Source organism: Sitophilus oryzae, unplaced genomic scaffold (genome assembly GCF_002938485.1).
Source record: "Sitophilus oryzae breed Bouriz unplaced genomic scaffold, Soryzae_2.0 scaffold_496_pilon_pilon, whole genome shotgun sequence".
Taxonomy (NCBI): domain Eukaryota; kingdom Metazoa; phylum Arthropoda; class Insecta; order Coleoptera; family Curculionidae; genus Sitophilus; species Sitophilus oryzae.
In genome coordinates, this window is record NW_022147080.1 from 2324933 (window position 1) to 2469111 (window position 144179).

Consider the following 144179-nt stretch of genomic DNA (forward strand, 5'->3'; position numbering starts at 1 on the left):
ACATGTGGAAGAAACTCAATCATATTCAAATCTAAAATGCAACATTATCTAACAAGAAAACATTGGATCAATGTGTACTAGTAGTCATGACCTGTCCATGCCAAACCAGGACACTTAAAGGTTGATTCTCACTATACCTTCCATTTACATTCCATATCCGTTTCGTATTTTTTATCGTATTGACGCTTGCATTCCGTTCCCTATCAGTTCCATACTTTTTATTGTACAATTTATATCATTACGAAAGTTTTATTTTAAAAAATTTGTATCTTTTGAAAAAGGTATAATAGATTTAATTAAGGGGTGAAAGAATAAATAAATATAACCAAAATTTTAATAGAGCTGGTACAAATGTAAGAACTTGACAACGTTGTTGTCAAGTTAGTTACGCTTCAGTCCGTCCGGCAAAAAAATGTATGGAAGGAAAGTATATGGAAAGGAGGGGAAATGGAACGGATAGTGTACATTGTCCTATTCATTTACATGATATAATATTTTATGTAAACGGAAGGGAAACGGAAGGGAGCTGATATGGAAGGTATAGTGCGAATCAACCTTAAAACTGACATAAGGAAACTGCAGGTCACACAAAGCTAAATGCAACGAAATATGCTGACAATAAGACCGTAAAAAGTAGGGTAGATACGACAAAAGACCTAGATAATAGATGTAATTTAGAGAATCAAATCGCTCAAGTGGAAATGGACAGGACCTGGCAAGAAGGAAGGACAACAGATGGACCATAAAAATTACTGGATGGTACCTAATAGAAATGAAGAGACCCAGAAGAAGACCAAACCTAAGATAGGATCATGATATTCGAAAATTAGCAGCGATAACTTGCGCCCGCATAGCTAATAATAGGCCCAATTACAGGGATATTATCTAAAAATGTACGGGAGGCTTCACCATAATAATTGGGAATGGTTGAATAAGCTGGAATTGATGATGCTGATGATTATTATGGCAAAAATTCAACATCAACGTCCTAAATATTCAAAATTATTAAAAAAAACGTTACATATCGTCATCCTTTTTTTCTGTAAAATATCTAAGCAAGTAATCGCGTCAACTGTGCCTGTATGTGCATTAAAATTATTTTGTCTCAAAGTTTCAAGGTTGGTTTCTATTCGCTTGATTTTCATGGTAATCGAGATATTTTCTTTTTCCGCTGTTAGTTTAAATACATATGTATATAGACACGCTTATTACATAACGACAGTACCAGATACCATTCCACAACATACAGATTGTGCAATGCAAAGCTAAAAATATTTGGTTCAATAACATGATATTTGTACTAAATTTTAACATTTGAGCTTGTTCCATGTTGTATATATAGATTTTACTTAATTTAGATATTATACTTCAGGTAGAAATCTACGATATCGAAAGATGCGTACAATTTATTTTAGATAGGAACTATCGAAAACAAGAAATAACCATCTTATCCGATAATCAAGCAGCCTTAGCCAAGCAGAGAGATCAACTCAGTAACCATTAATTCGAAGTTGGTTAAAGAATGCCTAGAGAAGCTGGACAAAGTAGACAAAGAAAATAAAGTCTTCTTACTCTGGGTGCTAGCCTACCAAGGGATAGAAGGCAATGAAAAAGCAAACGATCTAGCTAGAAAAGGAGCGAACACTCCACTAAATGGACCAGAACCGTTCTGCTTCCCAAGTGGTAACCAACTTAAAGCAGGATTCAAGAACCTAGAAGACTCTATCCATAACCTGGGATGGGAATCCTTCAACGGCCAGTAATTTATAACTCGGTAATATTACGGTAACATTGGTAATTTATTAAAAGCAGTTTTTTAAATATTATTTTTTTACAGTTCAAAACTTAAACCATAACAGAAAAATGAAAAGAACGTTTTTTAAACTAGTCAGTGTCAGAGTAGCCTATATTAAGCCGGTCCCACACGATCGATGTAGCAAACGCCTTCCAATGTTGAACATATGAACATTTGCCACATCGTGTTGGAGACACACTTGTCAGTTGCAATACTGTTGGAACCAACGTTGGACGCATTGTCTAGGACCGGCTTTCTAGTATGTAATAGATTGGATAATTGTAAATCATCCTCGATCTCGTCATCTGGTTCTTGTTTCTCTTTCGTTAATTAAGTCAAGAATCTTGAAACGGTCTAAGACACTCGAAGAAGTTTCTGAGGGCTTACGACCGAGAAAAATCAAAGATCTTCCTGTATTTAAGTAAGAACAGTCTTCGGATTGTCACGGGATTTTTAACAGGACACTGTCTCCTCAGTGAACACTCCAGTAGATTGAAACTAAGAACAAACGGCGAATGCAGATTCTGTGGGGGAAATGGGGAAACTCCAGAACACCTCATCACTGAGTGCGCCGAGACGATAACCATTCGTGCCATGAACTTTTGTACGACTGATATTGGAGATGGAGAACTACCCTCTGTAAAACCGTCCCAGATACTGGCTTTTATCAAAGCCCTGGGACTGTATGATGAGTTATAACTCAAGAAAGGGGACACAATAGATCTGTAAGGTCGTAGTGATTAAGCCTCCTACTCAGTCTAATTCTAATTCTATTCTCTAGTCTATTAGGTTGTTATCTCGGATCACAGTAAAAAACTGATCTATAACGCGATTCTGAAAAGCGTAATGTTATATGGCTCTGAGGTATGGCAGTTAAGCGAAGAACATAAAAAGAAGTTCTTGTCGACCGAAATGGACTTCTGGCGAAGATCAGCCCGAATCTCCCGTTTAGACAGAATTAGGAACGAGAGAATACGTGAAAAAATGAAGGTGGAGGGTAACATGTACAAGATATACAAGAAAAACAGCTGCAGTAGTACGGCCATGTACAACGAATCGCTGACGATAGAATACCAAAGCAAGTGTTGCAGTGGACCCCTACAGACAGACGTAAACGAGGCCGACCTAAACTCTCCTGGAATCAAGGAATCGACAGAGCCATGTCGGAAAGGAAACTACTACCAGGAGATTGGGACAATAGACGGAGGTGGCGCATGGAGACCGGAGGGCGACGAAGGACGCTGTAAAACCGGACATACATAGTCTATTAGGTACTTCGAAATCGATATCCTCTTCTTCTTCTTCCATTTCTTTCTCAGCAGCTTCTACCATTCTTGGATGTTCTCCATTTAGTAAATTATAATTATGGGCAATATAAGTAAGTGCGGCCCTTTTCACGATAAGTCTTTTTCTTCTTAATTTGGTTATTTTTCATAAGCGTAATTTTTCCCCACCTCTGGAGGTATTTAAACAAATGGACATACAGGATCAATTATAGGTATATCCAGTGATAACTGATAACACATGCAATGTGGTTTTCAATAAAATATTGGTGTTTCTGAATAAGTAGAATATATTTTACGTATATACAGGGTGAATCTTAAATAAGTGCAAATATTGGTTAGTCACGTGATTAAGTTTGATCGGCACAGCGCTGCCCACTTTTATATATTTTCTTTTATTGTTAAGTTTATTACACCTATTAAGTTTATATAAACATAATATCGTCGGCTTTATGACGAAAAGGCGTAACTCGATTTTTGGCGATTTTGAGATATCAACGTCATGACATGCCCAATGGGTTATTTTTTAACATAGCAAATTTGCGCATTTCAATATATACCTTTTTCATTTTATATTCATTGTTACGTATGTTGAGATAAAGTTACGTATGTTGAGATAAACTTTGTTATATCAATTGTTATACTAATTTTTATACTACAAGAAATAGGCATATTCTGCGTATTATTTTCTGTGGTTGCTTGGAACAAAATAAAAGTAAGCTAGCAGCTCTTTTTTACAGTGTGGCTAATTCAACAAACTTGAAAGAAATAAGTCTTTGATTTTTTGCCACAAACTATGGTTAAAATGAGTTAGACTTTGCACATAGCTGTATTCAGTGGCGTGTCGTATAGGGGGCCAGGGGGGGCGAATGCCCCCTCCGCCCCTAGGCGCTTAGCTCTGGCGCTCTTTCAAAAAAAAAATAGAAAAACTAAATTTAACGCAAAAACAAACGGTGCCCTACCGTACCTACCCTTAGCTCTTCAAGATAAAATATTACGTATATATTTCTGACATTTTATTTTTGTTTTTTAATGTTTACTTATATTTAATAATTTAAATCTCTAATGAAGTAGGCGTATACGTAGATACGAAACGCCGGCGCCAAAAAAGAAGACCAAAGCAGTCGCGAAGGAAATAAATTCGGGGAATCACCGACCGAAATATAATCGATTATAATGAAGTGCTGAATAAAATTAATATATTGTCCAATCACTTGCAAAAGGTTAATATCAACTTATGTACAGCTGCCCATATGATTACTGCGGTAACTAAAGATCTCAAATCATTAAGAAGTGAAAAATATTTTGAAATTTTAAAAAAAACAAGCTACTATTTTGGCAAATAAATGCAATACGTCGACATCATTTTCCACAAAAAGAAAATAAAGAATAAAAAAAATCACGATAAAATCCAGAATAATTACTTACATCAAAATTCTGAAGATAATTTCAAGATATCAGTGTTTTATGGTACTTTAGACATTTTAACTGGTACTCTAGAGCTACTCGGTTTGAAGACTTCCTTAATATATGCCAAAAATTTAATTGTTTATTGGATATGAACGTCAATGATGACAATTTAAAATGTCTTCTTCTAAATTGGATCTACAGATATTGTACCAAGCGGATGTTAAACCTTCTTTAATTGAGGAATATAAACATTTTTGCAGTTTATTAGAAGCAATTAATGCTGATGATAACAAACTTGCACCTGACGAATATTTATCATTTCCATTGACCATAGTCTTCATATCCATCTTTATGTGCATTACTGATGATTTTTACACTATAGCCACCAACAGTGCTGGTGCAGAACGATCTTTCAGTAGATTAGGAAGAATTAATAATTACCAGAAGTGCACCAGCACACAAGATAGAACCAATTATTTATCACTTCTCAGTATTGAAGCAGATACAGCCCAGGATATAAATATAGACGAAATAATTGATTCTTTTAAATCGGTTAAAACAAGACGCTTGCATCTTTGAAATAACTGTTTTGTATACTAACTTTTTTAATAAACAAATTTATAATTAAAAAAAATAAAAATTTTCATGTAGTCTTATTATTTAAAAAAAGTTTGTAATCTATTTGATCCTTTATTGATCATTGCGCCCCTTAAGGTCTTCGCCCCCTCCGCCCTTTTATCCACGACACGCTACTGAGCTGTATTGTGTATTCAGAAAATTGTCTTCTTGGTCGATGTTCAAATCCATAAGTACTAAAGGTTCTTTCAGGTTTTTTTTAAAGGTAAATTAAATATATCGACAGCTAATAAAATTATTTTAGACGCTGGGCACATGAAAAGGGGTAGAGCGGAAAATAGCAATATTTCCAATACGTAATATTACAGATTGTGTGGGGAAAATGGGGAAACATCAGAACACCTCATCACTGAGTGCGCCGAGACGACAATCATGCGTGTCATAAACTTTGGCAAGGCTGATATCGGAGATGGAGAACTAACCTCTGTATAATACTGGCTTTTATCAAAGCCTTGAGACTCTATGATGATCTTCCATAACAATCTAATCAATCTGAATAAAACTGAGAAGTACAGCAGACCGTTTTGTTGACAGTTTAAGCATGGCTTATTATGTTTTTTTATCACTCCAAGCAAGCAATCGTCCAAGACAAACAAAATTATTATTCCGCATTGAGTTGTCAACGCACTCGCCTCTTTTTCACGAACACCTTTATAACTGTTTTTAACATATTATGCGAAATATTCTCCCAGCCCACTTGGTTCGAAATTATTTCAAACCCGACGTATAGTAGTCTGGTGACCATAACTAGTTTTTCTATTGTACCGTTTTGTTTCTGTATTTATTATTATGACCAATTATTGAAAATGAACGGGCAAAGATACAACGGTTTTGCGTTCTTGCGCGCGTGTCGTGTCTCTGTACGCTGATAATTATTCTCAGTTTCGATTTTAGTCCTTTTATCGGTACGTACATGTCGCTTCGGAGAAAATTGGTAGTGAATAAAAGTAAATAAGTTTTCGGTTGTTGGAAAAAGTGGGTCAATTATATACAGAAATATTGTCTTTATATGATGAGTAGCGCTTTTTTGGTAAGTTCGATTTAAAAAATACAGCTACACTCTCTTAAAACAATAATTGTTTAATAAGGTATTGTGTTTATACGTGTCATTAAAATTATTTGTTTATACATAAATAATTTTAATAATAAATTTTCCTATATATAAAAGTGGTTTTTTACAATTTTTAATTTGGTTATTTTTCATAAGCGCCCAACCTCTGGAGGTATTTAAACCAATGGGCATACAGAATCAATTATAGGCATATTCACTGATAACTGATCACATAATATGCAATGGAGTTCTCAATAAAATATTGGTGTTTCTGAACAGTGGCGCATCTAGAGATTGAGTCTGGGAGGGTTAGTGTGAATATTCAAAAAAGTACTAAATTTGAATTAAATTTTTGCTGGAAGGTATTGTAACTGTGGAAAAAAATCTACTTGGATTGGTTTGGATATTCTGTTTTAATTTGTATTATTAACTTTTTTGTAACAATTTTATTTTATACCAAATTTTATCTTATTAATTCATTTCTTTTTTCTTAGGGTTCATAGTTTTATAGTTGTGGATTTTCGAAAGAAATCAGTACATATATATTATTTCGTATATTTTTTATTTTATTGATTTTATGGAAAGCACTGTTCATTAAAATGTTGTATCCTATGTTATAGGGTTTGTTTCTCTCTACAATTTCCTGCTTCACAATGTACCGTTTGTGTCCGGGAAGGGATCATAGTTTCATAGTTGTCTATTTTCGAAAGAAATCAGTACATGTATATTATTTCGTATATTTTTCATTTCATTGATTTTATGGAAAGAACTGTTCATTGAAATGTTGCATTCTATGTTATAGGGTTTGTTTCTCTCTACAATTTCCTGTTTCACAATGTACCGTTTGTGTCGGGGAAGGGATAATAGTTTCATAGTTGTCTATTTTCGAAAGAAATCAGTACATGTATATTATTTCGTATATTTTTCATTTTATTGATTTTATGGATTAAAATGTTGTATTCTATGTTATAGGGCTTGTTTCTCTCTACAATTTCCTGTTTCACAATGTACCGTTTGTGTCGGGGAAGGGATCATAGTTTCATAATGGTCTATTTTCGAAAGAAATCAGTACATGTATATTATTTCGTATATTTTTCATTTCATTGATTTTATGGAAAGAACTGTTCATTAAAATGTTGTATTCTATGTTATAGGGCTTGTTTCTCTCTACAATTTTCTGTCTCACAATATACCGTTTGTGTCGGGGAAGGGATCATAGTTTCATAGTTGTCTATTTTCGAAAGAAATCAGTACATGTATATTATTTCGTATATTTTTCATTTTATTGATTTTATGGAAAGCACTGTTCATTAAAATGTTGTATCCTATATTATAGGGCTTGTTTCTCTCTACAATTTCCTGTCTCACAAGTTTATGAGATATTTAAAGATATTTTAAATATGCATGCTACAAAAATTGATTATTAACACCCTGTACATTACTTTTCAAATTAATTCTAGTGCTGAGTTTAAAGGTAAAGAAATAAACTTTACAGAAAAATGTTATGCTTCGATTTATTTAAAAAAATACAGGGTGTTACATTTGAAATAACAAAGTTTTTATGTAAAATAAATCCTTAAAATAGATCACCAATTTTTGGTACCCCTGTATAAATTTAAGAAAGCAATACCATTTTTCAGTAAAGTTTATTTCTTTACCATTAACCAGAACAAGAATTAATTCTAAAAAGTAATGTACAGGGTGTTAATAATCAATTCTTTTGTAGCATGCATATTTAAATATCTTTAAATATCTCAAAAACCAAAGATTTAAAACATGTTTAACCCTTATAATAAATGCCTTTTTTTGGGCCCAAGGATCCAAAAATGAAATAAAATACCGGGTGTTCCATAAAAAAAATATAACTTTGGTATAGATCTTAGTTCTGAGACACCCTGTATATTTGAAAATAATTTTCAATTGTGCACATTGCCTCCCCACATATACCCATAAAATATTTTGTTTCTACATCTTTCCGTTTTCGTATAATCAACCGAGGCGATTGAGGTGCGCCACCCTGTATTTGTTACTAAATAGTGTATCCTTTTCTCTGGAAGCTTAACGAAACAAGATAGTAATGAAATAAGACCTTTCCGGGCATTACCTGCTCTAGTCTTCGAGTTGAGCTTATTTAAAAATAGAGAACGGCCGAAGTAAATGAAACGAATCAGCAAAATTTCCTGCGATTCCCGTTTTCCGGCGCTTCCCGTCAATTAAGATTTAATTCCCAGATTTCGGAATGTTATATTAGGAAGCGAAGAGTGTCGTTCGTCGAGAGGCATCAGAGAGAATCGCGTCAAATTGTTTCGTTTAAATAGTTTAAGGAGTTACGTCCGGTCGTCCGTCGTGAAAAGCTAACGATTTTCCTTGACATCGGTGTGATTTTCTAGCAGATGCGACGACTTATTTTACAACAAATTTTTAGACAATATAAGGAGTTTCTTGCTAAATATAGAGCTCTTTAATGTTTATTTAGGGTTTCCTACTTAAAACTATACATTTCATTAGACAACTAATAGCCTAAGAGCTGACGACATATTTAGAGAACATATTTTGGGCAAGCTAGAATAACTAAAAATGTATAGTTTATTAACTGGTGAACCCAGAATCCTAAGTCTGGCTGGGGGTTGGGGTATTTCGCTACTGCAGCAAACCATAACATTTGCAAAAAAATAAATCCAAAAACATTTTTAGGCAACTTGAAAATTTGTTTATTCTTAAATTTTAGCACCTATTTAACCTAGAAATAAGTATGCCAGACTTTTTTTGGGTTTAAAAGTGTAACCCGATCATTCCAAATATGTTTAACTATTACACCTGGAAAACATACTTTAGGCATTCTAAAATTTTTACAGCGTGTTTATTAGATGATATTAAAAAATATGTGTTAATTTCGAGACGAATTCAATGGGATTTAATACTTGCCAGACGCAAATGAAGATTTTAAATGAGCGCGATAAGAAAGTCTTATGAGTATCTATAAGCGCGAGAAAGATCGTCGTCAGCCCCAAAAACCCGTCGGCAGCCGATGCGGCTGACGTAACCGCATTTTGGAGTCGTAAAAACTTAAAAAAAACTAACTAATATTGAATAAATAAAAAGAAACATTTTTTAATAAAAATGTATGATTAAAATCCTTTCAATAAGAAGACTTTTTAATTTAAGTATTTGGTATAAATAAATAAAAACGGTATCTGAAAGAATAAAAAAAGACGAATAATTATTTAAAAATTCGCATAATATAAAATATATTTTTTTTCAAACGTCACAAAAGTATGATTATTATTATACTTTTTGTGACATAATATTATAATTTTTGCGACCTGATTAACAAAATAAAAAGTCATTTAACGCCTAAGCATAAAAGTAAAGCCCTTTTACTTACTTTTGAATCTATTTAGAGAAAGATTAACAATGGTGCTTTAATAAAATTCCAGAATACTTATTATTTTAGCACTGTACATGGTACCCTTTGTCGGGACTACGTTTTCTGGTAAAACCACTTCTTTAAATTTTAAACCATGTTGTTGGCGCACTTTTAAAAATTCTTTGCATATTTGTAGTCTGCCTTCATCAAAAACAATAACTTTGTCACTAGTAACTTTTTACAAACTACACAACTTAAATATTTTTTATCCATTGTGATTTAGTAGTTAGTAGCAGAAATTAGTAGTTACTAAAATATTTATTTGCAGTAATTATTCTAAACTATTTACACTATGCACGTCAATATTTAATTTATAAATACATATTTGTACATTGTAACTTAATTCCAACAAAATAATCTCTGAATTAAAAGCCTGCAAATAATTGAAATGAAACCGAAAAAAAAAATTGTTTTATGAAAATTTGAAGTACTCAAAATACTGTTACGTCCTGCCGCATCGGCTACCGACGGGTCTCGATAAACTATCTTTCTCGCGCTTATAGATACTCATAAGACTTTTTGTCGCGCTCATTTAAAATCTTTATTCGCGTCTGGCAAGTACTAAATCCCATTAAATCGTCTGGCAATTAACACATATTTTTAATATCATCTAATAAACACGCTGTAAATATTTTAGAATGCCTAAAGTATGTTTCAGGTACAATAATTAAACATATTTGGAATGATCGGGTTACACTAAACCCGAAAAAAAAGTCTAGCATACTTATTTCTAGGTAGATGCTAAAATTTAAGAATAAACAAATTTCAAGTTGCCTAAAGAATGTTTTTTTGGATTTATTTTTTCCAAATGTGATGGGTTGCGCAGTAGCCAACCCCAACCAGACTAAGGATTCTGGGTTCTAAGTTATTAAACTTTTTTTGTTATTCTAACTTGCCTAAAATATGTTCTCTAAATATGTCGCCAGCTCTCCGGCTATAACTCACTGACTGAAACCAGTCATTTACTGAAACGGATTTACAAACGCTTAGTAAAAAGTTACCCATTACTATAAATAGGTACTCTAAAATTAATTTCATAAACCATTTATATTTCCAGAATATATTTAATTTAAAATAGAATTCAATGAACAACAGAGTAAACAAATTTAATTAAAGTTAAAGTTCAATTAGCATATAAAATTAGGGTCATTTTGTATTGACATTATTGAAACATGCGGTATTCATTCTCTATTACAATATTTTTGGGTTGCTTTATTAGCAGAAACAAGAGAATATAATTCCGAAGCGGAATAATTGTTTAATTAATTTAGTTTAATGATAAAAAGATTTTCTTTCTATAAATGAATGAATTGATATGAAATATTATATATTTTGCCTGTATGGTATTAATTATTAAATGGTCAAATATGCAAATCTTATTTTTTAAATTTTTTTAAAATAGTTTTTAAAATATATTAATTGGTGACGTATTTAACTATAACTAATATATTTATTAAAATTTAATCATAATTAATTATTGTCAAGAGAGTTTAAGTTTTTCAGGAAACATTAAAATTTTCTCTGGCTAATTTTCTATTAATATCGATTTTGTGCTTTGCTGCTTTAGAGATTAAAACTTTAAAACTTAAAGAAATTGGAGTGAAAATATGCTTCTTAAGCTTAATCAGAAAACTTTTCCTTTACGTAGTAGAATAATAAATACAGTTTTAGAAGAAAACTATTATTTAATGTAAACAACTTTCTTTATACCGCTAATTAGTAATTTAAACTGCCTGTTTTTTTTAATAAGATATCATAAAAATTTTGTATAAAAATTAATTGTCCTGAGTATTGGCATTTCCTCTTGAACCACCCTGTATAAACTTACGTCTCGAATAACTTAACTTCGTCTGGAATAGACGAGGTTGCCAAACTAACCGACCTCGTTAGACCGCCTTGGGTAGGCGTCGAAATCAGATTCTTTTCCGATAACTTCACAAAAGAAACGACATGACGCCTCTTCTCGTATTTTATCTTTTATCGCGTACAACATCCAGGTGAAAAAATGACCCATTCGGGTTTTCTATCGCATCGTTTTTTCACTGGCATTAAATAAAGTACCAATATCTGGGAAAACAATTTTTTATCATGAAGAACTCGTTAGAAAAATGTAGTTACAAAGAGATATTATTTAGCACGTATATATTTGTATTCAACTTTCACTACTAACTTGAAAGTACAATTTTTAATGTCAGATAGTTAAATATGTCGATAATAAACAAATCTGCCAATAAAAAACACATGATGCCGGCCTTTATTTTGACACTAAGTTGTTTAAAGTTAATTTCAGAGATTTTCTTTTTTATACAACAACCAGAAAAAATCCCCAATTTACAGCGGCTCTATATTTAGCAACAAACTCCTTATATTGTCTAAAATTTGCCCAAGTAAAATAACTCGTTGCATCTGCTAGAAAATCACACCGATGTTGAAGGAAATTGTTAGCTTTCACGACGGACGACCGGACGTAACTCCTTAAACTATTTAAACGAAACAATTTGACGCGATTCTCTCTGAGGCCCTCGACGAACGACACTCTTCGCTTCCTAATGTAACTTTCCGAAATCTGGGAATTAAATCTTAATTGACGGGAAGCGCCGGAAAACGGGAATCGCAGGAAATTTTGCTGATTCGTTTCATTTACTTCGGCCGTTCTCTATTTTTTAAACAAGCTCAACCCGAAGACTAGAGCAGGTAATGCTCGAAAAGGTCTTATTTCATTACTATCTTGTTTGTTAAGCTTCCGGAGTAAAATATACGCTGTTTTGTAATAAATATTTATTACGATTTTGATAATTTAGTTATTTAGTAGCGTAACTTAGATATTATGTTTAAATATTTTTATTTAGGAGTTATTACAGTTTAAAATCATTTATAATAATGTGCAACTTTTTCCTCGGTGTTTGTATATCCTTTTCAGTAAATGACTGGCTTTAGTCATTTAGTAAAAATAGCCATTCAGTGAAACAACTTGTTAGAAGAAAAGTAGTTATACTATATTTGCCTAAATTAATGTGTAATTTGGATTCTTTTAAAAACCTAAATAATCAAAGTGATTATATTGCATGTTTTGTATATTAAGTGTATTTTTAAGATATTTGCATAGGTATTATAAACAATAGTGTGTTTTGCATAAAATCGATGAAAATAATATAAATCTTAAGAATTAAGACAAATATTCGAGTCATTTATACATATGAAATAAAGATCGCTGTCATTTTATATGTAAAATTATATGGGGAATGTCATTGATGGTCATTTCTAAGCCAACTGGACGCCATTTTTTTTCGATCATACGGAAGAATTGTGTAATTTTTTTTCTAAGCGTTTGTATATCAGTTTCAGTAAATGACTGGTTTCAGTCCTTTAGTGAAAACAATCATTCAGTGAAACAACTCGTTAGAAAATGCAGTTATAAAGCATAGTTGTCTAAAGTAATGAGTAACTTGGATACTTACTATTATACTAAGTAATAATATTTTTTGTATATTTGGATTTTCGTACTTATATATTTCTAATATTATACAAATAATAAAAAAGGTTTTTTACTACCTGAAATGTGTCTTCGTTAATTTGCAACTCTATTCCTGAACTGGTTATGTATAATTTCCTTTGACTGACAGTTTTGTGAGCCTCTAATGGGGTCGACTTCGTATATGATTCGGAAATCTGGAACAGAAATCAATATGTTAGTCAAAGCGTAAAGTAAAATAATATAATGGATGTCTCGTAAGTGTCAATTTAGGCATTCGCCAAGTAGATAGGCCATTGACAATGATATGGCCGAGAACCGCGGTTTGGATTCCGCGTAAACCAATTTCTCCAGAACAGCATTAGCAGCAAGAAGGAGAAGGTAACATAAAATACTTTACTTTTTAATCCAAGATAATAGCAGAATCAAAGCTCTGTGTTTAGAAAATTAAATTTAGAGTCCAATGACATTAATTCAGCAAATAATGATAAAAACAAATTGCGGGATATAAAGAAAAATGAGTGGAATGTTTAGTATATGAATTACCATTAAATCCGTCGATTCGTTTTACGATGTCGAATAACGAAATTCATATTTTTCCACAAAACAATATTTTTCCCCTTTTCTGGCGTTTCCCCACCAAAGAATCGAACGCACTGATCGAGTTCCACTTTAGAAATATTTGGGAAATTGCGTGAGCAAACATTTTATTAGAAACCAGAAAAGCCATCAGATAAATATCGGAAAATGAAGAAAAAGACGGAACGAAAAAAGGGACGGGACGAAGAAAAAAGGGAATAATTTTGTCGTTATGCTCGATAAAACGTGTGCAAATCGCTTTCGATTTATTAAAGTGAAAAAAAAAAGTATGATGAATAAATATTATAATTCAGTAAACATGAAAATTCTGACGAAATTGAAAAAAAATGATGGAAAATAAGAAAAGTAAAGGTTGAGTTTAACACATTGACTAAAAAATACAAGGACATGTAACGCCCATATACAGGCTGCAGCAGAATTTGTGATGTTAGACTCCATTTTTTTGGCTGTAACGAATGAGTCATCAGCTGGTAATCAGCGACAATTTTAGCGATTTTTAATAGTTTGTGTTTAGTGAATTTTGTATAAACTTTATTTCAATAGTGATTAGTTGTTCAGCTTTCAACTGTAAAGCTGTAGCGATAAGAAAGAGCCAGGAGTTACGTTTCGTAGGTAAATAAACAGTCCACTCCACCTTTTTAGCGTTTTTTTATTGAATTGGATAATTATTTTTCGGATATTATATGTAGTTGATATAGTTTGTACCTTTTGTTAACATTTTAATATGTTTTTCGTAATTAATTAGTATGATACCACCGCATACAAAACAGGCGTAGTCAAAACATTTATCAAAATATAATTATCTCTTCAAGCGGATTCTATGTTGAAAAATATATGCCACGGCACTGTTTGGTGGTATGGTAACAATTTGGTTGCAGGTGTTATTCGTCCTTGTATTCTTTAGTCATTGGTGTGACGTCTCCCTTTGTCATACCATTGTCAATGGCCTACCGATTTGGCGAGTGTTTTTCAACTCTTACTCATGAGATATCCGATTTCACAGGGCCAATAAATTATCATATATATAAAAATAAATAAAAATCTCAATAGAATAATTTTGTGCTTTAGAACTATCTAATATTAATAATATAATTTGTAATAAAAAACACTACATATCCATAAAATCAATGGAATCCAATGGAGCGGAAATTGATAAGAAACGAAAATTACGTATATTCAGCTGTTGTCCTTAATGTTAACCTATTGTAAAAATGTGTTCGCTGATATTTTACAGGGAGACACTGGCATAGACCCACACCTTTAAGAAAAACTTAAAAAAAAGGCTCTTAGATTCGAGGCAACGCGCGACAGGGCAAGCTGTTCGACATATGGCGCAAATTTCATCCCTTCTCCTTATAATCTCGGAGTCTTGTTGCTCCCTCTCTTTCCGGGAAGCGATAATGAAGTCACGTAGGAGCCGCTTCTCCTTCTGGTAGCGGCGTCTCCAGCCAAAAATAAAATTAAAGCCGAGATTCGGAACATGCAGGCGCGTCATTTCGCAAAATGAAAGATATTTGCATGTTTTATAAAGAACGAATACAGGTTTTCTTCTTTTTTCGTTCTTTTTTAAGGTTTTCTGGTATTTTCTTTATTGATTCTGTTTTTTTTTTCAGTTCGATTGCTAATGCTTATAGATGGTACTTTGAAATTTTAATAAAATTTCATTTAATTGAATTCGGATATTGTAAAATGGAAATTTGTGAGGTTGAATATCTGTAATTTTTCTTACTTACACTTACCTTAACACACCAAGAATGAATTCATTCTAGAACTGTCAATCCTACTTAAAACCACCTTTTAACAATCAGAAAATTATTTTTTTACTATTACATTTGTGTTTCTTCGAATTTTTGACTTAAAATCTGAAGAATAATTTTGTGTTTTAGCCTAATATAAATAAATAATATAATTTAAAATAACATCTATAAAACCAATAGAATTTAGTAGAATGGAAACTGGTAATTGAAATAAGCTGAGCAGAAAAAAAAACAATTTGGCAAAAGAAATAGAGTGGAAGACACCAAGATCACGTAGTATATCCAGCTATCATTCTTAATCTTAACTTATTGTAAAAACGTGTTCCCGTATTGTAAAAAAACCCGCACAGTCCCACGCACTTAAGAAAAAAAATGAGAAAAACTAAAAAAAAGGTTCAATAAGCCATTAGGTTAGAGGCAACGCGCGACAGGGCAAGCTGTTCGACATATGGCGCAAATTTCTTCCCTTTCTTGTTCCTTCCCCTTATAATCTCGGAGTCTTATGGCTCCCTCTCTTTCCGGGAGGCGATAATGAAGTCACGTAGGAGCCGCTTCTCCTTCTGGTAGCGGCAGCTCCAGCCAAAAGTGAAATTAAAGCCGAGATTTCGGAACATGCAGGCGCGCCATTTCGCAAATTGAAAGATATTTGCATGTTTTATCAAGAAAGAGTACGAGGAATATCTTCCTTATTTTTTCTTTTTTCGTTCTTTTTTAAAGTTTTCTGGTATTTTCTTTATCGATTCTAGTTTTTTTAGTTCGATTGCCAATGCTTATCGATGGTACTTTGAGATTTTAATATAATTTCATTTAATTGAATTCTAAAAAGCTGGAAAGTATCCAGCTATCGTTCTTAATGTTAACCTATTGTAAAAACGTGTTTGCCAATATTTTACAGACACCCGCAAAGCCCCACAGCTTTAAGAAAAAAAAATGAGAAAAAGTTGCTCAATAATCGTTTAGATTTGAGACAATGCGCGACGGGGCAAGCTGTTCAACATATGGCGCAAACTTCTTCCCTTTCTCGCTCCTTCCCCTTATAATCTCGGAGTTTTGTGGCTCCTTCTCTTTCCGGGAGGCGATAATGAAGTCACGTAGGAGCCGCTTCTCCTTCTGGTAGCGGCAGCTCCAGCCAAAAATGAAATTAAAGCCGAGATTTCGGAACATGCAGACGCGCCATTGCGCAAATTGAAAGATATTTGCATGTTTTATCAAGAACGAATACGGGGAATTTCGTCTATAGTTTTTTTCCTTCTTTTTTAAGGTTTTCTGGTATTTTCATTATTTATTCTCGTTTTCTTCAGTTCGATTACCAATGCTTATCGATGGTACTTTGAGATTTTAATATAATTTCATTTAATTGAATTCGGATATTGTAAAATGGAAATTTGTGAACTTGAGTATTTGTAATTTTCCTTATACACCAACACACAAACAATGAATGTCATTCTAGAACTGTCAATCTTACTTAAAACCCCCCTTTTAATATTAAGAGAAGTGTTTTAGCCTAATATAAATGTTTTGACCTAATATAAATAATATAATTTATAATAAAGAAAACAAATATATCTATAAAACCAATGGAATTCAGTAGAATGGAAATTGGCAATTGAAATAAGCTGAACAGAAAAAAAAAACAAATTGGCCAAAGAAATACAATGGAAGACACGAAAATCACGTGTATTCAGCTATCGTTCTTGATATTAACCTATTGTAAAAACGTGTTCGCTAATATTTTACAGAGGGACACCCGCAAAGCCCCACAGATTCAAGAAAAAAAATGAGAAAAACTTGCTCTATAATCGTTTAGATTTGAGACAATGCGCGACGGGGCAAGCTGTTCGACATATGGCGCAAATTCCTTCCCTTTCTCATTTCTTCCCCTTATAATCTCGGAGTCTTGTGGCTCCCTCTCTTTCAAGGAGGCGATAATGAAGTCACGTAGGAGCCGCTTCTCCTTCTGGTAGGCCAAAAATGAAATTAAAGTCGAGATTTCGGAACATGCAGACGCGCCATTTCGTAAATTGAAAGATATTTGCATGTTTTATCAAGAACGAATACGGGTTTTCTTCTTTATTTCTTCTTTTTTCGTTTTTCTTTTTTAGGTTTTCTGGTATTTCCTTTATTGATTCTTGTTTTTTTCAGTTCGATTGCTAATACTTATCGATGGTTAGGTTTCAGATTCTAATAAAATTTCATTTTAAAGCCTTTTAATATTCAGAAATTCAATTCCTTTACCATTATATTTGGGTTTCTTCGAATTTTTTACTTAAAATCTGAAGAATAATTTTTGTGTTTTAGACTAATATAATATATACCTAATATAAATAATATAATTTACAATAAAGAAACAAATATACCTAAAAAATCAGTGGAATTCAGTAGAATGGAAATTGGCAATTGAAATAAGCTGAATAGAAGAAAAAAAACAATTTGGACAAAGAAATAGAATGGAAGACACGAAAATCACGTGTATCCTGCTATCGTTCTTAATGTTAACCTATTGTAAAAAATGTGTTCGCCAATATTTTACAGAGAGACACCCGCAAAGCCCCACAGCTTTAAGAAAAAAATGAGAAAAAGTTGCTCAATAATCGTTTAGATTTGAGACAATGCGCGACAGGGCAAGCTGTTGGACATATGGCGCAAATTTCAACCCTTTCTCATTCCCTTTCTTATATTCCCGGAGTCTCGTGGTTCCCTCTCTTTTCGGGAGGCGATAATGAAATCACGTAGGAGCCGCTTCTCCTTCTAGTAGCGGCAGCTCCAGCCAAAAATGAAGTTAAAGCCGAGATTTCGGAAGATGCAGGTTTTATTTCGCAAATTGAAAGTTATTTGCATGTATTATCACCGACGAATACTTTCGGCTTTCTTTTTTCCTCTTTCGTCGTTTTTGGAGGTCTTTTTTGTCATTTCCTTTATTGATTCTTCTTTTTCCATTTCGATTGCTATTGCTGACCGAATGTACTTTCATATTACAATTAAAATGGATTTGGCTATATCTAAATATTGAAATTTGGAAGAGCAACAAACTTTTTTTGACTATTTTGTAGGATATAGTAGGTGAGTTCAACATCGACATAGCTGTTTGGCTGTCAGTGATTATTGTAGTTTTCCACCAGGAAGGTGTCTTCTTGATAATTTTTTTTGATTTTAATAAAATATGCATTTGTAATTTCACAGTCAACTGAAAAATTAATTAATTTCTAGCGAAACTAGAGAATAATAAACATCTTTCTCGTAATAATGGTAATTATATTTATCAACTGTAATGATTAACAAAAACAAAATGTGTCTCTGATACAGACGAGTTATGTAATTCCGTACTATTATAGATATAACAATGAAACTTGGTTTAGAGTTAGGTGAGGTAAAATTTTTGTCTACCACATTTATAAGATTTAGTAGTTTTGGATTCATTGTTACACTGTTATTTAATTTCGAATCTATTAGAGAATTTATTTTATTTTTTCAATTTCTTATATCCATTTTACAATATCAATAACGGTACACAAGGAACAAATATTTTTACAGCTTTCGCATAAAGGTTACGTTTACAACACTATTTCCAAAAATTACACCGCTCGTTACTAAGAACGCTGGGCGATTTCGGTTCTAAATTGCACACACACAGCCGTTGTAAATTCTCTCTCCACCTTTGCCATTTTGCAGGCGAGGAAATCACGTGAAACCGTTTCATTTAAACCGTTTAGGATTTTTCCGGGCTGTAAAGGAAAATTTGCGATTTTCTTCGACGGCGCTGGGCGTTTTAAAAAAAAGCGCTGCGTCGCAGTAGTGTGGGAAAGTGGGAAAATCGCAGTTTTCAGGAGGGTTAATGAAGTCCTCTCTCTTTTAAGCACACGTCCTGTGTGTAAACTGTTGTTTTCTTAAATGACAATTATATTTTCTTGGAGCTTGAACGGGGTAATTTTTCTGCCTCGTGGTTACCTGTTATGAGCTGAGATTATTTTTAACATAATTACGTAAAGGTTTCTAAAACCAATGTATTTAGATTTTCTTGACTTTTTATTATATAGGTTATCTTCTTCTTTTCTTCTTACAGTGCCATAATCTGTAGAAAACGCCTTATTTTTGTTTAAGAAATTCTTTAAAAATAAACTACTAAACAATAAACAATTTACTCATCTTACTCGTAAATTTATTAATTTTAATGATTTACAAAGAAATGTGTATCAGATACCCAAAAGTTATGAAACTACGTATTATTTTTGATATAAGAATGGACATTTTTCTAAAGTCATTACAATAATATTATCACATTTATAAGATTGAGTAGTTCTTGTCTAGTGATCTAGAGTCTGCGATATCCACATGTCTTGTTATCCAATTCAGAGTCATTTTATTTTATTTACCACATTTATTTTTCTGTTTTATGATTTTCCATAAAGCTGTAGTTTTCTATAACATATTTCGCGTTCTACAATATCAATAATGGTACACAAGGAATAAATATTTTTACAGCTATCGCATAAAGGTTACGTTTACAACACTATTTTCAAAAATGACACCGCTTGTTACTAAGAACTGGACGATTTCGGTTCTAAATTGCAACAAACATAGCCGCTGTAAATTCTCCCTCCACCTTTGCCATTTTGCTGGCGAGGAAATCACGTGAAACCATTTCATTTAAACCGTTTAGGGAATTTTCCGGGCTGTAAAGGAAAATTTGCGATTTTCCTCGACGGCGTTGGGCGTTTTAAGAAAGGCGCTGCGCCGCAGTAGTGTGGAAAAGTGGGAAAATTCCAGTTTTCAGGAGGGTTAATAGAGTCCTCTCTTCGTTAAGCACACGTCCTGTGTGTAAACTGTTGTTTTCTTAAATGACAATTATATTTTCTTGGAGCTTGAATGAGATAATTTTCTGCCTCATGGTTACCTGTTATGAGCTGAGATTATTTTTGAAGTAATTATGCAAAGGTGTTTAAAACAATGTTATTTAAATTTTCTTCAGTTATGTAATATACCTCCTTCTTCTTTTGTATCCTGCATACGTGACCAACCCATCTTAACCGGGATTTAGTAATCATAACTTCAGGGCCTTCGTAGCTAACTTTTTCAATGACTGATGCATTTGAGACATGGTGGTACCATTTAATTTTTAACAGTTGTCTAAGATGTCTCCGTTGCAACTTGTTTATTGCGTTTGTATGCCGGAGCGTCGGTACGGCACAGGTCTCGCTTCCAGATAACATGGTGGGAACTATTATTGCTCGGTACACTGCAAGTTTCGTTTTTGTAGTCAAGTCATGATTGTAGAAAACCCTGTTTTTTAATTTCCAGAATGCTCTTCCTGCTGCGCTGCTAATCCTGTACTGAATTTCGGAGTCGTTATTGGCCTTTTTTGAAATCACACTGTCGGTAATTGAATTCCGCTACATATTCCAGTAGTTCTTCTCCAATTCTTATAGCATTGTTGTGATCTTCCGGGGGAGTGCATTTCTAATTCTACTTGCAAGATTTGACCCACAAGCACGACAAGTCAAATAAAAGTTTGTAAAAAACAACATTCTTCAGAAAAAGAAAAAAAATTAGAACATTTAATTTATTTTTATTGTGTATTTCGTGTCTTAACTTTGAAAAAAAGTATTATAAAGCAATCAAGAAAACCCCTACCCACGATATATAAATAAATATATACGCGTTGAAATTGTTTTTTATTTCGAACTTCTTTCTCAATTCTAAATATACGTACAAAAGAAACATCTCGTCAATAAGAAAGCAAGAGCGAAACAATATCAAGAAAATTAAAAGGCAATTTGGGTTTACTGTTCGACATTATGAAATTTTCTTTGTTTTGATTTTCTTATACCTATATTTATATATTCGTATTTGAATAAAATAAAACATTTTTTTTTGAGGGATAAGGTCTGGTGAACTTTTTATTTATCTTCCTTTTCTGGATATTTTCCATTCTCCTCTTTATATCCTGGAAATGTGTATATATTTTTTCTGGGTCGAGAAATTAGACGGTCGGCGTCAAGAGAAAAATTAGAAAACGAATTTTCGACTGACTTAATTTGATCACTTTGCCCTTTTCAAATAAAATTTTATCATCCCTTATTTGAGTTTATTGAAATTGGTGGGTAATTTACATCTGTTTATACGAGCACTGGCAAATATATTTTGAGATAGAATAAAAGATCTACAGGGTGGTTCAAACTGAAAAACAAAAATTTCGACTTTGTAGTTTTTCTAAACCCCTAGATATAGTTGAGTTTATATTAAAATATGTTCTTTTGTTTCTGTCGCAGTTATTTTTTATTTGCTTCGTATTGTTCGATTTTATTTAATTGCTAATTCATGTATTCGGCTCCGAGGCAATTAATATATTGATTTTCTTCATCTTCTTTCTGATAATTTTTCGGACGCGGTTTTTGAAAAGATAAAATTGATTAAACTATCTTCTAACCTTTTAAAAATGGCTGGGTTTGGTTGCTCGCGCTCTGGATACCGCTCAAAATATAAATCAGCTGCCATTTGCTTATGTTTGTTAGACTTAATATCATTCTAACATATTATATTTCTCAAAATTTTCAAATTTACTCATTTTTTTATTATTTAAAATACACACACTTCAATCTGTTGAAATGAAATGTGCCGCATCCATCAAAGATATGTTCCGATCACCATGACAACCGTTTACTTTGTTACTCGGCGCGGCCTACTGTCTACTAACTGGATATTTTAAGAAAAATTTGAAATGTTGAGGTTAATAGTGAAAATAAATATAGGGTGTTATATATTTTCGAGAAGCCCATGCCAAGCTGAATAAGAAAATTTAAAAATATACAGGGGGCTCTATTTAAAAAACATAAGTATAGTTAATATCTCAAAAAATATTTTTTTCGAAAAAAATCTGACTACGCTACTGCATTCTACGCAGAAAAGTGCCTTTAGAATGTATAATTCATTTTTCCGTGGTTGCTGAAATAAACAAACTATCGAACATCTTCAAAAAGTACAAAATTTGAGAATTCCCCTGTAGCTTCGAAACCGATCAAGGTAGCCACGATCCGTTTGCGCCATTGTAATTTTTTCAAAAAAAGAACCCGAGACTGCAGTATCAAAATTTGAATATTTCTCACGGTTTCCTAGATACGCTATAGAAACAACCAAAATGGTCCACCTGTACATAAATTGAAGAATTGAAATGTTAAACGAAAAATCTTGATATAATCTCATTTTATACATCTATAAATGAAAACTAATGTCAAATATTAGTATCACAGTTTCCGCAGAATGGCATCGTTAAATGAAATCAATTTATCCAAAAATTAAAACTTTAATTCCAATCATTTGTTGATTCTCGAGCGATAAGCAAAACGTGCGTCTAGAGTTTCAAAGTAAAGTGTTTTAGTGTATTCTGGTAAATCAGTTTTATTTTGCAGTTTATGATTGTAATAAAATTATAACTTTCACTTACTTTTCTGCCATTTAGAAACCACGTAATGTTTGTACCAGGATATGCTGGAGGAGCGGTACAATTGGCCTTGATCGTCTCTCCCTTATCCGAAGATTCTCTTTCCACCTGCAATCTAGGGTCATCTGTGGGAGCATCTAGAAACAAAAGGTAAATATAGTTAGAAATTGTATTTAATTATATTTTTTTTTATCACTTTAACCTCAAAGTGCATCTTTTTTTGATATCTTTTTTTTTGATTTTTCTCAATAGATTTTTTTGTTGAAGCTTTTTTTTGTCTTGAAGAGGATAGTAACAATTAAAAGTAATTTTAGCATTAAAAGCACGCTTTCGCTTTTGGTCTTATTTAACTTTATTCGCCTTTTATTTTGGTTTTATATTGGTGTTTTTTTTGCTAATGTCACTGCCATTGAAAAGTCATATAATTAATGTTTTGTTGGCAGTTACTCTAGTACAGAAGCTGATCTCTCTATGTTCAATTAAATCAATAATAGCCAATACCTGTATATTGGAGTTAAAACTGGACTTATAACCACCTCTGTTAGAGCAACTACCAACAAATAATAATAATATGATTTTTCAATGGCAGCGACATTACAAAAACAAAAATAGTACATTGTCTTATTACATGATACAAAGAAAACAAGGTATGATATTGCGCAGGTTGGTAGTCGAGGGAGATGGCCGATTCTGCGCCTGGAGGAGCGAGGAGCAGGCGCACTAAAGCTTCATTCAGTACCTCGCAATTAGTAGAATAAATTAGTGGTTTTAATTAGCATAGACGTTTGTTCCTTTAATTTCAATGTAAACATTCAGAACGTCTAAATTAGTGGTAGTCATTTTCAATTAGTAGAAAAAGTTAACAAACTTTTGACTTTTCCACTAATTATACTTCAAAATTTGCGAGAAATGTCATTTTGACCTTTGATTATTATCCGTCAAGAGAAATTGTGGTTAGAAATCAAAAGTTTATTGTTTCAACAGCTATATATTTGGGTTTCTCTGTGGATACAACTGACCACCGCAAGCTATTGCTAGGATATTCTATTAATTTTAATTATGTTTTTAGACATTGTGAATAGTATATGGTGTTTATACAGGGTTGTTCACCACATACGACACGGAGTATTGTAGCTAAACTATGATATTTTTACAAATTTAAGTTTGGGGTTCGTTGAAGGACTATTAGAGCTACAATTTAAAAATATTTTTACAAGATACAGAGTCATTTTTTAAATGGAACACCCTGTATATTATTACATTTTTAATTTCTAAGATTAAAATAAAGGTAAATTTGATTAAGGTTTATTATACCTGAGGAATAACCTTACCGTTTTTGAAATATTTTCAATTTTGTGAAATTGCAGTAAAAATTTTAAAGCTTTATTTCTCCAAGGGTATCAATGTTTTTAATACTAAATATTTAATGAAGTTTATTTATTGATCAGTTATTGTGTTGGAATAATAAAAATAATACTACCTTATACAGAGTGTATAAAAATTTATTTTAAATAATTATTAGCTTCAAACGACAATAACTTCTTTAATTTAAATGGAATGCCCTGTATATTTTAGGAGAATCAGATGCACAATTAAATTGTCTATCAAATTGTATTATACCATTTTTTACCTCTCACTTCAAGTTTTCGTAGAAAATGCATTTTCTTATAATTTAGACCTCATTTATCAATATATCCATGGAATATTGACATTTTAAATAAATGTGGATTTGAGTCAGAAATCAATATAATAATAAGTTATCAAATTAAAGTCTCTGTTGTTATAAATAAGCATTTATTAAAAAATGAAATATCATTTTTAAGGTGTTACTTTTTATCACACTGTCTAATGCCCATACAAAATTCAGTTTTTTAGTATTTGGAGCAATTATTATTAATCAACGCAAACAGTCAGTTAATGTAGTTTGAATACTGGAGTCATATTAATTGATCCTCTTTAACAAATATTTAAACAGTTTTTTTAATTTTTTAATGAAATAAACGAATTATATCGACAATATTAGTATCTGTACTCTTTAAAAATTTGGTACATAATGAGATAGGTAAAAAATGGTATAATATAATTTGATAGACAATTAAATTGTGCATCTGATTCTCGTAAAATATACAGGGTGTTCCATTTAAATTAAACAAGTTATTGCCGTTTGAAGCTAATAATTATTTAAAATAAATTTTTAGACACTCTGTATAAGGTAGTATTATTTTTATTATTGCAACACAATAACTGATCAGTAAATAAACTTCAGCAAATATTTAGTATTAAAAACTTTGATACCCTTGGAGAAATGAAGCCTTAAAATTTTTACTGCAATTTTACAAAATTGAAAATATTTCAAAAACGGTAAGGTTTAAGTATAATAAACCTTAATCAAATTTACCTTTATTTTAATCGCAGAAACTAAAAATGTAATAATATACAGGGTGTTCCATTTAAAAAAATACAACTTTGATATTTTTTACTTATTTGGGACACTCTGTATCTTGTAAAATTATTTTTAAATTGTACCTCTAATAGTCCTTCATCGAACCCAAAACTTACAATATGTAAAAATCTCATCGTTTAGCTACAATACTCCGTGTCGTATGTGGTGAACAACCCTGTATTATTTTTTGTTTAAACAAATAAAATAAATTATACAAAGCGCTTTCCTTTCTTTCCCACATGAAATATAAAACAAAAATGCATTTTCCAAGGCAACTTAAGCAATACCTACTTCTTTTTGTTTATGCGGAATCGTATTTATTCGGAATCCAAGAATAAAAATGTAAAACCGTTTCTATCCAAGTGTCTCGAAAATAACCTCGAAATTCGCAGTCGATAATTCCCCTTCATATAAAAATAAAGGAAATATAATACTCCCCAGTAGAAATAGCCAATTTCATCCGGCACAGTGTCTTGCGAGCACGATTCCATATTGATTTTAGCCTTGGTTTTATATATTTCCGTCATTATTTTAGGCGATGGGCATTTCATCCTCCTCACCGACCGTAAATTTAACATATTTATTTCTGTTGCTCTTCTCTCATTCTCAGTTCGGCCGCCATTAATCATTTTATTGGTATTGATCAATCGGATTTAATAACGCCAGGCGATTCGATTTGAATACATCCATTAGCATAATATTTTTTCATCTATTTTCCTTTTTTTATTTGATTTTCGATTTCTATTAATACTAATGCAAACTTGGAAAATAAGTTCATTAGAGGCTTTATATACAGGGTGGTCCAAATTGTATTCCGGAAACTTTGGCAGCATATTTTGCAGATAAAAATAAGTAAATAAGTTCGTATAAATTCATAAAATAATATGTTCTAAAATGCTTAGTTTCGGAGATACAGGGTGTTAAATTTTTATTGTTATTACGACTTTTTTTCAAATAATTTCTGAACTAATGATGATATTTGGATGAAAATTGGTATCTGGAAATTTTTTGACATAAGAAATTTGATTTTGATATCAATATGACTCATATTTGTAGAGGGCACCACCTACATGTGTTTTAACTGGTTTGAAGTGATAACTTTTCTTCCGTACCTGTATAAAATGTACTGTACGTTTTATACGTAAAAAAGGTCTCTTGATAAAAATGCTAAGAGTAATGGATATATTCTCGATATATTTGGAATCGAAATTATCAATACATGCCATCATTGACATAAATTAAACATGACAGACTAAATAGACTAAATAGTTATACAGAAATAATAAATTTAAAATGTTTTTGTGCCAAAAGTTCGTAGTTCGGAGAAAAAATTTCAGTAGTTTCATACAGGTACGGACGAAAAGTTATTACTCTTCAAAACAGTTAGAACACATGTAGGTGGCGCCACCTACAAGTAGGAGTCATATTGATATCTAAATCGAATTTCTCATGCCAAAAACACCCCGACCGCAATTTTTATCCAAATACAGACTATAGTTCAGAAATTATTAATAAACGATCTCCGTCGTGTTTTTTCAACATAGCCGTCGGACGAAATCATCCGGACGGAGTATACGCGCCCATGTGAAGTCGTTCATATAAACTCATGGTACTTACTCTAAGTCGCGGACGGTCTGTGGCGGACGTCCCGCTCCATCTGAAAGTGCTGTAAGGCTTTTTTGAAAAAGAATAGCAAAAAATGGAATACGTGTTTCATATTGAGTGCAGTTTACTGATGTTAATATATTACTAATAATTAAAAAGAAATTTATTAAAAGAAATTTATTTCTGATTAATTAACTTGTACTAAAGGTAGTTACACTAAAAATATACTTAATTATTTCTGGAAACAACCAGTAATAATGCTTTGATAATTTCTTAATAATTGTCAAATATTCGTCATAATATGTATATTTATGATTCACATTTTGTACTTGAAAGTACTAGAGTAATTATGACATGATTCCATATTATATTTTATTAATGCTGCTCTATGGCTGTAAAATGTACTGTACTGTATTAAAATGTTTTCAAATGAAAAAATTCGGGACAACGGTCCAGCTACGTCGAAAGTTAAGCCACGTTAGACGACACTCACCATCTACTAAGACTCACCATCTACTAAGCATTACAAGAAGCAGTCTAGCGATGGGATATATACCAACCACATGGAGAAGAGCAAAAGTAATCTTCATACCCAAAATAGGCAAAACTGACTGGACAAATCCCAAGTCATTTAGGCCTATTAGTCTCACATCGTTCATACTAAAAACGCTGGAGAAAGTAGTTGACAACCATATTGGAGAAAATCATCTAAAGGTTAAACCACTGCATGATAGTCAGCATGCATATAGAACGGGCAGATCCACAGAAACTGCTCTGTACCAATTAACGGAGCTAATACAGACAAGTCTGGATAGCAAAGAAACAGCAATTTGTGCCTTCTTGGATATTGCGGGGGCGTTTGACAATATACCACATAAGGTGGTCAGGCGATCTCTAGAAACAAGAGGGGTGAACAGAACTATTATTCGCTGGTTTTGGGAAATGCTGTCAACACGAACAGCAGAGGCTCAGATGGGCACCAAAACTGTAGCTGTTAAAACAACGCAAGGAACTCCACAAGGTGGAGTAACCTCCCCTTTGCTGTGGAGCTTGGTGGTGGATGAACTACTAGATGAATTAACTCTAGCGGGAATACACTGCATTGGGTATGCAGATGACATAGTCATGATCGCTCGGGGGAAACATGAAGGCACCTTGTGTGATATTATCCAAAGAGGACTCCGTATCACTGAGAGATGGTGTAGGACTGTCGGGCTGAGTATCAACTCAGACAAAACCGCGATAGTGCCATTCACCAGAAGGCGAAGTCTGAAAAACTTGAAAAGAATCCAACTAGATGGAAAGGAAATACTGCCAACACAGGAAGTTAAATACCTGGGAATAACCCTGGACAGTAAACTCCTGTGGAACAGGCATATTAAGAACACTACCAGCAAAGCCATAAAGGCTCTCATGATATGCAGAAGACTGGCCGGAAATAGATGGGGCTGCTCCCCTAACATTTTGCGCTGGATGTATACCATGATAGTAAGACCCATGATTACTTATGGAGCAGTTGCCTGGTACATCCGCAACCTGGAATGGAAATCTTGCAATGGTCTAAGACACTCGAAGAAGTTTCTGAGGGCTTATGATCAAGAAAAATCACAGATCTTCCTGGGTCTGAGTAAGAACAATCTTCGGATTGTCACGGGGTTTTCAACAGGACACTGTCTCCTCAATGAACACCTCAGTAGATTAAAACTAAGCAGGAACGGCGAATGCAGATTCTGTGGGGAAAATAGGGAAACACCAGAACACCTTATCACAGAGTGGGCCGAGACGACAACCATTCGTGCCATGAATTTTGGTACGACTGATATTGGAGATAGAGAACTACCCTCTATAAAACCGTCCCAGATACTGGCTGTTGTCAAAGCCCTGGGTCTGTATGATGAGTTATGATTCAAGAAAGGGGGACACAATGGATCTGTAAGGTCGAAGTGATTAACCCCCCTCCCACTCATTCTAAATTCTAAAAATTCTAGACGATGCGAGTGCATAAACGGGTGAACGTCTAGAACTCTGTTGCGCTGTTGTTTTATGGCTAAAGTTTAAAACCTATTGAAACACAGTGCTCATTCACGCCGGTTTGAGGTCGGATGTGATCGGATATCTCGTGAATAAGAGTCGATTTAGATTTAGACACTCGCCAGGTCGTTAGGCCTTTGTTAATAAGACGTAAACAAAGTAGGCCCCGTCCAGATTAGCCTTGGTAGCAAAAAAAAATGCTAACTTAAAATACTTTATTTTTACTTACTGAGAAACCGCCATTTTAATTATTAAGAGTCTATTACGCTGTACTGTTCGGGTCACTCTCAGGGGCCGGGTAAAGCGAGTGTGGCCGAAAGAAACATATATTATATTTCAGAAATCTTCCTAAGGCTTGGCTCGATCCTGTTGTGTTAAGCCACACTTAAAATTCCAAACACAGGTGCCCTGATTAAGACTTGATTAAGATTTGCAGAGCTGCAGAATTTGCCATAAAATAGCGAGCAATAGGTTACAAAACCATATAAATGATATATCACTGTAATCACAAAACTTCAATCTATTCCCGTATTGTAACGGAATTTTAAATTATGTTTTTATTTTCGAGAAAATTTATTCCAAACATACATAATATTTTGTTGATGTTTGACCATCAAAATCTTAAAAACAAAGAAGTTGTCTAACAATGTGCTACAATCCGGATATAGTATAATTCTTTATCTTATATTTCCTTCTTCATTTGTGTAAAATTACCTAGCCAGTATTACAAAAAACGTTAAATGCCGAACGCTTATTTTGCCACTTTTTCGGACTAGTGAAATGGACTCTTAATGAATTAAAATTAAATAAAACATGTTTAAATATTAATCGAAATTAAAGTATTCAGTTTAATAAAAAAAACAATTTTCGACATTCCAATTAAAAGCTAATTTAATAAACAATCCAGTTACAATCCATTCGTTTCCCGATCTTCAAGTTGCATTGACGCGTTTTCAATAAACGAATAATAAATGAACTAATATCGTTACTATTATTAATTAAATCGGTAATGATGAGTGGCGTAATGAGATTCGTGCATTCTCATTCGTCTAATTCGACTTTGGAACAAATTACGTGTTTGCCGGCCGCCAAATTAGTGACAATAAATCGCCAGAAATTTTAATATCGCGTTGCGTTTATTCGCTTTGACAATAAAGCGGTCCAACTTAGCCGTTATATCATGTTCTTTCTCGTATTTCATTCGTGTGGGGTTATTTCGACCATAGTTTATGCGCTAGTTGGAATTTATGTTTGCACTTTTAATTCGAATGGCGCTGTTTACACGAAAAATTTAAATATTTCAAGAGAGCAGCTCAGATTTTTTTCTGTATTGAACTTTTGTCGATTTTTGCCACCGAAAAAGAAATCTAAATAGTTATTTTTTATACAAGACGATAAAATGGTATTTTATCGTCGACCGAAAAGATTAATTCACAAGCGATGAAATCAAGAGTGAATTAATTTCGGGAAACGATAATGCAATTTTATCGTCGTGTATAAAACAATATCTTTTTCCATAGCGAGTTACGTTTTAAAAAATATTCAGAAATTATTATTTCAAGGAATTTATTACGAGTAGAAAAAATATTGTGCTGGGTTGGCGTTGGTTTCTATGTAATTTGACAAATAAATAAAGCTGTCTCTATAGTTATCAGTTTTAAGTCAATATTTTTTAATTCTTTTTCGTGTCGATTGCTGATTGAATTGGAGCCAGAAATGGCTCAAAACAAAATAAAGTAAATTACCATATTATAACATAACATATATTCAGGCTGAGGCGACAAACGCCATATCCAAACTACTTCCATTTAAATCCCGAATAACTTATGAAAAGGAATACAAAAATTTTCAAAAATGGAAGCAATTAAAAAACGTGCGTGAAGAAATAAAGTTTTTAACATATCCTCGCTGTTAAAGTATCATTTAATCTACCCTTGCGGTTAAAGTACTATTTTATCTACTATTTTTGATAGATATAAGGCAATTTTAACAGTTGCTATGGAAAAAAATAAAAAGAGAGAACTTTTTTCTAGAACCCTACTTTTTAGAAACCTACTGCATTAGAATCAGTTAGAATCAAAACAGAATCCAAAGTCAAAATCAACAGAGCGTAACAATTAATTACAGAAACTAGAGCAATACAAAGAGAGAACTGGAAAGAATTGGGCCATTATCTCTGTTTATATGATCTTTACATTTATTAATTTTGGCGTTCTCATATGCATCTAATTGCCTATAATTTGAGACATGTTTAATTAATTTTATATTATAAGTATCTAGACAATGATCTTTATCAAAAATATGTTGAGCAACCCAAGATTTATCCTTATCTGAACCATTGTTATTTGTAACAAACATATGTTCTTTTAATCTAGTTAATATTAATCTTCTAGTTTTCTCAACATATTTCTGATTACAATCTATACATAATATCTCATAAATATCCGTCCCTTCCAGTGAAGATGTTTAATCTTTAAGATGACGTAATAGTTATTGTACTTTATTATTAGTACTATAGAAAAGTTTATATAATTGACATTCTTAAAAATTATTTTTAAACCACGAGTGAACTCGCTATCAAACGGTATTGAAATATATTTTGACGTATCTTTCTCCACTTGAGAAGTCGAATTTGCGGAAATCGCAAACTTTTTATAATTATTTTATTAACTAATGAAGGAATATATCCATTACAATCAGCTGCATTCCAAATTTATTTCTATTTCATATCTTTTACTCGTAAGTGTGGTAAAACTAACAAAATATACTATACAGGGTGGTCCGAATTGTATTCCGGAAACTTCGGCGGCATATTTTCTAGATAAAAATAAGTAAAAAGTTCGTATCAATATTGTCTTAAAATTCTTCGTTTCGGAGATACAGGGTGTGTAGGAGTTTAATTTTTATTTCGGTTTTTTCCAAATAGTGTCTGAACTATAGTCTGTATTTGTCTTTTAGTATTCCGTTTTAACTTTCCAGGTGTCGCATGTATAGGTCACAACTGGTAGTACCCCAAGTAGCATTTGGACGTTATCTAACGTCGGGTATACGTCGCGGTCAATAAACCCGACGTCGGGTACCAACGTCGGTTCGACCGCCTTACGACCCTTATTTGCACCTAAATGGGGAATACAGATTCGGGTCGTCTCGACGTCAGTATCTGACCTAATAGGGAATGTAATTCTACCAATTACCAACGTCATATTACGTTGGATTTTAGTCACTTAAAATTCGTCGCTAAGCACGTTACGTTTGGTTTCATATTCGCTACCAAGAATACATAAAAACCTAACCAAACTACCCAATTAAAAATGGATTCATAATAACTCCTCGAATATAACTATAAGTGCCTACCTAATTTCATATAATAATAATTCTGAATCATTAATCCAGACATCAGTTTTGTCAACGGAAGTCACTTTTTTGATATATCTGATTAAATACTCCGGAAAACATCGAGCGCCTTCAAAATTAGGTAGATTTATGAAATAAAAATATATATAAAAAAGTAACTCGCAAAATAATTTTTTAATTTTCTAGCTGGTTTAGTCATAAAACTGTACTGTGGTTCCCCCCAAACTCAACCTTATCAATATTATTCTACTAGAAATCGAAATGTGAATATAAATTTTAAAAACAAAAAACGATTTTAAAATGGCTGACAATCGGATACTTGTTAAGAATGGCGGATTTCTGTGTCCGACTTAATATGAACTACCAATATACCAATTCCGACCGGGTCTCCAACATTAGTCGTCTCACACGACCGAAGTCATCAAACCGGACGACCGGCAATCGTATATTTTAGTTTTTGTTTTCTCCTTAAAAAAATTGGCAGCCACTTTTTTAAGCCTAACCTCACATGTGGGAGGAGGATGGGGTCTACTGGTTTCCTAAGCTAAAAAATGAAATTAAGAAGCACCAGTGTAATGCAGCACCTCTTCCGGATAAAAAGCATTTATGGGTGGAGGCAAGACATCACTACTACTATTATTATTTTGCAAAAGCCTCGACCTCTTTCTGTAAAATGTAGATGAATGTCTAAATGCCTTTTTAGTGTTTTTTTAGGCATAATAAAAAAATTAAGTTTGTTTACAAAAACTTTTTATTAGGTTTTTTTTTTTTTAATAAACAAAATATAATTGGACGTTACTTTAGGGATTATCAGTGAGACGTATCCTATTCGGACAACGGGTAGACGTCGGGCTAGTTCAAGTATATGTACGTCGTGCAAGCCAACGTGGGAACGACATTGGGAAATTAATAAAAATGGTACGTTGTTATTTTGTACGTCGACAGATCGTTGGATTTACCGACTCGGATCCAACGACGTCGCTTTTAATAGGAAAGCGACGTCACCGGTCGTATCACCAACACCCGACCTAAATTTGCACAAAGTCTGACGTCGCTTCAGGTCAGATTTAGTTCGAAGTCAGATAGATGCTACTTGGGACACTTTGTTCGCATGTTTTCTTCTTTATGTAAAGTGGCATTCTAAATTTAAATATGCACGATTACAACATTAGAACTTATATTGTTTGGGTGGACATACTTGGACATAAAGCAGGTCTGTATTAAAGAAATTATTTAACATCTGATAACTGATCAAAGAAAAAAACTACTATCTCTAATGTAAACCATACTTTACGGCACGTCAGAAAATCCGTTCCGGCCACGTTGCCAACTTTCCTTCTACGCTTTTCTTCATTTTTTCGCGCTGCCCCGAGAAGAGAAATAGCGCGTCGCGCCATTTTAGCGAAATTAGTTCGCAAATCGAGTTAAAAGATGGCGTGGCGCTAGAAGGGGTCGTCAAAGTGATAAATTTGCGGCAACGATTGGCGACTTTACGACTCAAGCAAGAGTAGGGGGAAGTGACGCAAAGAAGAGCGTTTTCTTTCCTTGGCCGTAAATAATTTCCGAAATATCTAATGGAATCGACCTCGGAATTTGGCAAATGATAACTTGCCGCACTTAACATAAGACTGGCAACGTTGAGTAATGGCCGTTCGCGAACTGAGGCACCGAAAGTGTTACCATTAATTATGGGGGCGATGGGGGCAGGGGAAAGCAAAGTGGGGGGAGGGGGACAAGATTGAGAAAATTTACCGAGTCAGGGACGGCGTTAAGTTTAGAGTAACGAAAACACTGACGAATTCAGCAAAAACACTGCATTTTATTACTGTTTCGATATTTTTTAAAGAGAAACTTCTTTACGCGCTTTGGGAGTAAAAAGTCAAGGCCGTGACGCGCGAGATATCGAGAGGAAAAGTGATAGTCGCAGTGTTGCCACAGCTACCCCTTTATAAAACCTAACCCTGTTTGATTAGGTTAGGTTAGGTTATCGTAATAATCCACCCTGATGAAAATAAGCTTGTGACAACACTGGGTAACGATATGTGCCATACGCGGCTAAAAAAATCACTATTATAAACTTGATAATGTACCAACCTTGATGTGTATTCCCCATGGTCTGGTTGTGTGTTAGGAAGTAAATTTTCAGCATATTTTCATCGGTAGGTTTGTAGCTTCTGAATAATGGTCAAGGTAAAGCATCTAGCTCATTTGCCAGCTCAGAATTAGAATTTAGAGTTAGTAACTCGCATTTTCATTGAAGGACACTGTCATATTTATTTCAAACCAATAATCAACGAGAATATTCGTATAATTTAATAAAATTACTGTAAATCACTATAAATAATGAATTGTTTGTAATTGAACTGTAATTTCTGTATTCTTAATGCGGTAAACGATGGAGATAAACAATTGTGATTGATTTAAATTTTATTTTAAGATGAAACTTTTGTTAACAACATCTGACAACATTCTAAGAATTCGAATAATGAGAAGAGAAGTGACATCTGTCTAGAAAAGACAGCGATTTAGAGTGACAATTTGGTTATGGAAAATTTAGAGTGACAATTTTAATTACGAGAAAGATATATATATTCTATGAGTTTACTGGTTGCCTTACGATTTACATTAATTTAAAAATAAACCTCAATATGAATAATAAACAAAACATTTAAACAAAAACAGATCACAGACCACACAAAGCAAAGTGTTGGTTAGTAGCAGTTCGTAGTTGTCAGAGATATAGATGTAGTATTTTGGTTTAATGACCACAGCTGCCAGGGCTATTCGCCTGGGTGATAGAATTATCGTTTATTAATAAAAATTCAAATCGTCTTTTGAATTTCAATCTAGAGTGCCATGACTGTGTTAACAACACAAACTTTTATGTCTTATTATATTTTTTGTGTCTTGTCCTGACCGGTTAAAAGATGCCTAAATCGTATTTTTAATAATATCTCAAAGTTTTTCAAAAAGAACAAGGGTGGTTCATTAGCATATTTGAAAAAAGCATTGTTTACGAATAATTGGGTACCTACCACAGACTTGGTATTTCGAGTCAAATTTTTGTTATGAACCGCATGTTACAATTTCAAATAAACCATATGCAAAAATGTCAAAAGTTGACATATGTTGTCATTCTATTCAGTGTCATTTTCTATCAAATCAAGTAAAAAAGAAAGAAAAAAATCAAGTAAGAAAAGTAAACAAAAATATTGAGAACAAATAATGACAATAACAGTCGCTTCACTTCAACTCTCATTTCACTTCACATCATTGTTAGGCAATACAACGTTCCCCGGGTCATCTAGTTTACAATAAAGATGATAATTAATCTCGCAAAAATACCAGCCCATCATTTTTTTATTACTCTGGAGCATTAGATTGTCGGCTGGACTTTGTGCCTCTCAGTCAACGTATCTCGCTCTACATGGACTTTGACGCCTCAAAAGACTTTAATTAGGTTAGGTTTGAGTAGAGAAAGCTCTGACGAGCGTAGCTTTGGTTTGTTTAGTTGATTACTTGAACTTTGACGCGTGATTTTAATTAAAAAAAGAAAATCTCATTTGCCTTTTTCGTGGCATAGTATGACTGAAACTCGTTAAAAAAAGACATTAATATCGAAAACATTTTTAATTCACTATTAATTATTGTTCTTATTTCTCATTTTAGAGTATATCCATCAAGGATTTTAATTAGGAGATAAAATTGACCTATTTCAATTTTCATTCCGGAGATAATAAGTTTAAAAAAGTCTTATCTTGGTCTAATTTGATTTTGAGTAGACTAGACTCAGACTCGTTGATTCACTGGACTTTAACTAACTTAATTATTTTGGTTTAATTTTAATTTTATAGTTTTAATTTAAATATTTTCTTAATTATAATATTTAGGGAGGCTAATTAAAACTTAAAGAATAGTTATTTGTGTACAAAGGGAATTATAAGGGTGTTAATTACCGAGGGCAAAATTTCTGTCCCGAAGGACAATAATTGCCCGGGGTTATTAACACTATACAGGGTGGTCCGAACTGTATTCCGGAAACTTTGGCACCATATTCTGCAGATAAAAATACGTAAAAAGTTACACATCATCAATCATACCGAAATTGACACTGAAGCCTATTAACCTGAATAAATACAATTTTGGCAAAAATGTTTAAATTTGTTGTTTAATTTAAGATACTGACCAGCTCTTCATTTTACTTCATAGAGCAAATGATTCTAACAGATACTTTATTTAGATTAAAGCTGCAAAAATTAGTTTAAAGCGATTTTTATTATCGCCATGTTGGTCACATTACGCCGCGATCAGCAATATTGTCGTTTATTATTTGGCAATTATCATGTGAGTCATTATTATGTATATTATCGTGTTGCTGAATCTTAGGGAGTAATTCTTGTTTTTTTTTTCGATTTTCATAGTCTTTTTTTAAAATTGTACTTTTAAGCACAAAGAGTTCTTTTAAGAACTAAATTTTCGAGGTTTTATTTTGCATTTCTTGAAACTGTGTGTCGAAAATATGCCAAAGCATTACACAGTCGAAGCAAAGAGCTTGTAGCTTTACTGATAAACTATTTTGAACAAGAACGTGATAAGAAAGGTCCTTTTTTACCCTTGACTGCAGTCAGAGAAGTAAGTTTGATTGGTAAGCACATTATACCAATTTAAAATTTATTTCTATTTGTAGCGAATATCTGCTGCCTTAAATTTAAATATTGCTACTGTGAGTGTCAGTGACTACTGTTAATAAATTACTTACTAAAATATTAATTATTGAATTAAAAATAAAACATCAAAATCTTTAAAAATTGATATAATAAAAAATAAGTTGTTTCCCAATTTTACAAGATTCATCTCATAAATCCATCACAATCTGGCAGCGCTGTCGCCATCGCTTGTAACTATATGTCCTAAAATGCTTAGTTTCGGAGATACAGGGTGTAAAAGTTTCATTTTTATTTCGATTTTTTCCAAATAATTTTTGAAGCAACGTGAATATTTGGATGAAAATTGGTATCTGGAAGTTTTTTGGCATGAGAAATTTGATTTTGATGTCAATATGACTCCTACTTGTAGAGGGCGCCACTTACATATTTTTTAACTGCTTCGAAGAACGATAACTTCCCCGTTCGTAAAATAGATCAATTTTTATTTTAATTATAATTAGCTTAGTTAGATTTAATTTAGATATTGTTGAGATCAATAACTATATCTATAGCTTTGATTTAAATTTTAAGTTAATCTCATTGTACATTTTATTGGCAACGAGCAGAGAGTCCGTTTGGTAATTTAGAACACTACCACATAACTGGGTACTTATCAATTGTGTCGAATAGCATACTGTTGTTTATTATTTTCTAGGAAGATACGGAAATCGACCCTCCCCATAAGTAGCACTCAGACTGGTCTGAGTGCGCATTCAGACAGTCTCACAAGCTCCCGAATGATAGCCGGACAACAATGCCACCCACCACCGGATCCAGCGAATCTGGGTGAGGCCTTTCTCCCAACCAACTGAATCACGGCACATATAAGTATTCCAGTTATCTATTACCTAAAATAATATTGTCGACGACTGTCACAGCCAGCCAATTGTATTGATGTTACATTAAAATAAGTATAATAGAATATAAGTAAGTAGTTCTAAAAAAAAATCTTGCTTTATTTACTTAATTCTAAAGAATACTTCCAAAATCCACGAATATCAATAATTTTGTGGGTTATAACCCATTTACCAAAAGGAATAAAAAAACCTTCAGTGGCTGGGACAGAAAAATATTGTAGCAGGGGATGTGGATGAAACTGTTCTCTTAAACATTTATTATACAGGGTGGCCCATCGAAAACGTTCCGCAAGGCACGATATAGGGTATTCTTTTTTTCAAAAAATCCAAAAACACGTCAATTTTGTTTGTGAGGGGGACAACTTTTGCCCCAAAAATGATTGCGAAATCTTCAACCCTCTAAGCGGGGGTGTCGTCCCCCAACTTTTTTCAAATGGGAAGGGGGGCAAGTGGCACCGTAATGAAAAGACCTTTCTATTTTTTATATTCCCCCGCCTCGTTTTTGAAAATCCGTCGAGTCATTGAGAAAATATGAAGGATTGAAATTTGAAAAGTTTATTGAAACATTTATCAGAGTAATGGATAAGGATAAATTCTTTCTATCAATTTGAGGTTTTTTCTTATTATTTCTAGATGTTTACGCATTTTTCATTTGCCACAAGGTTGAACGATCAGGTGCGGTAGTTGCTAGGTAGCTGTTCTGTGACTTGTGCGTTGAAGTTCTTCTCAATATCGTTAAACTGACTCACAATAGAATTTCCAAAAATACCAGCCCAACCGTTCAATTTATGAGGGTTTTGTGTGTGCACCTCGTGAAAAACCCTGGGGTTGTCTTCAGCCCAGTACCGACCAGTTGTGCCGATTAACTACACCGTTCAAAAAGAAAGTACACTCATCCAAAAAACACACATTAAATAGAAAATTATCATTTGCCACTCGTTTACTCATAGTTTCACAAAATTGCAAGCGACGATCAAAATCGTCTTCGTTGAGTTCTTGTACCATCCGAATTTTGTACGGGTGGAACTTCCGTTTTTTTAATATCCTTTGGACACTTTGCTACTAACTCGCGAACAATTTTGCCATAAAGGTGGTTGTCAGGATGGCGTTCATTGAATATCTGCGCAACCCGATTGCCACATTCATTATTTTTAAAATAAAGTTCGATTATTTCCACTTTTTCTGCAAGTGAGTATACCATAATAATTGTTAAAAAATTTAATGATATTGAGAAGAACTTCAACGCATAAGTCACAGAACAGCTATCTAGCAACTACCGCACCTGATCGTTCAACCTTGTGACAAGTGAAAAAATGCGTAAACATCTAGAAATAATAAGAAAAAACAGCAAATTGGTCGAAGGCATTTATCCTTCTCATTTACTCTGATAAATGTTTAAATAAACTTTTCAAATTTCAATCCTTCATATTTTCTCAATAACTCGACCGATTTTCAAAAACGAAGCCGGAAAGTATAGAGAATAGAAAGCCCTTTTCATTGCGGTACCACTTGACCCCCCTGTCCATTTGAAAAAAATTGGGGGATGACGCCCCCGCTTAAAGGGTTGAAGATTTTGCAATCATTTTTGGGGCAAAAGTTGTCCCCCTCACAAGCAAAATTGACGTGTTTTTGAATTTTCTGAAAAAAAAATTACCCTGGTCGTTATGCCTTGCGGAACGTTTTCGATGGGCCACCCTGTATGTGACATTAATGATGTAAATAAATTATTAGAATATTTAGATAAGTGTTCATTTTTATTTTATATTATTACTAAGTATTTCTATTGTCTTTCATGGTTGTTACCTATAAAAGGTAGAGGAAATGATGGCATCTTAATTACTGTTAATAATGTCCCAAGGGTTGTGTTGATTGTAACCAAGACGATATAAGTTTATATTAATTCAGTAAGAAATAAACTACTTAAAAATATATAAAATTATACATTTTGATAAGAATAATTATGGCGTATAAAAAGAAAAACAAGTGATATATTTAACAGCTCAACTAGGAATCTGTCTTAGGGTGGTATAAATAATATGCCTTGCGTTTACAATAATTTGTCTTTGACATTCTCTGTTTAAATACAACAGTAATTAGAATAAGCTAATATAGCCGTTTATCTTCCAGCGCTTAAGACACATACAACAATGCTGTATGTGTGTGAGTGTTTGTATGTCTGACAAAGACGAAATTTCTCTAAGTAAATAATCATGTCGTCACGTCTTCACACCACCAGTGGCGTAGGTTTTGTTCAAATGTACCAGAATTGAATTCGCTTAAAAGTTTTAAGTAGTTTAAGTTTTTTAGTTCAAAATTATTAGAAATATATCGAAATATAACTTTAACGAAAACAAGTTTAATCATGTAATAAGCTAGCTTTAAGATCTTTAAGTGGTTAGGATGTGTTGACGAACATTGAACTTTTAGGTAAAGATGTATAACTTTTTGGTATAGAGTAACATTATTTTTACAAAAATGTAGTTCATATATCAAAATCTCACTATAACGAAGGCAATTTAGCTATAGACACGCTCAGAATAATGAGAGATCTTGAAGTGGATGGATCAGAGGAGATTTGTAGATTTTATGGGAGGGGGGAAGTCTAGATCTATTTCGTCCCCTTTCTTGAGATCTAACTCATCATACAGTCTCAGGGCTTTGAGAAAAGCCAGTATCTGAGAAGGTATTACAGAGGTTAGTTCTCCATCTCCGATATCAGTCGTACCAAAGTATATGGCACGAATGGTTGTCGTCTCGGCGCACTCAGTGATGAAGTGTTCTGGTGTTCCCCCATTTTCCTCACAGCATTTGCATTCGCTTAATTAGCTTCAATCTACTGAGGTGTTCATTGAGGAAACTGTGTTCTTTTAAAAACCCCGTGACAATTTGAAGATTATTCTTACTTAAACCAAGTAATTTTTTTGACTTTTCTTGATGATTAACGTTTCTTTTTTACAATTCTTTTTAGCATCGAAGAAAATATTTAACGTTTTCTCCTTTTCTCGTTGTGTGAAGAAAAAACAAAAATAATAAAGAAATAACTATATTACTATATAGCTATATTTGCTATATTTACTAATGACATCGAAATGAATTTATTTAGAGGTCATTGATATTTTACTATAAACTAGCTAAATATTTTTGAATATTATTTTTATTTTTTGTTCTTTGACATTATAAACATTTATAAATGTTTATTTTAACAATAAGACTGACAATATTATTTGTATAATGTTTTGTATTATCTATTGTTTGTTTGTTTGTGTACCTTGTTTTTTTTTACTTTGTTTGTTAGTTTACCTTTGTCTACAAATTGAAAAAATTTTTGACAATAAAGGCATTTATTTATTTATTTATTATTTATTTACTATACTAAAATCGATAAATCTAAATAATTCGAGAATAGATTAGATATTTAGTAGAGAAACGTCTAATAAAATGAAAATCTCTGAAAATTTGTTGAAAACATTTTTTTTGTTAAAATCTTAAACAAAATTTGCTTGTCCTGTAATATCAACATTTGATTTTGATCATTTTACAGTAAGTTGAAGTCACCAAGACGTACTTTTTTATTTTTGCTATTTACTCTTTTATTTCCTGAAATATTCGTTGCAGTCCAGTAAATAAGAACACGAAAATATCCAAGTCACGGCGTAACTCGTCGACCTTGACTTTTTAGGCGGTTTGTGTACCCTTTGGGGAGTAGTTTTAAGGGAAGAAATTCTAACACCGTACTCAGTCAAAAAAATGGCTCAAATGGCTTAAACATGAATTTTTTGCAAGTATATGCCAAAATATGCAATTTACAAATTTTTTCTTGGAATAAATAAATGAAGCTTAGGTCATTATTTACAAAAAAATCCTGACACTTTTTTTCGCAAAGTCGCAGGAAAACGGTTAAAAAACCCTAAAATGTCAAAGAACGGGGCTTCCTCCAATATTGGCCGAAATATGGCATGTAGATGATTTTCATGATCGCCAAATGGAAGATTGGGTTCTTAGCTAAAAAAATGACCCTGACACTTTTTTTCGTAAAGTTATTCGTAAAAAGGAACCAATTCGACTACTCGTAATTATACAGTTTTCTTTTTTTTACGACATTTTCCGGAAATCAAAAAAAAAACGGTTTTTACTAATTTTTTTTTATTAAAATGTGATTAAACAAATACTTCAAACTATTTGAGTTCCTTAGCTCTAAGAACAACCGTTAAAAATATTGACAAATAAGCTATTATTAGTGAAAATATGAATACGTTTGTAAAAATCTGAAAATTTTTGGGTGAAGGAATGTTTGTCCGGTTTTTTTATTATCATAAAATATGACAAAATTCAAACAAGTTCCAAAATGTGATAACTGTTGATTCTACCTTTTAAATGACCTTTGAATCATCAAAAAATATTAAATTTTAGCCGAGTTATTAACCAATTTGTCCTATCAATCAATGATACGCTTATTAAATCTATCTTCGAAAGGTAAAACTTGGCGAGAAAATTCAGGGGTCTTCGAGGCGGGATATCTTGAAAACTACTTATTCTACGTAAAGAATGACAAGAGCCATTGCCTAAGCTTCATTTTTTATTCCAAAATTTTTTTGTAAATTGCATATTTTGGCAGATATTTGCGAAAAACTGATTTTTGGACTATTTGGACCATTTTTCGGTTAAAGCTTGTCGCGCATGGTGTTACAATTTTTTCCCTAAACTATCCAAAATGTATACAATCCGCCTGAAAAGTTCCGGTCGTCGAATTAGGCCGTAGTTTCAACTTTCATTTACTAAACTAGTACTGTTTACAATAATAGTACGCTAGCGAAATAATAAACAGAGAATTACTCACAGAAGCTGCTGTCAATATATCTAACCAACATTAAATAATTTAGGAAACACTTTTAGCAATTTGTCACTGTCTAATTTTTACAATAATAGTACAGTTATTAATTATTTAATGTTGGTTAGATATATTGACAGCAGCTTCTGTGAGTAATTCTCTGTTCATTATTTCGATAGCGTACTATTAACACAGATGACAGTTAAATCTAATAATTGTAATCTAAAAGATATGATTAAATTATATCTCATAAATAAATTAGTTCAAATCAGTTCAAAGCATCATATACCGATCACGTATTATACTGATTGCAGCCAATTGACATTATACTGTGCTATATAGCAACCCATCGAATTACAAAAGCATTATTTGCTGTGAAATTCGATGAAAATTTAGAATCGACAGATTTGTTATGTAGAATAGTCAATCGGTTCAATAGCGAACAACCATTTGAATATTTGTTTTGCTAAGTAATCAAAATTCCACTGCTTTATTGACTGTTTGGTAAAAACTTTAATTATAAAGACTGAGGAAGTGTGATAAGTTAAATATTATTTTTATATTCATACACTAGAGACGAAAGCATTTTGAGACCATTTTTAAACACTTTTCTTGACAGTTTTGATTAAGAAATTGAGAAAAGATTGAGAAATTATTTTTTTGCAAGTTCAGTGAGCTTTTTTTCTGTTTATTTTAACTACTCATTCCTTATTAATCCTTGGTGTTAATAATATAATTGGTTTTATGTCATCATTATCATTTTCAGCTTATTCAACCATTTTTAATTTTGGTGTAGCCTCCCTCACATATTTATATACTCTCTTTGCAATTGCGGGCCCAAGTTATCCCTGATAGTTTTCTAAAGAGAGGTAGATTATTGCGAATTAGAAAAGACATTAAATACATTTGCGTAATAATATACTAAATATAATAAATTTTCAAAAAATTAGATTTTTTTAAATTATTTTAAATGGAGCATAATAAAGCGTTAGCACTGTAGAGGGTGAGCCAACGTTATAGTAAAGTCCATTATTTCATTTGTTTTGAGAATTATAGAAATGTTAAATAGAAAAAAATGCTTTGTAAAAGTTAATCATTCAGAACAAATCTCAAAGTATTAAAAATAAGTATATGATGTACGCAATAAAAGTTGAAGAATTTTATAAAATCTATCGGAAAATATAATATACAGGGTGTACCAGAAATAAGTGCAAATATTTTAACTGGTAGTATAGTTCAACCCCAGAAACACGCCTATGAGGTTATTTTCGCAGAAAAAAAAATTAAAAATTCGAAATTTTTAGAAAAATTTTTTGCAATTTTTTTTAGTTAAAAAACATAATTTCTTGATAATATGGCAACATAGGTATTAGATTAAATTTACAAGAAAGAAAATCCGGAAAAGATCCAGTGGTTTGATTTTAGCAAAAAATATTTTTTTTTGGAAATTTTCGAAGTAAAATAACTCCGTTATTTTGGACTTATTTGAAAAACGATAAAGAGAAAATATGTTTCTTTTATCGAGATCTATCACCTCTTAAAATATTTGCACTTATTTCTGGGACACCCTGTATAATAGACATAGGTATAGACATTTTTTATAATATATAATAATAAACATATACTGGGTGCGTCTCAAAAATGGCTCACCCCTATAACTTTTTTTATTTTTTTCGGTAAAAACCAGATTTGGTACCCTTGGATTGGGCACTCTCTGTATTTTTTACTTTATTCGATAGAAAATGACATTCTAAATAGAATGTCATATCATATGCCAGCTTTTGACATTTTGCATATGGTTTATTTGAAATTATATCATGCGGTTCTACCATGTGTGCAAATACCAAGTGTGTGGTATCAAATTATTCGTAAAAAATGTTTTTTCCAAATATGCTAATGACCCACCCTCGTGTCATTTGAAAAAATTGAGATATGATTAAAAATACGATTTGGGCATCTTTTACCCGGCCAGGACAAGACACTAAAAATATTAGACGATCAAATTTATTTTTCTAAGGCTCCTTGATTAAAAATTAGTGTTTTTAACATAACCATGGCACTCTACTAAAAAAATACCGAGGGTGCCATTTAAAAATCAAAAGTTGTAGTCATTTCCGGTGAAGCAAGAAGTGACCAAAAACAATTGAGCACGTCAATCAATTCTAATTTATGGCATATACTAACACCAAAACTCGTTTTTTATCTGAAAAAATAAAAAAGTTATAGGGGTGAGCCACTTTTGAGACGCACCCGGTAGTATAGGCCATTTAAAAAAATTGACATTTTTTTATTTTAAATACTTACACAACATTTACAAATTTATTTTGAACACCCTCTATCATCCAACTCAAATATCTTTACATATTATAACTTTTTCTTTATCTCTGTGAAACTCTTCTAACGAATTTGAGTACTGCAACTTTTGACATAATAGCATCACTGACAAAGTTCTTACCATATTGAAATCTAACATTTTTTAAATTAGATTAAAATATTACAAAAACTGCTAGTTTTAGCTTTACAATACGATATAACCACCCTGTATATAGGAAAATAGTTTTACAATGTGTATGTTAATTGTTAAATAAATGTGTTAATTTTTCGTAATTCTCAAAACAAAGAAGTTGATAAATTATTTTACTCTATAGTTGACTCATCTTTTATAGTTGATTTAAAAATAGTATACAAGAGACCATCAATAAAACCGTCTGAGACAGTTTACAAAACATAATTCACTCTCTGCTAAGTTACGTTTTCAAATTTATCTTTCGTTTATTTTCAAATTTGTTATATTTATAAAGTAAATACGCTTTTAAAAAGATTGACTTGTTACAAACGGCTGTTTCCGGATGGAATCGTGTTTTGCATATTTGTCATACATAAAAGAAATAAAGAAGAAATTTCTTCTTGCGAGGGCGTTACAGAGCGCGCAAATAATCAATCTCCAAAGAAGGCAATGCGAAACATTGTCGACTCTCTGATTTATAGCCCTTGTTTCTACCGGGCTATTACGATCGTGTGATGGGGTTACCACGTGACTTGTATATTAAAGCGATCGCATTAAGGCTCTGTTCAAAAAGGATAGCAAAAAAATGGTAGACGTGTTTCATATAGAGTTCTCTGATGTTGGAGTCGTTATTATGTGGTATTATCTATTAATCTATTACTAGTGTATATTTATTAATAATAGAAACATATTCCCAATTTATTAACTTGTACTGAGTACTTACATTAAAAATATTTAATTATTTTGGAAACAACTAATAATAATGCTTTGATTGCTTTTTGATTGTCAGATATTTGTCATAATGTATATATTTATGATTCACATCTTGTACTCGAAAGATTCTCTGAATTCTTATTTTATCTTCAAGCTCAAAAGTAAAGTGTCATAGTTTAAAAACATTTTTTTAATATGTGCACTTAGCCTGGAACCAACATCATTCTTTACATGTTATATTTTCTTAATGATGCTCTACTAATGTAAAATTTACGGTATTAAAATGTATTCAAAAGAACAAATTAGAAAGGTATCGAAAATTTGTCGTGTTGTTTTTCAATTTAGAAATTTTTCTAAACATAGACACGCAAAAAAACTTCTTGCTAAAGTGTACCATTTTCATTTATTGATAAAATATTGTAAAATATAGCAAGATTTGAAAAGTACTCGGCAATTGGAATTCGTAAACAGACGCATTTTAGCTTACAGCGTGTTTTGATTGCGTTTGGTTTGGTTTGTTGGTTTATTTTTGTTGATTTTCGTTTTTTCTCGGTACGGTATTGATATCTAAATTATAATAGTATCGCTAGGTTAAGTTCGTACCTACACTAGAAAAATGCTTAGAATGTAAAGCAGGAACAGGTTTTCATGTAACTGATTTGAGTTATTCTAAAGTAGGAAAAAAGAGAATTATGCATTGCCACAGAGATTTTTTTATGATTTAGTGTTTGGGGAGGCTTCTAGATACTGGATGTTTTGTTGTTTTTTATAAGAGATTTCCATTAAGAAAAACTTCACCCGAAATTACAACCTTCTTAAGGTGAACTGGCAGTAAGCGCCATTAACAAATAAAGAGGAGCTCGGGCTAAGTAAATGACGTCTAGGGCTTGACCTCGCCAAAATTATCATCGATCAGCCGTCCTTGAGGCCATTTTTTTTCTATCGTATTGTATTAAGCTTTATTTAAAACCTCGCAATTACTGAAATAAATTAGTAGTTTCCATTAGCGTAGAAGTTTGTTCCTTTAATTTTAGTGTAAGCATTCAGAACGTTAAAATTAGTGGTAGGCATTTTCAATTAGTAGAAAAAGGTTTCAAATTCTTATTTTTCTACTAATTATACTTCAAAATTTGCGAGAAATGTCATTTTACCGTATTTTGGCCTTGGATTATTTTCCGTCAAGAGAAATTGTGGTTAGAAATTAAAAGTTGATTGTTTTTTTAGCCTAATATGTTTTTTTAAGCTAAATATTAGGCTTGGTGATTGCCTTGTACCAGATCCATCATAAAACAAGAAGAAATATTAGTCTTTCTCTATGGATACAACTGACTAACGCAAGCTGTTGCTAGGATATTCTATTAATTTTAATTGTGTTTTTTAAATATTGTGAATGATCGTAAACTAAACAGTATAAAGTGTAATTGAAACCACTCATTTATTCCATTAATTGTAAGGTTCTCAATGAAGCTTTTTATTTACTAATAATGGAAATGTATTCCATAGTTTTTAACTTGTACTAAAAATACTTAAAAATAAAAATATTAAATTAATTTTGATACCAACAATTCATGTTAGCTATTTGGATTACTAATTTTCATAAAAAGATATTGACTCAAAAAGATTTGATAAAGTTACACGTAAAACAAATTGTCAAAATTATGTCATAATTTATATATCCACGACACACATTTTCCACTGCAAACAATCAATTTTCTCTATTTGTTATTAAACAATGAATATTACAAGATCGTACTTATAAAAATTTCAAATTTATTAAACTGCAAATAAGTTATATATTATTTAAGTTCGGATCTGGTGTCATAAGAATTTGCAAAGTTTATTTTTTAAATTACGGAAAAATGCAAAAAGATGATAGTGGTTACAGTTGAGGGTTGGAACCTTTGGTGTTACACAGCAAAATAAAAACACTAAATCACCACAATACACTAAAACACTTTTACTTTTACACTGGACGCGCGTTTCGCTAACCATGTTAGCATCATCAGCAGATGATTATAAACTAAAGTACAATCTACAAGTTGAGCGTTTATATACTCGCTCAGTGGGCACCGAGTGGGCGTGGCAAAATCTAGCCAACCGAGTCAGAGCCAACTGAGCGTAACAGTTAGATTTCCGCCACTAGAGTAGTAGGAACAAAGAACTTGAAGGAATTGGACCGTTGACTTTGTTCATACTATCTTTACATTTATTAATTCTGATGCTTTCATATGCATCTAATTGCCTGTAATTTGAGACTTGTTTAATTAATTTTAAAATAGTGGTATTAGACGACACTAAAACTCACGAAAACCTCGGAAGCATTCGGATCCTACACGGAGAGTTCCGTTTTGTTCGGCGAGAAGCGCTTTGCGGGAATTTTGAACATTATGAATGTTATGAATAATCGAGAATCGAACAATAATTTCAAATAACTTTATTATGCGAAATTGCTAACAGTAGTTGACTGTTTTGGTTGTTCATTTTGTTTTTTAAAGTTTTTAGACTATTTTTAGAAATATGGCTATATTTAAAAACTGATCTGCATTTATATATTTTTAAAACATACAAATATCATTAAAGTTACGAAATGTAATTTGTCATTTTGTCATTATTTGCTCATTTTAAAGAAGGACGGTGGTTAATGTATTTGGCTAATATTTGGTAATATATATACCTATATTATTGTCTACATCAAATTATTTCAGTCAAAGTTGCACTGATTATTGGTGTAAATTAAAAATTGTTTCATTTGCAGATTGCATGATCACTATCTAATTTGATGTATAAGTGAGAACCATAGCTTTACTTGGAGAAAGCTCATTATTCTCGAATTCTACTCTAGTTATTATCATTATGTCCTACATATGAATGAAGATCGGTTAGAAAAAATTATAATACAGTACAGGGTAGAGAAATACCTATATTATGTTCCGAATCAAGTTGAATTTTTTTATTAAAATGTCAGTTCTTAAATTGAATCACATTTTCATGGGGAAATAAATGTTTTGGGAAAATTTGTTAGCTTAATAACTGTTACATATTAGAAATAAAAAAAAACAAATTTATAGAGAGTTCTAATTTTATTAGAATGTTGCAGTTTCGATTACAGCTTATAAGAAGAAACTGCAAGAAATTTATGGGTGTTGTTATGGTTGTTGTTATGGTTCTCACTTATGCCATGTCAAGAAATGCAATAATTACAACAATACTATACAATCATTTTAACAATAAACAATAACACATTGTACAGGTAGTAAGTATTACAAAATAAATATAAAACCCTTAACCAATAGTCAATACATATTTACTTAAGTAAGACGAAAATCAAAATCTCAGATAAAGTCTTAAACCAATAACCTCTTTCACTTTGTTCAGAATAATTATTCTTGCTTATCCATTTTCCTTTAATGGCACATTATATGGTTTTTTTTATTAAATCACTGGCCTTCTCTCTTCATTTAGAACAATTGCTGATGTGTCCTAAAAATAAAAAGAGACTATTTGGCATAGTGTTTTTTTTTTCATTTCTATTTTACCTACCTGGCTGATTTACTATGATTACAATAATTGTAAGCTTTTTTTCCACATAGTCATTATATTTTCTTGACTTGGCGAATGCATAATTTATCTTGATCTTCTGCTTTTCGTACCACAGTTTATAACTTTCCTTTGTAGCAAAGTCATAGGCAAAGTTATGTGTTTCCATTTCCAATTTTACTTCATGGTGTTTACCTTCAAATGTTGTTGCAATATACTGCAACTTCCACAAACTATACAGACTGCCATATTTAGAGTACACAGTGGACAATTAATACGTTTTTCCCAAAACGTTTTCACAAATTGTAAATCTTCTTTAAAGTGCTTTTAGTATTTATTGTATTATTTAAAAATACAGGAATGCTGATGAGCTTTTAACTTTGTTTTTAAATAGGGCCATATTTACTCTTATAAGGGCAGTTCAGCCAGGTTCAGCTGACTTTGACGTAGACCGCGGTTGCGCGCATGTTGCGAGGTTCAGTATTGGTTCAGTTTCCCCAAAGTTTCCCAGTATTTTGTCCTTAGAGAAGGAAAGAGCAACTCTCTTTCCTTGTCTAGGGTATCGTGAGTTTTAGTGTCGTCTAATGGTATTCATGTAGCAACTTCTGCAAAGTCTTCAAAACATCACGATAAAGTATTTTCCGAATATAACTAATGGGGAGAAAAATAAAGTTTATAAATAATAATGATTTTTTATACAAGACGATAAAATGGTATTTTATCGTCTGCTAGATTAATTCACGAGCGATAAAATCGCGAGTGAATTAATTTCGGGAGACGATAATGCAATTTTATCGTCGCGTGTATAAAACAATATTTTCTCCATAGCGAGTTACGTTTTAAAAAATATTCAGAAATTATTATTTCAAGGAATTTATTACTAGTAGAAAAAATATTGTGCTGGGTTGGCCTTGGTTTCTATGTAATTTGACAAATAAATAAAGCTGTCTCTTTAGTAGTCAGTTTTGAGTCAATATTTTTTAATTCTCTTTCGTGTCGATTGCTGATTGAATTGGAGCCAGAAATGGCTCTAAACGAAATAAGGAAACTACCAAGAAGCTGAAGCAACAAACGCCATATCCAAACTACTTCCATTTAAATCCCGAATAACTTTTGAAAAGGACTACAAACATTTTCAAAAATGGAAGCAATTAAAAAACGTGCGAGAACAAATAAAGTTTTTATAAGGCAATTTTAAAAGTTGCAATGGAAAAAATATATCAGTGGCTCTAGTAAAGTTATTTCATCCCACTAGTAGATAAAATATCATTTGAACGCTTCATATGAGTGGAAAAAAACTCCCACTATTGTTTGACCGTGGATAAAAAAATATATTTACAGTTGTTTAAAATATTTTTTACAAAATGGAATTTTTTCACATTGTTTAACACGAAAGGATATAATCACGAACAAAAAAATCAATCAAACCAAACATTTTTATTCCAAAAATATCTGTCTAAAAACCCTTATTTAACAAAAATATTTCAACTTATAAATCATATTTACAAAAAAATAAACGTAAACAAGTTCGATTTATAAAACAATTTGTTTCTGAAAAGAAAATTTCTCTTTCCACAGCTTGCCTCTCTTTCAAAGAGCCTCACGTAAAATTAATAAAAAGTAAATTAAATTTCTCATCTGAATGAGAACCATTCAATAATATTTCATTCCTTAATTCGGCGTGTTCGAGACCGAAAAACAAATAAAAGACAGAAGAGAGGAAAATAAAAAAAAACTGATATAGAAGAGAGAAAATATTATGTTAATGGATGTATTCAAATCCGATCGGATGGCGTTTGTAAATCCGGTTAATCAATACAAATAAAATGATTAATGAATGCTCTGGAGGGACGCAACAGAAATAAATATGTTAAATTTACGACCCGTGGGGAGGATGAAATGCTCATCGTTAAAAATATCGATGAAAATTTATCAAACGAGGACTAAGATCAATATGAAAATCGTGCCCGCCAGAGACTGTGCAGGATATAATTTGCTACTTTATATAAAGAGTATTAAATTTCTTTTATTTTTTACAGAGTGAGTCTTAAATAAGTGCAAATATTTTTAGGGCTAGTATATTTTGACCGCAGAGACACGACTAAAAAGTTTCTTTTTTAGTTTTTAGTTAAAAAAATGATTTCTTGATAATATGGCAATATAGCTGGTAGATTAAATTTACGAAAAAGAAATCCCAGAAAAGATTCAGTGGTTCTCAAAATTAAAAGAAAAAATATTTTTTTTGGAAATTTTCAAAGTAAAATAGCTTCGTTATTTTGTACTAATTTGAAAAACGGTAAAGAGGAAATATGTTTCTTTTATCGATATCTACCAACCCTGAAAATACTTGCACTTATTTAAGACTCAACCTGTATATAAAAAAATAACTATAAATTTTTTTATATTATTTAAAAAAGATTAGGTGCCCGGTGGCGTAGAGGTACAGGCTCTCGTCTACCAATCTGAAGGTAGTGGGTTCGAATCCCACACCCGGCATTTCATCAGCCGATTATTTTTATTAAAATAAAAATAGTTTAGGTACCTAGGTCGACTCAGGCTTAAATGAGTACTTGGGATTCACAATCCTGAGGTAATAATAGGCGGTTGAAGCGTAGTGCTAGTCAAATTACCTTCTTTGTATACCGAACGGCTCTAGTATGGCAAGCTGTACCTTGCTACTCCCAAGGCGTTTTTTTATTATCAACATATGCATAGAACATGTCAGTCATAAAAACAGACTATCAGAATTATGTCATAATTCATATATTTATGACTCTATTTTCTACTAAAAATATTAAGTTAATTGAAAAATTAACTTTTCTTTGATATAAAACATCTTATAAACTTTTATTGTCGACACAACAAAACGTGATAAACATTGTAAAATCATGCAAACTTTTCCTTGACATACTATTGAACAGAAGGGATACAATCACCAACATAAATCAATTAAACGAAACACATTTTTGTTACCAATACATCTGGCAAAAAACATTTTTAGCAGAACTATTTCAATTTATAAATTATATTTAGATTCCTGTGTGTAACAATCCTGATTTATCATATAATAACATATTAAATCTTGTTTTTTTTCTGAAAAAATAATAAATTTATTGAGGTGAACTTTTGAAAAACACCCAGTAACTTGACTTTCAGAGTAGAAAAAAATTGGATATGAATTTTGAAGAATGAATTTTTTTAATATTATTATTGTCACTGGAAAAGTTGGTCAAAGAATGCCTAAAGTAGGTGAACAAATTATCCAAAAAAAAAAAATATAGTCCTTCTACTCTTGATGTCAGCCCACCAAAGGATAGAAGGCAAGGAGCGAACACTCCACTAACTTGTCTAGAACCGCTCTACTTTCCAACCGAAAACCAACTTAAAGTAGAACTAAAAAACCTGGAAGGCTCCATTCGTAACCTGAAATGAGAATCCTCCAACGGTCTAAGACACTCGAAGAAATTTCTTAGGACTTACAACCGAGAAAAATTAAAGATTTTTTCTTAATATCTCCGAGCAATCTTCAGATTATCACAGGGTTATTAACAGGACACTGTCTCCTCAGTGAACACTTCAGTTGATTGAAGCTAAGAAACAACGGCGAATGCAGATTCTGTAAAGAAAATGAGGAAACACCAGCACACCTAATCACGGAGTACGCCGCGCCATGTCGACAATCATTCGTGCTATTAAGGTTAGTACGACTAGCTCAGATACTGGCTTTGTCAAAGCCCTGAGACTATATGATGAGTTATAACTCAACAAAGCGGCTGCTCCATTCCAAAACGCAGTATGTGTAGAAAACAAACTTGTGAGAAAACGTGCTCTAGTTTTTTTAGTTGGCGTTTTAGAGAAACCTACTTTAACCTACTTTAACCTCTGTAAAACCGTCTCAGATACTGGCTTTTGTCAAAGCCCTGAAACTATATGATGAGTTATAACTGAACAAAGCGGCTGCTCCATTCCAAAACACAGTATGTGTAGAAAACAAACTTGTGAGAAAAACGTGCTCTAGTTTTTTTAGTTGACCTATGTTTTAGGATGGGAAAAGAACTAAAAATGTGTAGATACTAGGTTTTGTCATATCTCCGAATATTTTACAGCTATCAACAAACAGGCCAGGTTAAAACATACACAAAAACACAGTATATCCAAATATGTAAAAAAAATAATTTCTGAAAAATTGTTGGTTACTGTGTTTTGGAATAGAGCAGCCGAAAGGAGGCTACAATAGATCTATAAAGTCGCGGTGATTAACTTCCTCTCTGCCATACAATCTAGAATTGTTACTGGGACTTAAATGCTTTGTGTAGTTTTGTAAAAAAAATCGATTAAGTGGAAGCTGTTGTAAAATGGTTTTTATATTTTGAAACCTGATGATAACATACATTGACACATTGCCAGTTAAATAAAAGCTTATGAAATACATTCACCGGCATGAAAAATGGGTACCTACCTTAAAATTTTTATGTACTTCGAAGTTTTATATATTGTGTTCTAGTGGACCCAATTTGATTATTTTTTGAGCAATTTGTAGCTAAATTATTTAACTTCTTAGTATCGCTTTCTAAATTAAAGATGAAAGTTGCCACCTGTCAATTATACCAGGGTAAACAAAATGTTGACATTTTGGTGAAAGTTTGAAATACACTGTGGAGTACATTAACAACGAAGAGAATGTAAAACTTATTTTATCATTTAGGTGTATCTTTTCTCGATAGTTTGTTTTGTTTGATTCATCTCAATAGCTTTATATTTTTTGGAGAGATTCTCTTTTGAAGAAGACACATTCAATTAACATTCTTTCGTATTTTTTACATTAAGCCATGCCTTTGCTTTTGGTCCTAGTCAACAAACCTATAAATTAGTGTTTATTATTTACGTAATGTCACTGTCTTTGAAAAATCATATTATTATTATCTGTTAGGCAGTAACTCTAGCATATAATATTATAAGGTTTTAAGTACAAAAGTTGATTTCTACCATGATTAATTAAAGCAACAATACCCGATACTTTAGAACTTAACTGTTAAAATCATCTCTACTAGAGCAAACGTCAATATACAATATAGTCCAGTCAGTGGGGTGTTTTGCTATACAAAAGGTGGTGTAGCAGTATTTTTTTTATATGTTGTTAAGGTTTGGGTCTTGACAAAAAATCCAAGTTTTCGACCTTGGGTGGGACCGCTCGAGCCGCCATCTTGAATAGAAGGTACAGTGACGAAAAGTTGAACATATTTTCCAAAAAAACATAAAAACTCCCCAATTTTGTATTTTTTCCGAAATTCTCGCTATTTTTTACATAGGTATAAACAGCAGCGGCTGGTGAGGTAGTGCCACGGTGCCACGGAGCGAAAAAAATATGTTATAACCTTCATATGTCTCACTGAAATATAATGCACAACATAAAAAAATTGAAAAATAAGGTAGTGTCATGGCGAATTATTAGCGTTTTCTTTTCTTTGATGGTCCAGGTCGGTAGGAGTATTGTCTTCGGTGTCATAGTAATCGGTGCTTATGAGAATATATTGCTCTTCCATTGACCAAGTCTTGGTCATCTTCGTCCTCAATGTCGATGTGAACCTCCGGGACATTTTTGCACGACTGACCACTGCAGAAGGCACATACAACGGAACACTTCAACCCAGCTTTCCTGCAACCACATACTCTCTTTTCTACAAGTATCCTTTTTTACAAGTGCATGAAATGAATTTCAATAAGTTGTCGGGTGCTGCTTGTTTTGTCATGGTGAGTGGAACAAGCCCATTGCTGCCCAGTTTCCAGCCCCAGTCTTCAGTTTTTTTCTCGGTTCTATACCATTTCTGGACTTGATGATATGTCCTGAAAGAATGATACCGCTTAGCATCCTTCGTTGGTGGCAATGAAGCAAGATTGAATTTACTTGTTGTGGTTGATCTAGCAAAACGTTGGTAGCGGATTTCTTCTAAGGTGTTTTCTTCCAAGTTGCCACCATCCAAAGCAACGAGAAAGCGTGCTCCAGCATCTGCGATGTCCTCTGGTGTTGCATCCTGATGTTTAAAAATGCCAATGATGTCACTGAGTCCTGCTGTTTTCTGGAGAAGTGAACAAAACTTCATTTTTCCTTGGTTGAAGATTGACGATGTCGTGTCACAGCCACTAAAAGCATGGAGAAACAGAATGTTCTCAGCTACTTTTTCATGTTTTAAACTATTAGCTGAATATATTCTTTCAGCAATTTTGCCTTCTCCTGGTTTGCGGAGGTAGATGTTTCCTTGAGACGGTGCCAATGCTGTCAGCAAAACGAGAAGGTCAACGTCTTTGCCAACTACAAAAACAGCATCAAATTTTGGGCACAAAGAAATCGCTGTTCTGACAATCAACACATCAGCATCTTCTTCCGCCTGGTCGACAGTAATAGCAGCCTGCTCCATTTTTTTGGTGAGCATCGAAATTAAACGGCCTTTATTGTTTTCGTTGGCTAAAAATAATTCCTGGGAAACTTGAACGGTCATTGTTTCATCGAAGAGAGCATCCGCAGACATATGCTTCTTCGATCGACGAAGTCTTTCTGCGGCCTTGGTATTCCTTTTGGCTCCATCACTTGGATATCCATCAAAAATAACGACTGCATGTGAACCGTAGTGATTTCGTACATATTGAACGGAAATTTCGTTATCGGCAAAATATCCTTCGCCCTTTTTGCCTCCGCCCAAATTCACCCAAATTGTTCCGCCCTTTTTACGATGTCCCGTTATACTTGATACATCGAAAAAATATCGATATCTAACTTTTATTCCAACATTTTGATCGTAAGATTAACCGCTGCGGATATTTTGAGAAATACAGTTTTTTGTATCTTCAATTCAAGATGGCGGCTCGAGCGGTCGCACCCCAAGGTCGAAAACTTAGATTTTTCATCAAGACCTAAACCTTAAGAACATATTAGAAAATTACTACTACACCATCTTTTGTATGGCAGAGTCCTATAATGGCTCCCTACTGATTGGACTATAATAATATGACTTTTCAATGACAGTGCCATTACAAAAACAATAAACACCATTTTATAAGTGTGTTGATGAGGATCCAAAATCTAAAATTGTTGTAAATCTTTACTGTCTTATTTAAAAGCGAGTATCTCCAATAAAAATAAAGCTATTAAGATGAATCACAAAATAGACTATCGAAGAAAGATGTGCCTACATGACAGATTTTTAAATTCCTTGCTTTGTTAACATATTCCACAGGGTGTTTCAAACTTTCACCAAAATATTAACATTTTGTTTTCCCTCGTATAATTGACAGATGGCAACTTTCATTTTTAATTTAGAAAGAAATACTAAAAATTAAAATAATTTTACTATAAATGTGCAGAAATGCAGTTGTGGACTGTATTAATTTTAAATTTTAGTTTGACTAGTCTTATTTTATCAATGAAAATTACGTTAATAGATGGGAGAAACCGCACAGAGAAATGAGAAACCTGCTCCTACCTTTAATGGTCGTCTCAGACAGCTTCAGAGGGCCCTCTTCTCGATCTTGATCTTCTCAGCGCTAATTTTCACACATACACTAACATAAATCGTCTTTGAAGGGATTTAACTTTTAAGTTCAGACTTTCGGCGCGTACCGGTTAGCTGATCAATTTCGTCGTACGACGGTTTGTAATAGACTGTGTGCCACACTTCCTAGTGTTCGGGCATGCGTACACTGATGTTGCAGGAAGCAGGTATAAGTGCGGCAATTTAAAATTTAAAGAAATTAAAATAATTAATCTTAATCTAAGAAATTACATAAAAGAAAATAATTTTATAAGAAATATTAAGTTTCCTTAACATTCCACCCACCAAAACATATGTTTTTAAAAATAAGATAAAGAAAAAAAAATAATGCAAAGTTAAGAATAAAAAAATGTATAAAGAATTATTTTACCTTATTAGTTGCCAGGTAAAGGGCAAATTTTGACAACTGGTCTTTGTAATATCCCATGTGCAGTTTTAAGTGTAACTACACGAACAATATTGTCTTTTCCGGGATGAAGCTTTATGACTCTACCCAATTCCCAAGATAACGGAGATTTTGTTTCATGTTTGATCAGAACTAATGAATTCAATTTTATTTCAGGAGTAGGTTCGGTCCATTTATGCCGTTCTTGCATTAAATGTACATACTCCTGAGACCAACGTTTCCAAAAATCAGTATGCATACGTTGAATTAGTTGCCATCTTGACAATCTATTAAGAGGGATAGAGGTCAGATCAGATTCTGGAAAACCAATTGTTAAAGGTTCTAAGGTCAGAAAGTGACCGGGAGTTAATGGTTGTAAATCATTGGGATCGGCACTTATAACCGATAATGGCCGAGATTTCAGCACTGCTTCAATTTGGGTTAGAATAGTGGAGAATTCTTCATATGTCAAAATCTGAGAGCCGATTGTTCGATATAAATGAGATTTCATAGATTTTACACCGGCTTCGGCCAGGCCATTAAAGTGAGGACTGCCGGGTGGATTAAATTTCCAAGTAATGGATAAAACTTGAGCCGCAACCTGGGCGAATTGAAGCATTTGGTTGCTGGCACCTTTGAAATTAGTACCTTGATCACTAGAAATAAAAGAACATCTGCCACGACGCGAAACAAAACGCTTAAAAGCGGCCAAAAAAGCCTCAGAAGTAAGGTCTGAAGTAGCTTCAAGATGTATTGCTTTGGTAGCTGAGCATACAAAAACACAAACATATCCCTTATAGATCTTGGCTTTTCTGTATCGATGCATTGTTAGAGAAAAGGGACCTGCAAAATCAATACAAATGGACGAAAAAGCCTTCAATTGTGAAATACGTAACGATGGCAAGTCAGCCATATAAGGATTGTATGATTTAGGTTTACAGCGAAAGCAACGAATACATCGATTTAAACATTTGTATATAGAACTTCGTGGAGATAGTATCCAAAATTGTTGAAGTATTAACAGTGCAATGTCTTTAAACCTGGGTGAAGGTTTGCTTGATGAATCCACTCAATAATCAAATCAGTAAGTCTGTGTGATTTAGGCAATAATATAGGGTGTTTTACATCGTACGTGAAGTTGCTATTGTTAAGTCTGCCACCCACCCTGACAAGACCTTCCGAGTCCAAGAAAGGTGCGAGTTTCCGAAAAGGTTTAGGAAGTAAAGCATTTGATAGAATTTTATCTATAATGTCTGAAAAGGTCTTTCGTTGAACATGTCGAATAATATAAATCAATGATTTATGCATTTCAGAAGATGAAATAAAAGAGGTTTTACTTTGCAGTGAATCTTTAGATTTAAGGAAAAATCTTAAAACATAGGCTAAAATTCTTTGAATTTTACGTATCGAAGAAAACTTGTGTAGCAGATCGCATATGATATCTTCTTCTAATGAAACATGGAGAGATGTTTGTTTTTCTTCACTGTAGACAGATTCACACATTTCTAAATGAGGTTGAGCAGGCCAGACATCTCGGTTGCAATGTTGAAGAAAGTTTGGACCGCGCCACCAAATTTTGTGTTCTAAGAGTTGAGATGCAGTTAAACCACGAGATGCGCAATCTGCAGGATTGTCACTGGACGGAACATAACGCCAGGAAGTGTTAGAAACTTTGCCTTGGATATGACTTACTCTGTTAGCTACAAAAGTTTTCCATTTATGAGGACTGGCAGCTAACCAGGCTAAAACGACAGTCGAATCAGACCATGCATATATGGAATTAAAACAGAGATAATCTGCGTAAGTAGTAGTAACAAAAGTAAGCAAATCCGCCAATAAAACAGCTGCACAGAGCTCTAGACGAGGCAATGAAACAATTTTTAATGGAGCCACTTTACACTTAGCAGTGACCAAAAAGGTACTGACTTGACCACTATCATTGATAGTCCGAAAATATATGACGGCTGCGTAACCAGTTTGGGAAGCATCACAGAAACCGTGCAGTTCCATACAAGAAATATTATCAGAAATTACACGTCGAGGTATTCTAATTCCAGCTAGTTGGGATAGTTCGGATTTATACCTATTCCAGACCTGCAATATATCTGTAGAAGGAGTTTCATCCCAAGATATATTAGATTCCCAGAGTTTTTGTAGAAGACATTTTGCTAATAGAATAACTGGGGAAATAAAACCAATAGGGTCATATATTCTACTAATTTCGGAAAGTATATTCCGTTTAGTACATTGGCGATCAACTGGATTAAAAGAATAAGTAAACTCGTCAGATTTTGGACACCATTTTAGACCTAAAACTTTAATGAACGAGGGTTCTTCTTTGTCAAAGCTACAAGACATTTGTACATCAGAAGGAGGAATATGGCTTAACAAATCAGGTTGATTACTTGCCCATTTTCTCAATTCGAACCCCCCAGTACGCATAAGATCAACAAGTTCGTGTTGCAAACTTAGAGCAGAATTTAGATCTTTGCACCACAAATTGCGTCATCTATATAAATATTTTTCTTTATTGCCTTTGCAGCTAAAGGAAAATGAGACTCTCCCTGATTAGCAAGTTCTTGCAGTGTTCGAAGAGCTAAATATGGAGCAGACGATACCCCGTATGTCACTGTGAGCAGTTTGTATTCTTGAATTGGTTCATCTGAAGAAAAACGCCATATGATTCTTTGAAAGTTTTGAAATTGTGGTTGAATAAGAATTTGTCTATACATTTGCTTAATGTCACAAATAAAAACATATAGATGAAATCTAAAAGTTAAAAGAATAGAAGCAATATCCTGTTGTAACTTAGGTCCTATAAATAAAGAATCATTGAGAGATGTTCCATTCGTGTCTCGAAAACTAGCATTAAAAACCACCCTAAGCTTAGGTCCAGATATCTCATTTTTTATAACAGAATGATGAGGTATGTAGTAAGCTGTAGGAGAGTTATAGTCTTCCGGAGGGATCAATACCATATGTCCATTGTTGAGATAATCCTGCATAAACTCACAGTAAGCTTTACGAAGCTCTGGATTTTTAGCAAGCCGGAACTCTAGTGATGTAAATAGTCGACGAGCTTGATAACATGTATTACGGAAGAATGGATTCGGTATTTTAAACGGAAGAGGTACACAGAATCTGCCAGACTGATCTCTATAAGTTAGCGATCTATAAATTTCCTCACACTGGACATCCTCAGTAGACAGGCTAGAAATTTTAGGAATTTCCTCAACTTCCCAAAATTTTTGAAGCTGAATATCTAAGTTACTTTCAATAGAAGTATGGCAGCTTAGCAAAGTTGAATTATGTAACGGTACATGGTCAGAAACTGCCATACCTTGAAGAATATATCCGAAAATTGTTTCTAAAGCAACAGGTTGACCCGGTTCACCTAAAACCCGTCCCGAACGTAGAATATGAGGTACCAATTCAGCACCAACTAAAAGGTCAATAGGACCTGGTTTATGAAATGAATAATCAGCTAATTTAAAATTCTGGATATGTGTCCAAGACGAGGGATTTATATTTATCTTAGGTTGGTCAGAACAAATTTTCGGTAAAATGATACTATCAAAAGAGAATAGAGGATTAGAATCATTACATGGTTTAATCGTACAATGTGTGACGCCCTGATTTGTTTGCGCCGACATTCCATTAAGTCCTTCAATGGGAATAGAAAAGCGTTTGCGTGGTAATCCAAGACGATTTACACATTTTTCTGTAATAAAGTTAGCCATGCTAGCGGAGTCAAAGAGAATTCGAATTTGTTGAAAGTTTCCCCGAATATCTTTGATGTCGACAATGGCTGTAGATAATAAAACCGTAGATTGTTTAGTAGATAACGTGCTCGCCATAGCACTGACAGAAGGGCCAGGAGTTGACTCTAGGATTGCACGGTCATCAGTGTGATTGAAATTTGAATTGACTGGAGTATTAGATGAAGAACTATCTATAGCTTTATCCAGATGCAATAATGTGTGATGAGGAGATCCACAAATTTTACATTTAAAAAAGAATTGCATTTTCGTACAGAATGGGAAGATAACAAACAATTTGTACATAAATTGTGTTGTTTAGCAAAGTTTAACCGGTCCTGCGGTGTTTTTGAAAGAAAGGAAAAACATCTGTATAATGCATGTGAAGATGAACACAGTACACATTTCAGTTTGTCCCCCTTATTAGATTGATATGGTGTGGCATTGTTATTACTTGTTGTCATAAAGGCTGGATAACCAGTTTTAATTTCTGAAGATTTTTTATTAGATGAAAAACTAGAGGATTGATACGATTGTTTGCTCTTATCCTTATAATGTTCATTATTGTATGAAGTAGTAAACTGAACTGACTCTAAGGCTTTACATTTATTTTCCAAAAAATGTGTTAAATCTGAATATGTCGGAATTTCGACAGTATTTTGAACTTCAAAATCAGTCCTAATAGAAACATTTAATTTTTGCAATAACATATTAAATAAGAGAAAATCCCAATGAGTAACAGGAAATTGCAAAACGCGTAGCGCAGAAATATTTTCGGAAAAAATATTTAAAAGGTTTCTAAGTTCAGTACAAGTTCCTTTTCTGACCTGTCCAGCTTGACAGATTTCATTATAATGATAAGTAGCCAACAATCTTTTATTTTGATATCGATTTTTAATAGCAGTATAAGCAACTGTATAATTATTTTCAGTGACTGGAAGTCCTTTAATTACAGATAGAGGTTCTTTACCCAATGACGTTAGTAAATATTGGAACTTTTCTACATTTGACAATTGTGAATTTTCATGTATTAAAGTATTAAAAAGATCAAAAAATCCAGACCAACTTTTGAAATCGCCTTCAAATATAGGAAGAGTAATTTTCGGTAATTTTGCAGTAATTTTAGGAGTGGAAACATTGGTCGAATTATTTGTCAAAGAACTGTCACCTACAATTTGATATTTTATAGCTTTAGATCCGTAGAATGCGTTGTCAGCTGATATACGTAAAGCATCATATTTTTTAAAATCTTCGTCTGATATGAGAGAAATAATTTGATTGTGATAAGTCATAAAATCTTCATACACCTTGTCAATAGTCTCTACTCTAGCTAAAAATATCGATTTTTGAGAGTTGTCACTAGATATTGCAACACCAATGTCATAAGTTTCTTTTAAACGGTTAAACGCTGTTGTTCGTTTTAAATCATACTTAGAAATTTTATCTGACATAGTGAAAATATTTTAATATTATATCTGATTTTGAATAAATGAAATTATAATATTAAAACTAAAATAATAATAATTGAGTTCAGGTAAAACTGCAAGAATTAATATCAGTAAAAAATATTGTTTATAAACAAATGTGAAACTATCAAAAAAAAATGTACTAAGTACAATTGTGACAGTACAATACGATAGTACAATTCTACGTCGCTCAGAATTTACCCGACCAAGTAAATTGGTGCGTATTTGTATCGCTGCGCGCTCGTACAAAAAATGAACCAAAAAACTATAAGGCTTGGTATCTGTGGAATGTATGGATTTTAAATCGCAAAATTGAAAACTGATATATTAAAAAGAATTATAAAATAAAATCCGGCTCGAAGGACCAAAAATGTGGAGAAATGCAGTTGTGGACTGTATTAATTTAAATTTTAGTTTGACTAGTCTTATTTTATCAATGAAAATTACGTTAATAGATGGGAGAAACCGCACAGAGAAATGAGAAACCTGCTCCTACCTTTAATGGTCGTCTCAGACAGCTTCAGAGGGCCCTCTTCTCGATCTTGATCTTCTCAGCGCTAATTTTCACACATACACTAACATAAATCGTCTTTGAAGGGATTTAACTTTTAAGTTCACACTTTCGGCGCGTACCGGTTAGTTGATCAATTTCGTCGTACGACGGTTTGTAATAGACTGTGTGCCACACTTCCTAGTGTTCGGGCATGCGTACACTGATGTTGCAGGAAGCAGGTATAAGTGCGGCAATTTAAAATTTAAAGAAATTAAAATAATTAATCTTAATCTAAGAAATTACATAAAAGAAAATAATTTTATATAAAATATTAAGTTTCCTTAACAATAAATTACTTAAAAAAATCATCAAAATTTTAAGGTGCCCCTTTTTGCCGGTGAGGGTAATATTAAACCATTTATACATAAAACATATATTAGAGTGGAATACAAACGAATACTATATTTTTTCCTTTTATCATAAACTGCCCTTGCGATAAATCTGATAATTTTATGGAGCCGTTATCCGACACAGGGCTACGGTGTACATAACGTTCAGCCTCACTGGCAATAAAAGCACTCGTAAAAGTATGTTTAGGAGACGTCGAAACTAATGAATTTATATCGATTAATCGGTCGTAGAGAGAGCAGTTTCTGCGGCCGTATATCTACAACAGGCGACGGACGTGACCTTAGACCTACTATAACAACTAGACGTGACCTCTGCATTCGTCGGTTTCACCGAATAGAAACACTAAAGAGAATTTATATAGGAAAATCAATAAAAGTTGGCGTGTACGTCACATAAATCTTTCACGAATGTGTAATTGACTTGACAATTCAACTGAATGATAATGCTTTGTCGAAAAAATTAAGCTCTGCCTGTTTTGCATTAAGATCTGTTTCAAAGGAGCTCACAACTTGTCAGTGGCTAGAACTGTTTATTATGCACTTTTTGAGTCGCACCTCAGATATGCCCTTCCATTTTGGGGTACGTGTTGTGCGACTCAATTTGACCGCATTTTCAAGCTCCACAAGAGAGCTGTTCGATATTCACTGGGACTAAACAACAGAACTCATTGCCAGGACTTTTTTAAAAAATTAAAAATATTAACTCTTCCTTCCTAATTAATATTTGAATCCGTTGGCCTAATACGTAAGCATGTATCAGCTTCTCAAGAAAGGCCATCTCATACTTATCCACTCAGGAACGCGGAACAAGATTATATCTACCTACCCCACGCTCAGAGTTAGTTAAAAGTTCAATATTATACAACTCGAAAAAAATGCATAATCACCTGCTATTTGAAATCAAATCGATAACATCATTTTCTTCGCAAAGCATTGAAATCTTATTTACTAGACAAGGCTTTCTACGCCATAAATGACTTATATTTTGATAATCCAATTTGATCTTGTAAACACTGGTCTAATGTTTGCTATTACTATATTTACCAATGACATCGAAATAAATTTATTGAGAGGTTATTGATATTGTTGCGGACCCGTGCCGTGTGAACTCAGGCTTAGGCCTGGCCACTCGCCTATGACTCATACGCCCAGCAATGCCGACGTTCTAAGAACGAATAAGAATTTACTAGACAAATCTGGATTATCTGTTTCTCTCCTATATAAGCAGACGCCGGGGCCTAAGAGAGATAGAGATAAATAACCGATCGACGCGTACAGTTACAATCGCCGCGCTAATTCAAAATAAATTTCTGTTAGATAAATAAATAGATAAATTGTAAATAAGTTATAAATAGTTCTTTAAGTCTTTTAATCGTTATTGTTTTTGTTAATTAGTGTTAAATAAATTGTGTTTAAATAAATTGTGTTTAAATAAATTGTGACTTTCTATCCACACGAAACCGACGAAAAACGTAACAATTGGTGTCAAGTGTGGCGTGTGTGATAGACAAGAAAAATAAAAAGACTGACCATGGCTCTGAAAAAATTATTGAAAGACCTGAAAGTGTCGGAATTAAAATGCATACTGGAAGAGAGGGAATGCGAGATAGATGGAAAGAAAAGCATTTTGCAAGCCAGACTGAGAGACGTTTTGATTGAGGAAGGTGAGGATCCTGACACATTTTGCTTTGAGTTGGAAGGTGACCTTTTTTGACTCGTCTTTACAAAAATTAGAAGACAGTTTGAATGATAAAATTACAGGAAATTCTCAAAAATTAGAAGACAATTTGAATAGTAAAATAATTGACTTGGAAGTTAACTTAGAAGAAAAAATCAGTGATAAAATTAATATTTTAGAAGATAAGATCGCAGAAATTATAGAGAATTCTACGGATCTACAAGACAAAATAACACAAATTGAAGATGATAAGATGATAAACAGAAAAATCGAAATTTTACGGGAAGAAATAACGAAGTCAAATTCACCAAAATGTCAAGAAACATCGGAGGGACCGAAACTAGTCGAAAATAGGTATACTTCAAAATCAGTTATGAAACCTCCGCAGTTTGACGGAAAAACCGCTTGGGCCAATCGACACGTATAGTTACAATCGCCGCGCTAATTCAAAATAAATTTCTGTTAGATAAATAATTAGATAAATTGTAAATAACTTATAAATAGTTCTTTAAGTCTTTTAATCGTTATTGTTTTTGTTAATTAGTGTTATATAAATTGTGTTTAAATAAATTGTGACTTTCTATCCACACGGAACCGACGAAAAACATAACAATATTTACTATAAACTTACTAAATATTTTTGAATCTTATTTTTATTTTTTTTATTTTTTGACATCGTAAACATTTATAAATGTTTATTTTAAACAATAAGACAATATAATTTGAATAATGTTTTGTATTTTCTTTTGTTTGTTTGTTTGTTTACTTTACCTTTGTCTACAAATTGTAAAATTTTTTGACAATAAAGGCATTTATTTATTTATATGTTTTATGTTGGTTACAAGACATGGGGGTTGAAAATGTTTATCTAGGTAGTTCTGATCTACGTACTAGTGGAATTCAGAGGAAATAAGCGAATCTGGGTTCCGTGGCGACGCTGAAAAAAAGGAAATGGCGGAGATGTCGTAACGGGCGCGAAAATGCGCCTTTTATGGTTGGAAGCGTATGATTTTATATCGACATTTTACGATAAAATGTAGCGCGTTACTATCGAGATCAACATAAAACGGATATTAAGAGATTTGTTAGTGGTATTGGGACGTACTTAAATATCGGAAATGACTGTTTTTATGTTGTCAGAGACAAATTATTATCCTGTTTTAGTCTTAAAATCTACAAACAAAACGTAAATATCGAAGGTCTGATTATTTTTTATTTGAGCCATAAGAATTAAAATAATTTCCCTTCATCGAAAATAATTTTTATAATATTTCCTGTAATATTTAATTCTCACATTGAAATTTCGTTCATCTTTAGATACAGGGTGAGTCTTAAATAAGTGGAAATATTTTTAGGGATAGTATATTTCGACCCCAGAAATACGTCTATACGTCTATAAGGTGTTTTAAAAATTATGAAAACTTTTAATTTAAAAAAAATGGAAATTTTTTTAGTTAAAAAAATATTTCTTGATAATATGGCAATTCAAATAGTACATTAAACTTACAAGAGAGAAAACCCAGAAAAGATCCAATGGTTCTCAAATTTTAAGAAAAAAATCATTTTTTTTATATTTTTCAAGTAAAATACCGGGTGCGTCTCAAAAGTGGCTCACCCCTATAACTTTTTTATTTTATCAGATAAAATAAAACGAAATAGGTAAGTAAGTATATGACATAAATTAGGAATGATTGACGTATTCAATTTTTTTCGGCCACTTCCCGTTTCACCGGAAATGACTACACCTTTTGATTTTTAAATGGCACCCTCGGTATTTTTTTACCTTATTCGATAGAAAATGACATTATGAATACAATGACATATCACATTTCAGCCTTTGACATTTTTGCTTAAAACAAAATTGAATTTTAAATTTCAATCTAGAGTGTTAAAAATTGGCTGTGTTAAAAACACTAATTTTTAATCAAGGAGCCTTGGAAAAATAGATTTGTTCGTCTAATATTTTTAGTGTCTTATCCTGGCCAGTTAGAAAATGCTCAAATCGTATTTTTAATTATATGTCAATTTTTTCAAATGGAACGAGGGTGGCTCATTAACATATTTGGAAACAGCATTTTTTTACGAATAATTTGGTATAGTCTGTCCAACGAGAAGATCCTTGACAGTGATAGATGTGTCTGTCATTTTAATTTCAAAGTAGTTTATTTTATTTTACAAAGAAATAAGTTGGTACAACTGGAACGCATAGCAGGATATATTTAAAATTTGATTGACAAGATGACAAGTGATTACTTCAAAATATTGTGAAAAAAACTGTATAAAACTGAAAAAATGTAATCGAGTTATTTTATTTAATAAAAACGGTATATGTTAATACAAAACAAACAAGAACAAGACACTACATACCAAAAAAATATAAAAAAGAACTATTATTTACTTTCAAGCTTTATGAAACTACCCGCATTTATGATTATATTTATCAATATAACTTATGTACAAATACAAATTTGTAATATTTCACAGGAATAAATAAAACAACATAGGTAAATAAAACAAACTATTTTATTAATAATAACACCTACGAAATTTTATACCTTAAAGGTTAATTAATTAACTTTAATCTTAATTTTTTTAAACCAGTACCTTTTGCCATTATTTTTCTGCAGTACTAAAATCCATTATTTACTTATCGTGTGATGTCGATATTTTACAGCTACTCCAGTTTTTAGTATGTGTTTAGTTTGATCCTTCTACCATATACGGGATGCACTTATCTACGACGAAATGGTATACAAACTTTATCGATGGCAACTTCATTGGCGTATAAGACTTTCTGCCTGGGCAGCGAGTATTAAGAATAAACTGTGCTCTGGGTCTACAGTTAATTTTCACTCGATTTTTCCTCCACTTGACTTCAAAAGACACAAAACACACGTAATAATACGAATCAAAATGCATCATCTTCCAAAACGCAGGGTATTTAACATTTAACAAAAGTTGACACAAAATTATAACCTATAATTTGGCAAGACTTTGACAAGCGTCAAAAATGACAAAAATCTAAAGGCGAGTTCATACGCATCGGCGTCCGTTTGTCGTTCATCGTTCCGTCAAACCAATAAAATTGAAATACGATCTGTCATTTTTTAAATAAACCAATAAAACTGGTTAAAAACAACAAGACACAACGCATGACGGATTTATATTTAAACCCATCCATAGATAACTTAAAAAGTGTTAGAAACTTTTTTTAGTAAAATAAATAGATTGGTATGGGACGTCATCTGCTTTTCTTCTGTCATCGTCTGTCGAAATCTTACCTGAGAAAAAAAACAGAGTATAGGTACCACATACTTGATATTTCGAGTCAAATTTGCATTGCGAACCGCAAGTTATAATTTCAAATAAACTATATGCGAAAATGTCAAAAGTTGACATATGATATGTCATTCTATTCAGAGTGTTATTTTCTATCCAATAAAGTAAAAAAAATACAGAGGGTGCCATTTAAAAATCAAAAGATGTAGTTATTTCCGGTGAAACAGGAAGTGACCGAAAACAATTGAATACCGTCAATCAATCCTAATTTATGTTATATACTAACATATCAAATCTCGCTTTTTTAACTGAAAAAATAAAAAAGTTATAGGTTAAGTTATATTAATGTACGACTTAGCAAGCACAAAGAACGTGTACAAAAAGGTGAAACAATGAAGTCAGGAATTGCGGACCATGTTTGGTTTGTTTTTGCAAATAACTTTTAAATGCCGATTCCAAATAAAACAAAATTCTATATGAAAATACTTAATACAGCTTTGTAACGTTTTAAGTTCGTTACATGTCTTTTTTATATATAATATATGATGTCTGGCCTATCATCACTGGATTCCCTCTCGTTCAGGCCGGATAGTTTATTTGCGCGCTTGGCGTAATTTTTACGTTCTCTAGTCAGCAACCCTGCTATCGTTTCACTGTTCTGTGGAGGCGCGCGCTGTCAAGATCCTTGTCTTGTCTCGGATTTGGCTTTGCTACTGGGCAATTGTCAAGATCCTTTCAAGGCGCCTCTCTGCGTTTTAACCTCACTTTGTTTTTGGCCGGTTTGCGGCACGGTTGAAAATCCTGCTTTTAGAAATGATTATTTAAATCTTCTGTATAATTTGAATCAGCTGCCATTTCGAAGCTACAAGTAAAGATGAGTTATTATCTTTTATAGATTCGATATTATTATTTGATATTTTTAGGGTAGAGTTTTGGATTGATCCACCTTAATTCGTATTTGTATTTTGCTGACACGTTGGTGTACTTTTGCTGTTGTCCTCCAGAATGTTAAATGGAAGAAAGGACAGTTCTTTTGTTTATTATTGAGCCCTCGGAAGTGTTTCGAGGTAGGTTTATTTTGTTTATTAGATCTTGTTTGGTTTTAAACAAGAGTTTCGTATTTTTAGGGTCTTATGGACGGACTGTGTCCAAGGGATGGGCAGGTGTCCCATATATAGTATTATCCAAGGTACGACTATTTACAAGGTACGGGCATTATCCAAGGTCCTAGTAGTATCCAAGGTACGGGTAGTGTTCCCATGTATAGTTTTCCTATGGACAGGTGTCCGATGGACGAAAGTCCACTGTACAGATAGTTTATCCTATGTACAGAGTGCTCCAGCGTGGATGTGGCATAGCTGCTTTGTTCCTGTTTTTAAGCTTAGTCGATAGTTACGGCTGTACTGGTTCATGGTGTCCTCATCCTGGCCTCTTTTGTTGTATTGGCCAACAGGATAGCCGAGAAATAGTACAGAGATGCAAGTCTACCTCAAGCTGTGCTGTTTGAAGCAGGATTGCCTTGAGAACGAACAGCTAAGTGTAGATTTACGTTCTAGTTTTTATGTTTTAGATTTTCTATATTTTCAGTCATATTTTCAGTACAGACTTTACGTTTAGTGGTTAAATTCCTTATGTCTGTTTAGTATTTAAAATATGATTTAGTGCTTAGGTTTCATTACAAACATATCTTGTTATAGTATTACTTTCTGTATATATCTATTGCGTGATTTTAAAGATGATTAACCGAATAGATTCTAGAATCTACGCTTGCAACATATCGGATTTAACACTGCATAAAACTTAACAATTTAAATAACGTAATGCTACCTTTCATATATTTTCTATAACTTCGCGCATTGTATTTTTCCATAGTCTTTTCATAGAACATATTTAATATTATTTACATAGATAGTTTTACTCGACAAATAACCACTATAATAATTATTAAAATTGTACAATGCTATTTACCATCAGAATTCATCATGAATAAATATAGCCATTAGTTTTAGGCAATAAACAACTGTGTTTTCTTTTTCTGTACATGCCTGGCGCCCAATATCTATATTTTTTTTGTTTATTGTTAGTGATTAGTTTTCTCTCTAGTGAAATATCTTATCCACGACTGCTCTCCGATGAAAAGCTGCCGTTCGCAGTGGTAATGTTTTATAAAAAACGCTACAGCTTTTACATAAAATCATCTGAGGAGATAATATTGGACCGTTTCAAAATTTACATGACGTTTCCTGCACTGTAAAAAAAATTGAGTGAAATTTCACTCAGATTTCACTCAATACTTTCTCAATTTCTGTCCACACCCGATTGAGTGAAATGTCTACTCTACAGAACTGAGTGAATCTTCAATTCACAGAGTGAAAAGCACTGAGTGTTTTCACTCAATCGAGATTAGACGAAAGACTCGATTTTGATAATTTTTCACTTTAAAATGAGTGAACTCACTAAGTGTTGAGTTCAAGTACACCTTTTATTGAGTGACTTTTACTCAACTTTGTATTACACTTAACTCGATTAGTACTCATATCTGAGTATTAATTTCACTCAGTATTGAGAAATATATTCTAAATGATTTTTTTAAAGCTATATGTAAGCTAACTTGTTATTTTAAAACAGGTGGGCAGGTGCCTTTCAACGGTAAGTTTCAGTTTAGGACATGGTCTCGAACATGTCCATTTCCTAAAATTCACTTTTGGGAGGCATCTGTTCACTTGTAATAAAATAAGAAGTTAGCTTACATATAGCTTTTAAAAAAATCATTTAGAATATTTCGTTTTTTTTAACAAACCAAATGAAAAACTGTAGAACCTTCAAAAATATTTTTATTTGTCATTTTTATTTGAAAAAAACAAATAAAACCAAATATAACACTATTATTATAATATCAAAATGTTTTTTTAACTCTTTATACAGGAACTTTTTTAAGTTAGATGTCTAGAAAAGTTGCATCACATCGCAAAAATCCGCTTTATTAAGAGCATTCGTCAGTTCGGCCACCTTCTCGAATATTTCTAATTTCTAAACTAACTTTTAATAACGAAAATCCCTCGGAAAACCCAGATACTTTTGCTCCTGAAAATTAAAAAAAAATTGTTATTCTGCCAAATGTTCCAGTTCCCAATTCATGATTGAGAGAAAGTACCTAGATTTTCGCTACGCTAATTAGTCAAGGAAACATCAGCATTGCGGCATTGGCGCAATCGAATTTGAATCTATGCTATGTTGGGCGGATTTCTGCGATGTGAAAAAAAAATGTTCTTAACATAAAACATATTATTAACAGTCACACTTTACATCACACTTTACACACACACTATGGGCTTGTGACCTTGGCACCTTCGAAGGGACAAGACAACCTACGACGTGCTACGACTCGAACAGATAATTACAAACTGAGGAACAGGGGAATAGCTTATTCGGTATCGAAGAAGCGCGTATGACGTATGATTAGTAAAGAGCGAAAATACTCTAAACTGGGAGATTTCACTCAAATTTTTAATGTGTTAAACTATAACATGAGTTTTTAAGTTAATTTTTCTATTCCATTACTCAAAGATAGGAGCTATAACTCGAACATGAGCTTATTCAATCGCTATTGATTAAATAGAGATCATATTTGAGTAAAATGATGAATTTACTCTATTTTAGATGAAAATGTACTCAATTATTTCACTCAAAAAATTCACTCCCTGAGAAATATGTGTTCACTCAGGCTGATTTTTTACAGTGTGTGCACACACATATAAACAAACTGTGACGTTTTAAAATTTAATTCTACTTTACACACACGTCTTTCACAAACTTTATTCATTAAATAAGAGTAAGTTTTTCCGCCCGTTAACAGAACAAAGTCATACAAGGCATTACACATTCTAAATGTATCTAAAGGTATATTCTTCTAATTATTCCACGTTCTTCGCCGAAACTATAACACCTATTAACTGGAGAATTAGAAAACGTCCGAAACTTTCTCCCTCCCCAAAACGAAACATCAAACTGTTAGTTAGTTGCCTAAGCCTCGTTTGCTTGTTTCGTACACAGACAACGAACGCCCGGCTCGCTATAACACACCTCTCGCAGAAAACTTGTACGAACTATTATTAATATGCCGTAATTAGTTATATCTAGTTAATTTTACCTTTATCAGTTACAAGCTAAAGTTTAAATTGCGCACCGTTTACCGTCGAAGTTAATTGCAAAGCGGCGTATTTGGCTTGTCTGTGTAAAGCGACTCCAACTCCAAACATTTCCAGTTTTGGTTATTAATTAGAAACGTTGAAATGTCAAAAGTACTATTTACCACACTCCAACTTATAGAGAGTAAACTTGGCTAGAGAAAATACCAGTATGGTCTATCGTTTAGCAGTGTCTAGTTACTCCAGTTTGTAATGAAGTTCATAAAAATTTCTAGGACACCCTGTATATTGTGTTAATATTATACTAGAATAATAGGGACTTTATTTTCTTTTAATAATGACAGTCAATGTATTTTATTGTTAACTCATTATTGTAATGAACTTCATTAGTGTTTCTATTGTTGAATTAAATAAGTTAAATATTTAATTGCCATTTTATTAAGAGAGTTTTGATCGGTTTTGGTCGCTGTGGTTCGGTGCGAGAAACCGAGACGTTTGCGCCGCTCTCCCTACCAGTGCAGGTTGAGTGGAGGGGAGCGTCAGTCGAGTACCTCAGCTACAGCAGCACTAGAGAGTTAGTTTGTGCTCGCACGCGAAACAGTGAGGTTCGAGTCCGGAGTGCCCTGCCAAGTGTCCTGCTGCCAGCCGCCTGTCGCCGCACTGTATAAGGTAAGCACCCACCGCCAAAGTGATCGAGGGTAGGTCGTATTATTTTTATTGTTATTAAGCGTTTACTCGACTACCTGGATGCGTTATAGGGATAAGGGAGTTAGTTGACGGGATTGTTAGGATATTAAAAGCGCGGGAGAACAACCGTTGCCGACCAGACAAAGAGGGACTACGTTGTGCTACGGGCAGGTCGCCAGGAATGATGTCCTTTTCTTTTAAAGGTTGCCTGACATCTGCTCCGGTCTGACGTGTCCTTCGGTTGATGAGACGAGAGTTCGTAGTTTTCTTCATCAATATTAAAATTGCCAGGATTGCCGAGCAGGCAGAAAGGGACTACGCTGTGCTACGGGTAGGTCGCCAGGAATGATGTCCTTTTTCTTTTAAAGGTTGTCTGACATCTGCTCCGGCTCAGTGTACCTCTCGGGGAAAGCTAATTACGGGCTAATAATTAATTCATCTTCTTAAGGAACAGTCAGGGTAGTTCAGTAAACGCACGGGTCGAAAATGTTCACGGAGCTAAAACAGGACTTCGCCCAATCCCGAGGCTGGTTTTGTAGCTCCTGTATTGTATAGGTGTGTCGTCCGGACGACACCCTGCATCAGTGACGCTGGACGGGATCTCGCCGAAATCCCGAGGTTGTCCTGACCGGGCGGTGTGTGTGCGGACTGGGCTTATACAAACGACGTACAACTCGCCGAGATGTCGCTAACGTCTACGTCGATCCAGGGCTCACGTTTGTGTATCCCTCGGGCCGCTGTTAACTTTGGGATCGATCCAGGACTCGCGTTTGCGTATCCAACAGGACGCTGATAACTTCGCGATCGATCCAGGACTCGCGTTTGCGTATCCCACAGGACGCTGTTAACTTCACGATCGATCCAGGACTCGCGTTTGTGTATCCCACGGGACGCTGTTAACTTCGCGATCGATCCAGGGCTCGCGTTTGTGTCCCACAGGACGCTGTTAATTTCGCGATCGATCCAGGACTCGCGTTTGCGTATACCACAGGACGCTGTTAACTTCGCGATCGATCCAGAACTCGCGTTTGTGTATCCCACGGGACGCTGTTAACTTCGCGATCGATCCAGGGCTCGCGTTTGTGTCCCACAGGACGCTGTTAATTTCGCGATCGATCCAGGACTCGCGTTTGTGTATTCCGGGACGCTTTTAACTTCGACGCCGATCCGAGGTCCGTGTTTCGTTGTCAAAACGGACGCCGTTCCGAGAAATATTTAGCTGTGACCATCGGGACGCCTGTAACGACGTCGCCGCCGTTTAGAGAGTCGCGTCATAGTAGAGTGTGTTGCTCCCGTACTTACGTGTCTGTGTTCATTAGGACGCCGCTAAATTCAACGTCGATCAGGAACTCGCGTCATCTTATTTAATAGAACGTCATTTTGGGAACGCGTTTTGAATTCGCGTGATAGAATCAGTCAGAGAGTTGCATCTCGGGAATAATCGATCAAAACTCTAGAGGTATACGGTTGTTATTGTAAACTTTACTTTACGGGTCTTTAGATATACATTTTATTTCACTGTTGTTACGATTCGAGGACGTGAACCTTCCTGAATTATTTTTGTACATAATTAATTAGTTAAATAAAAGCCTAGTGTTACGTTATAGTTAATTGTGTGTTTTATTTTTTTTTTCATCTCATCACTCCCTGGTATCTCCACTGTATAAAAGCTACCCGTATTGGCACTAGTGTTCTCTCAAACACTTTAAACATTGGGATGGTGCCCGAGGAACTGAACCAAGGCAACTCGGCGTCCGTGACCTTTCTCTAAAACGGGGGACAGTCACAAGTTTAAGAGCGATCACTAATCATCAATTTGAAGTAGAGGTGTGTAAATCAAGACATGAAATTTCTCGCGGAATTCATTAACCCGGTGGAAATGAAAGATACCCTCGCATAACTGATAAGTACTTCTAATTCTTGTCTAGATTATACGGGCAATTATAAATAAGAACCTTTATTCTTTCCCAAAGTTAAAAATGCATAGGCGCTAAGTCCGGCGGCCTCGGCGGCCAACGGCTGGGATCTTGGTTAGGTCTATTCAATTATTCTCGAAATTAGCTGCAAACATTCAAGCGGCAGATCATCAATAAGGGGTCCAAAGCCTACTAGTTAAAAATGGCAAACTTTTAAAAATTCTGTATTTCGAAAGGGATTATAACAAAAGATCAATTATGCTATGTTTTTGGAAAGATAATTTTAAGTTCTTTAAAAAAACTTTCACTTCACTGTAAATATGTCTACTACCAAACAAAATAAAGAAGCTTAACTACCTATTGCAAACAAATAACAAAGAACCCATACTATTGAAGGTAGAATACAGGCTTTAAAGCAAAAATACATTTAGTTGATAAAAAAACTTGTTTATTTGAACGTTGCGTCTGGCTGTGTAATTAATAAAACGACACAGATTGGAAATTAACAATATTATTTATATGAAAGCAAATATTTTTGTTCGATACTCGTTCCGTTTATTAGCAAACTTTAATTATTGCTATTGGGGCAATATCCATTACGAATGGACGATTTGCCAGATCGGCAATTATCGATATTTGCAATCGGTTTGAATAAAATTGTACGAAAAATTGATAGTGACGCACGTAGAACAGAGAAAAAAAAGCACTGTATTATCGTAAAAAAATACACAGTTAAGTTGGCCGTAAAATCGTATCTTGATTGCTTTTATGTTCTATAGTTTACGTTTATACTTTCCCAAATTTTCATACCGTTTTAGAAAAAATAAAAAAAACACATAAAAATATGGTGGATTTTAATTAAAAGGCAATGGTGATATAATTTAGATTTCATTCTTTGATAAGTGGTTATTATTAATTTTGATTAACGTCATATTTTTTGCTGTTGTTAAAGTATCACATTTATAATATAACTATTATCACCCTTTCTGTAGCATTAAACTAAATAAATGTTGTGCTTCTTTGACATTTTAAAACAGCAAAAAATATGACTCTAATTAAAATTCTATCAACAACAGTCTATCAATGAATAAAGACAAAATTATATTACCATACCCATATAACACACAATATCCGCAGGATATTCATAGAATGTCGGAATGTCCCATTATAAGATCATCTTATAAAGACATCTATAGGATATTCTCCAGACATCCTGAAATCCTGTAGATGTCTCAGAATAGAATATCCTATGGATATCTTTATCGTTTATCTAATGTACAGCTGGTTCCAATAAAATTGAATACGATTTAAAACATATTTTTATTAGTTCGGGCAGTATATTCTATGATACCAGTCCCCCATTTCTCTACTCATGTCATGCTGACGTTCTGAAAAATTTATTTGCCACTTTGTCAAAAGCAAAGTTGTTTTATACAATGTCACAATAACCTTAACATGTCAAAATACTTGACACATAAATATACACTGCCCAAATATTCGAAAAAAATGTGTAAAGAGTCATATTCATTTTTTTGGAACCAGCTGTACATCCAGCTGAGATATCCAAACATGCTCATGATAATAAAATATCCTAACAATATCGTCTAGATATTTAGGAAAAATAAATAATGTACAACTTTTTATATTACATAAAATGCAATAAACCATACAGATAGATATATTATATATTACTGCGTCATATATTGCGTCAAGGCAACAAAATATCCTGTTGGTATCTTCTGGATAATCTGGATATTTATGAGCTTGGCCACTCCCAGTAATACAGAGAATTTAAAACGCCCGGCCCGCGCAAAAAATTTCCCACAATCCATCTCGACAGTTGTTTGTTTTTGATGGTTTTTGCATTATATATATATTATTCAGTTCTTTGATTTAGTGAAATTCGAGGTGAATTCGGTCATTTGTCGATATTGGATGGGCTTAAAAATGACTGAAGCTAACAAAACTGGTTGAGTTTGACTTAGTTTTTTTCTTATACTCATAGTTCTAGCCTTGTTCTAGCAGAAATTCTATCCTAACCTCAACTAAAATCGAAAAACGACGAACGACTCAGGGCCTCACAATGAAGAATTTGTGTCAAAATTATACGTGAAAATTTGTTGAAAAGCGCTTGTTCTTTATCCCTAAACCCATTTTCGTGTTTGATCTATTCAAACAGAAATCCTATTTTGGGGTTTAAATTGTGAGTTTCTGGAATGTATGGTGTTAGCAATTATACCTGTATCCTGTGTGCTAACTTTGATGTAAACTGTTGCTGCTAGACATAAACTGCTAGACTCCATAAAGGGTAGTATAATCTGGTATAATACCATACGATCGAAAAAAACGGCGTCAGAGGTGGCTTGGAAATGAAGATTGTTGTTATTTTGTACGTAAAATTATATGGGGAATGTCATCGATCGTAATTTTCAAGCCAACTGAACGCCGTTTTTTTTCGATGGTACAGTATAAATTAAAAGCTCTTAACTCATACAAATAAACTTCTAAATTTTGACCCAAAATTCATTGACATAATATGTAGGTATATTTTAGAGCTGTTAATAAAAATATCCAATGAATAACGTCAAAATGTGGCTAAATAAAACTAAATCAAAAAGTAAAAGGCTTGCCTAGGGATGTCTTGAAGATGACTTTTTTTGTCCCATCTGGATATCCCATAAATATCCTCCTCTGGTTTTCGGATATCCCTAAGATATTTACTATATCCTTGGTGAATATCCTCAAGATATCTATAGGATTGTGTTGTGTTATATGGGTAGTTTTAATTTTTGTCTAACTTGATACCTACACGTGTTCTCAATTTTTGTTGCGTGACGAGTTTGTGCCACCCTCAAAATATTAAACCACACACTGTTCTTTTTCATTGTAAGATACAGCAAATGTTAATTTATAAAAAAAATAAAAGATCTATACTTACCAATAACGTACATAGTCCCCGTCTTCTGTTTCATGAAGAAGTTGGGCGCATCCGACGTAACTTCGCATTTGTACTTGCCGCTGACTTCCGGCTGGACGTTCCTCAAAACCACCTCGTTGGGGGTGCTCTTGCTCAACTGTAACAAGTCAAGGACAGGCGCTGATTAGATTGATATCGGCTGAGGGACCGTAGCGCGTCGCCGGGCATTTAATTGAGAAAGATGGCCGGCTTGTGTGACAAGGCAGGGCGAGGCGATAAGGGAGGTTCAAAGGGAAGTTGAGATAATGCTTAGAGCTAATTAGTGTTTGTTTTGGTTCAACGATTTGAAGTATTTTACTGAAACATATAATAAGAATTAAAGAGGTCTATATAAATATATTTCCTATCAATGTAACTTTTAGTTACGTAATCGAGGGCGCGATTTTTAAACTCATTGTTGCCAACCATGGATATATTCGGTGCCGTGCTGTCTAACTGGAATTTAAATTTCGCGCTGGGGATTTAGGTGGTAGCTCTGCTATAAAAAATGTCAAGTTGCCACATTTATTTATTTATTTCCTGAAATTGTCATTCGTTTTGACACTTTAGTTTTGTATTACGAGTTTTTGGGTTAAATAAATAGTTTTGTGATACTTTAAGCTTGAAAATGTTTACTAGCAGACCTTGGAGTCCAGCATTGTTCTTTTTAGAACCTCTTTTAGTGCGAAGTGTACAAGATTAATTAGATTAATAGCGTAAAAAACTCACCGCAACTTTATTAGAATAATTTGAACGGTAGAGCGGTAGTAATGGCCCTTTATGTCCCTTAAATGCTGTTAAGAAGGTAAGTTTTGTTGATATAAATAATAAATGTTTATATATTTAATTTATAATTAATTTATTTTTGTTTCCGGCAACGCTGCGCCGCTCAAGCTTAATCACATGACTAAAAGTTTGTTTGGTATTAACTGTATGTAGTTTATTAATCAACTAGGTGTGTGATTAATAGTATGAAGTATAATACAAAAATTTTTCAATAAATTTTTCAATAGACGTATTTCTGGATCGAAATATACCTACTACCATTAAAATATTTGCACTTAAGATTCACCCTGTATGAATAAATATCATCACCATTTTGAACTTATTCAACTATTTCCAATTATGATTATATTTAGATGCTCTCTTTGTAGTTGGGCCCATTTACTGTCTATTGTTGGCTATGTGCGGGTTCAAGTTATCTGCTAATTTTCTAATATGGTCCCATCTCAGGTTTGGTACTTTTTGTGGTTCATCTGTTGTCCGTTCTTCTTGCCAGGTGTCCTGTCCATTACTATTTGATGGATTTGACTCTATGGATGACATCTATTACTTGGGTTTTTTGTCGTATCTACTCTATTATTTTACAGTCTGTCTTAATTATTCCTAGAATATTTCGCTCCATTGAGCGTTGTGGGACCTGCAGTTTCCTTATGATGTCCATTTTAAGTGTGCAGGTTTCGCATGCATAGGCCATGACTGATAATATACATTGGTCGAATGTTTTCTTCTTTAGATAGAGTGGCATTCTAGATTTAAATATGATTGAGTTTCGTCCATAATTACTCCTTGCTAACTTAATTCTTCTGTTGATTTCTGGTAGTAGAAATTCCGAGCTGCGTATTAGTTGTCCCAAATATATATATTCTTCTACTATTATTATTAGGACAATGTCACAGCTAATATTAGATTCTCCATCTATTTTTAATCCCTTGTTGGTCCAGTCGAGTTCATTGAAGATTTCTTCTAGTGTTGCTGTCAACAGCTTTGGGGATATCGCGTCTCCCTGTCGTACTCCTTTGCCAGTTGGTAGCTCTGAGGATGTTTTATGTATCATTACTCTTGCTTTGGCTTCTTTGTATACAGGGTGCTACAAATTCCAGGTACGAGCATTGGTAACTCACTAATCGTAATAGATACGAACATGGTTAAATTGGGGCAAAGTTGCGCTTTGGGATGTTCACCAAGATGCCATCAAAACAGTTTTTAAAATTTCAAGGATTGTTGAGTTTTTTGGAAAAAACGGATATTTTTGAAAATCAATTTTATTTTTTCCTGTCGTTATTTTTTAGGAAATCAACAAACTAATTGCACATTCTCATAGCCACTTTATTGATCTGATAGTATTTTTAGATTTTCAATTCAGCTGATAATTTGTAAGATACAGAGGCCAACTTATTTTTTTTAAATACGGACCTGCATTTTTTATTACAGATTTTGAAAGGACTCGCTATCCTGAGTACAATGATATGCCACACTTAATATTTTTTTTTTGTTTTGGAAATTTGAACACAATTTATTTAAACTAATTTCAAGTCCGGCTCTGTTTTTTTTAATATTTAATATATTCATCGTTACAATAAGCTTTCAAACTTAGCAGGGACGTGGGTTGAATCCGGAAAATCAAATGCAATAAAATAATAAAAAATAATATCAATAAAATGTAATATAAACAATCAAATCATTTCCCCGGAAGATGGATTGGAAATGGTAGAGCAGTATAATGGCCAGCGAGGTACCTGGACCCTCTGATGACCTCAAATAATTCGACAGGTTCAAATTTTACAAGTAATTTTTAGTATAATAGCCACTAGTAGATATAAAATGCATTTTTAGTAAACTCTGTCTCACATAGTTTCTGAAAAATAAAATATTTTTTTTAAAAGGTCCGATTAAATTTATATCTCCGAAACTAAAGTTCCAAAAAAAGTCGTAATATATCTACAAATTCATTTACCCACTAGTAGATATAAAAGCATTTTTGCTAAACTCTGTCTCAAATAGTTTCTGAAAAATAAAATTATTTTTTTTAAAAGGTCCGATTAAATTTATTCCGAAACTACAGTTCCAAAAAAAGTCGTAATATATCTACAAATTAATTTACCCACTAAAATTTTACAAGTAAGCATTCGAAAATATCAGAAGATCTATTCAAAAGCTATAAATAAAATTGAACGAAAAATAAATTTGTGCAATAGGGAGGGTGGTAACCCTTTCGAACATGTAGACTATGTAAAGCATTAGAAACTAGTTTGTAGAAGCTTAATTTATTCATAGTAACTACGATTAATATTATGCGAATTATTAGATATCGTACACTGAGAATTTCAAATTCACAATAAGAAAAGTTAAAAATAATATCTTTAAATTGCTGATCTGGATATTATTTATTTGAATCTTTCAATTGGCTCAAGCGCAAAGTGCAAACAGCACAATATTTAGAAAACCGGTTAAAAGTTCATAAGTATGACAAAAAAAAATAAAACTGCTCTGACTAAACATGAAAGCACGACAAATCACAAAATGAATTATCAGGAGACCAAAATTTTAGCCACTGAATACAACAAGCATAAAAGAGAATTTTTGGAAATGATCTATATTAAAAAAGAACCTGAATCTATGAATGATAGAACTGACATAAAAAACTTGAATCAAGTGTATTTTAGTTTGTTAAATTAATTTGTTTATTGTTTTCTCCCTGTTTTATATAAAAAAAAATCATGTATATATAAGAAGTAATATTTTGGAAACCATAAAAAGAATAGTGTTTTTACAGTTTATTGGCCAATGAAATATAAATTAGGTTTAGTGCGATTTCAGCCGTAGTCAATATACATACGTGGATCGTTTTGGTCTTACGAATAATCATTTAAAAAAAAAATATGTAGCCATCCTCTGACAAGTTGATATTAGTTTTATTAATTATAGTAAACATTATGCTGTGTGTGTTTGTGAATTTGTTCTATGTAATTTTTGGATTATGTTCGGCACTGTTTTTTTGATTTTGGTGAGTGTTGTAAGATTTTATTTTTAACTTTCAATAGCGGGTAAATAAGTATGAAAAAAAAAATAATAATTTTTGTAAATAATTATTGTGTTTATTACATAAACTTTGTCACACTTAGCTACTTAAGGTTTTTTATACATAAACTACTTGACTCTTAATTTTACTATGTATTCGTGATTTGTATAAATAATGTGTTTCTCAAAAAAAAAAAAAATTTAAAAAAAAATAAGTTCGCCTCTATATCTCACAAATTATCAGCTAATTTGAAAATCTAAAAATACTATCAGATAGCTCTAATAAAGTGGCTATGAGAATGAGCAATTAGTTTTTTGATTTTCTAAAAAGTAACGACAGGAAAAAATAAAATTAGTTTTCAAAAAAATCCGTTTTTTCCAAAAAACTCAGCAATCCTTGAAATTTTTAAAAAATCTTAAAAAAAATAATGGCATCTTGGTGAACAGCCCAAGGCGCAACTTTGCTCCAATTTAACTATCTTCGTATCTATTACGGTTTCCGAGATACCAATGCTCGTACCTCGAATTTGTAGCACCCTGTATATATATATATATATATATAAAGGATATTATATTCACAATTAATTTGCTTGTTTACAAACTAAATTTAAACCGTAAATACAGTTTTGTAACAAAATTCCATGTTTTCTTCCTTTCAACTTTTTTTTCTACACTGTTTTATCTGACAAGTAAAACGTTATGTGTAGACGGAGCTTAGACGGACGACCGTCTTGAGAACCGCACCCCCCTCTATTTTCTAGACGGTCTTCCGTTTTACATGGCACGCAAAACTGTCAGGTAAACTTTATGGTGTAGACGAGACCTTAGACGAACGCTTTAACAAGCACGTTTTTTTTTTATAAAAACCCCTCATTATTACGATAATTTATGTTGTTTTCGGGATAAGTACGTCGCGCGCCGGTTTGAAAAAGATACTTTGGCATAGTTTTTCAGCAAAACTAAAAAAAGAGTGGAAACATAGCGTATAGAAGAAAAAGTTAAAACGATAGGAAAATCTTTCGTTTCAGCGGTTCGTTCGGCTTGTTTATTCGCAAAAGTAACAAAGCTCTCTTTTAAAAAAGTTTTGTGTTTGAAGAATTTCCCGTCGGATAGCTAGTTCTTTGCGAATTTATGAGACTTTAGTGGGTAATAAATAAGAGAGAAAAAAATCGTTTTAAAGTATTCAAAAGGCGTACTATTACAAACGGTATAAAATATGCATAGTCTCTAAAGAATTTTTTCCGTTTTGTTTTATTAAAAGTTTACTATAATATTGGATAATCAGCTTTCATTTTGTTGGCGAAGAATAATTAGATGGTGCCTGATCTTTTTGTTCACACTATTTCTAGTAGTAGAACCGGCAGAGGATGGGATTGGTGTAAGAGGCCGAACTCTGCTAGGAGCAGGATCAGGTTTGAGGTATTTGGCAAAACCACGTCAGACCCTTTTTTTTGGGTGTCGGGCCACAGCGGCATCCAAGGCAACGAAAAAGCCGATCATCGGCATCCTATCGTGGTCCAGAACCAGTACTGGGAATACCCAAATGTATGGCCCGTAGTGCACTAAAACTCTGGATCAGGGAAAAGCAGAATGTCTACTGGAGAAACAGACAGGGGCACAGGCACAGCAAAGCCTTTATTCAAGGACCTAGCTGTAAAACAACAAAATAACTGTTAATGCTTAGCAGGAATAAAGTGCGGATTATAACAGGCCTCTTGACAGGATACATGGCTGTCAAGTGTTATCTGAACAAGCTCAACCTGTATCAAGGAGTCTTTGCTGCAAACTCTGCGATAAAGATCTTGAAACAGCGGAGCCAAATAGACAACAATTATTGTCCTCCATTCACGAATTTCAAATTCTAGATCTTTAAGCCTGGGCTACTCGAGAATGGTTCTGAAAAGAACTGTGCGCGATAGACTGGTGCCTCCGAACACCAATTTATAGGAGGGTGCTCGAGGGAAAAGGGGATCTCGTCGAGGAATAGTTCTGAACTTTATGACTATATGAACAGTTCACAGCTGCACAACTGCGTGAATGGAGGACAGTAAATGGGTCCAACTACAAAGAGAGTATCTAAATATGTGAAGAAGGCTACATCATAATTGAAAATGGTTAGATAAACTGAAAATGATGATGATGATGACAACTTAGATACAAAAATTTTATACGATAAGTACCCAAGCAGCATTTGGACTTCGCGTCGGGACAACGTTGTGTCACGCGACCAAACGTCGGTCGGGCCGCAATGTCGGCACAACCTCGTGCCAACCCTAGTCTGCACTAGTTTGGAGAATAATTTTTGGGTCGAAACGACGTTCGAGACCTACGTTGGCTAGCAGCCTAATTTAGTACAAACTGCAACGTTGTTTAAAATCCTAATTCACAGAAATACAAAACTAAAATAATATGGCGTCTAAGTCGCGTATTATCCTAAATTGGGATAATTATAGTAAAAATATTATTTTTATCATTTAGTTAGAGACATATGTCAGATGGCAGTAAAGGAAAACAAAACAAAAGTATTTAAGTGTGGAGGATGTTTGAAGATCATAAATATTGAAACACTTTAACCAACTCTGTAACTCGTTACCCAAGGCAAAAAAGTTAAACGCAAACAACTTTATTGATAAATGTATTGTTTCTACTTTGATAAATACTAACGGGCCTTAAAATTAAAGAAGTTTTAAAACATTTGTTGAATTTTTTTTAGTAAAATGGAAATAATTTATTCGCAGTCGAAAAAAAAAATTGTTTCCGCGTGTTGTTTAGGGTCAAATATTTCAAGTTAATGTATTTAAAAAGCAAGAATTACTATTCTAGGAACGAAACATTTTCTTATACAACAATATGGCGACATTCACTTTGTTGTTTTGGAGATTAAGATGGAGTAGTTCGAGTAGTCGCATACTGGACTAATAAAGTCGGATTTCAGCCTTAACAGGTAGTATACTGGTCGCAAGATTGCCTAATATAGTCATCCTAGAGTCTAGCTTGTGCCGCCCTCTATATTCTAAATAAACGAGGGAGTGAATAAAGTATCGGTATAATATGTCGATGTATATTTAAATTTAGTTTTATATGTGCCTTTCTTACGTTCCATTTTAATTAAGTTTTTTTTATAAAAACAAAAACAGCACTGAACTGTCTGACTGAACAGAACAATGAAGTGAAAATTTAAGATTTAAGGTTATGGTTCAATACAGTTATAAAAAGGCAGTGGCTCGACGTCCTACCAACGTAAGAATAAGGAAATCTAAACAACGTTGGAAATAGTAAAACAGACCACGTTTGCATAACGTTGGACTAGGTCCTGAAACTGACGTCGGAAAACTCTATATTGTCCAATGTTGTAACTACGTTGTCCGAATCACCTAAAGATCACTTAAGCAAAAAACGTTACAAGACAACGTTTATTCGACGTCGCAGAAGCTTCTACTTTGCTGTAGTACTAGTCCAACGTCGGCACAACGTTATAAAAACGTTTAAATTTATTTTAATACCCAAGGTAGGGAGCTAACTATATTTTGTAACTAATCCAATGTTGTGTTTAGTAAACATGTGGTCGCAAGTCGTGAAAATGCTACTTGGGAACCTGTACACAAAACAACGATTATACACTAACGATACTAAGTACCAAAGTAACGAGTAACTAAAGTGACGAGTCCTATTACCAAAAGTAACTAGTAGTTACGAGTCCATATAAGTAACTAAAGTTTACATCACTAGATACGACAAAAGACCCAGGTAATAGACACAGAGTCAAATCCCTCAAATGGCAATGGGCAGGGCACCTGCCAAGGAGAACGGACAACAGGTGGACCACAAAAATTACAGCATGGTACCCACGAGGAACTAAGAGACCTAGAAGAATACCGAATCTGAGATGGGACCATGATATTAGGAAATTAGCAGGGATAACTTGGGCCCGCATAGCCAACAATAGACAACAATTATTGTCCTCCATTCACGAATTTCAAATTCCAGATCTTTAAGCCTGGGCTACTCGAGAACGGTTCTGAAAGGAACTGTGCGCGATAGACTGGTGCCTCCGAGCACTAATTTATAGAAGGCTAGGAGCTCGATGGGAAAAGGGATCTCGTCGAGGAATAGTTCTGAACTTTATGACTATATGAACAGTTCAGAGCTGCACAACTGCGTGAATGGAGGACAGTAAATGGGTCCAACTACAAAGAGAGTGTCTAAATATGTGAGGAAGGCTACATCATAATTGAAAATGGTTAAATAAACTGAAAATGATGATGATGATGACAACTTAGATACAAAAATTTTATACGATAAATTTAAACTGAATGAGAATTTAATTGGATATAAGTAGTTCTTTAATTGGATATAAGTAGGTATTCTATAAACTTGCCCCGGTCTATTTCTAAGGGGGTCGCGTCCGCTGGCAACATTCTTCGTTTACTTATTTCGCGTTTTATCTGGAAATAAATTACGACGCTTGAAGAAGTTTCGACAATAAACAACTCGGCATCGGCGGGGAGGGACCCCGTTTCATTTTCTCCGCTTCTTAACGATGAATTTATGGAAAATAAGAAGCGACGAGTCCCAACTTGGCCCCATATTTTCTAGTTTAACGTAACCTTACCGTTCTAGACGTTTTATTTGTCGAAAAAGGTGATTAAATAGAGTTGCGTTGAGATTTACTACCGCAGCTATATTTATGAAATTTTTTTAAGATTATATAGAGAGTGAACTACCGCAATGATACGTCATGGTACACATTCAACTGGTATGCTATAAAAGTTTGGGTTAAATTATAATGAAGCATAATATAGAGTGTACCTAGGAGAATTTTTTTTGTAGCATGTACAGGGTGTCCCATTTTAGTTGAAATCAGATGGTATCTCCCTTATTAGTAAAGAAAGGAGGATACGCGCGCGCGCGCGGTTTGTACAAACCTGTCCCACTTTTTTGTTAAACAAAAAATGCTGTCAACAAAATTTTCATAGCCCCAAATTTATTGTTGTAGAACTTTTTACGTAGAATACAGTGGCATAGTCTGTTTTTGTACGGAAAAAATATTTTTGAAAATATGAGCTGAAGTTATGATTTTTCAAATGGATCACCCTGTATATTTTATAAATCATATGGTCCGTCTTACTATGAGCTTCTCAAAAATATATAACACGCTATATTTATTCTCACTATTTACTGCAATATTTAAAATATATAATTTTTTATTAGTAGGCCGTGATAAATAACGCAAAAAAATCAAAATGAAATTTACTAAAATAGTCATACACATATTATAATTTAATTTGGAATTGATATATTTTACTTTTGAACTATTACCCCTGAATCTCTGAATATATATTTTTTTATAACGGAATTTATTATAACAAGATGGATTTGCAAATATCTAAAAGCTTGGATTATTAAAGCATTTTTCAAGTGTTCAACATTGTTGTAGTTGCCACGATATATTTCATATTTCAAAAATCCTCAAAATCAGTAAACGAGAATGGACAAATTGGTTTCAATTCATTGATTTGAGGAATAATAATTTAACAAAATTCTAATATTTTCAAAGTTGTGAGGGGAAGCCCCATCTTGCTGAAAAGTATATTTCCCGTAAATTAGCTAAAGGAATATCTAAAAGTTCCGGTACGATAACTTCCAAGATTTTACAAATAGCGGTAGAAAGTTAAGTTTCCCTAATATATAAAGAATTTATTATTTTTTATTTAAAGGGTTCTTGGTTTTTGGTCAATATTAAACTTTTTCTGGGTTTAGAAAGTGTTTATTATATAACTAACGTGTCGGTTAAGTTTTAACCTTTTTCAAAGCCACAAAACGTACATTTCCTTCGTCAAAAAAAAAGAATTTATTAGTGGTCCCCAAAATAAAACAAGAGACTAGTGATGGGCAAAACTGTTATTTCGACGAAAAACGTAACAATATGTATGTAATATAATTTAAATTACTATAATGCAACTTTATACTAAGAAAACATTTATACATTCACAAAATACAACAAAGTCTAATAATATAATTTGAAAACAATGAATATTGAATTAAAATTGAAAAAGTTAAGCGCGACCCCTTGTGTCAAAATTAGATGATTAAATTTTTGCAATTTTTACACCATATACAGAATTTTTACACCAATAGTACAGAAGGTAGTAGTGGGCAGGTGTAAACAACAACGGATACAAATAAAACTGTTCAGTATATCACATAAATTAGGATTGATTGACGTATTCCTTTCTTTTTGGTCAGCTTCTTTTTCACCGGAAATTACTAAAACTTTTGATTTTTAAATGGCATCCTCGGTATATTTATACTTTATTCGATATAAAATGACACTCTAAATAGAATTTAAAGAAGGCGTCCATTCTTCTCAAAGAGACCTGGTTTAAATTAAAAAAGGGGGTAGAAAAAAGACTCCTTAAAAAAATCGTATTTAAAATTTGAATCTAGAGTGCCATGGTTGTGTTAAAAACACTAATTTTTAATCAAGGTACCTTGGAAAAATAGTTTTGATCGTTTTATGTCATTCGTGTGTTGTCCTGGCCGGTTAAAAGATACCCATATCATATTTGTAATCATATTTCAATTTTTTCAATTTGAACAAGTGTGGCTCATTAGCACACGAGTGAAATTGTCGTTATAAACCGCATGTTACAATTTCAAATAAACCATATGCGAAAATCTCAAAAGTTGACATATGACATGTCATTCTATTCAAAGTGTCATTTCCTATCGAATAAAGAAGAAATATACCGAGGATGCCATTTAAAAATCAAAAGTTGTAGTCATTTCCGGTGACAGGAAGTGACCAAAAACAATAGAATACGCCAATTAATCCTAATTTATGTCATATACTAACATATCAAATCTCGTTTTTTTTATCTGAAAAAATAAAAAAGTTATAGGGGTGTTAACATGCAGGCCAGTCCAAAACTATGACATCTTCCGTTTCAAGACATTCTCTAGTCACTCTGCTGGTATGGGGAGGTGCACTATCGTACAAGAAGTTAAAATTATCACCAATTGCAGCTTTCCAAAGACTAACGATTGGTTTTAGCACCAAATCAACATATCTCGACCCGTTAAAGTTTGTTGAAGTGGTAACAATAGAGTTTTTGCTCCCATTATAATACCTCCCCAGAACATTACAGTTCCTCCGTTATATCTTGGTACAGATTTGATAGCCTGAAGTCTCGCGCGACTTTCTGGAGCTCTGAGAACCCGAATTCGATGGTTATCTGATCTTAGGCCAATTCTATATTCTATATGCTATAATTAATATAATTCTACAAATATTGTGTCTGGATTTGCAATAACTTTAATGCGGATTTGTATAAAGTATTTTATTCTAATTATATACGACCTCTAAAACTATTTGTACAAATGCGAAAACTGCCAACGTACATATACGTTTCAGTTTTCAAAGTACTTTACTCGCATATATACATGAATTTTCATAGGAAAACTCTAAACCGACCAACATTCGTCGTAAATATCAGCAGCAGGGTAAGCAGTAAAAAGCGTTTAATAAAATAACTATGCACAAAACAGGAAAATGCATAAGTTTTCCGATTTTATTACTCAGCAAGGAATAAATATGAACGGTGGAGGAATTTCTAAAGGAGAGAAAGGCATAAACGTCGTAGTTTATACAAAGTTCGCTTAGAATTTGTACGAATCAAAGAACTCGGTCAATAAACGTAAATTTCCGTGCCGGCGGGTTTATATGGACAACATTTAAATAAGAAAGTTTAGAAATATGTCGTTAATACAAGTCTTTAACGTTCAATAGGTTGCTTTGAGAATTTTCAATGTAATTATTGATCAAAGTATTATAATTTTGTGATTTCTGCGGCTAGAGCAATATAAAAATTTAGACTTATACAGGGTGTGAAAAAACGATGTATCTAACTTGGTTGGTGATTCTATAGATCTCAGAGTATGATATAATATAAGCTATAGTAGTGGAGTGCTTTAAGCCCTTATGGGATACAAACCTCGGAATTCATTTACTATGAACGAATTTTTTAAACTTTTTGCATTGTATTGTTAATAAAATATATTACAAATTTTACCAATTTAAATTCTTTGCTTTCATTTTAGTATTTAAATAAAGACACATACATATTCCGGAAAAGCTCTGTATCAGGATTCCTATTTGAAATTTTCACTCCAAACCTTTTACAAAATAAGTGTTTAATAGTAGTTCACATTTAAAAAATATTTTTATAGATATACAGGGTGAGTCAAATATATACAGGGTGGCCCATCGAAAACGTTCCGCAAGGCATAACGGCCTGGGTAATTTTTTTTCAGAAAATCCAAAAACACGTCAATTTTATTTGTGAGGGGGACAACTTTTGCCCCAAAATTAATTGCAAAATCTTCAACCCTCTAAGCGGGGGTGTCATCCCCCAATTTTTTTCAAATGGGAAGGGGGGTCAAGTGGTACCGCAGTGAAAAGGGCTTTCTATTCTCTATATATTCTCGCTTCGTTTTTGAAAATCGGTCGAGTCAATGAGAAAATATGAAGGATTAAAATTTGAAAAGTTTATTTAAACGTTTACCAGAGAAATGATAAGGATAAATTCCTTCGACCAATTTGAGGGTTTTTCGTATTATTGCTAGATGTTTACGCATTTTTTTCACTTGCCACAATGCTGAACAATCAAGTGTGGTGTGGTAACAACGATCAGGTGTGGTAGTTGCTAGATAGCTGTTCTGTGAAAACTGAATTTGCGTTGAAGTTCTTCTCAATATCGTTAAACTTTTTAACAATTATGGTGTACTCACTTGCAGAAAAAGTGGAAATAATCGAACTTTATTTTAAAAATAATGAATGTGGCAATCGGGTTGCGCAGATATTCAATGAACGCTACCCTGACAGACACCTTTATGGCAAAATTGTTCACGAGTTAGTAGAAAAATTTCGCTAAACTGGTTCCGTTATGAATAAAAAGAGGTAGAGGGAAAATCCTGTAGTAAATGAAACTATGGAGATATTCGTATTGGGCCAAGTTGTCATGGATAGTACGCTGAGTACAAGAAAATTAGCCAATGAGACCGGCCTGAATCGTACAAGTGTCCAAAGGATATTAAAAAACACAAGTTCCACCCGTACAAAATTCAGTTGGTACAAGAACTCAACCAAGACGATTTTGATCGTCGCTTGCAATTTTGTGAAACTATGAGTGAACGAGTGGCGAATGATAATAATTTCCTATTTAATGTGTGTTTTTTCGGATGAGTGTACTTTCTTTTTGAACGCTGTCTTTAATCGGCACAACTGTCGGTACTGGGCTGAGGACAACCCCAGGGTTTTTCACGAGGTGCAAACACAAAACCCTCAGAAATTGAACGTGTGGGCTGGTATTTTTGAAAATTCTATTGTGGGTCAGTTTAACGATATTGAGAAGAACTTCAAGTCACAGAACAGCTATCTAGCAACTACCGCAGCTGACTGTTCAGCATTGTGGCAAGTGAAAAAAATGCGTAAACATCTAGAAATAATAAGAAAATACCCTCAAATTGGTCGAAGGAATTTATCCGTATCATTGGAGAAGCCCTGGAGACAGAACACGGAACCAAATAGACTACATATTGACCAACACCCGCTGGAAATCCTCCATTCAAACAGCACGTACATTACCAGGGGCAATATGTGGATCAGACCATCAGCTCCTATTTGCCAAAATAAAACTCAAACTCAAAACACCCTTCAACCACATAACACCAACAAGATTAATAAAAAGAAACAGCGAAGAAATTCTCCAAGCAACTGACAACCTCAACAGAAAATACAACAGCCCAAGAAATATGGGAAGCTTTCAAAAAATGCACAACAACTGCAACAGGGTCAGAAAAAGAAGATCAACCGATAACACGAAAACACTGGTTATCGAACGAGACATTCCAGATCATCGAAGACAGATGACTTTTCCACCGGAAAGGCATACATACAGAAGAAGAGAAAGAAGAACTAACATACCTGAATAAGGCAATAATACAAGGAGCAAGAAGAGACAAACAACAATTTTACTCTGATATATGCAAAGAAATCGAGGGACACAGTCTAAATAACCAACCAAAGACCTCTTCAAAAAAATAAAATATATTACCAGGGACTTTAAAGCCAGAAATTGGGCAATCGAAGATCAAAATTGAACTTTAAGAACCAAAAAAGAAGACATTATTGAGGTGTGGAGATCATATTGCTAAGATTTATACAAAGACAGTGAAGAATATAACTATGTCGACCACCACGAAAATTCAGAGAAAAAACCGGACATCCTTAAAAGTGAAGTTGAATTGGCCATAAACAAATTAAGATACCATAAAGCACCAGGTTCAGACCTAATGACAGCAGAAATAATAAAAGCCGTTAAAGAACCTGGATTAGAAATGCTTCATCTGATCTGTAATAAAATATGGCACACAGGAGAATGGCCCGACGACTGGACACACTCCACCATTGTCACTCTCCACAAGAAAGGGAGCATACATAAGTGCAGCAACTATCGTACAATTTCCCTCATCTCACATGCCAGTAAAGTAATGTTGCAAATTATAAATGAAAGACTGAAAGCTTTTCTAGAAAGAGAAATTCCAGCAGAACAAGCAGGTTTCACCAATTGCAGAGGCACTCGGGAACATCTTCTGAATATGCGCCAAATCATAGAGAAAGCAAGAGAATTCAACATTCCTCTTTATATTTGTTTCGTAGACTATAAAAAAGCTTTCGATAAAGTCAGATGGCATCACCTGTGGAAAATCTTAAAGGAAGTGGGGGTACCGCAACACCTTATTTTACTTATCATTCAGTTGTATCAGCACATTACAGGATCAGTTAGAATACTGGATTCAGCTTCAAAGGAATTTTCCCTCGAACAAGGAGTCAGACAGGGGTGTATATTGTCTCCTCAACTATTTAACATATACGGAGAATACATAATGAGAAGGTCGCTAGAAACATGGGAAGGAGGCATTTCAATAAATGGCCAAAAAATAAATAATCTACGCTTTGCAGATGATACAACACTACTTGCTAACAGTCAAGAAGAGTTAATCAATTTAGTAAATAGGGTAGAAAACGAAAGCAATCGGCTCTGGAACTAAATAAACAAAAAACCAAAATTATGATAGTTGATAGGTAACATAACAACCATCCAAATATAAGTCATATCGACCGCTTTGAAGTAGTTAAGTCATACGTATACCTGGGATCACTATTGACAAATACAGGCACATCGGAAGAAGAGGTGAAGCGTAGGTGCAACATGGCAAAGGTAGCTGTTGGGAAACTGACCAAGATCTGGAAAGTCCGCCAGATTTCAAGAGCCACCAAAAACCGGCTAGTGAACTGTTTCGTACTCCCAATATTGAACGTATGGCTGCAAATCGTGGACTCTCAGGCAGGCGGAATGTAAGAAAATCGATGCTACCGAGATGTATTGTTATAGACGTATGCTCCGTATCCCATGGACTGAACGCCGTACAAACGTTTCCATTATAAATGAACTTAATATTACTAACAGGCCTTCTTGTAAAATCCGACTAAAACAACTAAAATATTTTGGACATATAATGAGGAGAAGTCCGGACAATATGGAAAGACTCATAATTCAAGGCAAGGTGGAGGGACGTAGACCACGTCGCCGCTCTCCAACTCGATGGATAGACCAGATCACGACTAGCTGTAGCAAGCCAATGCACGATGTCATCGAGATGACAAAAGACAGAGGCGCATTGAGAAAAATCATCCATGATGTAACCTGTGACCCAAATAAAAAAAAAGTTCCTATGAACATATCCCCTAAAATACTCCCCAAAGACAACCCTCGAAAAGTTAAATAAAAATAATATATTTTGTTTATTTTTAAGAACATTGGTAAAACGTTTTTCCTGAAATTTGGTACTCTTACACACATTTTAAGTTAAGGTCAAACCGAACGGCGATTGTGAAAAATTCCGTAAGACCCCTGAAAAGGTACTTTCCATTAAGGTACAGAGTATTACTGGTGGTATTTCTTTTATCCTTATAGATAAAATAATTTCAACCAATGATATAAAAAGCTAGAACTTTTTTACGTAAAACAGGTGCTCTTCGTTTAGTTCGAAAAGTTAAACGGGTTTCAAGATATTTGCGTTTAAAGATTACGATGCATCGATTTTAGTATTAGTGAAATGATAAAATGTAAAGAGATTTTAAATAAATGAATCTCCTGATTTCGCTAATGCTAAAATCGATGCATCAGAACTTTTAAACGCAAATATTTTGAAAACCGTCCTAATGCCAAATGAGGAAGAAGTAATATTTCTAAAGTATACTATTATAGAGGCTGTAACTTACATCAACGTCGATTCCTGGCAACGGGAATATGACGGTGTTGGGCAGTTCTTTTGGGACGAATCTGTAAAATTCTCTGCTACCCTTGTACCATTTTACTGTGTATAACTGATCTCCTTCTAAGTCGTATTTGCACTGTAATGTAACAGTGTCTTCTACGCGTACTGCCACGGGGATCACCACTTCGAGCTCTTTAAGACAGTTCATACCTGAAAAAGAAAAGGAATATATAAATATATTCTTTTTTTTATTTTGAGTTTTCTTTGACTTATACAGGGTCCGGCAATAGTGCGTCGGGCATCTGTAGCTCCTAGAATAAAAAACTTGAAAATTTTGTTTAAGTGCAAACCTAAAGTATGTACCAGGATGTATTTCAGGAAAATATTTTAACTTCTATAGGGTGGCTCAAAAAAGTGTGAGTGGACCTAGATGATTTTTTTTAAATGGAACACCCTGTATATCATTGCATTTTTGGATTCCTTTCAGATCACTTTACATACACCTAAGATATGAATAAATACATTTCGATAGTTTCAGAGATATTAAAAAATAAATCAAAAATATATATTTTTCAGCCCTTCTTAAAAAAATTATTAAAAATACCAGAACTGTTCTGAAATCAAAACGATATTAGGTATTTACTTCAGATAGTCTGTACTTACTGTGCTATAAATATAAATAACGTAAATTATACAGGATGTTCAAAATTCTACGCCAAACTTTCTAAAATATAAAATAATTTTTCTTCGTTTTTTTAAATGGAACACCCTGTATATTATTTTTTCAATAGAGCGAGAATTAAAAAATAAAAATTTTTTGTATTTACAGTATTTCAAAATTTTTAACGGGTTCGCAGATATTTGCGGTTTTATATTTCATATGGCATTTTCCACAGTAAATTTTTATCATCAGCCACCCAATGATTTTTCTCTCGTATTTTACCATTGAAAGCGCCATATGAAATATTACTGCGTGTATCTGCGAAACCGTTAAGAATTTTGAAATACTCTAAATACAAAAAATATTCATTTTTAAACTCTCCATCTAATAAAAAAATAATATACAGGGTCTTCCATTTAAAAAAACGAAGAAAAATTATTTTATATTTTAGAAAGTTTGGCGTAGAATTTTGAACATCCTGTATAATTTACAATATTCATATTTATAGCAAAGTAAGTACAGACTATCTAAAGTAAATACCTAATATAATTTTGATTTCAGAACAGTTCTTGTATTTTTAATAATTTTTTTAAGAAGGGCTGAAAAATATATATTTTTGATTTATTTTTTAATATCTCTGAAACTATCGAAATATATTTATTTATATCTTAGGTGTATGTAAAGTGATCTGAAAGGAATCCAAAAATGCAATGATATACAGGGTGTTCCATTTAAAAAAAATCATCCACGTCCACCCACACTTTTTTGAGCCACCCTATAGAAGTTAAAATATTTTCCTGAAATACATCCTGGTACATACTTTAGGTTTGCACTAAAACAAAATTCTCAAATATTTTATTCTATGAGCTACAGATGCCCGACGCACTATTGCCGGACCCTGTATATATTATTTATTTTTTTAGGGAGATTATTCTTGGCTTTAGGTTGTAGCATTTTCATTTTCAAAATGCTACTTTGTTTTATTATAGACGGTATTTTATTATTGTATCGATATTCTTTTTACATTTCTACAACACTTAAATTTCGGAACGCTCTCTATCGAAAATATTGGATCGTACCCTGGTGTATCGACAAGACGGGAAACGTCAAAATCGCCACCTCGGATTTGGCCGTTACCGAGGTCACTGTGCCATTTTGAGAATTAAATTTATTTGGCTGGTATTTTTCACAATATGGGAAAAATATTGTGATTTTGTTGTCCCATAGATGGATGGAGATCCCATATAGTTTTTGATTGTTGAGATATTAATGGATCTATAGTTTTAGTAAGATTTTCTTTGACATTCCATTCGTTAGAAAAAACCTTCACATGCCTTTCTTTTAGATTCCAGTTTTTTTGATGGGTGTCCAGCCCTTATTTGAGACGAAATGTTAAATAATTATTGATTGTGTGCCTTCACAATGAGGTAAATTAATAGGTACCTTCGTAAATTTTTCGAGTTTTTTAAAATGTAAGGTGAAGCTAATACCGTGCATTTCTTTTTAGGTTTTTCTACGTATTTTTCTCAGCATTTTTCCACGTATTTTTCTTCAAGTATTTCTAGACATTTTTCTAGACGTTTTTCTGCAAGTTGTTCTGCATATTTTTCTAGAAGTTTTTCGCCAAGTTTTTCCACAAGTTTTTCTTCGAGTTTTTCAATCACCGAGTTAATCAGTAGCAGCCTGTTCGGTTAGATTTCAGCCCTGCACCCCTCTGAGAAGAAGTTGGATGCTATGATGTTTTTTATCATTAAGAAGATCCTTTTTTTAGTATAATTTGGTATACAAGGCCAGTATATTTTTTTATAGTAAACTAAACTTTTATTAATTTGATTTTAAATAATCATTAGTTTGTTAAGAAATTAACTATTCTTAACATTTCACATTTACCGGTTAAGTACTTGCCTTCAGCATTACTTTAACCCTTAATTTATAAAATTTAGCGTCCTGTTATGTTTTATTTTTTTTTAACACTTTAAGTATTTGCCTTCAGCATTGCTTAAATTTTACTTGTATTTGATTATTAAAATAATCATGTTATATTGATTGATTATTCAGATTTAACATCTATTTATGTTCTACCTTTTATATCATTATGATCTTTGACCTGTAAGGGCAATCTTGGGTACAGATTTTAATCTTTTTCCCTTTAACTATATATAAACAAAAAGGTTCATGAATCTTCGTAATAAGTCAAGTCAAATTTAAATATTTATTATACGAATATAACCAAGACCGTCTCTAAAAAGTATTCTTTTTATATTATAATTGTTTGAATAATATTTGAAAAGATATAATTTGATTTTAAACAAGTTTTAAGATAGAGTTTCTTAAATATAATTCTTGTATATTAATGTACATAACTGCTGTGCCGAATAGGTACCGAATATTTCTAACAAGTAATAAATCTTATTTTTTTGGGTATTTGAATTGTTTCATTGGTTGATCCGGTCTCTCAAAATATTTAATAGCTATACTAATTTTAGTTTCTATTCAATTAATACACTTAGCATCTTTTTGAAATAAGTGGCGCCCTTTGGTATGCAGTGTAAGGTATAGGTGGGTATCATTTTTTTATCAAGTGCAGAAGCAAATGCTTGTTCCCATCGCCTCCGATATAAGAGTAGCCCTTCGCAATATTTTGACTTAAATTTTCAATAAAAGGAAAGTTTTTGTCACAAGGTCGCTATTTTTTGTGTAAGATATTAATTATGTTAATAATGTTTATGAATTTATTTCTTTACTCTCCGGCACAAAAGTCTGATGTCTCATCACTTTTTATTCTGTAATTCGATTTCTATGATTATGATATCAGTGTGAAGGTAAATTTATTGGCATTATTTTTTATTACTTTAATGGTTTATATTCTTCGGTTAGGTGGGTTTATACTGGGGTAAATCAAAACGTTGTTTTTTGCAATAAATTCAAAACAAACTGTGGAAAAAATGAGACGGGAATTTTGGATAAAAAACACTTTTCTGGAATCTTAAATGTATTCCTAACATTTCATTTTTTAAATTATCCCATTATCTTCATTCCTTTATGAGCCACACATTTTTAAGGAAAGTATTGATTGCAGAGATTATTTTATTGACAAAAACAATATTTTTATAACAATTTTAATAGCAGCAATAACAGCTCGAGGTCCTCGTCGTATCGAATGAATAAGAGTAGTTATTCTTTCTTGATCTATAGCTTAATGAATATCAAGCTAGTTATTTATTTTTAGATACACTCTATATGAATACTTTTTTGGCATATGCAGAATGTACAAAGCTTTTTGTGCCATTTAGGGCCATACGTATGACTAAAAATGCATATTTTTCGAAAAAAACGTCGTATTTTCCTTAAAACCAAAAAAAAAAATTAAAAAACCGATCAAATTGTTTTTTCTAATTTCAATACAGATTAGTTGTACTTGGTAAAAATTTCGATTTTTTAAAAATTGTAAGTTTGCGGTAAAAAGATTCTTGATCAAATTTTCACACTCTTATAAAACACCCTGTATACGAGAATTCGTTAAATATATTTTGGAAAACCACATCAGCATCTTAATCACAATAGATTCATCTAAAAACTGGTCCAAACCGCATCCCAAAATCTTTTTTAGTTCAAGAGATACTCAACTTTAAATTAACCCTAAAATTTTGCTTGTCCCAATAATTATGTCCGGTAATTTATTTGACGAAATTGTCCACAAGAACTACATAAACGCTTTCTTTACTTACGCACATACGCCAGAAAGAAATCTGACAATTAGCCTGTTTGTTTCACTTATTTTTAATGGCCAAGCCGTAAGGGGAATCCTCCGGGTTCCGAACGTCGACGCATCGGCCTGGAACGAAGCGGTTTAATCTTAATCGAGATCGATTCGGTTACCCAGTAGTAATGTGTCGATCCCGCGGATCCCGCACGGTAAATCCCACAACTTTCATCCCGCGGAATCTCAGAAGGATCTCAGACCCAGCATTTGCGGGATTGCATTCCCTAATTAGGACAACGGCCCAGCTACGTCGAAGCACCGGTTTCCGAGGGATCACCGAAGTTAAGCGACGTTAGACGATGCGAGTGTATGGACGGGTGAACGTCTGGACACTCTGTCGTGCTGTTGATCCATGGCAACAGTGTAAAATATATTGACACACGAGAACAATGAGAGCGGATATCTTATGAGTAAGAGTCGATTTAGACACTCGTCAAGTCAATAGAGGACATTGACCATGATATGGCCAAGGTCCGCGTTTCGGATTCTGTATCAATAACGTAAGCCCCGTCCAGATTAGCTTCTGCGCCAAAAAGGAGACGCTAACGCAACATTTACTTTTACTTTAAAGACAACGATTAATATGAGTACCAAAATATTTTAGATACTTTCGCAAAAATAATGTGATAAATTTTCTCGATAGTTATTTCGTTACGTCGATAGAACCGAAAGTCAAACCTCTATATAATAGCGCAATAATCTAAGAAAATTTCCGCTGTAATTACGTTATTTTTAAAAGCTTTCCCGATCAAAAGCCTCGCCCAGAGCTAAGATAATCTGGAAACCAGACTAGCGGAAATTAATCGAATTAAACAGAAAAAAGGACACCGAGAAGACGCCTTAATGATTTTTTATGAAGTGTAAGTTAGCGGCGACACCAAATGGCACTCTCCAGGCCGAACCTGATTAAAATTTTAAGGCTACTTTATTATCCTTTGTTGGATTTTTAGCCCGAGCTCTTAATTCAATTAAAAATCGATGGCAATGATTACTTAAAGGATTTATAACGGAATTCGGGATTCGCCTCCGGCTGATGCCGGGCTTCGACTAATTAAAAGGCTGGATGTAATTAAAGTTGTTTTCCGGAACGATGATAAAGCTTTTTAAGTGATTTAAAATAAAGATAATATAGCGTATAAAAGATCTTATCAAAAACAGAGAATGTAAAACAATGCCAAGTCTTGCAACATAGCTCTTCCACTATAAAAAGTTGTATCTCATGTAAAACTACGTGGGTAAATGAACGCCATAGGTTTAGCATTAAAAAATATGTCTCAAACATCACGACATGCCATTTTTAAACCTTCTTTATTGCACTTATGAAACGTTCGATAGGTTTGTCTTTCTCGAGGACCTTACTTTGCGCATGCGTATTAAAAGTTGGACGTATTTCCAAAATAATCACAATCAAGTTTATACGATTTAGAAAGTACAACTAATCTAACCAACTTTTCATTGCCATCATATTGTCATAATCTTGTCATAATCATATGTCACAATCTTATTTCCATTGTGTAAAGAGGCTTGTTTTTTGCGTTTTTTAATCTAAAAATTGTATTAATTATAATTACTCTTTTATCGACCGCTGTTATACAGGGTTGTTCACTACATACGACACGGAGTATTGTAGCTAAACGATTAATTTTTTACAAATTGTGAGTTTTGGGTTTGCTGAAGGACTATTAGAGCTACAATTTAAAAATATTTTTACAAGATACAGAGTGTCCCAAATAAATAAAAATATCAAAGTTGTATTTTTTTTAAATGGAACACCCTGTATATTATTATATTTTTAGTTTCTACGATTAAAATAAAGGTAAGTTTGATAAAGGTTTATTATACTTAAACCTTGCCGTTTTTGAAATATTTTCAATTTTGTGAAATTGCAGTTAAAATTTTAAGGCTTCATTTCTCCCAGGGTATCAAAGTTTTTAATATTAAATATTTACTGAAGTTTATTTATTGACCAGTTATTGTGTTGCAATAATAAAAATTATACTACCTTATACAGAGTGTCTAAAATTTTATTTTAAATAATTACTAGCTTTAAACGGCAATAACTTGTTTAATTTAAATGGAACACCCTGTATATTTTATGAGAATCAGATGTACAATTTAATTCTCTTCAAATTATATTATACCATTTTTTACCTATCTCTTCACGTTTCCGTAGAAAATGCATTTTCTTGTAATTTTAAACTCATTTATCAATATACTCATGGAATACTGACATTTTGGATTATTTTTAAAGATTTACCAAATTTTTTAAGAGTACAGATACTAATATTGTCAATCAAACTACATTACATACATACAAATACTAAAAAATTGAGTTTTGTATGTGTATTAGATAGTGTGGTAAAAAGTAACACATTAAAAATGATATTTTATTTTTTAACAAATGCTTATTTATAACAGCAGAGACATTCATTTTCATAACTTATTGTTATATTGATTTCTGATTCAAATCCACATTTATTTAGAATAATTTATTAACGAACATAATTAAGTATGTAATTAATTAGTATTTGGGCGAAAATAATGGTGGTATATTTAATTCATGGTATACTCTTTTATAAAGATTTAAATAGTTTTCTTTTTGCATACAAATGGGCTAGTAATATTATCATTTTGCTAAAAACGATAATATTACTAGCCTGTACATTTGTTGCTTTAAAAACAATCTAAAATGTCAATATTCCATGGGTATATTGATAAATGAGGTCTAAATTATAAGAAAATGCGTTTTCTACGAAAACTTGAAGGGATAGGCAAAGAGTGGTATAATACAATTTGATAGGCAATTAAATTATGCATCTGATTCTCCTAAAATATACAGGGCGCTCCATTTAAATTAAACAAGTTATTGCCGTTTAAACCTACAAATAATTTAAAATAAATTTTTAGACACTCTGTATGAGGTAGTATTATTTTTATTATTGCAACACAATAAATGATCAATAAATAGATTTAGTAAATATTTAGTATTAAAAACTTTGATACCCTTGGAAAAATGAAGCCTTAAAATGTTTACTGCAATTTCACAAAATTGAAAATATTTCAAAAACGGTAAGGTTTAAGTGTAATAAACCTTAATCAAATTTACCCTTATTTTAATCGTAGAAACTAAAAATGTAATAATAGACAGGGTGTTCCATTTAAAAAAATACAACTTTGATATTTTTTATTTATTTTCTGTATCTTGTAAAAATATTTTTAAATTGTAGCTCTAATAGTCCTTCAATGAACCCAAAACTTACAATTTGTAAAAATCTAATCATTTAGCTACAATACTCCGAGTCGTATGTGGTGAACAACCCTGTATAGCCAAGGATGCAAGTGTGTTCAGTGAGAAGTAATTTTAAGTTTGTGCAATTATATTTCCATTTTTTCTCGTTGGACTTTCTAAATACTCGTAAAAATGACTAGAAAGTGTTTAGTGTGTGAAAGTTCTAATATAAAGGTCCCCGAATGATCTTTTCATAGGCAAGTAAAGTATTCAGTTGTTCTTTTATTTATATTAAGCCACATGCATACTTTCTACTTATAGATTTCCTAAGAATATTGATATTCGTAATGACTGGCTAAATGTATTTTTTATATAATTTAATTTTTGTGACAATAAACATTCAATTTATTGTTCAAATATAAGCATTCTACATATTAAATTTTTAAAATTAATGTTCAAATTTGGCGCGCAGAGATAGGTTCTCGACAAGAATAGATAGAGTAGAAGCACCGCGTGTGCAACAAAAAAAGAAGATAAATGGAAGTCGTTGATATGTTTGGGACAGTTTCCATAGTGATTTACTTATCCACGATCCACGTAAGTATATATACAGGGTGTTTCAAAACAAATGCGAAAAACTTTAGGGGTGATTCCTTGTTCAAAATAAAGGGTAGTTTGCTATATAAACGTTGGGTCAAAAGTCAACCATTAGGAAGATATCGCGGTACATAGATGGCGGAAAAATAATGTTTTTATTTTTTATCTTGAAAACGAAAAGAGATAGACTAATGAAATTTTATGGAAGCATTACTGTTATGAAAACACACTTTCTGGTAATTTTTTCACTTTTTTAAAATGAGTGGAAGGGGTTGAAATAAACTACCCCTATCATTCTTGTTAACGAATTTAAAGAAAAATCTTATCAGACACATGCAGAAAAATTAATTTGGATAGCTCAGTTTGTTTAGAAACTTTTTTATCTCTTGTGTTTTTTTGATAAAACTCACCGATTTGAAATTAAAAAATAAAATGTAAAGCATTACATGTCAGGACAAAAAACATTTTAAGATTAAGGATCTAGTGATAATAACGATAATAATAATCATCTAGATAATAACGTATTGCAGTAGTGTAATGTCAAATAAAATAATATTAGGAACATCTTAAAAAGTAACAGCGGCCTACTAGATTTTTTCCTAAAAAAATTACAGCAGCCCACTAGATTCTTTATCAGAAAATGTTTTTTGTCCTGACATGTAATGCTTTACATTTTATTTTTTAATTTCAAATCGGTGAGTTTTGTCAAAAAAATACGAGAGATAAAAAAGTTTCTAAGCAAACTATCCTAAAATTAATTTTTTTGCATGTGTTTGATAAAATTTTTCTTTAAATTTCTGTTAACAAAATGATAGGGTAGTTTATTTCAACCCCTTCCAATTTCGTTTTAAAAAGTGAAAAAATTACCAGAAAGTGTGTTTTCATAACAGTAATGCTTCCATAAAAGTTCATTAGTCTATCTCTATTCGTTTTCAAGATAAAAAATAAAAACATTATTTTTTCCGCCATCTTTGTACCGCGATATCTCCTAATGGTTGACTTTGACCCAACGTTTATGAAGCAAACTACCCTTTATATTTTAAACAAGGAATCACCCCCGAAATTTTTCCGGGCATTTGTTTTGAAACACCCTGTATATACTGTAATCTAGGTGTCATAACCAGGTCAGTTTATTTCTCCTCATTTAGTCGTTTTTAAGCACCTAATATATATATATATGATTCCGTATCTTATATAGCGATATGGTTGACAGAATATATATATACAAACTACCCTTTATTTTAAACAAGGAATCACCCCCTGAAGTTTTCCGCATTTGTTTTGAAACACCCTGTATATACTCGTAATCTAGGTGTAAAACCAGGTCAGTTTATTTCATTTAGTCTCTCTTTAAGCACCTATTCAACAATTTTGTTATAAATTGTTAGTATCAATATTAGTTATCTTTATTTCTGTAATAATTATAATGACTTGGCAATTTCACTGCATCATAATTATAAAAGAATAATCTACCATTTTGAATACTAAGTAAATCAAACAGTGCTCTTAAAAATTAAGTTTTTTTAATTAGTAGAGAATATGATATCGTGCAATTGCCAAGTCATTATAATTATTATAGAAATAAAGATCAATAATATTGATGGTAACAATTTATAACAAAATTGTTGAATAGGTGCTTAAAGAGAGACTAAATAAAATAAACTGACTTGATTTTACATGAGATCTATCAACTTTTTATAGTTGGAGAATTGTGTTGCGAGACTTTTTGTTGCTTTACATTTTTTTACATTCTATGTTTTTGATGGGATCTTTATTTCTTTTTGTATCCTGTTATACTCTTATTTTTTTTCGGGTAATATATCATTCAAAATAGTATTAAAAAAGTTTGACTAGCAATAATTCATAAACTTTGAGTTGTCGTATAAAGTCAGATAATATCAAATGGATTTAAGCCGGAACCCCATTAGGCAACACGCCACGCCACGCCACGCCACGCCACGCCACGCCACGCCATGCCACACCACGTCATGAAGATCACATGATATGAATAACATCATGATATGAATAAGATCTCACACTGAATCAACAACATCGGCACGAATGGACACTAAATTGTATTTAGATTACTTTTAAACTGAACTTATTCAGAGCATAAATCGATTCCATTAAATACATACACATGTTATACAATATAATTCTCAGATGAAATAAATATCGATCAATAGTACCAAAAAACAACAATAGTATCAAATTTAAATATGTATAAAAGGATATAGTTTTTTTTAATAAAACGAACTTTAATTAATAACAGCATAAGTTTTCAATTAATGTTATTTTTAAGCTACCTAACCTAGAAAATAATTTATAAAATTTGCTTAAAAATAATATTAAATTAATATAGTACCATATTTTATTTAGAAAGTAAATTAATATAGTAGCATATTTTATTAATATAGTTAACATATTTTATTTAGGAAATATAAGATTTATTCTCCTAAACCAATTATATAAAATTTAAACATGAATAAAAGTTTAAAGTTATTTTCATTATTTATAACACATTTTTTGGTAGCCCTTAATTTTTGTATATGGATAGCATTAAAAATATTTGAAAAATGTCCAATTTAATAAAAGCATGCTTCTAAAAATTATTTAAAATTGGAAAAAAGACATACATTGAATATATTTCAATATAACGCACAATAACAGGTATGAAATTATTTAAAATATTTTTCATATCCAATAAAATGGTTATATTAATCAAAATGTTCGTTAACATTTTAATTAAAAACTGTTTTCCCATCTCATCAGGTAAAATATAAATAAAACGATTTTGCTTGAGCTTTAATTAATGTTACTTATAATCTACCCAAAGTAGAAAATAATTTATAATTAAAAATATACTTAAAGATAATCTTAAATTAATATATTTTCTTATTCTCTAGACTTCATCAAAAGAGCCAGATAAACGCACAGAAAAAACTTATTAATTTTAAATATTGAAATTTTTACGTCTCGACATTTTTTTTTCTTCTATCAGCTTTTGACGTATTGAAAATTAATCTTGTTTTTAGTAGACGCAACAAATTAGCCCTCATTAGCAAAGATATGAATTAAATCTCCAAGAGAGGATGCTTGAAATATTCTTCAGCCCTATACGAAGGCTTGATTCTGATGATTGTTTGCGATTTGTAGGGTAGAAAGGATAAGGGTGGTTTGTTAGAAATTAATAATGCAACGATTGACGAATTGTTAAAAAGGGGATGAAAGATAAGGGTTGTTAAAAATAATACAGGTAGGTGTATTTTCAGGGCCGTTCCTGGCGAGCGTGCAGTGCGTGCACGCACGTAGGCGCAACATTTTGGGGGCGCAAAATCAAAGTGTCAATCAGTACTTTGTAACAAAAAAACGATACGCTTTCTTGTTAATAAACAAATACTTAAACATACATCATAGGATAAAGTTTACTTAGCGTCTTTTTTGCGTTGGCCGCAACAAGTCTAGGGCAATCTGTCGGCAACACATTGATCTCATCTATTTATTTTTCATTTTATTCATTTTATGGAAAGCACTGTTCATTAAAATGTTGTATCCTATGTTATAGGACTTGTTTCTCTCTACAATTTCCTGTCTCACAATGTACCGTTTGTGTCGGGAAAGGGATCATAGTTTCATAGTTGTCGATTTTCGACAGAAATCAGTACATGTATATTATTTCGTATATTTTTCATTTTATTGATTTTATGGAAAGCACTGTTCATTAAAATGTTGTATCCTATGTTATAGGACTTGTTTCTCTCTACAATTTTCTGTCTCACAATATACCGTTTGTGTCGGGGAAGGGATCATAGTTTCATAGTTGTCGATTTTCGACAGAAATCAGTACATGTATATTATTTCGTATATTTTTCATTTTATTGATTTTATGGAAAGCACTGTTCATTAAAATGTTGTATCCTATGTTATAGGACTTGTTTCTCTCTACAATTTTCTGTCTCACAATATACCGTTTGTGTCGGGGAAGGGTTCATAGTTTCATAGTAGTCGATTTTCGAAAGAAATCAGTACATGCATATTATTTCCAATTTTTAGTTTATTGTTTTTATGTATTTCATATAAAATGGGTCAGTTTTTTTCTTTAAGGTACTATTTTTGTTACTAAATATTTTTGTGGTTTTGTTTGTTTTCTTTATTTAATAAATGTTTTTATACTTTAATTAGAATAGTTTTTTTACATTTCCAATTACATATTGCTCGTTTGTCGCAGAATATAAATTCTTTAAATTTTTGAGATTAAGATTAAAATATATAATTGATTTAAATATAAAAAGGGCGCACCAAAGAATGCTGCACGTAGGCGCCTGTGTATTTTATTAATAGAGACCGAAGACACGAAGAACGAATTAGAAATATAGAAAAACGTTTAAAATGTCGTGTACAGGGTGTCCCATTTTCGTATGTTTTGTGGGGTTTCTCGTTTATGAGTAGAGATACAAAGATGCGGTTTTCACATTACTACTAATAGTTCTTGAAATAGAGGGCGAATTTTAAAACGTTGCATTTTTTGACACCCTTCGTATCTTGGTTATCTTGTAAATTATCGAAAAGGTGAAAACTGAGTTCCAGTTTTTCACGTAGAACCCAGTGGCGTAACTAGATTTTCGCTGTGAGCTGTCATTCTTGAAATATGACACAAACTAATTTTTTTTTCAAATGGAATACCCTGTATTTTATATTTTCATTTTTTTCTTGGGTTGTTACGAGCTTTATAAAAATATATAAAATGCATTGCATAACATTTTTATATCAAAAATTTTACTTTTGATTTAATCAAATTTTAATTGCTAAAATAACTTTTTTTTTATTTCAAAGCAAAATAAATTTAAAAACCTTTTAAATAATTCCACAGGTGCATTTTATTGAAATACGTGCAATATATCTCCTTTTTTGGTTTTAAAATAAATTATAGACCTGGCTTTATCCAAAATTGACCATTTGCTAAATCCTTTTACAGGCACAATCGTTTTTTTTATATTCATACGGATAACTAAATGAAGGTTAATATTCAAGGCCGTAAAAAATTGAAAATCTATTAAAAACATAAAAATTGTTTGTTTGTATTTGTTTATTTGTATTCGATATTTATATAATTTACATTTGTTGGTAAACTTCGTTACAAACCTATACAGAGTGTTCCTTAATGACATGCTAATATTTAAGGAGGTGATTCTTGGGCCTATTCTAAGAAAAAAAAAATCATCTACATATAAAATGCTAATGTTTTATCTGTGTCGTCTCTACTGAAATAACGACTTGCTCTAGAAAGTTTTTTTGCTTAAAAAGTATTTTTTTCTGATGTCGTGGCGGATGCGCCAGGCTTCAACTAGTATGAATATATGTCCTAAACATCTTAACTTATGCAAGGTGGTAGACTTTTCTATTTTTTTTTCAAAATATCTCTGATAGTACTCCTCTATCAGCTTCCTTGCCATATGTTCAAGGTCTTCGTGGTTTGGGCTAGGACTATCTGGTCGTCCGCAAAAAATAGGGTGTATAGTGTACATTAAACCATCTTACTACTTTAATTAACGAGTCATTCCAAAAATGAGTTTTTCCAAACTGTCTTAAGGCAGCAATAATTATTCCTCTGTATAAAGGAGGTGATAAAGATAAAGCTTCGAACTATCGCCCAATTTCACTCCTGCCCACATTATCTAAGATCATTGAAAGATTGGTTAAAAAAAGGTTTCTATCTTTTCTCCTTAAATATAAAATACTTACTATCCATCAATTTGGATTTCTAAGTAACAGTTGCACAAATGATGCTATGTTCGACCTTTTTAATAATGTATACTCTAGCCTGAATAACCATCACTCTACAGCTACAATTTTCTGTGATTTCTCTAAGGCTTTCGATTGTGTAAATCGTAATATCTTAATTAAGAAATTGCAATACTATGGTTTCAGGGGAGTGCCGCTCGAATGGCTTAAGTCATATCTTGGCAACAGAAGGCAGCTTGTGAGGATTGATACGTCTATGTCTTCTTGTAAGCCTATAGAATGTGGTGTCCCTCAGGGTTCAGTACTTGGCCCTATTTTGTTTCTGGTGTTTATCAACGACATTGCAAATCTAGACATTAGCGGTAAAATCTGCCTCTTTGCGGACGATACTAGTTTCACTTGGAGCGGCCCAGATGTTGCGGCACTATATGATACTATATCCAGTGACTTACGCACCATTAAGTCTTGGTGCGATTCTAATCTCCTATGCCTCAACCTGTCAAAAACTAAAGTTTTGTCATATAAAAGTATTATACAACCTTTTGTACTTAATAACGCCATTATTGACGTCGTGGACTCTGTGAAATTCTTAGGACTTGTTGTAGACATCGTTAACTTACATCGTTGACTCGTTAAAATGGGACTTTCACATCGAAGCTCTATCAAAGAAACTAAGCGCTCCCTGTTTTGCGCTAAGATCAGTTTCTAAGGAACTTAACTTCTCCACCTCTAGAATAGCCTATTATGCCCTTTTTGAGTCACATCTTCGTTATGCCCTTCCATTCTGGGGTACTTGCTGCGCAACAACATTTGATCGTGTTTTCAAACTTCAAAAGCGAGCAGTTCGATATTTATTGGGACTGAACAGTAGAACTCACTGCCAGAATTTCTTTAAAAAATTGAAAATACTGACTCTTCCTTCTTTACTCATTTTGAATCCGTTTGCTTAATCCGCTAGCACATATCTGCTATTCCTGAAAGGCCATCTCATAACTATCCACTTAGGAATGCAGAGCACGATCTTTATCGGCTAACCCCGAGCTCAGAACTAGTTAAAGGTTCAATACTGTACAATGCCAAAAAAATGTACAATCATCTGCCTTTGAATATCAAGTCGCTTTCATTCTTTCCCGCATTTCACAAAGCTCTAAAATCATACTTACTGGAGAGAGCCCTATATGCGGCAAACGACTTTTTTGTTGATGTTTAATTATGAACAATTTTGAATTTTAAAATTTTGATCATCTCACACACTGGTCAAAGGTCAAGTATTTAATATTTTATAACTCTAAAATCATATCTATAGTCTGTCCAACGAGAAGATCCTTGACAGTGATAGATGTGTCTGTCATTTTAATTTCAAAGTAGTTTATTTTATTTTACAAAGAAATAAGTTGGTACAACTGGAACGCATAGCAGGAAATATTTAAAATTTGATTGACAAGATGACAAGTGATTACTTCAAAATATTGTGAAAAAAACTGTATAAAACTGAAAAAATTATTTAATAAAACCGGTATGTGTTAATACAAAACAAACAAGAAAAAAGACACTACATACCAAAAAAATATAAAAAGAACTATTTTTTACTTTCAAGCTTTATGAAACTACCCGCATTTATGATTATATTTATCAATATAACTTATGTACAAATACAAATTTGTAATATTCCACAGGAATAAATAAAACAACATAGGTAAATAAAACAAACTATTTTATTAATAATAACACCTACCAACTTTTATACCTTAAAGGTTGATTAATTAACTTTAATCTTAATTTTTTTAAACCAGTACCTCTTGACATTATTTTTCTGCAGTACTAAAACTGCTTATTTACCTATCGTGTGATGTCGATATTTTACAGCTACTCCAGTTTTTAGTATGTGTTTAGTTTGATCCTTCTACCGTATACGAGATGCACTTATCTACGACGAGATGGTATACAAACTTTAACGATGGGGTGTATAAGACTTTCTGCCTGGGCAGCGAGTATTAACCATAAACTGTGCTCTGGGTCTATAGTTAATTTTCACTCGATTTTTCCTCCACTTGACTTCAAAAGACACAAAACACACGTAATAATACGAATCAAAATGCATCATTTTCCAAAACGCAGGGTATTTAACAAAAGTTGACACAAAATTATAATCTATAATTTGGCAAGACTTTGACAAGCGTCAAAAATGACAAAAATCTAAAGGCGAGTTCATACGCATCGGCGTCCGTTTATCGTTCATCGTTCCGTCAAACCAATAAAATTGAAATACGATCTGTCATTTTTTAAATAAACCAATAAAACTGGTTAAAAACAACAAGACACGACGCATGACGGATTTATATTTAAACCCATCCATAGATAACTTAAAAATTATTAGAAACTTTTTTTAGTAAAATAAATAGATTGGTATGGGACGTCATCTGCTTTTCTTCTGTCATCGTCTGTCGAAATCTTACCTGAGAAAAAAAACAGAGTATAGTTACTGTGTACTGTTCTAAAATTGTCCATGTATATTCTTTTTGTAATTTTAAAGACTTAAATTTTTTTGAATTGTATTATTTGTATTGTGTATTTTTTGTTGTTTGTATTTTTTTGTGATTTTGTTGTTTGTGAGTGCTTTGTCGACGAAGCTGTTTTGGCGTTTTGTACAATAAAGCGTTGTTTGTTGTTGTTGTATAGGGTGTCTTCATTTATTAGGGGGATTCCCATTCCTCTACACTTAAGCATCCATTTTTTTAGTGCTTGTTGCAGGTATATTTTGAAAAGTATAGGAGATATACAGGGTGTCCCAGAAATAAGTGCAAGTATTTTAAGGGGTGGTAGATTTCGATAAAAGAAACATATTTTCTCTTTATCGTTTTTCAAATAAGTCCAAAATAACGGAGTTATTTTACTTTCCAAAAAAAAAAAGATTTTTTGCTAAAATTTTGAGAACCACTTGATCTTTTCTGGATTTTCTTTCTTGTACATTTAATCTAATACCTATGTTGCCATATTATCAAGAAATTAAGTTTTTTAACTAAAAATTAAAAAAAATTCGAATTTTCCAAATTTTTTTTCGCAAAAAAACCCTCATAGGCGTGTTTCTGGGGTTGAACTATACTACCAGTTGAAATACTTGCACTTATTTCTGGGACACCCTGTATAGTAAGTGTACCTCTTGATCTTTGGTCGTTTTTTCTCTAAGACCTGTGTTATGGTAAATAGATGATCTACAGTAGACCTTCCCGCTCTAAAACCCGCCTGTTCTTCTATTTCTATCTCTTTATATTCATTTATATTCATTCATTCTCTTGGTTATTTACAGCATATTTCGTTCCATTGACCTACAGTACTTTGCTAATGACGGCTAATTTGTTACATCTTTTAAAAAACAGATTAATTTTCGATACGTCAGAAGTTGATCGAAATAACGAGGCCAAAAATTGGATCTTTAAAATTCAGTTTGTACTTCCATCTCACTCTTGTTAAGTAGGACGAAGAAAGAAAAGATGTTGGTTTAAGAACATTTTTAAACGAACATTTTTAATTATAAATTATTTTTAACGTTACGGAGCTTAAAACTAACATTAATTAAAGTTCGAGCAAGATTGTTTTATTTTCATTTTTGCTGATGAGGTCGCAAACGGAAAATAAGTTTTTAATTAAATTTTAGCGATGTTTTTATTAATATTAACATTTTATCTGATATAAAATTGTATTCTAAAATACTTAAAGTATTTTCGTATCTGTTGGTGACCGTTTTATTGAATATATTTTTAGATTTTCAGATTTTGGTTAAATTATTAATGTGGCTATATCTAAAATTAGTCGCTTTGATATATTTATAACTACAGGGTGAGTTTCCTACGATGTTCTCTATGGGTATCTCGGAAACTATTGGAGATAGAGAATCGGTTAAATGGGGAAAGAATTGCAGTTTTTTGGGGTAATAAATATGCGCCTTTCAGATTTTTGAAAATGTTCATGGCTTACTAGATAGATCGAAAAAAACAAATTTCGGCTATTTTAAAAATTGTCCATAATTCTATTATAATCTATTTTAGACAAAAAGTTTTCAGATGAAAGTTGTAGATAATCACATCCTTAATAACTTTATGTTTTCCGATTTTTTCTAAAGCCTGTCATTTTTGACATATGATACAAACATATGTTTTTTTTAAATAGAAACTAAGCTTTTCAACGATATAAGCTATAATATGTTTTTTTTTCGAAAAATTACGAGTTATAGCCAAATCTTATCTTTCTTGACTAATTTCACTTAGTTGACATAGTATTTTTATTTTTTATGATTTAAAACTTATAAAAAGACAGAATATTTATTAAATGTTTCTTTACATTTTACATTACACAAACTAAAACTTAAAAAAACTAATGTCACTACATACACTTTAAGTTATTTTAGCAAATGTTCAAATAAACCGCCATTGTTTTGGGTACATAAAATGCATCTTTTTAAAACTGAATCACAAGCTTTTTCCACAGAACGGTCGGTCGACTTTAATAAACTCCTTCCGTACCGCCTCTTCGAGTGCCTCTCTTAATTCATAAGTTCTTTTGTAAACCTTGTTGTTAACCATACCGCATAAAAACATCTAAAATGAATAGGTCAGGTGATCGAGGAGGCCCGTGCAATTGGTCCACCTCTTCCAATCCCTGAGTTTGTATAATTATGATATAAATAATTTTTAACATTTATGTCATTATGAGGGGGAGTGTCATAATGAAAGTCATATTGGAACTATTGGTTGGTTTACTATTGATGCGCGATTATCTAAATTTAACTTTTTTAAAAAACGTAAGTAATGTTTACCGGTCAACGTATCGTGATAAATGTATGGCCTAGAAAAGTTGAACCAATACTCCTACACCCTATTCTTCATTTGAAAAATTCATATTTACAATTTTTGTTTTAATTCAATTCAGTTCAAAAGTACTTTATTGTTAAAAAAATATATCAATTTTTATTAACAAAGCATATTCCTAAATCTAAACCTAAAATATCTATTGCCAGCAATTTTAACATATAAAAACAGTTCCATCAAAAGCAAACAAACGCGTGTAAATATAAAAACAAAAATTAAAAAATTGTGTAGATATAAGATTGAACAAAATACAACCATTTAAACAAACAAACAGAATTCAGGAAATAGGTTTAAACAACTAAGTAAAACAACATATACAATACATAGAATAAAGATAAGATAAAATATTTCTAAATTCTAAATACTAATATCAAGGGTGTCCAGGTAGCATTCATCAACGCTGTAAAATGCCCTACTTAAAAGTTCCCTTTTCAGTAGCCTCCGGAAGGTTTTTATGGAATTAACCAATCTTAAAGCAACCGGCAGATGATTAAAGACCTTTTGGTCCTCATGTTTATTTTAATTTATAAAGTTTGGATGTGACAGTTTCACATTACTGAGAGTAACGACGATTGAACTTATTTCCATGGCTAACCAAGTGAAATTATTTAAAAATGATAAGAATTGGCTATACCTCAGTTATTTTTTGAAAGAAACATGTTATAGCTTATATCGCTAAAAAGCTTAAAAAATGGAGCTTTTTATGAATTCATGGCCAACTATGGTTTCCATTTAAAAAAACATATATTTGTGTGATATGTCAAAAATGACAGGTTTTAGAAAAAAACTGAGGACACAATCTCAGTAAGGATGTCGTTATCTACAACTTTTATCCGATATTTTTTTGTCTAAAATAGATCATAATGGAATTATGGACAATTTTTGAAATAGCCGAAATTTGTTTTTTTCGAAATATCTAGTAAGCCAAGAACTTTTTCAAAAATCTGAAAGGCCGACTCTCTATCTTCAGTACTTTCCGAGATACCCATAGAAAACATCGTAGGAAACTCACCCTGTATATATTCTTATAGGCTTCGTGCATTCTCCGCCGGTGCTGCTATCATCGGAGAATATCGTAATCAACTACGAGTAGTACTTAAAATACAGGGGTTTAAATACCAATAATATAAAAAAATTATTATTTAATTTTTCTAAAAGTGTTGGAAAGTATAATTTGTAAAAATTATAAAAATAAAAATAAAAAAGTAAATATTATGATATCTTCAGCACGTCTAACTTGTATTATAATTTATTATTCCAGTTAAAAAAAAAACGTTTTAGATGAGTTCAACTACGGTAATGAGCATAGTTTTAATCACCGGTTTTGCTAATAAGGTCATAATTGGGGCTATTTCGGCTATAACGAAATTTTTTAAAGGTACATAATTATAATTTTAGATGTTCATAAAACATTTAATCATTAGTTGATTAAAAAAATATAATGGTATACTTTATATATATTGCAATATATATTGCTTTATATTGCAAATTATATTTTATAGTCCTCTCATAGTATATGTGTTTTTAATTTTTTGATTATGTAACGAGCACTTTGTTTATTCACTTGTTCCGTAAATCTACTGTGAATCCATTTTTGCTTTTGATCAAATCGGTGTAAGAAACTAAGAAGCTATAAAATGTTGTTTCAGGAGAATTAAATATTCGAGAAAGTTGAGTTATTAAATGTTATTGCACCCAACAATGCCCTAATAACGGTCTCCTTTACGCGTTAACATTTTTTTGGCAATTTTTTTAACATTTGAAATTGTCACAACACAACACAACACACGACGCGACGCCTAGTTCGAATTCTTTTTCACTTATTTTTTACTACCCTAAACAGCGTTACATCACACAAACCTCGTACCTGAGTGTTTTATAGTATCAATAACTGCACTAGCAAAAAACTGAAATACTTAAATATTATGACAAAGTCACGATTTCAATATTACTTTAATGCGATCAACATGAACTATAACCGGGACGGCGTGTAATACATAGCGAAAATTTCTGATTTCTGCCGTATACAGCGCTGCGGTCGGAATTTGTTGAAATCAACTGAAATGCACCAAGCCTATAGGTTTGTTTGCGCATTAACTCTTAAACTAGCAATAATACTAAAGTAAAAACACAAAAAGAATCTAATTTCCTACAAATATTAATGAGCTCCGATAAATTTTCTTCGTTTTCCGAACACCGCGTTACTTTTCTAACTTCCACCACCCCCTTATTCCAGTTCCTTTGAATAGAACCGAGGTCCATTAGCAGTAGCTACAAAGCTGGCCAATTGGGAACGACCTCACACCCATTCTAAGCGTCGCGTCGTCGTCGCCAGCCAGGTCCAAACGCAAAACTTGGAACTGGAAACTTTTGTATCCAGATTTATCGCGAGCCGCGGCTAAATTCATTAGCAGGTGGCGCTTATTGGGCCACATTTCAAATTAGCCGCTCCTGGCGTCGGTGGGTCGAGGCGACGCCCTCGGGAACTTTTTCGAATTAAGTCGTAGGGGAAGCAGGGGTGGCGAAAACGTCAAAGCTTCTCCTACTAAATTTGTGCGGTTCAATTTTGGAGGCTCGACAGTGATTTATATTTCGAGCATTAAAAGTTTAATTTATCGGTTTGGGTAATGCGCAGAGGAAAGAGGTTGATCGAAATATCGGGTCTGTGGTTACTAAAGACATTTTTTTTGTTCAATAACGATTTATATCTGTTTTAAAACAAAATTTAATTGAAAACGTCGCGTCGTCGTAAGCAAAAGTGTTTAAAAATTTGAGTTTTTTAAGTTTTTATTTGCATCTCGTTTTTCATAGATATAATAGGTAATTTATAAATCATTAAATTTTAAAGGTAGCAATACTGATTAAATTTTGTGAGGCTCCCCCGTTTTTGCGAAAGCTCACGGACGCCGAGTTGCCTTGGTTCGGTTCCTCGGGCGCCACCCCCAACGTTTAAAGTATTTGAGAGACCACTAGTGCCAATACGGGTAGCTTTTATACAGTAGAGATACCAGGGAGTGATGAGATGAAAAGAAAATAAAACACACAATTAACTATAACGTAACACTAGGTTTTTATTTAACTAATTAATTATGTACAAAAGTAATCAAAGAAGGTTCACGTCCTCGAATTGTAACAATAGTGAAATAAAATGTATATAGAGACCCGTAAAGTAAAATTTACAATAACAACCGTGTGCCTCTAGAGTTCTGATCGACTATTCCCGATACGTAACTCTTTGACTGATTCTATCACGCGAATTCAAAACGCGTTCCCGAAGTGACATTCTCTTAAACACGACGACGCGAGTTCCTGATCGGCGTCGGGTTTAGCGGCGTCCTAATGAACACAGACACGTAGATACCGGAGCAACGCACTCTACTACGACGCGACTCTCTAAACGGCGGCGACGTCGTTTCAGGCGTCCCGATGGTCACAGCTAAATATTTATCGGAACGGCGTCCGTTTTGACAGCGAAACACGGACCTCGGATCGGCGTCGGAGTTAAAAGCGTCCCGTGACACACTCACGCGAGTCCTGGATCGATCGTGGAGTTAACGGCGTCCTGTGGGATACACAAACGCGAGCCCTGGATCGATCGCGAAGTTAACGGTGTCCTGTGGGATACAAAAACGCGAGCCCTGGATCGATCGCGAAGTTAACAGCGTCTCGTGGGATACACAAACGCGAGTCCTGGATCGATCGCGAAGTTAACAGCGTCCCGTGGGATACACACACGCGAGTCCCGGAGTGACGTAGACGTTAGCGACGCCTCGGCGAGTTGTACGTCGTTCGGATAAGCGCAGCCCGCACACACACCGCCCGGTCAGGACAATCTCGGGATTTCGGCGAGATCCCGTCCAGCGTCACTGATGCAGGATGCCGTCCGGACGACACACCTAGAGAAATATGGGAGCTACAAAACCAGCCTCGGGATATGGGCGAGATCTTGTTCTAGCTCCATCAATATTTGCGACCCGTGCGTTTACTGAACTACCTTAACCGTTAGCTGTCTCACTCTCTCCCTTTTAACAAAAGAAATCGTTCCTCGCGTCCACGTGATCCGATCAAATATCCCCCTTTCAATATTTATATATTAAAAAATAATAGTATATACTATGAGTAAAAATGATACTTTTTTGTGTTATTTATTTGTGTCACAAATAATTTTTTAAAACATTTTAAACGTCCAAATAATATAAAAAGATTTAAAAGTTTTACCTTGTAAGAAATAATCATATGATTATATATCGAGAAACTATGATTACGTTGAATTTAACATTTTGTGTCAGTTTAATAATATATTTTCGTACTTTCAGCATAAAAGTAAAGCACTTTTACGCCTAGGCATTAAAATTACTTTTTCTACGACTAGCCTAGAAAATGCAGTTAGACACACGGAAAACTCGATCTGAAATTGGCGTTTTGCAAACTGTTGTGTGCTAAGGATTTAGCGCACGACATGTGTTATTTTGCACACGACATGTGCCAATTTTGACATTTATAACCTCCAATGTTTAGCTGAAATGCCAAACGCAACGCAGTCGTTAGAAAAGTGTCATCATTACATCGCAAATTATTTCACAAAACTGGCAAAAACTGAGTGAGTCTGCTGCTAATTTGTAGTCGTAGCAAAAATAGCGTAAAAAACTCGTTCGAAAACTTCTCTGTACACTCGTTCGACTTGTAACTAACTGTCGAATTTGCGTGCAGCCGCCAGAAAAGTGTCATCATTACATCGCAAATTATTTCAAAAAACTGGCAAAAACTGAGTCAGTCTGCTGCTAATTTGTGGTAATAAAATAGCGTAAAAAACTCGTTCATAAACTTCTTTGTACACTCGTTCGACTTGTGGCTCTTGCCTGCGGCTCGAGCCAATAAACTGTCGAACTCGTGTGGAAAACGTCGTTTTCGAAACTCGTTGTTTAATATACTATTTTTAGGTTGTCAATCACGTAGCAAAAATTAATACTTTTGTGGCGTGTGAAAAAAAAAATCCTTTTTTTTCATTAAACTTTCATAAACCATTGTACAAAATAAATCGATATACAAAAAGAATTGAGTATTATAATTTTTTTAAATATAGATATGAATAACTTACTTTTGCCAGTAGCGAGGTAAAGCTATTTTAACTTTAAAACTTTTATATTAATTATTGACATACTTTTGTATAAACTTTTTCCTAACTTTTATCTCGGAACAGCACATAAATCTAAAATTAGAATCTTTATTTCTCTCTTCAAATAATATTTCACCTTTTTGATTAAAATATTTAAATACTTTTGATTTGATTATCATAATCAATAACAAGAAAAAATACTGTTTCATCCTGAAGTTTTCCGCTGTTTTTGGAAATGACATCAAATTTTATAGAACATATTCCATACAACCCAATTTTTTTTGGCATAAATTTTCTATAGCTTTATATTTGTGGGTGATTTTTTATATTTCACTTTCTCTGTTTCAAAAAATTTACAGGAGATTTTTTTACAAAATAGTTAATTCTTTATTTGTATTTAATTTTAGAAGATATTCTTTTGTGTGAAATATAACGCACACATATCCAATCCTGTTATAATCAAGAATTTTCTATTTTTATTCCAAGAATTTAAAAACTTTTCGATTTTTTCCATGACAACAACTACGCCGATTAAAATTCAACAGCAAGTCACTCGAGTAAGTTCCATTTCACGATTATCTTCCATTTCCTCTTTATTTCTATCCGCCTATTCTTGTTACCCCATTCTAAAGCCTCTATTGTGCTCATCGTTTCGCAGCATACCAATATTTAAAGATCTAATGGACTGGACGAAAATATTTACGTTCGACCTTCGCAAGACATCGCACAATCTCCACTTTGGCAGTTCCAATTTATCAGAAACGATTAGTTTACGTCAAAACTGTCGTGGAAGTTGTAAGTTATGTACGAGATTTATTTTCGTTCTTTTTCTTTGCGCTACTTGTCCAGAAATGGAAATGGGATCAGAAAAAAGGTTTAGAAGGTACAAATATCGGACTACGGTTAGCATAAATCGTTCTTACGGGCCAAATTTTTAAATTTTTTCTATATTTGTCTTTATAATACAAAGAATAACGATTCGAAAGTGGTTTTTACTATCTGTGATTTATTTTTTCTTTTGATATAATGGATAAACCAACTAAATGAAATGTTACATGTAAAGAAGAATGCTAACATCTCTAAAAATAAACTTCATTTCTATTTCTATTCAAAGAATGCGGACAACTTCTCGATTTTTTCCATGACAACAACTACGCCGATTAAAATTCAACAGCAAGTCACTCGAAAAATTTCCATTTCACGATTATCTTCCATTTCCTCTTTCTTTCTATTCGCCTATTCTTGTTTCCCCATTCTAGAGCCTCTATTGTGCTCATCGTTTCGCAGCATACCAATATTTAAAGATCTAATGGACTGGACGAAAATATTTACGTTCGACTTTCGCAAGACATCGCACAATCTCCACTTTGGCAGTTCCAATTTCTCAGAAACGATTAGTTTACGTCGAAACTGTCGTGGAAGTTGTAAGTTATGTACGGGATTTATTTTCGTTCTTTTTCTTTGAGCTACTTGTCCAGAAATGGAAATGGGATCAGATAAAAGGTTTAGAAGGTACAAATATCGGACTGTGGTTAGCAGAAATCGTTCTTACGGGCCAAATTTTTAAATTTTTTCTATATTTGTCTTTATAATTCAAAGAATAACGATTCGAGAGTGGTTTTTACTATCTGTGATTTATTTTTTGTTTTGATATAATGGATAAACTAACTAAATGAAATGTTACATGTAAAGAAGAATGCAAACATCTCTAAAAATAAACTTCATTTCTATTTTTATTCAAAGAATGCGGACAACTTCTCGATTTTTCCATGACAACAACTACGCCGATTAAAATTCAACAGCAAGTCACCCGAAAAAGTTCCATTTCACGATTATCTACCACTTCCTTTTTCTTTCTATTCGCCTATTCTTGTTTCCCCATTCTAGAGCATCTATTGTGCCCATCGTTTCGCAGCATACCAATATTTAAAGATCTAATGGACTGGACGAAAATATTTACGTTCGACCTTTGCAAGACATCGCACAATCTCCACTTTGACAGTTCCAATTTCTCAGAAATGATTAGTTTACGTCGAAACTGTCGTGGAAGTTGTAAGTTATGTACGAGATTTATTTTCGTTCTTTTTCTTTGCGCTACTTGTCCAGAAATGGAAATGGAATCAGATAAAAGGTTTAGAAGGTACAAATATCGGACTGTGGTTAGCAGAGATCGTTCTTAAAGGCCAAATTTTTAGATTTTTTCTATATTTGTCTTTATAATACAAAGAATAACCGTTCGAGAATGGTGTTTACTATCTCTGAATTATTTTTCCTTTTGATACAATGGATAAACCAACTAAATCAAATGTTACATGTAAAGAAGAATGCAAATATCTCTAAAAATAAACTTCATTTCTATTTCTATTCAAAGAATGCGTACAACTTCTCGATTTTTTCCATGACAACAACTACGCCGATTAAAATTCTACAGCAAGTCACTCGAGAAAGTTCCATTTCACGATTATCTTCCGTTTCCTTTTTCTTTCTATTCGCCTTTCCCCATTCTAGAGATTCTAGAGCCTCTATTGTGCTCATCGTTTCGCAGCATACCAATACTTAAAGATCTAATGGACTGGACGAAAATATTTACGTTCGACCTTTGCAAGACATCGTACAATCTCCACTTTGACAGTTCCAATTTCTCAGAAAAGATTAGTTTACGTCGAAACTGTCGTACGATAAGTTATGTACGAGATTTATTTTCGTTCTTTTTATTTGTGCTACTTTTCCAGTAATGGGAATGGGATCAGAAAAAAAGTTGAGAAGGTACAAATATCGGACTGCTGCTAGCAAAAATCTATCTTAGCGGCTAAAATAGATTTGCCTCTCTATTTGTCTTTATAATGAAAAGACTAACTATTCTAGAATGTTTAGTAATATCTTTGACCTAATTTTAATTGCAGTCTATTAGCTAAACTAAATAAACTAAATATTGAACGTAAAACAAAATGCAAACACATCTAGGTATAAAAAATATAAACTTCTTTGCTGTTTTGATTCGAAGAATGCAAAGATAAATTCGAAATTTAAATTAATACAAATATACTGTACAAGTATTTTTTGGACAAGTAATTGTCCAAATTAGGTGTAATAAATATTGAAAAAAAACACTTGTTATGTTTGATATGAATGTTTGTATTTTTTTAAGAAGTGGTAATCCTAGTGTAATAAATTATGTGAGCTACATATAAATACTTTTTTGTCAAAAGATATTATCAATAGTTTCAAAAATGCAACATTTTTTAACCTAAAGGCTTGTTTTAGTAAAAAATAATAACAGAGTAGTAGGAAATAATAAATTCTTTTTTACCAAATCAATAATGTCCTAAAATTCTTTTGAGGACTTTCAAAATGTTTAGTTCCCTCGTTTTCTACGTATACACACACATTTTCTTTGCTCATATCGCCAGAAATTTCAAATAAATCGGACATTGATGGGCCTTTTCAACCGCAAATCGAATCAAAAAGGAATTAATTTTGGACCTATTCCGCTAGAGCGGACAAAGTTTAATAATATCTTTTAAGTTCTTGAAAAAAATACGATAAACACAATAACTTAATAATTAACAAAAACCATAATTATTATTCACTTAAAATAGTCATATTCTGCAGATAAAAATAGGTAAAAAAGTTCGTATATATGTATGTTCTAAAATGCTTAGTTTTGGAGATACAGGGTGTAGAAATTTTATTTTTATTTCAATTTTTTTCATATAATTTTGAAGTAATGTCAATATTTGGATAAAAATTGTTGTCTGGGAGTTTTTTGATATGTGAAATTTGATTTAGATGTCAATATGACTCCTACTTGTAAAGAGCGCCACCTACATATTTTTACTGGTTTGAAGAGTAATAACTTTTCATCCGTAGCTGTATAAAATTACTCAGTAAAAAATATACATTTACAAAGTTTCTAAGCTAAAATATGTATCTTGCTAACAATTGCTACGAGTAATGGTTTTCAAGATATTTAGAACCGAAATTATCAATATCTGTCATCATTGACATACATTAATCATGTTGACTAAATAATTATTAGACTAAACTCATAAATTTTAAATGTTTTTGGGCCAAAAGTTCAACAGAAACTGTTTTATCAACATTATTTTGAAGAAAAACTTATGATTAATTTAAAAAATAAAAAGTTTCGAAATTTATCATTACAGTCAAATATCTATCTATTCAACATGTTTATTTTTTGTCAATAATGACATGTATCGATTTCCATTCTAATATCTTGAGAATGGTTGCTCGTAGCGATTTTTTCCAGGAAACATTTTTTACGTAAAAAATCACGCAAATATATAATTTTTCACTCAGTGATTTTATACAGGTACGGATAAAAAGTTATGACTCTTCAAAACAGTTAACACAGTTGTAGGTGGCGCCCCCACGGAGTCATGATGTTATATTCACATGGAGTCATATTGACATTAAAATCAAATTTCTCATGTCAAAACACTCCCAGACATCAATTTTCATCCAAATATTGACGTTACTTCAGAAATTATTTGAAAAAAATCGAAATAAAAATGAAACTTCTGCAACCTGTATCTCCGAAACTAGGCAATTTATGACATACATTTATACGAACTTTTTTACCTATTTTTATCTGCAGAATATGCTGCTTAAGTTTCCGGAATACAGTTCGACCACCCAGTATAACGAAGATAATATTGTTTTACGTTACTCTTTTTTTTGTGAAAAGTTTTTGCTTTGATGTTGTAATCATTTTATATGAATGTAAGACACTGTAATCAAAGCACATTTTAATCGTCCATTATTAAATTAGAATTAAACGAGTCTTGAGTACTCATTCGAAACAGACTCAAAATAGATATTCAAACTACATATTTTAGTTAAACTGTGGAATGTAGAAAATGTTGATCTGTAGAATGGTACAAAAATCATAAACCAATGCTTTTTTTACTAAAAATTAAGGTAGTAAAGGAATTAAACAAAACCTTTTACGACAATTATTTTTATTATTCTTACACCCCTGTTTCTAAAATTACTCTCACGCTTAAGGGTTAACTGGGAGCGATTTGCTTACCAGCTACAAAACGGTACAAACCCACTTTTATTGTTCCATTTCTGGCGACGCGCGTATTAAAATTTGGCGTGTAGGTAATTAGCCAGGCGCAATTTTAATTAGGTTTGAGAGAGAGATGGAACCAAATTACGCCGTTAAAGTTAGATATATCGGCAGTCGGATGCGGTAATTCACGACATTTCCAGGTGAAAATATCGATAGAAATGGGAGAATGAGATATTACGTTTAAATATTTCCAATTTACTTTATGATTTGCATTTTTTCTGGATTATTGCAAATGAAATCAGCATTTTGTCCTTAAATTTGTGCATCACATATTATAAAAGTATGTTCATGTAATGACATTGTGTAATATGATAAAATAACGAGATGTAAAAACAATAATATAATGTCTTAAAATATGAGTTTTTTTTTGACTGAAAGAAAATGTTTTTTTCAACACCACTGTGTTGAATCCAAATGGAAACAAGCTTTTCTGTGGCTTTTTACTAGTAAAACAAATATGTCTACCCGACAAAAACAACGCTTAACGTTTCAGGAGGTATATTTCCTCCACTGTCACTAGAAAATTGCCTTGACGACACCAGCCATCTTGATTGCCATTTTATTGAAAAATCGATTTTTATTTAAAATCTGAGCCAGATAGGTATAAGAAATCCTAATATAGTTTGAAAGAGCATTTAAATCTGCTTCGATGTATTTAAAAAAATACAGTGTGCATTGCATATATGCAAATAGAGTGTTGCATTTGAAATAACAAAGTTTTTATGTAAAATAAATATTTAAACAAGACCAGCAGTTTTTGATACCCCTGTATACATTTAAGGAAACACTAATTTTTTTTAGTAAAGTTTATTTCTCTGGCATAAAAGTCAGCACAAGAATTAAACCTGAAAAGCAATGTACAGGGTGTTAACAACCTTTTTTTATTATAGCATGCATATTTAAATATCTCAAAAACCAAACTTCTTAGACATATTAAACCCTTATAATAAATATCCCTTATTTTATGTCCTAGAATCCAAAAATGAAATAAAATACCGGGTATTCCATAAAAAATATACCTTTGGTATGGATCTTAGTTCTGACACACCCTGTACATTTCAAAATAATTTTAAATTGTGCACATTGTCTTCCCACATATACCCATCCGTTTTTGTATAATTAACCGAGGCGAATGAGGTGATCCACCCTGTATACCTAATATTTTTTCCACCCTGTATACCTAATATTTTGAGTGGTCCTTATTAACAAACAACGTTAAAATGTATATTTTTAAATCATTATAATTTGGCTCAAACGGTTTTTTCCAGATTATACCTATAATATTTTAGAGTATTTATTTTCATTAACATTTTAAATCCAATAACTTCTGACTTTGTATTCTTATTGCACCAACTTATTCGTTTATAAATTTAAATAAACTACTTTAAAGTTAAACACCGAAAAAAAAATCGTGGGAGGTTGTGGGTGGAAGGCTCGAAAGAAAACAATGTGTTTTTGCGACGTTTCGCGACTTTATCGTCACTTCTTCAGGCACTATAGAGGAAGCAGTTTTTTAAAAATATCAAAATAAAATTGACTGGCCACTTACCCAAAACGTATTATATTAATCCACATGCCTATAAACATTCATGGCGATTCCAACCGTCAACACTAAGCCACATACAGACGAATCGAACAAAAACTTAACGGGTATTTTTTGGCCCGATGTACACCTATGCTCGGTTTATATCGTACTGACACTAGTCAGTAGAATTAATTTCGGTACCAAAAAAAGGAACAAATGGAATCATAAAAGTGAGCCTGTTAGTAAATTATTTGTCAACAAATAAAAGATAAAAGATTAAAAAAAGTATTAAAAATTAAAGAAAGAGAAAAGAAAAAAAATGCGTTTAGTTAAAATCGAATTAAAACTAAAATAAATAATACATTGAGTACACAAGTAGGTATATACTATGTAGAAACAAAAATAATTAACAGGTGTAGACATTAAAATTACAGACACATCATCTATCACTGTTAAAGATTTTAAAAAAAGACAGTCCCCTCAAGTCAAGAATTATTCAGAGAAAGTTGGATAATAAGTTTCTTTTATTTTGTTACCGGGCATAGAGTACGTTTGGTGCTTTGGGTCCCATGTGCTATAAAATATTTTATTAAAAAGTTTCAACTTTTTGACCTTTTTTTGTTGGTTTCTGTGTAGTTAGAGGCAGAAACATTAAGTTAAACATCTGCTTTTTTTTGTTTTGAGCTTTTTGATGTTGGGAAAAGTTTTGCTTAATATTTTTTTAAAATAAAAAGAAATGTAATTGTAATTTTTGTTTTTGTCATTTAGTATATATTTTGTTCATAAAATACATACTACTTTCTATAGATTTTAAATTTTAATTTGAAAATATACAGATTGATTTAATTGAAATATTTTGGAATATTTTTCATAATATTCTTGGTTACGATCATTCTATTTTTGTTTTATTAATATTTGACTTGTTTGTGGTTCTTTATCTTTTTATATTCCTAAAATAAACTAAATATTATTTTTACCTCATTATATTTACTCACAAAAGACCATTTATCATGGCTTATAAAAATAAAAAGTGGAAGCCTCTATATGAATATATTTATATACAGCGTTGAGACCAATCATCTTCTTATTTTGAATAATTTACCGGTTATTTTTTCCTTCTTTCTCTTCTATTTCTTCTAATAACCACATGTATTGCACCAACTTATTCCTTTATAAATTCAAATAAACTACTTTAAAATTAAAATGACAGACACATAATCTATCACTGTCAAAGATTTTCCTCTTGGACCGACTGTAACGCGTTTTGTTTAAGAACTAAAGTTAACAAACAATCATCAGATACGTATATTTCAGAAGTTGTCTTCTTAATGCAGGCAAGAATGTTATCAAGAAAGTGCGCACTTTACCAACAGCAGTCAGAAATCTATCTTTTCGGAAAACAGTTCATATCCGAACAGTTTCACCGTTAGATAAAAGAAGGCTTTTCTAAAAGGAAAGTTATAAAAATTCCTCCGCCGCCAAAATAACATTAAAAACTTCTGGATTGAAGTCCTCGAGAAAGTTTCTTTTATTTATACACCCTCGGTTGTTCTGTTTTCGTCAACATTTTTATCAAGAAGAAGTTGGCGGCAACGTCTAACAAAATCCCTGCCAAAAAAAGACAGTCCCCTCAAGTCAAGAATTATTCAGAGAAAGTTGGATAATAAGTTTCTTTTATTTTGTTACCGGGGATAGAGTACGTTTGGTGTTTCGGGTCCCATGTGCTATAAAATATTTTATTAAAAAGTTTCAACTTTTTGACCTTTTTTAGTTGGTCTCTGTGGAGTTAGAGGCAGAAACATTAAGTTAAACATCTGCTTTTTTTTTGTTTTGAGCTTGTTGATGTTGGGAAAAGTTTTGTTTAATATTTTTTTAAAATAAAAAGAAATGTCATTGTAATTTTTGTTTTTGTCATTTAGTATATATTTTGTTTATAAAATACATACTACTTTCTATAGATTTTAAATTTTAATTTGAAAATATACAGATTGATTTAATTGAAATATTTTGGAAAATTTTTCATAATATTCTTGGTTACGATTATTATATTTTTGTTTTATTAATATTTGACTTGTTTGTGGTTCTCTATCTTTTTATATTCATAAAATAAACTAAATATTCTCCTTACCTCATTATATTTCCTCACAAAACACCATTTATCATGGCTTATAAAAATAAAAAGTGGAAGCCTCTATATGAATATATTTATATACAGCGTTGAGACCAATCATCTTCTTATTTTGAATAATTTACCGGTTATTTTTTCCTTCTTTCTCTTCTATTTCTTCTAATAACCACATGTATTGCACCAACTTATTCCTTTATAAATTCAAATAAATTACTTTAAAATTAAAATGACAGACACATAATCTATCACTGTCAAAGATTTTCCTGTTGGACAGACTGTAACGCGTTTTGTTTAAGAACTAAAGTTAACAAACAATCATCAGATACGTATATTTTAAAAGTTGTCTTCTTAAAGCAGGCAAGAATGTTATCAAGAAAGTGCGCACTTTACCAACAGAAGTCAGAACTCTAAATTTTCGGAAAACAGTTCATATCCGAACAGTTTCACCGTTAGATAAAAGAAGGGTTTTCTAAAAGGAAAGTTATAAAAATTCCTCCACCGCCAAAACAACATTAAAAACTTCTGGATTGAAGTCCTCGAGAAAGTTTCTTTTATTTATACACCCCTCGGTTGTTCTGTTTTCGTCAACATTTTTATCAAGAAGAAGTTGGCGGCAACGTCTAACAAAATCCCTGCCAAAAAAAGACAGTCCCCTCAAGTCAAGAATTATTCAGAGAAAGTTGGATAATAAGTTTCTTTTATTTTGTTACCGGGGATAGAGTACGTTTGGTGTTTTGGGTCCCATGTGCTATAGAATATTTTATTAAAAAGTTTCAACTTGTTGACCTTTTTTAGTTGGTCTCTGTGGAGTTAGAGGCAGGAACATTAAGTTAAACATCTGCTTTTTTTGTTTTGAGCTTGTTGATGTTGGGATAAGTTTTGTTTAATATTTTTTTAAAATAAAAAGAAATGTAATTGTAATTTTTGTTTTTGTCATTTAGTATATATTTTGTTTATAAAATACATACTACTTTCTGTAGATTTTAAATTTTAATTTGAAAATATACAGATTGATTTAATTGAAATATTTTGGAATAATTTTAAAAATATTCTTGGTTACGATCATTATATTTTTGTTTTATTAATATTTGACTTGTTTGTGGTTCTTTATCTTTTTATATTCCCAAAAATAAACTAAATATTCTCTTTACCTCATTATATTTCCTCACAAAACACCATTTATCATGGCTTATAAAAATAAAAAGTGAAAGCCTCTATATGAATATATTTATATACAGCGTTGAGACCAATCATCTTCTTATTTTGAATAATTTACCGGTTATTTTTTCATTCTTTCTTTTCTATTTGTTCTAATAACCACATGTATTGCACCAACTTATTCCTTTATAAATTCAAATAAACTACTTTAAAATTAAAATGACAGACACATAATCTATCACTGTCAAAGATTTTCCTGTTGGACAGACTGTAACGCGTTTTGTTTAAGAACTAATGTTAACAAACAATCATCAGATACGTATATTTTAAAAGTTGTCTTCTTAAAGCAGGCAAGAATGTTATCAAGAAAGTGCGCACTTTACCAACAGCAGTCAGAACTCTAACTTTTCGGAAAACAGTTCATATCCGAACAGTTTCACCGTTAGATAAAAGAAGGGTTTTCTAAAAGGAAAGTTATAAAAATTCCTCCGCCGCCAAAATAACAATAAAAACTTCTGGATTGAAGTCCTCGAGAAAGTTTCTTTTATTTATACACCCCTCGGTTGTTCTGTTTTCGTCAACATTTTTATCAAGAAGAAGTTGGCGGCAACGTCTAGCAAAATCCCTGCCAAAAAAAGACAGTCCAGTCAAGAATTATTCAGAGAAAGTTGGATAATAAGTTTCTTTTATTTTGTTACCGGGGATAGAGTACGTTTGGTGTTTTGGGTCCCATGCGCTATAAAATATTTTATTAAAATGTTTCAACTTTTTGACCTTTTTTAGTTGGTCTCTGTGGAGTTAGAGGCAGAAACATTAAGTTAAACATCTGCTTTTTAGTTTTGAGCTTGTTGATGTTGGGAAAAGTTTTGTTTAATATTTTTTTAAAATAAAAAGAAATGTAATTGTAATTTTTGTTTTTGTCATTTAGTATATATTTTGTTTATAAAATACATACTACTTTCTATAGATTTAAATTTTAATTTGAAAATATACAGATTGATTTAATTGAAATATTTTGGAATATTTTTCATAATATTCTTGTTGGTCTCTGTGGAGTTAGAGGCAGAAACATTAAGTTAAACATCTGCTTTTTACTTTTGAGCTTGTTGATGTTGGGAAAAGTTTTGTTTAATATTTTTTTAAAATAAAAAGAAATGTAATTGTAATTTTTGTTTTTGTCATTTAGTATATATTTTGTTTATAAAATACATACTACTTTCTATAGATTTAAATTTTAATTTGAAAATATACAGATTGATTTAATTGAAATATTTTGGAATATTTTTCATAATATTCTTGGTTACGATCATTATATTTTTGTTTCATTAATATTTGACTTGTTTGTGGTTCTTTATCTTTTCACATTCCTAAAATAAACTAAATATTCTTTTTACCACATTATATTTCCTCACAAAACACCATTTATCATGGCTTATAAAAATAAAAAGTGGAAGCCTCTATATGAATATATTTATATACAGCGTTGAGACCAATCATCTTCTTATTTTGAATAATTTACCGGTTATTTTTTCCTTCTTTCTCTTCTATTTCTTCTAATAACCACATGTATTGCACCAACTTATTCCTTTATAAATTCAAATAAACTACTTTAAAATTAAAATGACAGACACATAATCTATCACTGTCAAAGATTTTCCTCTTGGACAGACTGTAACGCGTTTTGTTTAAGAACTAAAGTTAACAAACAATCATCATATACGTATATTTCAGAAGTTGTCTTCTTAAAGCAGGCAAGAATGTTATCAAGAAAGTGCGCACTTTACCAACAGCAGTCAGAACTCTAACTTTTCGGAAAACAGTTCATATCCGAACAGTTTCACCGTTAGATAAAAGAAGGGTTTTCTAAAAGGAAAGTTATAAAAATTCCTCCGCCGCCAAAATAACATTAAAAACTTCTGGATTGAAGTCCTCGAGAAAGTTTCTTTTATTTATACACCCTCGGTTGTTCTGTTTTCGTCAACATTTTTATCAAGAAGTTGGCGGCAACGTCTAACAAAATCCCTGCCAAAAAAAGACAGTCCCCTCAAGTCAAGAATTATTCAGAGAAAGTTGGATAATAAGTTTCTTTTATTTTGTTACCGGGGATAGAATACGTTTGGTGTTTCGGGTCCCATGTGCTATAAAATATTTTATTATAAAGTTTCAACTTTTTGACCTTTTTTAGTTAGTCTCTGTGGAGTTGGGGGCAGAAACATTAAGTTAAACATCTCCTTTTTTTTGTTTTGAGCTTGTTGATGTTGGGAAAAGTTTTGTTTAATATTTTTTTAAAATAAAAAGAAATGTAATTGTAATTTTTGTCATTTAGTATATATTTCGTTTATAAAATACATACTACTTTCTATAGATTTTAAATTTTAATTTGAAAATATACAGATTGATTTAATTGAAATATTTTGGAATATTTTTCATAATATTCTTGGTTACGATCATTATATTTTTGTTTTATTAATATTTGACTTGTTTGTGGTTCTTTATCTTTTTATATTCCTAAAATAAACTAAATATTCTCTTTACCTCATTATATTTCCTCACAAAACACCATTTATCATGGCTTATAAAAATAAAAAGTGGAAGCCTCTATATGAATATATTTATATACAGCGTTGAGACCAATCATCTTCTTATTTTGAATAATTTACCGGTTATTTTTTCATTCTTTCTTTTCTATTTCTTCTAATAACGACATGTATTGCACCGACTTATTCCTTTATAAATTCAAATAAACTACTTTAAAATTAAAATGACAGACACATAATCTATCACTGTCAAATATTTTCCTGTTCGACAGACTGTAATGCGTTTTGTTTAAGAACTAAAGTTAACAAACAATCATCAGATACGTATATTTTAGAAGTTGTCTTCTTAAAGCAGGCAAGAATGTTATCAAGAAAGTGCGCACTTTACCAACAGCAGTCAGAAATCTAACTTTTCGGAAAACAGTTCATATCCGAACAGTTTCACCGTTAGATAAAAGAAGGCTTTTCTAAAAGGAAAGTTATAAAAATTCCTCCGCCGCCAAAATAACATTAAAAACTTCTGGATTAAAGTCCTCGAGAAAGTTTCTTTTATTTATACACCCTCGGTTGTTCTGTTTTCGTCAACATTTTTATCAAGAAGAAGTTGGCGGCAACGTCTAACAAAATCCCTGCCAAAAAAAGACAACCCCTCAAGTCAAGAATTATTCAGAGAAAGTTGGATAATAAGTTTCATTTATTTTGTTACCGGGGATAGAGTACGTTTGGTGTTTCGGGTCCCATGTGCTATAAAATATTTTATTAAAAAGTTTCAAGTTTTTGACCTTTTTTAGTTAGTCTCTGTGGAGTTGGGGGCAGAAACATTAAGTTTATGTCTGCTTTTTTCAGCTTGTTGATGTTCGGAAAAGTTTTATTTAATATTTTTTTTAAAAATAAAAAAAATGTAATTGTATTTTTAGTTTTTGTCATTTAGTATATATTCCATTTATAAAATACATATTACTTTCTATAGATTTTAAATTTTAATTTGAAAATATACAAGACTGATTTAATTAAAATATTTTGAATATTTTTTATAATATGCTTGGTTACGATCATTGTATTTTTGTTTCATTAATATTTGACTTGTTTGTGGTTGTTTATCTTGTTATGTTCTTAAAATAAACTAAATATTCTCTTTACCTCATTATATTTCCTCACAAAATACCATTTATCATGGCTTGTAAAAAATAAAAAAGTCTCTCTATATGAATATATTTATATACAGCGTTGAGACCAATCACCTTCTTATCTTGAATAATTTACCGTTTATTTTTTCTTCTTTCTTCTCTATTTCTTCTATTAACCACATTTTCTATCCAAATAAGGGACTGTCTTCTAATCTTCCAGTCTACTGGACCATCCCCCGTTAATCATCATCAATCTCCACCAGTGGCTTCCGGTAGCGGTATAGTAGACCGACGAAAAATTTACTTAAAATATTCCACGTAACCGGATTATATGCAGAAAGGGACACTGAGGACGAGAATTAATCTCTTTAGAGTGATATTATATTTATTTTATAATAGATATGTAGTAGAACGGCGAATAGGATATGGGGAAACTCTGAGTAAATATGTGAGCCCTCTATCGATTTTTGGTAAATAAGATTTACCAAAAGTTTTTAATCTGATTACGTCTGAATTAAAATAAAATTGTAAGACGACTGATAACTGTGTTGTCTATAAAGTACATATTGTTTACTATTTTTAAATTTTTGTTTTAATTTTTTAACGACACCTTGGCAAAATATCGGTTGTTATCTATAATATTTAAATTTTAATTCAAATGTATTTCACAAAATATTTGGTTAGGGCTGCAATATTTTTGTCTCTATATTATTTAAAAATGATTATTTCTTTTCTTTTATGTCAAAATAAACTAAATATTTCCCTTATTATATCTCCACTCAATACAACATTCATCTTGGGTAATAAAAACAAGAAAAAGGCGAAGCTCCCATAAGAATATATTTATATACAGCGTTGACACCAATCACCCTCCTATCTTGAATAAAATTTACCCTTCATTTTCATTTTTTTTTCTTTTCTATTTCTTCTATTAAAGTATAGTCTAAAAATAAATCCTTTTTATTCTCTCTAGTCCTCTGGACCGACTCCCCATTAGTCATCATCAATCTCCCCCAGTGGCTTCCTGTAGCGGTATGGTAGACTGATAAAAAATCACTTAAAAAATTCCACGTAACCTGATTACATGGAGAAAGGGACACTGGAAATAGGATCTGCAGCAATTCCGAGTAAATATATAACTTTTCGATTGATTCCTGGTAAATAAGATGAATATTAGTTAATCTGATTACGTTTGAGTTGAAATTAGAATGTCATAGAAAAGACTGGCATCTGTATTGTCTATAAAGTACACATTATTATTTTTAATTTTTTGTTTTAAATTTTTTAACTATGCATTGTCAAAATATATGTTATCATAGTATTTAAATTTTAATTGAAATGCATTTCACAAAGAATTTGATTAGATTTGCTTATTTTGTCCATATATTATTTAAATGTGAATATTTCTCTTTATTTTATGCCTAAATAAACTAAATATTCCTCTTATTATATCTCCACTGAATACACCATTTATCTTGGCTAATAAAAACGAGAAAAAGCCGAAGCTCCTATATGAATATATTTATATACAGCGTTGACACCAATCGCCCTCCTATCGTGAATAATTTACCGTTCATTTTCATTTTTTCCTTTTCTATTTCTTCTATTCAAGTTTAGTCTAAAAATAAATACATTTTATTCTCCCCAGTCCTCTAGTACGACTCCCCATTAGCCATCATCAATCTCCTCCAGTGGCTTCCGGTAACGGTATGGTAGACTGATAAAAAAATCACTTAAAAAGTTCCATGTAACCGGATTACATGGAGAAAGGGACAGTGAGGACGAGACTTAATCTTTTTAGATGAATTGATAGGTAGTAGTCGAGGGAATGGGGAATAGGATCTGCAGCAACTCCGAGTAAATATGTAACTTTTCGATCGATTCCTGGTAAATAAGACGAATCTTAGTTAATCTGATTAAGTTTGAGTTGAAATTAGCATGTCATAGGAACGACTGGCATCTGTATTGTCTATAAAGTACACGTTGCAATTTTTAATTTTTTGTTTAAAATTTTTTAACAATGCATTGACAAAATCTAGGTTGTTATCAAAGTATTTAAATTTTAATTGAATTGTATTTCATAAAATATTTGATTAATTTGAAATATTTTTGTCCCTATATGCTATTTAAATTTGATAATTTCTCTTAGTTACGCCTAAATAAACTAAATATTCCTCTTATTATACCTCCACTTAATACACCATTTATCTTGGCTAATAAAAAACAAGAAAAAGCCGAATTTCCCATATGAATATATTTATATAGAGCGTTGACACCAATTACCCTCCTATCTTGAATAAAATTTACCGTTCATTTTCATTTTTTTTCTTTTCTATTTCTTCTATTAAAGTATAGTCTAAAAATAAATCCTTTTTATTCTCCCTAGTCCTCTGGACTCCCCATTAGTCATCTTCAATCTCCCCCAGTGGCTTCCTGTAGCGGTATGGTAGACTGATAAAAAATCACTTAAAAACTTCCACGTAACCGGATTACATGGAGAAAGGGACACTGGAAATAGGATCTGCAGCAATTCCGAGTAAATATATAACTTTTCGATCGATTCCTGGTAAATAAGACAAATCTTAGTTAATCTGATTAGGTTTGAGTTGAAATTAGAGTGTCATAGAAAAGACTGGCATCTGTATTGTCTATAAAGTACACCTTATTATTTTTATTTTTTTGTTTTAAGTTTCTTAACTATGCATTGTCAAAATATATGTTATCATAGTATTTAAATTTATTCATAAAGTATTTGGTTAGATTTGCTTATTTTGTCCATATATTATTTAAATGTGACTATTTCTCTTTATTTTATGCTTAAGTAAACTAAATATTCCTCTTATTATATCTCCACTGAATACACCATTTACCTTGTCTAATAAAAACAAGAAAAAACCGAAGCTCCTATATGAATATATTTATATACAGCGTTGACACCAATCGCCGTCCTATCGTGAATAATTTACCGTTCATTTTCATTTTTTCCTTTTCTATTTCTTCTATTAAAGTATAGTCTAAAAATAAATCCTTTTTATTCTCTCTAGTCCTCTGAACCGACTCCCCATTAGTCATCATCAATCTCCCCCAGTAGCTTCCTGTAGCGGTATGGTAGAGTAATCAAAAATTACTTAAAAAGTTCCACGTAACCAGATTACATGGAGAAAGGGGCAATGGAAATAGGATCTGCAGCAATTCAGAGTAAATATATAAATTTTCCATTGATTGCTGGTAAATAAGATGAATCTTAGTTAATCTGATTACGTTTGAGTTGAAATTAGAGTGGAGAATAAACGCCTAAATAAACTAAATATTCCTCTTATTATACCTCCACTTAATACATCATTTATCTTGGCTAATAAAAAACAAGAAAAAGCCGAATCTCCCATATATATTTATATACAGCGTTGACACCAATTACCCTTCTATCTTGAATAAAATTTACCGTTCATTTTCATTTTTTTTTCTTTTCTATTTCTTCTATTAAAGTATAGTCTAAAAATAAATCATTTTTATTCTCCCTAGTTCTCTGGTCCGACTCTCCATTAGTCATCATCAATCTCCCCCAGTGGCTTCCGGTAGCGGTATGGTAGACTGATAAAAAATCACTTAAAAAGTTCAGCGTAACCGGATTACACGAGGAAAGGTACACTAAGGATCAGGCTTCTCTTTTTAGACGAATTGATTTTGGTAGAGTCTAGGGAATAAAAGAAATAGGATATGCTGGCAACTTTAAGTAAATATGTGACTTTTTGATTGAATTCTGGTATATCATTACCACTTTTAAACTGATTTAATTTGAAATAAAAATGGAATCGAGAGGCGATACGTATTTCGTAATATTCGGTTATGATTAGTTTTTTCTTGTGTCATTAGAATTTTTCTTTATACTTTACACATGTAAGACGTATTTATATTTCGGAAAAATGTACCTCTGTACAATTAAGTGTCTTTGTTGGGTTAGAACATTTGAGCATAAATACAGAACTATTGAAGAATTTGCTTACATTTTAGACACAGTGCAGTGGTGTTTTATATAAGAAAAATGTTAATATTCTAATTTTATAGTTTATTGGCGATATTTCCACAAATTTGTGTATATCAGCGGTTATTTCAATCCGAATGCAATATAATTTCATACTTAAATAAATATTAAAATGTTTTAGCATTGTTTCGTTTGCGGCTTTGGAACCGATTAATTGCTAAACTTTCTCAATCACATTGCTCGCACCACCGGCACCGGTCCTTCTCCTTTATCGAGGCAGGTTTTCGAAAAACCGCTGCTCAAATTTACCGAACAACTTTTAATTGGACGCCTTGTTTAAAGCTTTGGCGCTGTTCGAAAGGCAAGTTTAAATTTTACTTTCAGTTTTAGAGAGGTTTAAGAAAGACCTAATTCAACAAAACCTTTAAATTTATCTACAATTTTTTATACAAGACGATAAAATGGTATTTTATCGTCGACCGAAAAGATCAATTTACGAGCGATGAAATCACGAGTGAATTAATTTCGGGAGACGAAATGCAATTTTATCGTCGTGTATAAAACAATATTTTCTTCCATAGCGAGTTTTTTAGAATTTTTTAGAATTTTAGAATGAGTGGCAGGGGGGTTAATCACTTCGACCTTACAGATCCATTGTGTCCCCCTTTCTTGAATCATAACTCATCATACAGTCCCAGGGCTTTGACAAAAGCCAGTATCTGGGACGGTTTTATAGAGGGTAGTTCTCCATCTCCAATATCAGTCGTACCAAAATTCATGGCACGAATGGTTGTCATCTCGGCGCACTCAGTGATGAGGTGTACTGGTGTTTCCCCATCTTCCCCACAGAATCTGCATTCGCCGTTTCTTCTTAGTTTCAATCTACTGAGGTGTTCGTTGAGGAGACAGTGTCCTGTTAAAAACCCCGTGACAATCCGAAGATTGTTCTTACTCAGACCCAGGAAGATCTGTGATTTTTCTTCATCATAAGCCCTCAGAAACTTCTTCGAGTGTCTTAGACCATTGGAAAATTTCCATTCCAGGTTGCGGATGGAATCTTCCAAGTTCTTGAGTTCCGCCTTGAGTTGGTTACCACTTGGAAAGCAGAACGGTTCTGGTTCAGTTAGTGGAGTGTTCGCTGCTTTCCTAGCTAGATTATTTGCTTTTTCATTGCCTTCTATCCCTTGGTGAGCAGGCACCCAGTGTAGGAGGACTTTGTTTTCTTTGCCTAATTTATTCAGCTTCTCTATGCATTCTTTGACCAATTTCGAATTGATTGATACTGAGTTGATCGCCTTTAACGCTGCTTGACTATCGATAAGATGGCTATTTCTTGTTTCCGATAGTTCCTATCTAAGATAAGTTGTACGCATCTCTCGATAGCGTAGATTTCTGCCTGTAAGTATACCAAGTTATGGTATGGTCTTTTAACTGCTGGGCAAGCGTTTCGCTCTTCCAATCCTTCTTATTGCTCAATACTACATTGACATGTTTGTCAAAGTTGTACGTTGTTGGCATATCGTCCACTGGGAGTTGCAGTAGTGGTATTTCCTTTTTGAGGGTGTTACAAGCCCCTGATCTGACAATTCGCCCAGTACTAATTCCGTTAGTGACCATTCTAATCATTGTCGCATTGGCATATCTACCAATGACAATGTGCAGTGGTGTTAGATCTAGAATGACCTCCATTGCTGCTGTTGGACAGGTTCTCATGGCTCCTGTGATGCAAACAAATGCTAGTCTCTGGACTTTGCATAGGTTTAGCCTTGCCGTCCGTTGCTCTAGTTTTGTGTACCAGGCAACTGCTCCATAAGTAATCATGGGTCTTACTATCATGGTATACATCCAGCTCCATAGCGAGTAACGTTTTAAAAATATTCAGAAATTATTATTTCAAGGAATTTATTACGAGTAGAAAAAATATTGTGCTGGGTTAGCGTTGGTTTCTATGCAATTTGACAAATAAATAAAGCTGTCTCTTTAGTTGTCAGTTTTGAGTCAATATTTTTTAATTCTCTTTCCTGTCGATTGCTGATAGAATTGGAGCCAGAAATGGCTCAAAACGAAATAAGTAAATTACCAACATATATTCAGGCTGAGGCGACAAACGCCATATCCAAACTATTTCCATTTAAATCCCGAATAACTTATGAAAAGGAACACAAAACGTTTCAAAAATGGAAGCAATTGAAGAACGTGCGAGAAGAAATAAAAGGTTTAACCTATCCTGGCTGTTAAAGTATCATTTACTACTACTATTTTTGAAAGATATAAGGCAATTTTAAGAGCTTCTATGAAAAAAAATACAAAAAATAAAAAAAAAAAAATTTGAGAATTTTATATATTAGATTTTTGTTAATAATTATAACTTATAATTTTTTTTGGCAGTTATAAATGGAATTTAAACAATACGAAATTCTTTATTAAATAGAATAAAGAGATTCATTACAACAATGGGCTGGCGTTTAATCTGGTTTCGTATTAACCCCTCCATTGTTAAGGGATAATTTTGTATCCCTCTAACGTTATTGTCGGCCATCATCTGGCGAACCGACCACAATATCCCAACATTTACGGAAATTCATTCCGTTTAACCCATTCTATAATATCCGTCGGTTTCTAAACGCGTTAAAACAGAATCGAGAAAACCAAAGCGATTCCGTTAACAACAACGTTTAGGTCCACATTTGTTATAAAACAATGAATCAACACGGGATAATACTTTGAAATTAAATTAATATAGTGTTCCTTTGAGTAAATTTGTCATCTGTATGTTAGAAGTATTATATTATGTTTATTAGTATCAAGTTTTTTAGAGGCTGTCGCTTCTAAATAAAATAAAAAAATATATAAGAGGCTTTTTTAATACAATCTGATAAAAATAAATGTATTGCTCACACTTCTGTAGGTGTTATTAATGCACGGCGATCGTTTCTTTAATTTTAAAGAACATTAAAATAATCATACAGAAAGTTAGAAGCTTTTTGGTTTAACCTTCTTAAGTAATGGTTATCAGGTAGTTAACTTGATATAATGTCATTCTAACAGAACGTCAATGGTTTTTGTAGGCGTATCTGGTTAAAAAAAACTAAAGTGTTCTCGAATAGTTGTATTTAGATATTTTATATAGTTCTTTATTTGTTTTTTGTGTTTTTGTTTGCTTCCGAAAGCGGAAAGAGATATACCGGGTGCGTCTCAAAAGCGGCTCACCCCTATAAATTTTTTTTTTTAAAATAAAAAAACGAGATTTTGTATATTAGTATATGACATAAATTAGGATTGATTGACGTATTCAATTGTTTTTGGTCACTTCCTGTTTCACCGGAAATGACTACAACGTTTAATTTTTAAATAGCACCCTCGGTATATTTTTACTTTATTCGATAGAAAATGACACTCTGAATAGAATGGCATATCATATGTCAACTTTTGACATTTTAGCTTAAAAGCAAATCGCATTTTAAATTTCAATCTCGAGGGCCGAGGGAAAATAGTTTTGATCGTCTAATGTTTATAGTGTCTTGTCCTGGCCGGATAAAAGAAGCCCAAATCGTATTTTTAGTCATATCTCATTTTTTTCAAATGGAACAAGGGTGGCTCATTAGAATATTTGGAAGAAGCATTTTTTACAAATAATTTGGTATCACACACTTGCTATTTCGACTCAAATTGTCGCTATGAACCGCATGTTACAATGTCAAATAAACGCGAAAATGTAAAAAGTTGACATATGATATGTCATTCTATTCAAAGTGCCATATTCTATCAAATAAAAGGTCTGTTCGTTTTCCTGTTATTATCGATTCTGAATCGTCCTAGAACTCTCCAGCGCATGCGCAAATGAAATAATGTCTTCATATTTCCTTCTGCGCATATGCATCATAATTCTAGGACGGTTCAGAATCGGTAATAACAGGAAAACGAAAAAAGCTAAAGTAAAACAATACCGAGGGTGTCATTTAAAAATCAAAAATTGTAGTAATTTCCGGTGAAACAGGAAGTGACCAAAAATAATTGAATACGTCAATCAATCCTAATTTATGTCACATACTAACATATCAAATATCGTTTTATCAAATATCGTTTTATTATCTGAAAAAATAAAAGCTGACCCCACCCCTGAAAATATTTGCACTTCTCTAAGACTCACCCTGTATAATAAATTTTTCGTATAATCGCTATTTAAACCCGTGTATATGCCGGTTGTTTACGATATTCTCCGATGGTGGCAGCAGCAAGGGAGAATGCACGAAGCCTATACAAAACAAAAATTCTGTACAAAAGGTATTATACGTATTTTATTATGCTGCCAACATTTTTTATGATTTTTTTTAGCGAATTTGTGTTTTTCAGACTGTGGCTCCATCTCTGGAAAAAATCTAGTCAAATGATATAAATAAGTAAAAAATGAAATAATTAGATTTAGTGTGTTTTGTTTGCAGACTGATGATATATAAATTAAAGGAGTGACATTCGATAAAAAGAGTATAAACGACCCGGAAACCAATCAACGTCCCCAAAACTCGTACCAAAAAATCGCTCGAACAAAAAAGAAACTCATCGACGCACGGTCAGGCCGGCGCCATTCTCTAGCGTCGTCTAGAGGAGAATGGCGTTCAATCAAAAGCGTTTCTTTAAACTAGGCACATTTGTCACCGATGTCGAGATTACATGGGGCGGTGGTCGGGGAAGGACCGGAAGATTCATCCCTTGTCGCTGTACCGCCGCGCCACGGCAAAAGTAGCAACGAAAAGTCGAAACAAGCAATCCATCAAACTGCCGACGAAATGAAATCGTAATAATGGAAGTTGCTAGTTTCGCCCCGGGACCCGTCTTCTTGGATGACGTGGACGGGCGATTATTTATTTGTAATGGACAGATCTGACTGGATGATCATAATGTTATCAAAAAAGTATCCGGTATAGTAAAAAAAAATGTGGACATGCATTATTATTAAATTTATGGTTTACAGGTCCTTGGAATGTCTTTGCAGGGGACTTTACGGACGAGGCAGGAAAAGGACATTTTTACTACGAATGGAATTTTCTATTTTAATTTCAAATGTTGCAAATAATATAAAAAGTAATACCTCGTAATTATACTGGGTGGTGCATCGTCGTTGGAAACATAGGAAATCCAACGCAAATTTTGAATTGTCGAAATATTGGCTCCTCTATTAATTTTACAGCTAAGTCGTAAAGAGGCTTTTAAAGGTGCCAAATTGGAACACTTTTGGACAAACCGACTTTAAGTAAGTTAAAAAAACTGCATCTATTTTTAAGTTGAAACTGAACAGGTCACAATGTAAAACCAGATAAATGTCAACATAAGATTGTCTACCCATGATTTTATTATTGTCAAACCCTGCGCCAGCTAAAGGATAATTGGTGGTCACAAAAAGCAAATCAGATTCAAGAATACGCCGCGCATCACTACTATCGTAAATTCTTTGAGGCTGTAAAAGAAGTATACGGCCCAACTAAGAATGTAAGCTGCCCAATCAAGGCACAAAATGATGAACTTCTAAAAGAAGAGCAAATCAGAAATCGTTGGAAAGAGCATTACAGCCATATCCTTAACCAAGACAATAGCCCCAACATGCAAGCACTAAACACAATATCTCAGTATAACAGCATTGATGTATTAGATATCCCAATAACGGAACAGGAAATAAAGACCTCCATAAAACAACTTAAAAACAACAAATCGGCTGGCTGTGACGCGATTCCAGCGGAAATCTATAAGTGTGCAAGCAAAGAACCTATTGGTCACCTTAAGGCTCTCTTCGATGTCATATGGGAAAGCGGAGCGGTACCTCAGGACTTTCGCAACGCGAATATGGTAAATATATTTAAGAACAAAGGAAGTGCACCAGATTGCGGAAACTACCGAGGAATTTCACTACTGGTTATCGGAGGAAAAGTTCTCGCAAAAATTATGTTAAACCGCCTTCACCCACATATAGAAAAAATCCTCCCAGAATCGCAAACGGGCTTTCGCACCAACCGCGGTACCGTTGATTCCATATTCTCCGTCCGCCAACTACAGGAAAAAGTAAAGGAACAGCAGAGTAAACTGTATGTTGCATTCATCGACCTCACGAAAGCCTTCGACTCTGTAAACAGAGATGCACTTTGGGCAATTATGCAAAAGTTCGGAGTGCCCAACAAATTTCTTAGTGTGTGTAAAAGCCTTCATAACAACAAGTCGAGAGTGTCACATCATGGATCACTGATCGATCTCTTCCTGACGAATACAGGAGTTAGGCAGGGATGTGTCCTAGCTCCTCTCCTATTCAACATATTCATGGCAGCGCTCTCTATTATAGTGGACTGCAAACTGCAGGAAAGAGGAATGGGTGTTAGATACAGGTATGATGGTGGTCTGTTCAACATAAAAAGTCTCAGGGCAAAAATACGTATAAAATTCATCACAGAACTCCAATACGCTGATGACTGCGCTCTAGTTGCAAATACGCTACAGCAATTACAGGAAATGCTGAACACTTATACCTGGGCATGCGAGACTTTGGGCCTTAAACTGAACATCGATAAAACAAAGATCATGTGCACTCCCCCGGAAAATCAAAACAGAGCTATAAAAATCGGAGAAGAACTATTGGAATATGTATCGGAATTTAATTATCTCGGCAGTTTGATTTCGGAAAAGGCAAATATCGACTCTGAAATTCAGCACAGAATTAGCAGCGCCTCAAGAGCATTCTGGAAATTAAAAGACTTTTCTACAATCATGACTTGAGCACAAAAAAGAAACTTGCAGTGTATCGAGCAGTAATAATCCCCACCATGTTGTATGGTGCCGTACCGCCGGCACACGAGCGCATTAAACAAGTTGCAACAGAGACACCTTAGACAGCTTTTAAGAATCAAATGGTACCACCATGTCTCAAACGTAACAGTCCTTAAAAAAGCAAGCTGCGAGAGCGCTGAAGTCATGATTACTAAATCTCGCTTAAGATGGGCTGGCCACGTATGCAGGATGCAAGAAAACCGCCTACCGAAATCACTTCTCTACGGTGGACTTGTAGAGGGTAAGAGGAAACCGGGTGGACAACTCAAAAGATACAAGGATGTTGTTCATGAAAACTTAAAGGGGATAAGTATGCAGAATCAGTGGGAGGAAGCAGCGCACAATAGAACGCAATGGAGGAGAATTGTAAATTCAGTTAATAACGACAACCAAAAAGTAAAGAGGCAACAAAGTAATGAGATTTTTGAATGGCCGGAGTGCGGAAGAGAGATAACATCACGTATCGGGCTTTTCAGTCACAGAAAAGCTCATGATAAGAAACGCCTTGCGTAACATCTTTTGATGCGTGTCAAATACTCGTCAGCGAGTAATGGCAGTAGTATAGTAGTAGTAGTATTGTCAAATGTAATTTGTTGTCCTGTCTACACTACTACGTTATAATAGGTACCTACGGTTAGTGTCCTCCTTTGAATAAAAATATTAAGGAAGGAGCATAATGCCAATAATGCTTGTATTCTATGCTATGTATTCATGCACGGTGGGCGGAAAAACGACTCTAGGGTGGGGATCCTTGACAGTTCTGTTTAACGATTCATTTGACACATTTGAATATGATTTGAAATTTTGTGAATTTGTCAGTTTTTACGGAGCTTATTTTATGTTATTTATTATTTATTCTACTACTGATAATTGTATAAAGGTAGTAAATCTAGGTAGAAATTGTGGCAGAACTTAAATTAACAGTGACACTATTGCGAGTTATCGAAAAACACTGTAAAATAGTTGGTTGTGTAACGTGCGGTAGATCTCGGTCAAAAATCGAGTGAAATAATGGATCAACTTTTCGCTAGTAAGTGACTATACCTATGATATACTAGTGATGTGTCGGTATTTGAGTAACGCGATTTTGGAGCGGTATTTTTTTGTGACGTCGCACAGTGCTTCGAACATATGGCTCTAGAGGACAAAAATCCAAAACTTCTCTTTTATTGTAAGCAATTTATTCAAACTAGGTTTATTTGACACAAATGATGAGTACTCTCATTGTACTAAATGATGATGTTCTTAGTCCCAGGTTTATGAAAAAAAAATCTTATAAATAATATTGTGTTCCATCTATATAATATGTGTTCCATCTAAGCAAATAATAATTAATTTATAGTATGAAAACGGTGTAAGTATTAAATAAATCCCTGTGATAAAAAAGAATTGAAATAACATTAGAACATGATTCCTACAATATAAGTCTAATATAAAATAAAAATGTTTTTCTTTAATTAATTAAAGAAAAACATTTTTATTAAAGTAATATTTAATTAAAAAAAAACTTAAGATACTATAAATTTAC

General features: G+C 32.7%; 1 protein-coding gene across 1 annotated transcript; it reads right to left on the minus strand.

Annotated features, from left to right (window-relative positions):
• Window positions 1-11426: 11426 nt before the first annotated feature.
• On the minus strand, window positions 11427-94525 carry LOC115886775 (B-cell receptor CD22-like). The gene is made up of 5 exons (XM_030906059.1): window positions 94318-94525; window positions 78153-78288; window positions 22870-23003; window positions 13155-13271; window positions 11427-11534 (listed from the first exon to the last, which is right to left on the minus strand). Exons 1-5 carry the CDS (start codon window positions 94519-94521, stop codon window positions 11427-11429), a joined length of 699 nt encoding a protein of 232 aa, XP_030761919.1. The 5' UTR covers window positions 94522-94525.
• Between the last annotated feature and the right edge of the window lie 49654 nt (window positions 94526-144179).

What these genes read in the sequence shown, in the direction of transcription:
- LOC115886775 (XM_030906059.1), bottom strand. Translation starts at nt 94,521, where the DNA reads ATGAACTGTCTTAAAGAGCTCGAAGTGGTGATCCCCGTGGCAGTACGC. An exon ending in TGCCAGGAATCGACGTTGAT is followed by an intron (nt 78,289 to 94,317) that starts GTAAGTTACAGC and finishes GACTTGTTACAG; the next exon opens with TTGAGCAAGAGCACCCCCAA. An exon ending in GGTTTCTAAATGGCAGAAAA is followed by an intron (nt 13,272 to 22,869) that starts GTAAGTGAAAGT and finishes TTTCTGTTCCAG; the next exon opens with ATTTCCGAATCATATACGAA.